General features: G+C 43.7%; 1 protein-coding gene across 1 annotated transcript; it reads right to left on the bottom strand.

The window, feature by feature from the left end:
- Nucleotides 1-21494: 21494 nt before the first annotated feature.
- On the bottom strand, nt 21495-116252 carry LOC118782867 (Down syndrome cell adhesion molecule homolog). The gene is made up of 30 exons (XM_036536476.1): nt 116075-116252; nt 115029-115307; nt 114150-114425; nt 112221-112517; nt 101176-101451; nt 95159-95437; nt 94262-94381; nt 88112-88291; nt 49893-50089; nt 49562-49658; nt 48749-48877; nt 48077-48244; nt 45898-45968; nt 45248-45488; nt 43270-43416; nt 42398-42553; nt 41927-42060; nt 41208-41361; nt 40662-40779; nt 38306-38469; nt 38079-38177; nt 37013-37201; nt 35097-35387; nt 33451-33627; nt 32784-32814; nt 32482-32597; nt 30503-30652; nt 27570-27767; nt 26612-26914; nt 21495-21868 (listed from the first exon to the last, which is right to left on the bottom strand). The coding sequence occupies exons 1-30, from the start codon at nt 116250-116252 to the stop codon at nt 21495-21497; spliced, it is 5589 nt and encodes a 1862-aa protein (XP_036392369.1).
- Between the last annotated feature and the right edge of the window lie 12585 nt (nt 116253-128837).

Below are 128837 nucleotides of genomic sequence, written 5' to 3'. Positions count from 1 at the left end.
ATGAAAAAGATTCAAAAGCTTATCTGTACATGGCCTTTTAGTAAGCCCCAACTAAGAAACACATAAAAAAGTCTTTTAAACCTGTTTGGAAGGTCAACCACTACATGAGAGGAATCATTATTCATTCTGGGCCCTGCTAACATACAGACAAAAAGCACCCCCCCCCCCCCCCCCACTCTCCCAGGGGACCTGGTTTGAGGGCAACTTGTAAAGAATTATTACTCATCTGAGACCTTGTGTGTGTGTGTGCGCGTGTGTGTGTGGGGGGGTGGGGGGGGTGGTGTAGTGATGTACAGGGGCACCCTTGCAGAGAAGGCAATTTGCAAATAATGCACACAATAACACATTCGCATATAAAATGCAGTGCAATTTTCCTACCTCACAACCTGACCTAGAATCCAATGTGGCCCTGGAGCCTCCTTGGAAAGCTGTGTGTGTGAGCAGACGAACTGAGATAGGTAACTGTCACCACAGCCATTGCCCGGGGGGAAGGGCTGGCTGCCGCTTTGCTCCCTCTTGTAAATTGGAAATAGATCATGGAGGAGGAGCAACAACGTGCTCTCAAAACCAGGCATCGAATCTGGGTGAAATTTGAACACCTGTGCGAGCGGTTGAGAGGATGACGTTTACTTGCATTTTTCAGCCTGAGACTAAACCCAAACTTCAGGCTGTGTATGCCAGTGCTCATTATTCTGTTTTTTTTCCCACGTGATGACAGATTGACGGATATGTCTTGGTAGAAGATTTCTGGACTAAGCCAGTTTTTTCCTTTGGTTGGAAAATTTTATTCCCACTTACTGTACATATGCACTCACACACACACACACACACACACAAACTCACACACGCACACATATTAGAGGTAAGACTTTGGTCAGTGCTATTTAGAAGTCCACAAAATCAGTGGAACCTTCCTCTGATGGTTTTTTGACAGCTTATTCACCTCCCACTTGACCCTGATCAAGAAAAGAGGAAGGTAGAGAAGAGTTCTGTTCATTTGGAACATGGTCCTCATGGAGTGGAGTGTGGAATTCATATACCATGCAAGTGCATACTGTATATATTCTGATCTCCACATGACCTTGAAAATAACCAACACTGAACCTGATCCACAGTTTTACATCTCTGAGCCTTATATCAAGGAAATGAAAAAAAACACCTCACCAGAGGTGCCTGCTCTACAGTGGAGTTTGCTGTAACTAAAACAGTCTATTCATGTTACATAAGGCATTCTGTGCTCTTCCTTCTTTACTGTGAATTGCCCCCCTTTACTCACATACATATTTGTAAACCTAATGATCAAAACATAGCAAATCAATGATGAGAGTTCCAGATATATTTTGTTACATTCCCATTAAACCAGATACTTGTGTGATCTTCATTCCACATCCTACAGAACAACCTATGTACAATTCTCAGTAATGAAACACTGAAGACCATTCTCTTGGCATAATGTACCCAGTCTTTTAAAAAAATTCACCTCCATCAAAAGCTTCAAAAACATTTGACTAACTATGCCAGTTTCTAAACCCTAAATCGTTACCTTTATAAACCATATCTGTCTTGTGTTATTTCTTCTTTTCTGTGTAGAAACTGAATAATCCTTGAAAAAACTTGACCCACTGTGTGTTTTAAATTAAACAAGTATACACATAGATGCAGTGTAATCAGCAGGTAAAATGATGCAAATATACACCAGTAGTAGTGATGTTAAGAAATTTCTTGTGCCCCCCCCATGTCTGCACAGTACAGATTTATCCCTTCATTCACTCCTTCACCCATTCATTCATATACTTGTTTAGCAACCTGGCTACCCATCTATATTTGACCACATTTCACACAAACACTTGCTTTAGTACTTTATATGCTTGTTCCAATGTAGAATGCACACATACACAAACCAATTTCACAGTATATGATTGCTAATGGTAATTAATCATTTGTGTTGTTATAGGAGCTGACAGCCCAATGATTACTTCCTGCACTGCTGAACTCATAACTGCCAAAAATAGACAAATCTCACTGCAAAAGGAGGCAGATACGCAGAAAGTGTGGTATGTTCAAATTTTGCGCCATATATTCATAGTCCCCTATGAACATTATAATATCACCAGAAGAAAACGGATTGAAAAATCAAGAAATGGGCTGAACAGAAAGCAGAGCATTTTTGCAAAATGTTATTGTACACATTGTAAGATTCACGTGATACCCATAACATGAGTCAGAATGCACTAGAATGAACTCACTCAGGACAGGCACTGTCTTGTCAAATATTTTGACATATCAGCCATAGCTGGGTCTCGATCATGTGCAGCTCAAACAAACTAACAGCTTCCAGCTGTTGAGCACAGCATGAAATGTAACTGCTTAGTGTTTCACTTCATTGGCTTTGACCTTAGTTTGCTGAAATTCGGAGGTTTCACCAATCACAGGTTTTTACGGTTCCTTGAAGTTTTGTCTGAAATACTGCAATGATGACTTCAATTAATAAATTATGAAACATCTGCGTTCCTCCTGGGAAAACAGACAGGTGTAGGACTCTGTGCTTGTACTGCTCCTGGGGAGGTGTTCACAGCTCATTAATTTGGCTGACACTTTTGATTGACTTACAGTTAAAGAAACCTTGGACAACCATATTCAGTCAACTTACATCCATTACACTGGGCATGCTAACATTTACCAATGGTACTGAACATATTTCTGGATTGTAAATACATTTGCTGCTGCACGCATTTTTATATTTTACATTTTTGACAGTGCCGAACATAGCCACATCCCGCATGAAACTCAGACATTCTAATTGCAAGCTATTCTGAATTTCCAAAGACAGCAACACTGCGAGCATATTACCCAGAGTGCAGCTGGCCTCGGACCTGCGGAGGTCTGACCCGGACAAGGGCAGGTGTAGACCAGTAGACTGTTAGAAAACACCTAAAGAAATTGCTACAACATGGTCCAATCCATTCTGGCGTGTCATTGTTTCTTGATACTTGTCAATTTGTGGTAGACAATTTTTGTATTTTCACACAGAGTGGCACATTCTCGGCCTGGTAGTATACCGTCTTTGTGGCTATAATCTCTGCAAAGACTGAGCCACAGAATTCTATATTGTATGTCATATTAGGGTGTATTGAATTATTTTACATTGCTATGAGTTCCAGATACTTTGAGGTGGAACACAGGGATTGCAGGGATACCTGGTGGCTTGAGGGGCTGTTGATACTTCACAGATGAATGGCCTTCACACTATCAGAACGGAGTGCCATTCAGTATTTGGGGTCATGATTTTAGCCTGGTGATGAGTGATGATTGGATGGTGAACTGGACTCCAGAGGGGATACAGCATGTGAGAGGGAGAAGAGAAGTGAATGCATGAAATAATAAATGAACAAATTAATTCACAAACAAATAAATGACAAACATATTTCACATTTCATTTTGTGCATCCCTTGAGGAATATTTGTCTTATGACATAATGAATATAGCAAATTTTACACAAAAACCCAATTCAACCATGGATACCCCCAAAACTTCACCCTGTAGAAGGTCTCAGTAGTCTCTGCACTAAATGCTAATGGGGTCTATTGACCCCAAGTTAAAAAGTTAAAGTTAGATCATGATTAAGTTGTAAGTTGATGAAATGTACACATATCATGATTTCATGGTCATTTGAAAGCGGGTGGGGAGGCTTGAAGATCCAGCAGATATGTGTTTGCTGAGGCATGTGTGGGGTGGGTAGGATTGACTGGGGGTCGGGTAGATGAACTACATAGGCAAAGCTTAAGTGCATGCAGATCTTCCAAGGTTTAAACCTACACCCTGCATGAATGGGTGTTCAGCAATCCTCTGTGTCAGGGGGATCGGCTGAACAAATTAACAGCTCCAATTACCTTGACTTGCACCAGGTTCTAACACATTCTGGGCTGTAAGGATTGATCTTTAATAACATGCTTACATGCAAGGCACTACTTCATTGCAATTTTCACCCTTGCTTTTCAAGGTTTTAAGCATGGGTTAATCTCTCCTGATCAGGAAGAACATATTCAACTGAGTACATCAAAAATCCAATTTCTTTTTAAATTTGATGAAGATATCTGACCCCATTGTTGACAGACATATTTAAGCATGTTGTATTGCAATGATGTGACCAGACCAGAAAATAGACAGTACACTAAGAAAATATTATTTAATTTGAACCAGAATTCATTTTCTAACATGCTAGTGTACAGAAGGAACCAGAGCCTATGCGCACAGTATGACATGAGAATGACACAAAAACACTCAAAAATTAGATCCTTGTGGAGAATGAATGGTGACAGATGTGACAGATGTGAAGGTGGACCTTGCTATCTGCTTTTCTAGTTTCCATTCAGACTTTGCACTACCACCATTTGGAAAGGAAATTATGTCACTGAACATCTTACCAGACGATAGAGGACAAGAAATACACGCTCTGCCCTGCGTGTATTTCTTTTTTATTTCTGATCTGAACAATGCCCCAAAGATGAGAAACAAGTGTTCTGCAATGTGGTTGGATGTTTTAGGGTGGGAAGCACCAAAATAAAGAGACAACATTACAGATAGTAACTGGAAATAATAAAAGTATTCAAAGACAAATTCTATCCATTTTAAAGAGCTGATAGGTTACATATGAAAATAAACTTAAATTGGCAGAATTTTTAGTTTGGCTTGTATTATTCATACCAATTGTAAATTTCAATGTTATAAGTGAAAAAAATTGCTATACACAACCAAAAATTTATCTGATTTTTATTGACCAGTTTAGCCCGTTTGATTTATGCTGTTTAAAGTTACTATTTCCTTAAAATTAAAGTTTTTATCAGGTTCAGAACAAAAAACAAAACAAAACAAAACAAAAAAAAACAATAAAACATTCTTTTTGTGTATATTCTACTTGAAGCATTTTAGTGATCCTTACAGAAGATACATATTCATATTCTCTATGTGATGAAAATGTTTAAAAATCTCCATGGAGACAGGATGTACGGACACAGAGCACAAAAACACTAACACGGTCGGACAGATTGTTCCTAAACAAAGACCAATGGGAAAAGCATTTTTTTCTGATTCCAGTCCAACTGCTTACTTTGTAAAATTAATCCTGACACAAAATTACCATGTAATATTATTCAATAGTATATATGGAAATAAGCTGAAAGTAATGTTCCCTCTCAATACAGACACCGGAAAGAGGAAAATGATGAATTTGAAGGTTAGGTGTTTGTATGTCAAACTTATGCTTTGGGGTGACTTCTATTTATTGTTTAATGGCATTAATGGTGAATAGACAGCTTCTAGTATCCTCTACAATTCTTTATGCACATTAATTTCATTATTCACTATGGCTGCCAATTATGTTAAAGTCATTACTTTAACATAATTGGCAGCCATAGTGAATAATGAAATTAATGTGCATAAATCACTGAGATGGATGAAATGCTTGTATACTGGTGGAATTGAAACGTATGTTAATATATTTTGAAACACACTCGCAGGAATGTTGAAATAATTGATCTTATAATGTTTTGTCAATACATACCATTAGTATAGAATTCACTCACATAGCTTACGTGGAATAATCAATATTCCTGCAGCCAGTTTTCAAAAAGTTACAATGTGGTCATTAATCCATTGCAATTAACACTTGAAAACAAGGAGTCCTCTGCTCTACTGAGAACTGAGAATAGTCTGGACTGAGATTGCCTTGTATGTAGGGATGGCAATGCTAGACGACATTCCTGGGAGGAATGTAACGGCTGAGAAGGACAGTAAGCCTGTATGATTGAGCTCAGGTATGTCGGAGCAGACCCAGATGTCACTGTGTAGGCAAGCATGAGAGACTTGAATTTGATATGGGCAGCCACAGGTAACCAATGGAGCTCAATGAGCAATGGGGTGGCATGGATCCTTTTGGGCTGATCAAAAACCAGACGCGCTGGCGCGTTCTGAACCATTTGTAGTGGCTCTCGCTCCAGACGCTCTCGCTCCAGACGCTCTCACTCGCTACCTGCTGCTCCTCACCTGTTTCGTGCTCCGCACTTCCTGTTGCTCGTTCCCCGAACGCCAGACGCAAGACGCCGATCGGCTAGGACCCAGCCAGGACCCAAACCCGGAGTACTCGCCGATTCCAACACCCTCACAAAGACTACAGACGTAAGTAGCCAGCTAGTTACGTACGATGGCTTCTCACAGCTCTGTCTCTCCCATCCTTAACTCTCCTCCCTCTGGCTGTCTCCCCTGCTCTGTGTGCAATATGTTTAGTTATTCCTTCTCCACCATTACCACCAACTTTACCTGTGTTAAATGCGAACTTAACGCTAGGTTGACGGAGAGGGTAGCAGAATTAGAAGCACGCATCCGCACCTTATATGAGATTAAAGCAAGTGAAAAGTTATCGAATCCTTTTCAGTACCGGATGCGTCAATTAGCCTCTCCCCTAGTTCAACCCCGGCAGAGCCTTCGCATCAAGGCGAGTGGGTTACGGTTCGGGAAAATAGACGCACCCGGTGCACCACCAACCCTCGGTTCACGTTTCCAACAGGTTCTCCCCCCTCAGTAACACACCTGCTGAGAAGCCTGTTAAAAGAGCCCTGATTATTGGCAATTCTATTCTTAGAAACGTGAACGTAGAGACACCAACGACCATAGTCAATTGTATTCCTGGAGCCAGAGCTTCCAACATGGAAGCTAATTTGAAAGTGCTGGCTAAAGCTAAAGGTAAAAGTAAAGCTAAATACTCTAAAATTGTTATTCACCTCAGCGCTAACGATTTCCGCATGAGACAATCGGAAGTAACAAAGTTAACTATTAAATCGGTGTGCAGGATTGCTAAACAAATGTCGGCTTCAGTCATTTTCTCTGGCCCCATCCCCATGCGGCACGGTGACAAGATCTATAGCAGATTAACGTCACTTAATCGTTGGTTGTCTGAATGGTGCCCCTCTAACAACGTGGGTTTTATAGATAATTGGCACAGGTTTTGGGGGAGGCCTGGTCTTTTAAAATGAGATGGCATCCACCCCTCGAGGGAGGGTGCAGCTATCATCTCTAGAAACATGGATCATAGTCTGAATTCCTCTAAACCTTGACTTATCAGGGCCAAGGCCAGGCAGCAGACTTTCTGTCCTACACAGATGTCTGCTTTTTCCCTGGAGCCACCATTTAAAAATCCCATAGAGACAGTGTCTGTTCCACGACCCTCCGTCCCAAACTTCTTAAAAACAACCAGTAGGGGCATTTGTGCTGATAATTTGATAAAAATTAAGTTTGACAAACCTGAAAGTACTACCTGTAGACAAATGGTCCTTAAGATTAGGTTAATAAATATCAGATCGCTACAACCTAAAGCTATATTAATAAACAAATTGATTACTGATCTCCAATTTGATATCTTATGCCTGACTGAAACATGGCTTAAACCTAATGACTTTGTTGCTCTCAATGAATCAACTCCTCCCAGTTACTGTAATCATCAGGTCCCTCGACCTACTGGTAGAGGTGGCGGCGTTGCTGCTGTACACAGCTCCAAACTCTGTGCCACCCTCAAACCTGGCTATAACTTCCATTCGTTTGAACTGTTAGTACTTAGCTTTGCACATCCTGACAAGACTGCATTTCAGCTATTTACCCTTGTAATAGTTTACAGGCCACCTGGCCCTTACAGTGTTTTCTTATCGGAATTTGCCAACTTTTTATCTGACCTGGTTGTCAATACAGAAAAAGCTGTAATAGTAGCTTTAATGTGCATATGGATAATGAACATGTCCTGTTCAGAACAGCATTTTTGTCTATCATCGAACCCATTGGACTCTATCAAGCTGTGGATAAACCCACACATTACCGCAACCATACTCTAGATTTGGTCCTCACACATGGAGCAGACATTAACCAGGTGGAAATTATGCCACACAATCCTGTGTTATCCGACCACTATCTCATCTCTTTCAATTTACCACTAATGTGCTTCACATACTCGGAGCCTAGATTTTCTTCTAGGCGCACGTTTTGCTCTCTTACAGCAAATACCTTTATCGACGAGCTCCCTACATCATACTACCTGCACAACAAAATCTCCTCTAGTTTATGTTCAGACCCTAGCTCAACTGAAATGAATCTACTTGCGGACAGTATTGACTCTACTTTGCGTAAAACTCTGGATGCCGTTGCTCCCCTCAAAAGAAAATCACAGACAAGAAGCTAGCACCTTGGTATAACGACCATACTCGTGCTCTCAAACAAGCTATGCAAAAACTCGAAAGAAAATGGCACTCCACCAAATTACAGGTTTTTCTCCTGGCGTGGAAGGAAAGTCTCCTAACCTACAAGTATGCCCTCACAGCTACCAGATCCAAATATTTCTCTACTCTTATTGAGAGAAACAAGGACAATCCTAGGTACCTGTTTAGCACTATCGCCAGATTAACCAAGAGTCCTGCATCAGTTAACCCTACCATACCAGCAATTTATAGTAGCAATGATTTCATGAACTTCTTTGATAGTAAAATCTTAAAAATAAGAGACACAATACAAAAATTCTCATCGACTTCTGCCTCCTGCCTGGCCAGTCCCATTCCAAATTATGTAGGTATGTCTGTTAGGCCCGCCTCACGCTTTGACTCTTTTATACCCATTGAATTTAGCAACTTTTCCTCTTTTATCAATTCATCTAATAACTCTACCAGCCAACTTGACCCCATACCAACTGGCTTCCTAAAACAGCTACTGCCTGCAATTGGCACACCGCTATTAAATCTTATCAACGCCTCCCTTACGTCTGGACACATACCTCAGTCCTTCAAAGTAGCAGTTATCAAGCCTATTCTGAAAAAGCCCAGTCTTGATCCCAATGACCTGTCAAACTATAGGCCCATCTCGACCCTTCCATTCCTCTCAAAAATTCTGGAAAAAGCAGTATCAAAATAACTGTGCCTTTTTACACTCTAACAACATTTTGGAAGTTTTTCAGTCCGGATTTAGGCCTCACCACAGTACGGAAACCGCTCTCCTGAAAGTGCTCAACGACCTTCTACTCTCCTGTGACAATGGCTGTATCTCTCTTCTTGTGCTGCTAGACCTAAGTGCAGTGTTTGATACCATCGATCATCGTATCCTCCTCGACCGCCTCGAAAACCTGGTTGGCATAAGTGGACAGGCCCTATCTTGGTTTAGGTCTTATCTATCAGAACGATATCAGTTTGTCTCCATTAACAACGAATCCTCCGCTCGTTCCAGAGTAAGATATGGTATACCTCAAGGATCTGTGCTTGGGCCTCTGCTCTTCTCATTATACATGTTGCCTCTTGGCGATATCATCCGTGAACATGACATTAATTTCCACTGTTACGCAGATGACACTCAGTTATACATATCAGTCAAACCCGATGTCCCTCTGAATATTTCAAACATGGAGGCCTGCCTAACAAATGTAAAGAATTGGATGGCCCGAAACTTTCTCCTCCTTAACCTGGACAAAACCAAAATATTGTTCATAGGGCAAAATTCAATCAGGAGCAAACTCACTCATTTTACACTGGACCTTGATGGTGTCTCCCTTGCCCCGAGTGCAGCCATCAAAGACCTCGGTGTTGTTATTGATCCTGAGCTCTCTTTTGAAACTCACATAACTAACACCTCTACGACTGCCTTCTTCCATCTGAGAAATATAGCTAAAATCAGGAAAATCGTATCAATTAACGGCGCTGAAAAACTAATCCACACCTTTGTAACATCCAGATTAGACTACTGTAATGCCCTCTTGTCAGGATGTGCAAACGTCTCATTTAAACCCCTTCACCTGGTGCAAAATGCAGCTGCTCGAATCTTAACTAAAACTAAACACTTTGAGCACATCACCCCAGTTCTGGCTTCTCTCCATTGGCTACCTATTAAATACCAGATCGTTTTTAAAATACTCTTACTCACATTTAAGGCTTTAAATGGGCTTTCCCCCACCCCCCATCTTAAGGACCTTCTTCACCCATATCTTCCGCAGAGAGCCCTTCGCTCCCAAAATGCTGGGCTTCTCACCATTCCAAGAGTGGGCAAAACTACTGTAGGCGGTAGAGCCTTTTCCTATCAAGCCCCTCTCCTGTGGAACAGCTTACCCTCCGAGATTCAGGGAACAGACTCTCTCTCCACCTTTAAGTCTAGGCTCAAAACATATCTATATAGTAAATCCTTCAGCTGGGGGACATGGCCTGGTGCTGGCGTGGATCATAGAGTCTCTGGTGGACTAAGTGATCATTGCTTTCATGGACCCTGTGCCGTGATCTGGTGTTGACTGTCTTAGGGTTGCCCTCATGACTATGCCAGTCCCTTGCCTCCCGTCCCCTAGGTATGCTGCCATAATGTTAGCCTGCCAGGGTTTTTCCTTGTTGCACGCTGGCACCTTTTTCTCTGCCCCTCCTCTCCTGCCTCTCTGTTCTACATCCCTGCCATTCTTATCATCCATTGTTTTCTGTTTGCTTCCTATCCCTGCTCTGGGCTCCTGTCCGGAGCTGTAGCCCAAGCGTCTCATCCCGTTTTCCAGTCCTGCTACCTTGCTGCCCTGCCCATCAAAGCCAACTGCGTTCCAAGAACCGGACATCCTAGGAGACATTCTTATAATCACTCTGCTGTTAACTACTATTGTCTATCAATCGTAAATGTCTTAAAGTACATTGCACAACTTGTCTTTAACTCTATCTGCCCATCTGCCAGAAGCAGATGGGCCCCCCCTCTGAGCCCGGTTCTGCTCAAGGTTTCTTCCTGATAGGGAGTTTTTCCTTGCCACTGTTGCCTTAGGCTTGCTCTCAGGGGGTCTCAGGCCTGGGAAAAATGTAAAGCTGCTATGTGACAACTTGTGTTGTAAAAAGCGCTATACAAATAAAAATGAATTGAATTGAATTGAATTGAATACTGGTTTCACCACACATGCTGGGAGGCCAGCTAAGAGGGCATTGCAATAGTCGAGGCGGGAGATAGCCATGACCTCTACCAGAAGCTGGGTAGCATATTGAGTCAGGTAGGGCCGGATTTTGCGGATATTGTATAGTACTAAGCGACACGACCAAGAGACTGAGGCAACATGGTTCGAGAAGGACAATTGGTCCTCAATCATGACACCCAGGTTTCTTGCAACCTTAGAAGGTTTGAGAGTATTTGAGGCAAGCTTTAAATTGATGCTGTGATGCATGGATGGCTTGGCTGGGATGACCAAGAGTTCTGTCTTAGAGAGGTTTAGCTGAAGGTGGCGTGCCTTCATCCATAAGGATATGTCTGCAAGACAATCCGTGATCCGCGCCGAGACTGTGGGGTCATCAGGCGGAAACGACAGATATAGCTGGGTATCGTCTGCGTAGCAGTGATACGAGAAGCCATGCAAGCGGATAACCGGGCCCAGAGAGGTAGTATAGATTGAAAAGAGGAGGGGCCCCAGCACCAAGCCTTGGGGTACCCCTGTAGAGAGGCGATGGGATGTGGACATCTGACCTTGCCATGCCACGTTAAACGAGCGCCCAGTGAGGTAGGATTCAAACCAAGACAATGCTTTGCCCGAGATGCCCATTTCTGACAGTACCGATAGCAGAATGTCGTGGTTAACCGTATCAAAGGCAGCTGATAGGTCAAGTAGGATGTGGACCAAGGACTGAACCGCAGCTCTAGCTGCTCTTAGAGCTTCTGTCACAGACAACAGCTGTTTCAGTGGAGTGTCCACTTTTGAAACCGGATTGGTTTGCGTCAAGGAGGTCATTCCTAGAGAGGAATTCTGAGACCTGTTTAAATACCGCCCTTTCAATAACCTTGGATAGGAATGGAATAAACAAGACCGGCCGATAATTCTCAACATGAGCAGGGTTGAGAGAAGGCTTTTTGAGTAGAGGTGTTACTCTAGCCTGTTTGAAAAGAGTTGGGAATGCTCCTGAGGCAAATGAAGCATTTATCACATGAGTGAATGCTGCCACAATTGTGGGAGAGATGGTCAGGAGGATTTTGGTAGGAATACGGTCCAATGAACATGTAGTAGGATGGCTACAAGTCAGGAGTTTCAATACCTCACTGTCAGTGAGAGGGGTGAACGAAGAAAGTGATGCACCATTGACCGAGGGAGACAGAGGAGATGTGGTAGGACTGCCACACACATATCAAGTGCTGATGGCTGGGAATGTAGTAGGACTGCTACATGAAGGCTTTGAGTGTGTTACGCCATTTTCCGGGGTAGACAGAGGAGGACATGTAGTAGGACTGCTACATATTGAATTGTTTGAATGTACTGTGCTCTTAACCGGGGGAGACTGATTATCTCTGAGAGGCTCAGAGAATTGCCTGCTTATGGCTGCCACCTTTTCAGTAAAAAAAGAAGTCGTTTGCTCACAGGGTTGTGTCAGGTGGAGGTGGGGGCAGACATAGTAGCGTTTTGAAGGTGGAAAATAGTTTTGGAGAGTCAGTGGTATTACTTATTTTGTCATTGTAGTAAGCCAATTTGGCAGCAGAGATGTTGGTTGAGACAGAGAGTAGGAGAGTTTGATAGCCTTTGAGATCAGTGGGATGTCTGGTTTTGCGCCATCTTCTCTCAGCACACCTGAGATCAGAGCGCAACAAACGGAGGGTATCAGTTAGCCATGGATGAGGCGGGTTGGAGCGGGCCTTTTTAGTGGATAGAGGACATCACTTAGGATACAACTGTGATCTCCACACGCCCTGTGAGCCCCCACACACGCATACCTTAACCTATGTAACATCAGTAAATATCCATTCAATTCTCCTGAAACTTTGTTTGGAACATTTTCCTGACCCTTGCCAAATCCTTAGTCAGCCGAAACTGCCCACTTCTCAGATGCACAAGATCTCTGTCTCGAGTGAGCTGACGTTTCAGAGTCCTGAGAATGGCAGGATACTGATGATGGACTGTTGTGTTTAGCAGAACCTGCAAGACGAAGGGGGTATGAGCAGAGACCTCACCTCTCTGGGAGCCATGCCCGTAACCAGCTATGAGGTCACCGAGGTCTGGACCTCAGTAATTTTTTTAGAGCTAAAAATAAAATTGAAATTTACGCACCTTGGCAGCAGCAGGTGGCTTGTGTGTGAACTGACAGCATACCATTCGGTAAGACAAAGCAATGATCGTTAAGTAATTATCTGTAAGAAACGTTGAAAACAGTAACCTTATAGCATCTGGAGTAAAGGCAATTGTATGAAACATGTTAAATATGCGTACTCTGGCCATGGTGAAGGCTGGCTATTTCTTTATTAGTAGGCTTATTAGTTTATTAATTCAGCAATGCATATTAATATGAAATCTCCACACATGAGAGGTTATTCAGTACAATCCAGTTCAAATGGTGTACCTTACAATTAAAACACAAATAAAATTTGTTTCTTATAAATAGCAACAGGTCTCTTTCAATATTGACAAAACCTAAACACCAACGCCACCCCCCCCCCCCCCCCCCCCCCCCGGACCTCACTATTTTTCAAACCTTGGTTATCACTATGCTGGGAGCCAAAAGTGTTGGGAAAATAAATGTGCTTCTAAATGAGCGGATGTCTGCTGTGCTGTAACTGGGACTACCCTATTGATGTCGTCCTCAATGGTGAATTAAGACACACAAGCTTTAGAGGGAATATAATTTCCAGAGTGCCTCTAACCTACTTCCTGTTCCTCAAGATCTCTCCGAATATTTCTAGCGCTCTAAGCAAAAAGGCAATCAGTGCATGTTTCCATGGATATCAAATCTCGGTGTTACAGGGTGAAGAAGAGTGATGGAACCATTGATTTGTACAGTCAAGTATCCTCAGCTTTTACAAACTGATTGGTGCCAAAAAAAGTGATTCAATGCTCAATGCCTAGAACCCAATATTTGACCATTCCACCCTTAAGTTAAACCTTGTATGGGTTTTTGCAACTCTTTCAGATTATGTGGCAGTATGAATACAGTAACATAACACAAGGTCAGTTTGCTCTAGTGGATGAGTTTTTGCCTCTCTGAACATAGTAGAATGATGTAGTGTGCATGTGTTGCCATTATGGATAAATGCTAGGCACTACACATAAGAAAACTTAATGTTGACTTCTCATATTTTACCACTGATTTACAGCTTAATGCCTGCTGTGTCATGGTACCTATGTTCATCTGGTTCATACAGCTTGTGTGATGCGCACTTACTTTTTCTCACCATGATGAGAACTCTCAACTGTTGCAGAAATGTTTTCTTAATGATAACTGCATTTGACTCCATGCTGTGGAGGAAAAAACTATACTGTGGAATAAATTGCCTTGTGCTCTAGTCATCAACTAAGATGTGGTATCAGAAGTTGTCTGTGAAAGCACGGTACTTAAATGTTATGTCCATTTAAAAAAAAAATGAAAAAACCATGACACCATGTGTATGAATAATTAATACCAAAAATGTCATGGACATATTTCTCTAACAATTACTCAGAAAACAGAAAGGCCATAGCCCCCCCACTGTGGGAGATGATCAGTAGGCTGGTACAGCACTAACTGAACCCTCAGCACTGTAGTAAGTGAGCCCTGCAGAGAACCTTCACAGCATAGTTTAACGTACCTGGTGGAAACATCTCTACCAGGCAGCCCTGCAACACACTGTATGTTAGTGAGTGGCTTCAGAAAACCAGGACACAAGGCATCCTGTTCCCTGACTAACCAAAAGGGCATGCAGGGATTTCTTCTGAGAAATTATCAAGAGTTTATCTCATGGCAGCATTTAACACACACATGCTATCTAATAGAAGCTTAATATTAATTAGATATTAACCAAATTTAATATTATGTCCAGCCAGCTACATTCTTTGGGTCTTTGCTTTAAAAGATACTTTTAAGACAGATATGGTGTTTGGACAGATTGCATTTTGCACATGCTTGAAAACACAGCATCCTAAATCCTACAATCTGAATGCAGTCATGTCAAGGAAGCCCATAGTGCACATGATGTTCTGCTATGGAAAAATGGGAGGAAAACTCTGTTACATTACATTACATTATTGTCATTTTAGCAGATGCTCTTATCCAGAGTGGCTTACCTAGGTTACAGTTTTTACATATTATCCATTTATACAACTGAATATTTACTGAGGCAATTGTGGGTTAAGTGCCTTGCCCAATGGTACAATGACAGTACCCCAATGGGGGAATCAAACCAGCAACCTTACCAGTTACAAGTTCTGCTCCTTACCACTATGCTATGCACACCAAGTGCCCTGAGAGAACAGGGTTGAGTAATCTAAATGCAAAGCCATGGATATGGAGGTTCTGATGACAACAACTCAATTGGCAGATATTCAGTATATTCAATTGTACTGAAAAAAAAAATTTAAAATGAAAATGAAATCCTTTGAAAGGGTTAGCTGGGGAGAGGCTAATATGCAAAACCAAATAAAATAATTTCATGGAAAAGAGTCTTTTTTGCACATCCAAGAACATATTGCTTAAGTTTCCTTTTTTGAGACTTCGTGTTTCTTAAATGGCACTACAGGTCAGTATTAAATGCTATATATATTATGGACATTAAATATAAATTTATGGTAGCATGTTTCCCAGGGGCAACCTAAAAATTGTTTTGCCAACACTGGAAATGGCAGCATGACCTAAATACATCCCCATAAATGTTCTCTGTCACTGGCTAGCAGGAATGGTGTCAGGGTCATAGGAACAAGGAAGTGGAGAAGAACAGCGTCAAAAGTGCTACCTCTCCCTACTGCTCTGAGTACAGTGATCTCAAGTTTCTCAAGGAGATTATAGGATCATTTACCATTGCTCATCTCAGAACATGGTCATGATGCGTCTGAGCATCTGTTCACGCAGCCCTGGATAACCAACCAATCCCACCACCACCACGTACAACAACAGCAACTGCAAGAAGATCATAGACTAACAACATCAAATGTTACGCAAGCAGATGTAAGCGCAGACCTTTTCTAACACCTGCACTCACAGTCATCTCCACCAACGTTGAAGAGATTTCTACTGCGAAACAGAACATCTTAGCTGAGCTGTGCAGCATATCTCCAGACATCCTATGCCTTCAGGAGACAAAGTTCTAACCACCAGCAAACCATAACTGGTATGGTCCTGGTCGCTGAGCACCCCCACCAACAATTTGGCAGTGCCATATTCATTAAAGCAGGTTCAGTTATAGAAGCAACATCAATGTTTTAAGAGAATAACATCAAGGTTCTTACAGTTGAGCTAAACATTGGAGGAACTTCGGTCTACAAACCACCACCAGTAGAAGCAATGCCTCAGCACCCAAAGATTTCTGCCAACCAAACTGCCCACCAACTGCTTGTCAATAATAGAAGTGGAAAGAGAAAGAACAAGATCAAGCTCGAGCACAAAAAGAGCAGCGATGACCCTGGTTTCACAAGACCCTTCACCATGGAAAAGCTGAACATAGGCATCTCTTCACTTAATCCTGGCAAAAATATTGGCTTGGATAACATTGCAACTGAGCAGGTCATGCACGTTGGTCCTGAGGCTAAGAACTGGCTTCTAAAACTGTACAGCTACTGCTTGAGATCCTATGAGCTACCTAAGACCTGGAAGAAAGCTCATGTTCTCGCTCTGCTAAAGGTGGGGAAAGATCCTTCAGTACCCAAGAACTATAGGCCCATCTCGCTACTGAGTCACACCTACAAGTTTCTTGGGCGCCTCATTAATCTCTTAACAGAGTTGCTCCTGCTATTGATGAACACCTCATCCCCCAACAAGCAGGTTTCTGCCCAGGCAAGTCAACAACTAGCCAAGTACTCACCCTCACACAGTACATCAAAGATGGTTATGAGGAAGGGAAGGTAACTGGAGTCGCATTCGTCGACTTGTTAGCTGCCTATGATACTGTCAACCACAGATGCCTCCTCTAAGCATGCTGGCTAACAGGCACTTCTTTGTTGAATTGGGTCTGAAGAAGAGTAGATGGAGAACACTCAAGAATGGTCTTCCACAGGGAAGTGTGCTTGCACCACTCCTTTTCAACATTTACACTAAAGACCAACCACATAGTGAGGGAACCAGGCAGTTCATTTATGAGGATGACCTTGGTGTAGGAGGAAAGACACTGATTTCAGAGTTGTAGGGGACTCTCCAATGCTCTTAACGAGCTGACACCGTACAGTTACTCTTTGATGAGCCATACAGTGGTAATTAACATCAACAAACTAAGAGAGGTGGAAGAAAGGCCCCTTCATAAAGGACCAGTGAGGCAAGAAGCAATCAATGTCTCATGATCTGGTCCCACATATTTCTCCAGCAGAGGTGAAAACTGCATCAATGTGTTTATTTATGAGGGCAGTTAATAACCCTGTTCAAGTGGCAGGATGTAAATCTCCATTGTCCAGCCTTAATTTGTTGTGGAGAGTACCTCTGAGAAGTGTTTGGAAGGGGGGGGGGTTCAGAAAACAGTAATGCCAATGACGACTAATGAAATTCACAATTCCCCCAATACACACATACATTCAGCCAAACCCAGTATTCTAGCCCATGACAGATTTAACAACTGGAGAGGTTACCTTAGGGGAACTCACTGGTACATCCTGGCCATTCAAATCATACCTGGCAGAATATGACTTGCCTGACACCAATAGGGAGTCTAAAAACTGACCGCACACCATCAAAAAACACCGGTCTGATAGAAATTGTACACACTGTGGATCCTGTAAAACCACTGTACCTGCGAAGAACTGCTCTTTAGACAGGTATACCTGATGTGATGTGATAGTATACCCTTTGAAATGTCAACAAGTTTATTAAGCTGTTTTATTACAAGCTATATTTATTAAAAAGCTATTATGTACAGGGAGTTCAGTGGCGTGTGTATGTTGGGGGAGGGGGCGCTTGTGGTAAGTTTTTTGTGTTGATAACATTTGTGTCTTGTTACAATCTATTACAATCTATGTCTTTACATTCTGAAGTATACTTTTAAATAAAGGGCCAACCTGTAGAAGTTACTTTTGAGTGTGTTAACATTTTTACAGTTCCATTCACAAAATTGATCAATTCGCAGAACGATTGCAATTCTTCCACATGGTCCAAAAAAACCAAAAGTTTGGAAATATGAAGAATACTACAGTACCTGGCATTGGGATCTCCTTCTGCTGGAACTATAGCACTACAGAACCCTGCCCACAATATGTCATTTTGAGGAGATGTGCAGGCTAATGCTAGCCTGAAGCCATGGTAACCCATGCAACATTTGAAAAGGACAAATCAGTGAAAGACCATTTGACTCTGTGTTCTAAGGGTTAGTCTCTTCCTTCCACTCACCTGTGTAAGGCCTTGTTCCTGTACACCTGCAATACTGAACTGCAGAATAGCCACTGAAAAAGCTCCAAGCTGAAGATGACCAAAAAAAAAATCCCTTTCAAAAACTGGAATACACTTCCTTTACAGTACTAAGTAAGGGAAATTATCATCTAAACAATCTAAAGAGGATTAGAAAATGAATCCATTGACAGAACCTGCCAGCATGTGGCCTTTACAAACGCTTGTGGTGGCTGGCGTCAGATGTCAATGCCACATTTTCAAATAGTTGCTCGCTTTGGCTGAAGGATTACTTGTCATGTTTCACATCATCACCTGTCATCATTATTAAGAATTCTATATAACACAGGCTAAACTAAAAAAAAAAAAAACCAGAATGTCCAACTTGTCCAATTATTGCTGGACAACTGTAATGGGTCTGTGCTGTGAAACTCAACGGTGAATTCAAGCAAGACTCGTAAGCTAAACAGAACCACATGGGAGATGAGCACCATTGCTTGACTGATTCATATATTGCTGGTGTGGCCAAGCAAGCTCTTTCCCTGAGTTTGATTCTGTCAGAGCACAACCCTGGTGTTGTTGAGTACATGTGAGACAGTGCAACACCCACTGACCAATGATAGATCCTTGCAGTCAGTTCACTCCATCTCTGTGATAGCTGACAGCACAAACAGTTCAAATCTATCAAAGAAATTTCAAAAAGGGGAGGGCTGAGAAATAACAGTCAATTCTCGGCCAGGATACACTGCATATCAAAGCTGGTATTACTTTTATCAACACTTGTCCTGCAGTATGCTCATTGAAGAAATGGAGCAACTGTGACCAAAAAACACTGACACATCAAGCATTGGCACAGAGCATGCAATCACATCTGCTGGAGGCCTAGGGCTGTTGGACATGTTTCTTGACCTCCTTCCCTCTTGCATCCTTCTTTAATTTGGAAATATACACATGTGCCAATGACTGGGCATTTGCTTTCTTGCAGTAGTCAACACTACAAGTATTGTGTCACATTTATAGATTTAATTTTGAATTTTTTAAAAGTGTGCATGGAAATACACACAAGTACAGTAAATGTATATTGGAGTAAAGTAATGCACTGAATCTTTAGATGCTAGCAAGTCTTAAAATACAATACAGATTACGTATACAAAATGCCCCTTGTTTCATATGCTCCACACATGCTGATCCTTGGTAGAGCTAAATCAAATGTTTAGCTGATCACATTTTGGGTTGTAAACAAGGACCCAGTATTGCACCAATAGCATTCTGAGCTTTTCAACGAGGCAAGCTGAATGGGTCGGAACCTTTTCTATTAGCATAGTGATTGACCAGTGCAGTGACTGCACCTGAATCTGCCTCACTGCCACCTGCAGGCAGCAAGGGGCCAGTGTGAACAGTGTTAACCTGATCTCTTTGTCTTGTGTTGCTGTGATACTGAATAATTCAGATCTGTGGTTTCCATTGAAAGAGGCAGCCATAGCTTTTTTCAGGCCACTGTCTGGAAACCCCCCTTTAGATTGTTAGCATTTACTTAGATCTTCAATGCGCAGTGCAATTCGTTGACACAAATGTTCTACATTCAGTTCTCAATAACATAAAGTAGCTACATGGCGCCATCTGTTGGTATATGTGTGTGTGTGTGTGTGTGTGTGTATGTATTTAATATCAAACAGATATAAATCTGGAAACGCACTGATTTAAATTAATTCCATGTGTATGTTAAGTTGGAGAGCTCTCTGTAACTCATTGATGAACACCTTGCTTAAGAAAATAGTTGGCACCTTGGTCAGAAGGTTACAATGCAACTGTTCCTGTATAAAAGGAAATGGCCACTCATAACCCTCAGAGATTAAAGCTCTCCCCGCAGAAAAAAAAGACAATGGAACAGGACATCTGTGACACTTTAAACTGATTGATTCCCCACTGGTGCGGCACTCAATTTGAATTTACTTTCAGGGGCAGGAGCTCACTGCTACACCCAGCCACAGCCACACCCACTGCTCTTCCTATCAACGTGGGTAAAAGGGTCACCACGGACACCGCATCCTCCAGGGCAGGTGGGGGCCCGGGGACACAGGGGCACGGGGTTAGCTAAGTCGGACACTTCTGGTCTTGGAGGTGCACCAGTACACAAAACCAGCCCTGTGGAGATCAATGTCACTTACCACATAGGTGATCTGTTCATCACCACATAGCACCTGGATGAATTATTGCGGACCGTCTGACCTCTTAAGCAGCTTTACAGTACAGGTTATCTGCATGCCCCTCAGTGCATTAGCATGCTGTGCTTTTATTTCTGCTCATGCCCAAAAGTGGGGCAGGGCAGGGTCGGGGTAGGGGGAGTGGAAGATGTAGTCCTCCTTCTTGTTCTAATTAAAATGTTCATGTTCTAATTAAAACCAGATGTATGCAAACATGACTAAGGACTTTATTAACCAAATAAAATTTTCCCTGTAATATCCACAAATAAAAGTGATTTCTTTATATATATTATAATAAATCTGCACATTGTATAATTTCATGTGACAAAATTCTCAGTTGGAATTCCAGTCGTTTCTGTTATGGGAGTCTTATTTTCACTTTTCTCAGTCCCCCATGCAGCCACAGGAAATTGATTTAAAAACGTAATGATCTGAGATGGTTGGACTGATCAGACAGCTCTCTTTCGCACTTCACCAATCTTTCCTCCTGGCTTCCCTCTGTTACCAAGATGCATATACTGTAGATGAACAAAAACCCCATCGGTGATCAATCTCAGAGCAAAAAAGAATGCAACATTGTCCTACTGAGAGATTGAGACTCCTCTCCCTTGTTTTTTCAGATTTTTTATAGTTTTTGTATAACAATATTATTAATCACCATCATCATTATTAGCATCATAATCACTGTCACCATCCATATTTCCAGATTACCTCTGCTTTCAAAATTAGATAAATTATTTTGCCAATATCCATGTGGAGTAATTGAAAAATAAATGAATACTCAAGTAGAAAATTAAACCAAGAAAGAAAAGTGAGAAAGTAAAGCAAGAAAGAAAGAGAGAAAGTTACCCATCTGGCTGGAACTGGAAATATGTACAACTTCTTTTTTTGTAAAGTGTCCGTCTGTCTGTGTGTGTCTGGTGGTTTCTGTTTTTCACTTGTTTTTCTCCCCCTTGCTTATCCTCATCGTAGAAACCCTCTCCCAGGCCTGTGTGTGGGTCCACGCTTTGTGTTATACCAGGGTGTAGGACTTTGCGTAAGGGTTGCTGCTCTGTTTCAGGTGCCCTCGGGAGTCCAGCAGGGATTCCTGCGAGTTGCTCATCTTGGCAGCCTGCGCCAGGTCGCCCCCCTCCCTTGGGGGCAGTGTAGAGGCAGTCCCCGGCTGCCACTGCTGCACCTCACGACTGCTGGCGGCTGTGGCAGTGGTGGCAGGGGGCGGGGCCTCCATGGGCACAGGCTCCAGCAAGGCAGGCCGCTTCAGCGTGCGGCTTTTCTGCGGCTCCAGGCAGGCCTGGCCCAGCACTGCCTCGCGCCCTGACACTGCCACGCCGCGGTTTAGCAGGAAGTCCATCCGGAGGTAGGGGGGCAAGTGCACCAGCTCGCCCCCTAGAGGAAGGAGAGAAGAAAGCATGTGGATAAGGGCAAAATACAAAGCAGGAGAGGGGATGTGCAATTGACAGAAACTACACTGCTATGGCTCCCAGTCAAATTGCCCAACTTTGTCTGCTGTACTTAAAACTCTGCATCATAGAGATAATTTACACTGCTTTGAGTATGGGTCTTTTTCAGTTTATGGCTATAATTATTGGCAATATGAGCTGCTAGAGAGAATTCTACAGTTATGAGGCACAGCTTCAACCAGTTTAAATTAATGTCTTGTATCACATCATCATTCAGATATTTTAATGGCTGTTTCATAGTGAGATCACTCATTTTATGGCAATACCTGTGCTTTTGGGCATGTTTAAATTCACAGATTCTACTCGACTTGTTTTTACTGCCTTTTATCACATCAATCTCACATAAGCATGTCTAGACACCTCCACCCAGATGTGATGACAAATGGTTCTGTATCCAAGTGAGAGCCTTCAAAACCAGCCTCAGTCTGGACTGAGAAGCTGCATTCAGTTGATTGTGATGTAACTCAAATCTTATGTCACTGTCTTTCCAGTGCCAAAGACCTTCAGGCCATCCTCCAAAGACAGGACGGATGCACAACAATGCCATCTTTGTGACGGCTAACGTCCCCGACATTTAATCTAAGTTGCAAAGCACACCCTAAATCCAGGTTCAATATTTGGACATTAATTTATCAATGTGATCACAGACTGTACCTTACATGGGACAGCAGCTGGGTATCATCTTACTGAGATTATACTGTATGTCTTTCCTTTAATCTCTTTGTGGGGATGAGGAGCAATGCTTTTTAATTGGCGGTATTCACAGTGAAGAATTACATTCCCACGGTGCCCTCTAGTGCAGAAGAGGTAGTCCCCCATGGATGTTGTCCTATATATGACCTTGGTTGCTGAATTATTGAGTTCAGTTCACTAAAGGTGATGAATGGTGCCTGGAATTAATTAAATATAGATCTTGGCTTTTCATCAGTGCTGCATTGTGAAGTTACTTCTATAAAATCCATTGAGCTCTGAACCCGAAAACACGGACTCAAAAATGATGCGAAAAACAGAGTTTTGATGGATGAGAGGACTTAAGACATCAGACCCTCAGTCTAGATGGCTCCTGCCAAAGTCATTTTTATTGGCTTTTCTTGCAGCCCACTGACAAACCTGTCAGGACTGTAGTAGAGGTAAAATGACTTGAAGCTCTTTTTACCAGTCAAAATGCTTATTTAATACAGTAACTAAAGCCCCAGGGACAGTGTTGGACATCTGGCTTATCACTTTCCCATACATTCATTCATTTGCTGGACACTCTTATTTGCAGCAACTTGTGAAAAGTATTCACTATGCTGCAGAAAACAAATAATTTAATAAATTCATTACTTAATTCAAGCTGCAACTAAAAATTTTAGATCATAACCGAAAGGCTCCATCTTGATACTTTTTGGACAGTGTTAAATCACCTGTGACTGTCAATTACTTTTGGAGCTGAAATTTCCAGAGAGTTTATCTACTTGCCCCACACAGATATAACTGCAAGTAATAGTTCTCAGCAACCAATTAACAAGATTTTGATAGTTACTGTATATTTGAGTGATTTATCAGAGATGAAGTACAATAAATACATTTAGCGAAGGGTTATAATCTGTGGTTATCTTTCAGGTCACTCAGTCCCCTTGTGCTGAAGGTTTTAATCCTCATACTGTATGTGAATGAAACGTGACTCTTCCAGCTGGGTTGGATTTCCTCATTGCTTGCCAGCGACTCAGAAGTGTGCCCGGGTCTGCCCCAGGGTGGGCTAAATCGGATCTTCAGATTCAGGTTAAACAGTGACGTGGAACAGGGGGTCAAGTGTTGAGCCAGGACGGGGGGATGGAGTGCTCCCTTCTCAGTTTACAGTGGGTTGAAGGACAGGTGTTGTATCAGCATCAGCCTACCCCTGTTGGCAGAGGGACATCACTCCCGTGGACACTCAATGGAACGTCATACCCCCCTCCTCTGTCCTTGTTAACCCAATCTTCAGGGGTCACTACGACCTTGATGGGGTGTGTCTGCTTCAGAGCGTTTACACAGGGAGCAGATCCAAACACATGGGAACTGGCCAGGAGCTCAGTGCTGTTGATATCACATGGTTGATGTGGGTGTAATGATTATTGACACAGCCAGAGGCGTTGTTAGGATCTTGAAACATTGGGGGCTTAGTCCAGCCCAGAAATCTTTAGATTTTCACCTGATAATTGCACCATTTTCAAGTTATTTCAGAGGAAAATAAATATAAGATGTGAGACACTGTGCTCTACCAAAAGGTTCCGGTCAGGTGCATAGGCTGGCTTTCACAACATGAAATCAAAATAAACAATCTCATTCAGCTTCGTTATTATTTTTATTTTCAGCAGCAGGAGTAAACCCTAAAAAAATAAGAGCCTTAACATTGATGAAGCAGTCATATGCTAGATTGTTTGTTGCCAAATAAGTGATTATAAGCAGCCTACTTTGCTGCTGGCAATGGAAGCATGTAATGACCTGTGGCTAGCTTGACATTTCTGCTTGCTTTTGAAAGTGAACTATGGTAGCCTGGTAGCTACCTAGCTAGCAACCCATCTGAGTGGAATACATGTTTCAATCGCCAAATCAGTTGCTGAGATGCATATGCTTCATACATGTGCTTCTGGGGAAATGAATTTTGGCTTGAAGACTCATCAATTGGATTCTACAAAGGCAAAGTAAGGTCATCCCACTTTCTTTCTATGCTTAGCCCATGGTCCACATTAATATCACAGTGAGTGCAGGCTAGCTAGACCAGTGGTTCTCAAACTGTGTGCTGTCGCACACTGGTGTGCCTTGGGAGCTGGCCAGGTGTACCTTGGAATTAGTCTTATTTATGATTTACATAGCTATAATCATATGTAAAGGTGTGCCTTGGAAATACTTGTTTTCATAAATGGTGTGCCTTGTGACAAAAACGTTCAAGAACCACTGAGCTAGAGTAACTAGCTAGCTAAAGAGCCCTCTTCTTCACCAACCTGAGCTTGTAAATGAGGCAGTGGCACTCTGACGTCCTGACTCATCTGCTGCTACAGCAACAGGAGATACCTCTTCCTCCACCTCCTCGACTTGCCTGTGCCTCGTTGCCTTCATCCTTTTTCTTTCTAAAAAAGCATAGCCTTGATATCCATAGCCTTGAAGTCTTGCCTTAGTGAAATAGCTAGCTAACTACCACCAGATGCCAACAATGACAAGCCCTGTAACTGGTGCACTCTCTCTCTCTCTCTTTCTCTTTCTTGTGCTCACACAAAATACATGTGTGCCAAGTAGTGTGAAGTAGATCTGCTGCTTGAATGACACAAAGAGGACCCAAATGTACTTGTGTTTTTGATCAACGATATCATATTATTTTCGAGGGCTTTAATGCATGATTGGAATGACAGATAATCTGGGGCTATTTTGTTATTATTCTTATTGTTGTAAAAAAAAAAAAAAAATGAGATCCAGGGCTATTCATAAAACATTTGGGGCTGTAGCCTCGGACAATCAGGCCTAACGATGCCACTGGACACAGCAATGAGTAATGAGTAAGATAATTAATAGGTGGTCCCTAACCACTATGCATTGTGATGTGTCTGTGCTGTTCACAGTTGTTGATTAGTCATGTCAGCTGTATGTTTGTTCCTCCTGTATGTTAACTAATGAAAAACACATATTTTTTCATTTTAATACTTGGACAAGTCCTTTAACCCTCTCTACAACACTCATGACTCAATACAGAACTGAGAACATTCGGTGTTCAGTTCTGACCTGCATAAGCATGGAAAAATCAAAACTGAGTAGGAACATCTTCCATGGCGTATCTCATGAGGACTGCTACAGCTGTGGTTAATCCCAGTCTCAACAGCTCCCAGTCTCTGCAAACAATAGCACTGGCCTCCCAGGGGCCTTTCCCCCAGCCGTCTGATCACTCCCAGCAGCTGGCTCTTGCACACGGCATAAATTTGCAATGAAGACCGAAACCTAAAACTGTCATCTTGCCTTCCTGCCTGATGGTTCAGCACCCTCATCCTTCCCCTCTGTGCTGCGGAGCACCCAACAGGGACAGGTGGCGGATCTGCAGTGCGCTGTTTTCCACTGCAGCGCGATCTCTCCATGCACTGTGATCAACAATGCAATGGTTACCAGGGCATAAGTGAGGAGACAAGGAGAGACATTGTCAGCCAACCCGAACTGGGACAGGGAAGGGTTCGACTTTCTCCTTGGGCGAGTTTTTTGGCACAGGAATCATTAAAACTACAGACACATCAGATGCTATCCACAGAGGAGGGCATCTGACAATTGAGACTAATGCAATAATAATGCACATATCAAACATCATACAGCATACTGTTTTCTTGCTGTATGACCTAGTGTGCTCTTTAACCCTTTCGCACGTAATTTTTTTTATGCTATGTAGCGCACGTGTTACGTTACATGGTCCGTTCTGTTTTCATTAGCGTTATTAAGCTTCTCATAGTTTTCAGTTAGCATTTGCTATATTTTAATGTAAAATTTCTGTTTCCTCAAAGCTAAAATTAGCTAGAATTTTTCCAATCTAGTTTTCTAATCGCACCGGTTTTAGTATACGTGCTAAACGGCTAATCACACCAGTATGACCGTACGCGCGAAAGGGATAAGCTTGCATAGGGTAAGGTTGTGCTAAAAGAGTAGAGGGTGTGGCAGGGGGGCAGAGACTCACCGGGTCTGTGCGCCTTTGGAACGGCCATGTTCATGACCCTGCCCCCATCCTGAGGTTTGGGCGGGGATGCCGTGAACCTGCAGATGCCTGACTCGGACGGTGTGCTGGAGGTCAGGCTGTCAGTGTACTCGTTGGTGCCAGCTGTCATCTGCTCAGAGGAGGTGTCAGAGATGAAGCACTCAGTGATGGTGAACTTGGCATGGCGGAGCTGCTCCTCCATCTTGGCATGCTCGTAGGCCCGGGCCAGCTCCTCGTAGGTGGAGGAGGCACTTTCTGTGGACACCATGCTGCTCCGTGCGCGGTCTGTGCATGTGCGCACACACACACACACACACACACACACACAGACACAAACGTATGTTATTATTTGTCCTTTCTTGTGTTCAAATATATATTTATGTCAAATGCTGTGAAATACTTCTGTGATTGGTTGATTGATTTCTCAGCCAAGGAGAAGGACTGCACATGAATCATATACAAAAATGTATGTATATGCACACATACACCAACATGTATCCACACACATACCTTCAAACACGCAGACACACACTCAAAAGAGCATAACATAAAATACATACACAGGACCCCCCCCCCCCCCCCCCCCCCACATACACACACACACACACACACAAACACAAACACATATGCGTGCACACACACACACACAAACACATACACGCGCGCGCACACACGCACGCACACACACACACACACACACACACACACACACACAAATCATTAATGATTTAGCTTGATCACCAACAAACAGCAGACAAAAGCCAATCAATGTACAGTTTGTACAAGTATACACAATATCTGACTGTTAACCAAAGTACATATAGTTTCAAGAGACATATACTGTCCATAATCTGACAGAGAGCCTACACCAGTGCCTTTCAGTAAAGTTGCAGGATATGGACAAGTCAAACCTGTAGAATTCCCAGGAGGAAGGGCCCACCTGTGTCCTGAGACGGGCTGACACTGTAGCTGTCACTCTCCTTGTCCATGGAGCCAGTTGCGCGGGGAGTGGGCAGTCTCCAGTCAGTGGTCAGCGTGTGGGAGGAGATGGGTGGGTGCGGGCGGTTCAGTGTCCACTGGCTAGCATAGCGGTTGCGGGTGGTTGGGCCCATCTTGCCCGTGCGGCGGGCAGTGGGGTCTGGGGGCAGAGGAGGGGCAGGCTGGTGAACCCACGAAGCAACAGTGTAGTATAGTGGGGAGGAGCAGGGCTTATGACCAAAAGGTTGGTTAGAGGCTTCAACCAGCGTTTGGTTATGTCCTTGGCATGGCAAGCTCATTGTGCCAGATAGGCAATAGCTGAATTGCAAAGCTGTGAAGCCCACCTTTTTATGTGCAGTAACTCCTGATTTGAGCACGTGGAATGTATACCATTGTACCTTTGAACAAGCTGAAAACATTCAGCAGTATATAATATGTATGAAATGTAAGTAGGGCTCTGCGATATGATGATATGTATCGTGTGACGATAGAAAAACATCTATCGTTTCATATTATGCTCTATCGTTTATTTCTTTGTGTCGCAAATCACACACTTTACGGCAATATTTTTCCTCATTTGAACGACACTCCATGGATGCAGGCAGGAAATTTGCATGAAGGCAACACAAACATGGAGGAGAGTGAATGTGAAAGAACTATAGTTAAAAAGTGTTTTCCATTTACCTTTTTATATTTTATACATTAATATTTTATATTTTGTTACATGCTTAACCATTTCGCACGTAACATTTTTATGCTATGTAGTGCGTGTTACATTACATGGTTCGTTATGTTTTCATTAGCGTTATTAAGCTTCTCATAGTTTTCAGCTAGCATTTGCTATATTTTTAACATTAAATTGCTGTTTCCTCAAAGCTAAAAATTAGCTAAATTTTTCCAGTCTAGTGTTTTAATCGCACCGGTTTTAGCATACACAATAAATGGCAAATCACACTGGTGATTTGGGGTTGTGCCTCGTTAACACCCAGTTTTGTTTGGTGTCCGTAATTCAGTATAATATATGCAATATTCCCTGTAGTGTTCAACGCAAAGAAAAGGAGGTGGATCAAAACCTAACTCTCACTCATGTTGGTGTCATCATGGAATGAATGCAACGGTGAAGCAACCTTTATTTATATGTCAAATGAGCGGCAATATAATGGAGGGAAATCACAGAATGAATCACAGATAAAGTTTTCATATCAACGTGATAAAGATGATCTGTATGCTTTAAGATTATTGGTTAAAGCACAGTGTTTATGTCGATGCAAAATGTTGCCTGATTACGCAGATTCTTTTTTCAAAATATGTTTAATGAACTCTCACTTTTATTTAACTTCGATCACTAGTCAAGCAACTGAATTGAAGGAAATAGCCCGTTAGCTAATTTGTTTTTCCAATGCCATTAACTTCCTGGCACACAGTGTATATGGTCTCTCTGAAATCCGCCGCAATAGTTGATTTTTTCAACGCACTCGAATTCTGGACCTTAAAAAATGGAAGGAGGAGTTTCGCAAACACATCGGAGATCACAGAGGTTCCCATAGCAATGAATGGACTTCCGGTTGACTCGCATACGTACACAGAGCTATATGGGAATGAGGCGTAAATTGAAAATTTGCACAAAGGTTCTAAATAAAAGGAAAAAAAATAATCAAATGTGAGTAAGTACCTTTTATTTGTCGAATATATAATTCAAAATGTAATAAGAAATACGCCTTTCCATGTGGTCATTTTATATAAACTATTTATTCATTGAATTTACAGAAACTGCTATATTGTGATATGTATTGTTATCGAGATATGAAATGACCTATATCGGGATATGAGATTTTGGTCATATCGCACAGCCCTAAATGTAAGACAAATAAACTGCACTGGGCAAAGGGGACCCCTAAGCCAATGTTACACAAAGTATGAATGTCAAATGTCTATGGTGGCAGATTTGGTTCCTTGTTAGCTCTTTGATACATGTCCCAGATATACCCATTCCACTGTCATAATGAAAGCAACTGACATTGTCCTGACATTATGGAATCCCTACTTCAATTTAGGTCAGGGTATCGCAATCAAATATTGGTAACAGCAGTACCATCAGCCTTAAAGTAAATTTTTTAAAGCATTTTTTCTTCTTTCATTAAACTGCGCACATCACAATAACTGCTGTGTATCCTGTGGCCTGTCCATTTAACTAATATTGCCCTGAAGGAGAAAATCCTCCCCCCTCCCTATTTGTGATGGTGAATAATATTGATGGAAATCTTAGTGGTGGTTGAACTATAGTAGTAGTACCATAACTTTGCATGAGAAATATTCTTCTACCAAGATCCAGACTTTCACATCCTGATCAGAGAGCTGGGGACCATTACACTGCCTGGACAATGGTGATCGGGTAAAGACAGAGAGAGTCAGGCTGCTTCAGGTTTTGTTCTGTGTGCCTGTGTCCTGCTTTTGACCCCAGGCAGATGGAGATGCAGGGATCTAATCAGATTATTTCAACTTTGCCTCTTTAGTGAGATCAAAGCTGAAGAGCTTTTGTTGAAATTTGCTCAGGGTGGATATCACAAGTATTTAGAGTAAAAAAAAAAAATCACAAAAACAACACTAATCATAATAGACTGAATGAATGATACCAACTGTAAGAGAGTCAGTAAAGGCTGGATGACTGCCATATTTCTTACAACCTGTAGTGGTGTCTCAACTTAATCAGTAGTTGTTATCCTTGAACAGATGAGATGTTTGTCCTTCTGTGAGACAGCGACATAACTGGACCATTTTGTGGTAAGGGAACATTGGAAGAGACTGTTTCTGATTTTGCAGGCATTCTGGTGTAGTGGGTGACACAGCAGCACCAGTTCTTGGGGTCATGTGAGGTGGGGACAGGTCAAAACTTACTGGTCCCAGGCCGGGCATCGGACACGTCCACCAGAGGCCCAGTGGCCTGGGAGAGAGACTGGTAGTGCACCGTGTGCGTGACAGTGGAGGACTTCTGCTTGGATGTCTCACCAAAATCAGCATCGGTGAGCAGCACTGTTGACCGGTCGTCTGGGGGTGAGGCAGAGGGATGGAGAGAACAGAGGAGGACAAAGAGGTAGAAAAAGATTCAGCAAGAAAGACAGAGAGCAAGAGAAAGACAGAAAGAGAAGGCGTGAGCCTCACCATGAGGTGGATCATAGCACTGTTGCTAAAACACAATGATGAGTCTTTTAGCTATCTTACTCCTTGGCATTAGGATACATTCATGTATGCACACAATATATACAGCACTAAAGCACACTGTACACATGTATAAAGAGTATATGCACCTGTGGGAGCCGCACACTAACACATAGATACACCATGCACTTGCACAGAGTAATTAAATAAACTGTACACAGGTACATAGTACCTAAATACACTATATAAATGTGTACACAACACACCATATACAGAAATAAAGTGTGTAGATACACCATATTCATGCCAAGAGTAAACTGTATAGGGGTACATGGTATGTAACTACAGTGTAGGGATGTCACGAGAACCGATACTTCGATACAAAGTCGATGCCAAAATTCTGAAAACATGACGGTACTCATTTTTCTACAGTACCGTAGGTACCGATGCTTCGGTACCAAGTCGATGCCAAAATTATGAAAACATGACAGTACTCATTTTTCTACACCGTAGCTACCAGGGATGCAGCTGCAGCAACCGCTCAGCCTCGACTCGTCGAAAACAAAAACAGTCGTGTATAGAAGTAGCCTACTTTGCCTTCGAGGCGGGTCATCAGGGATTAATGATAAATTCGCAAAACCCAGTATGCAAACGGTGCCATCAAACTTTTCAGACGAAAGGAGGAAACACTTCCAACGTAGCAAAGCACCTCAAAGACAGATGTCCAGATTTATTCAAAGAACTCAAGGTGAGTGAGTTTCAATTCATGTTAATGTTACATTAACAACGTATCCAAAGTGTTATCCTTATTATCCTTATTCTGAAATACACGTTACCATTATTTTTGTTTGAGACAGATGGCATATTGCTGTGTAGCCATGTTCCATACAACGTTTGCAATGGCTAAACGCCAATGGCTACCGTGTTTAGGCTAACGTAATGTAACCATAGCTAGTAGTAGGCTACCGTCCTTACCGTTCAGTCTGTGTCATCTGTCATCAAAATATAACGTTAGCGTTTTAAATAAATATTTCCAGACTAATAATCTGTCACCATGTCAGCAAATTTAAACTACTGCTTTGCACTCTGAGTATATAGAGGTGTGTGTGTGTGTGTTAATACATTGTGTGTGCAGCCTTTGAGCTATACCTGATAACTGAAATCTCATCATTTTCCTTTCATAGTATCAACCAGAGGAGGATGTCGACCAGGAGCAAAGTGAACAAACACATACACAGCCAACCATATCAGAAGCTTTTCAGAGACACACGTATTAATTATATTATATTATATTATGTTATATTATATGCCTGTTTATTATTTCCATATATTTTCATGTCTTGGCCAGGTACTGCAATTGAAATGCTGTGCCATTGTAAAAGTTGATTGTTTGTTTTAAATACTTGAAGGCTACACGCCACTGTTCTTTTTTGTAATGTTAATAGTTGTTTCTTTATATTTATTACTTTAAGGCTACATGCCACTGTTGTTTTTTGTAATGTTCAGATGTTTTTAATAAAGGAGTGTATGTTGAAGTACATGGGATTTATTGTTTTTTTTTTTTTTGGTATCGAATTGGGTATCGAGAATCGTGGAATTTCACTGGTATTGGTATCGACTACTAAATTTCTGGTATTGTGACATGCCTACTACAGTGTAATATACAGAATATAAGTTAACTTGAAAACACTGAAACAGTCGAGGGGTGGCTTCCTCACCAATGGTCTCCATGGTGTCTCTCTCCTCGATGAGTAGCTGGGCTCGGGGGATGTCGATGTGCATTCTCAATGCCTGCTGCTGCTTGTTCATGCTCTCTGGCGTGCGTGTGTTCTTGCTGCCACACAGAGAAAGAGGCCTACACCTCAGCTCAGCTTTTAACAGACTCACAGCACCATCCCTAACATGTTATGATGAAATGGCCTACAAGACTGTTTGCAGGAAGCCTGCAGCAGTACCTACTGTACACACTGCATCTGACTTAAGGGTTAACATCATTCACTAACCAATACCCCCAACTTACCTCATCAGCATCTCCGCCAAGCTTTTAGCATCTGTGAAGTAAAAATTGAAAGGTGTTAGTTGCAAACCACTGGTTACAGCAAAGGGAAGTCACTGGAACTCTGGGAATGTGGTAAATTAGCTTCTTTAATGATCCACTGTATTATGTTAGCAATAGTCTTAACATTAAGTTTCAGGCTGTGAATGGTCCAATTTGTAGTGAAAAGGCTTTAAATTAAATGTAACTAATGTTGCCATAAACTATGTTAGGGTGGACTTGCAATTATAGAGATTATTAAAACAAATCAATAGTCTCACATTGAATAGTTCTATTCAGTTTTATTCATTAAAGCCTTTAATCACAAAAAAAGAAAGAACAGAAAGGCTTCTAAATAAATCAAAGAATCTGGCTCACTCATGCCTCACTGTGAGGACAACCCAATTAAAAGCTGCAAGGGATACATTTGCCAAGAGAATGTCCCTATTTCAGAGCAACTGAGCGGGCAGTTGTCATGAATGAGGTTGCCATGCATAGTGTGTGTGTGTGTTTGTGAGTGATTGTGTGTGTGTATGTGTGTGTCAGTGCATACCTGTATAATTGTGTGTATGTTTGTGTGTGTGTGAGAGAGAGAGAGTGTATAAGTATCTGTGTGTGTTTGTGTGTGCGAGTGTGAAGGCTTCTGCCTCACCTCGTAGCCTCTTGAGCCTCTGCTCCCTCCTCCTCCTCCTCAGCACCAGGAGTAGGATGAAGAGCATGACCACACCCACCAGGATGCAGGAAATGGTCACCATCATCTTCAGCCCCTCATTGCTGGACATGCTGTCCTTGCTCTCGTCCACTATCTTCAAAAGTGGAGGGATGGTGCCTAAAGAACAGCACACAACAGAGTGCTCAACCACTTCAGCTCCCCCAAGCACTGATCCAGCATCACTTTATTTGACCTGAATCCCTCTCACAACCATTACATAAAAGTAGCTCAAATTGATCCTGGGTCAGCCCTTGGGGGACTATCTCCATCACCCATTCCAACAAGACATAACAGTGATTAGTGAACAGTGAACAGGGGGTTCTCACAAATGCAGATATTCTTTGGATGGCAGAAATGCAACAAATATAAGACTGGTATACTGCTCTGACACAATGAAGGACAACAAAGATACAAAGCTACACTGGCAGAACAGATCATATACTCAATACATGTAATTCTGCATGGAGAGATTACATTGACCATGTTTTGAAATTTAGGGCCTTTTTCTAAAGCTGCAAAATGGTTGACCACTACTGAAGAGTACCTAACTGAAGCAACATTTTTTGTTCATGTTTAATTTCGGCAGCGATAAAGTAAACCATACAGTTTACATAGCTGTCACCTCTCTCCTGTTAAAAATTGTAAAAATGTGCCAGATATTTTAGAGAAATTTGCCCTCTTTTACCACTCAGCCAAAAGTTCAAAACTTGGCAAAAAACAACCAAATTGCAAAAAAACTAAGAACTAGAGATACTGCCTCATGATCCACTGTTCCACACATTATTACATGCATGATGTCTGAGATCTAGCTAATGGATCACAGAACGCAACTTACAGCAAGGGTTTTAAAGAAAACAGCATTGTGCAGGCTGAAACACTAAGTGAGGGGCCGTGTCTCTACAGAGTGACCAGGACTGGTCTGAGTGTAGAGAGCTGGCTGAGCTTGGGTCCCTGCGGTCCTGGAGCAACCCCTGTGTCCTGTGCTGATCTACAGCAGCCATCCTGACTGACATCTGCAGCCCCTCCCCAGCTGCGTACCCCTTAGGGCTGTGCTACAGGGAATCACTCAACCCCAGCCCAACACCGCAGAGGATTTGTTTCATACAGCAGAGATCAATATGCTTCAGATGGCCATATAACTCCACATAATCTCCACTGCTGCATCCCACTCCCATGTGACAGCAACGGGGCTGTACGTTAGCATAAAAGAGTCCTGTTTTATAGCCCTCATTCATCAGTACACCTAGAGGGTTTTTTATGGCCCCTGGACATGGTGCGGCAAGACTGGTCTTTTCATGGCAGGAGGGAGAGCAACTCCGAAACTGAATGGTGATAGAGCTGGAATTAGAATTTCAGTTTCTCCTCTCCATTTGCAAGGAAGACAAAGGTTCCCGCCAGTGGACCATTAGAGTCCACTGTCACCATTTGTTAAAGGGTTGGAATAAGTTAAGGGCAGCATTTTGTGCTTGAAACTTTTTTTCAGTTTTTCAAACTAATTTGGATTGATAAAATGGCACTTTTGCTGATGGTGCTGAAAAAACTTTCAATAAAGGTATAGAACATGGAATATTTCAAATGCAACTCACTGCCGTCAGCACTGAGTGTGGCAAACATGGCTTTCTTCTCGGCAAAGCCGGCACTGTTGCACACCCTCATCTGCAGCTCATACCACGTCGCCTCCTGCAGGTCGTACAGGATATAGCTCTTGGTCAGGGAGGTTCGCTGGGCCGTGGTCCAAACTGTGGTGTCCACCGGGCGGTATTCCAGTGTGAAGGAGGTGATTGGACAACCACCATTGTTCCAACCATTCAGGTTCAGCCTCACGCGTGTGGAGTTGATACTGGAGAACAGCTCTTGCTCTTTGGAGAACTGTGGTTCTGTGTAGACAGGAAAAAAGGGCAAGGCACACATGAAAATCTCCCTCACACACATTAAGGCCAGGTCTTAATGGCCAGGCCACACTACATGACTTTCAGTCGTCAGATTGCTATACTGTTCACACTACACAACTTACCTTGTCTTGTAATTGGGAATCTTGAAGTCGTTGTGGTTTGCACACTATATGACTGATCAGCGACAGGTGGGTCACACATTACAAGATCTTTCACCAGGAGGAAACCCTGACGAGTCTGTCTGGTCTCCAAACTACGTTTTGTCACAAAAACACATGTGAGAAGTGACACGAGGAATCACACGATACCATGCGCGAGACAGGGATTTTTTTCTTCCAAAAATGGCTACTGTAGACAAAGATAATATGCTCTGTAAGCAATATGGCCAAAATATCATCTAAAAATATTTGTATTTTGATGGGGTACTGCTATTATTCACATTGTTTATGTAATTATATTGTAATGTAACACAGTCACAGTCTTAAGTCATGAATTCATATTCACAGTACTGCCGAAATTTATTATTTTTTGGAAACATCAAAAAGGCATTGGTGCTCCTGTTGAAGTTCATCCAAAATTTCCTCCATTTTTTGGGTCCAAGCAGACCGTGGAACTGTTGTTGTAGCCATGCTTGTCGATGTTGTACAACTCATCCCCTGGGTTTACCCTCACCCTGTCTTGCGCTCTTGTTGGCTGTAGCTCGTCACCGCACTCACTGCCAGTCACAACCGGGTCACAACACTTTCTACACTACAGGATTTGGACTCCCCGACAGGTCTAGATATTTAGCATGCTAGATATTTTTCAGACGTCTGCGAGGCATCGGCGAGTCTCTCGGATGGCGTCTTTGAACAATTCACATATAGTGATCGAGAGCAGATTTGCGAGCCCTGCGTGAACGCCGATTTGCCTCTGATCTGGGGCTTTTCTTGGCGATCTCCAAAAACTGTCGGTGAGTGGAAAATCAGGGCTAAAATCATGTAGTGTGAACCTGGCCTAAGAAGAACAGGGCAACTAATGGGTCCACAATGCTGCCTGGGAGTCAGGTTCACAGCCTGCAATTCATCTCAATTCCAATTCATCTCAAACTGATGTAAAGTGTCAAGCATCGTTTGAAATACCAACTGGGTGTTTAATCTTCCAGTAGGTTATCTGTATGATGGCTCTGAAATTCCCATGGGTACTGCCCATTCAGTTATAATTATATTACATTACATTACATTCACTCAGCAGATGCTTCTAACAGATGAGCGACTCCCAGCACAAGAGAACAGAAGTATATTTATGCAAGTTAAATGAGCAACAGTGTCAGACCTGGCTAACAACACTCCCAGAGTAGTGAGTGTGAGCACAACACCATTCATACACTATCACATGTTAACTTGTGCTAATCAGAAACTAATTATTGGCCTTGTGCTCTGGCCAGCTGAACAAACAGGCTCCATAATATTTAGGCTGGCTAGCACAGGCCCCATGAGGGATTTAGGGCTGGTGGGTAGATATTTATCCTAAATGTGAGGTAGTATGGCTTCACGTCAAACCGAAAACCTACAAAAGCCCAAAGCCGATGAGTAAGAATCAGGGGCTATAGGGCCATAGCTGTCCCCTACCTTTGCCGTGCGTCTTGGCCTCGATGATCTCGCTGATGCGTCCTGGGCCCACGGCGTTCAAGGCTGTGAGGGTGAACTTGTACCAGGTGCCGCACTTGAGGTTCTCTAGGCGGTACGACCGCTCGCTAGGGCTGATGGGAAAGCTCCCCCACTGCTCACTGTTGTCCTCTGAGTACTGCAAGATGTATCCTACAGAGAAGAAAGAGGCCTCTCAACTGACCCGGTGATTACTCATCTCCCTGAAATTGGGGATTATGAGGGTTTAGTCATCAATCTCAACACCACAGTAAGACTAGTGTATGTGTAATTATTCATTCCCACTTGGATATAACATTTTAGGGGACTTGGGAATCTTGAGCCCAGACAAAGTGTCTGGCTTGACATTCAAAGTGATTATGAGTACCTTATGCCCTGAAAGGGTCATAATTTAGTATTTTTCCCTACGTTCATGGTCAAATATTTGTTAAGATTTTTCCCAAAAACTTTAAACGAAATTGATGTTTCAAGGAGATACGCATTCTAAAGGATATTTTGAAGGTCATCTACTCATGCTTTTCTAAGAGCCAATAGCAAAACACTTTATAGGACATAAATTTGTGGGTTAGCAGAATTGACTGTGACTGAATGCTCAATTCTAACATGCAGAAGTGGTGAATTCTGAAAAATCACATCGCTCAAAACCAGCTTTGTAATTAGGATGGAAAAGGAAGTGGACTCCCATGCAACAGCATTTGGTTTTCATAATTCCTCTTCAAAATATCCGTCAAGCTAAATCTACCATTTTGTGCTCTGCTTACACTGTGTGATAAATGACCTAGCTACCCAATTCTGAAGGGGGGCTTTGTGACTAAGGGATTTAATTTTCTTCTCCAAACCTTCTCACTCTCTATTTTCTTCTCATTTTCCCCCTCCTCTCGCGTCTTGATTATCCTCTCCAAGAGATCGTTGGAGGTAATGAAAATGGACCCTTAACGACATTCCCCAATGTCAGACTGCTGGTGAACAGCGGACATGGTTTAGACCCCAGCTGCCGCCCTGTGTGAGTAATTGCTGAAAGCAAGCCTACCTCGTATGGAGCTTCCACCATTGTCTCCTGGGATCCAGGACAGAGTGATTGACGTGATGGTTGTCTTGGTCACCGTTAGACGTGGCTGGTCAGGAGGAACTGAGAGGAAGGCAACAGAAGGACAACTGTGACAGTGTACATATTCTGTATTTAATTTCTCTCAGCATGCCTCACAGAGCTAGGACAAACCTCTAGTCCTCATCTTGGTTCTCCAGTTTTCTGCATACCTTGAACCTGCAGGTTAAGCGTAATCTCATCAGAGCCCCAGTTGTTGCTGGCCACACAGCTGTAGTACCCAGAATCCTCTGCTTTCACAGTGCGGATGACAAAGCTGCCATTGCTATGGATGCTCCGTCGTCCATCAATCAAGACCAGGGCAGGGGTCCCATTGCTAAAGACAGACCATAGACCACATGATACTTAGGCTAGTTACAGCAGCTGATGATCTTACATTGCACCACTCAAAGGATTACTAATGGTTATTATGAAATATTATAAAATTAACCTGGGACCTTCTCTCCATGTATAGAAATATGTAGCTAAACAGGAAATGCCCCCTGCAGCAATGCTAGTAAAAAAAAACGGGTGCATTCCTTTGTTCCTTCTCTTGTTTTTGTACGTCTGAAGAAGACGGACGTACCGCTCCCTCTCTTGCTGCGTATGTCCGAAGAAGACCGACATACTCTCTTGCTGCGTGTGTCCGAAGAAGACGGACGCATCACTCACTCTCTCCCGAAGGCCGCACCACGCTGACGGGACACGGAAAGCAGATTCTCCGACCTAGCGACGAATTGCTAGTGGAGATCAATAACGCAAGAGCCGAGTTGCAGCGCCAGCGATCAGAGCAGCGATAACTTGTTATTAGCCGGAGACAAAGGTGCGACCGGATCCACCTCAGAGCGTCTCCCGAAAGAAACCCTCATCTAGACCGAACCAGACCAGCCCTGGCTCCCCGATGACGGAACCGCCAGCGAAACCATCCACGGAACCGCAAGATTGGAACCTCATTTCATGAGCTACAGTAGGCTGTTAACCCCTGGGCATAGGACTTTGCATAGCTAAACACCCGATTGTTAGCTACATCGATGAATGTTGTACATCCGTGTGTTTCAAATCATTACGAGTAATGTAGCTAGCCATGTTTCGTTGTTCGTAACTGATTTGTCACACGCTATTCACCACGCAGCGTTAGTTAAGATACCACATAGAGACGTAGGGTCTTTGCATGCGTATCGTTTTACTAACCCCGATACCTTCTTTTAATTCCAATGAAATAACCCCACGGTTATCAATCATCCGAACATATCCTGTACCACACAGACGTTATGTTCGCTCACACATGCACATAGGCAACTCAAACTCGCGGCCACACGCATGTTCCTTTGTTCTCTTTGAACACGTGTGTTCAGCAAGCACGCGCAGCACACGCGCCACAGAACAAAGGAGCACACACCCTGTGACACGCTCACACATTTGCGCAAGACATTCACTCATACCTACATACATGTGTAAATACACACAAATGCCTCACTCATATTGTATATAACTGTACTGCATTACTACTTAGGTTTTATATTTCAATAAATGCATTATTTTTCCAAGGTTGTGTTGTAATATTACACGTGGAATGAATATCGCCAACCTCTGCTGATCAGAATTCTAAAGACCTTCACCTCTTAGTTGAATCAACAGTGTTATTTGTTTAGTTAGCTAAATAGATAATATTGTGATTTAAAATTAACTATTAATGTGGTAATTTCGATTATGATTATTAATTTAATTATTAATTGAAGTTCCAAATTAATAGTTTAGTATATTTTATTAGACTGATACACGAAATGAATTTGAGATTGATATTTTATTTTAACCACTATGGTAGACGCCATATTCTGTATGGCGCCTCCATGTGTTTAATTTAATTATCACCAACATAATTGGTACTTCATGTAAGGATATTCCTTACACGGAAGTGGTACCCCTCTCTAATCGTAGGCATTGTCCCTACATAATTGGCATTGCCCCTGTGAGGAACACTAACTTCCCCCTACAAATATATGTATATATGTCAGGTTTAATCCCTGTTGTAGAATCATTTACATTTATTTATTTAGCAGATGCTTTTATCCAAAGCTACATACAAAAGTGCATACAGTAAGTATAGCAACAGTACGGGGAGAGGATGTGTACAGTTCCACAATCAGACAGTAGTTCTCAGCTGACAGCAAAGTCTGTTTGAGGATGCAGTATTAGCTAATTTATACAACTACAGGGTATGGGGCAACTAACAAGATCCAACTTCAAAACAGCGCAATGAGTGCCAAAGTAAAGGCGGTAACAAAAAACACAGCAATTTTTAACAGCACTCAGAATCAGAATCAATATTTAATATATGATATTTGATTATTTTTTTCTCAGTGAAGTCTAATTGGCAGTTGATCCAGCAAAGACATTAAACTTTGATAGCTCAAACATTGCAGTATTTTTTATCTGAGAGTCTGAGGCAATGCAGTGGAGCATTCTTGGATTGTAACGCACAGGCTCCTGACACTCGGGTCTAGGTGATCGGTGGAGAAATGGATTTACCTTCCCTTCAGCCACTTGATGGTTGGGGGTGGGTCTCCAACTGCTTTGCAGGGTAAAACGATGTCCTTCATCCAGGGCGTGGTGACTGTGCCGCTGAACGTGAGGATCCTAGCAGGAGCTAGGGGGGACAAATGCAAGCCTCTTAAGATTGGGAGACTTATCCAATTCAAGATAAGGAATGTGGAGATGTTTCAGGGGATAACACATCAATCCATCATCTCACACAATTCTACATGGAATGACTGAAGATGAGATTCAATCCCAGCTTAATTACTGATGATAAATAATTGTTATCTTTCTTTACATTCTGGGAGAAAAGGTTGCTGTGATTCATTGACCAGTTGCACTGGAAATGATCTCAACCACTCAGAGGGAGATTATACTGTGTGCACACACACACTGCTGGTTGCACTGAACTGAATGGAACGATTTGATTCTTAAAACACTAACTTAATGCTTACTTAAAACACATTTGTTTCTATTGACTTAGTCTTCTCTAGATTGCACAGTTTTAAAATGGTAACACATAGTAATTTAACCTCAAACCTTTAGCCAGAGGCTCCACTGTGATGATCTCGCTGGCATTTCCCCGACCCGCTGCTGTCACCGCGACAACCCAGATGCTGTACTGCCGGTTTCGGCTAAGGTTTGGAACACGGTAGAAGTATACATCGGGCGAGGCCTCAAACTCACTGATAACCTGCAGAGCGGGAAATGGCAGCAAACACACACGCTGTGTCACCCTGTGATATACACATCTACATCACATCCCAAAGCAAGTGGGCATTCTCTCATCCAATCCAGCTTTACAAGCTCCAGCTAGGAGCAAAGGTGATCAGATCTGTCCTCATCAAATCAAATCCTCTTGTTTTCTTCACAGCATGAAAATTTGGCCCCTTGATATTGTCATACCACCTCAGATGTTCATGGTGACTCTAACATAATACAGTTTGACAATTATTAAACACCCAGTGCCATGATATCACCATCTGATCTGAACACAGATGCCTCTCTTGTCAAAAGTTCTGATCTCACATGCCCACCCTAAACCTTCCCCTTTGCCAGACACTTGTGGGACCAGATAAAGCTGTCAGTTGGGCGGGGGTTGGGGAGAGAGGGGAGGCAAGATTTATGAGTGCCGCCTATGCCGCTACATGATAGGTGTGCTGATGCATGGGGGCGGCTGACAATTAAAGATGAGGTGAGCCACAGGGATGAGGGGTGATGCAGTGATGCTGATGGAGAAGGAAGGGGGTGGGGCGTACCGTGGGGTAAGGGTTGGAGCAGAAGACAGTGTATTTCCTGATAATGCCATTGAGCTTCAGGGGTGGCAGCCAGGAGACGAACACCACAGAGTTGGTGGAGGCTGCAGCCTTCACACCGGCTGGTGGCCCTGGGACTAGAGAAGGAAGAGAAGAGAAGTCACTTCACATGACAAACACAAGAAATCTACTTCTGTGTGACACTGATGTCTGGAATTCACATTCCAGGATCCCATACCCATAATACAGAGTACTATGAAATTAATGAAAATCCTTCATTCTTGAAGACAATGTGACAGCAGTCACACTGGGTCAAGTGACACTGCCTAGTTAATCCATAATTTTATTGCAATGTGACAGCATTGCTGAAAGTGTGACTGAAATTGCATGTGGTTGTTTCGAGTCAGGCACTGACAAATGCCTTTTTGACTGAACGGAGTGCCCTGCGGTTGTGGACATGAGAGTGTCCCTCACCGTCCTCCTTGGTGCGGGTGAAGATCTGCTCGCTGCGCACCCCATCCCCAGCGCGCGTGAAGGCCAGCACCTGTATGCTGTAGTTGGTGTACTTCTCCAGGCAATCCAGCTCCAGGGAAGGCTGGGTGGTGGTGACGTTCTTGATCTCGCCCAGCTCTGCAGGAAGGAGGAGTGCAATGGTGGGTCAGGCGCACATTTACAGAGTAATTCCTCTCCTGGAGGCCCACCAATAGACCAATCAGCCTCATCCAACTGTCCATTCCACAAAGTAGAACCTAACAGTACTGTTTATGAAGTAATAAAAATATAATAAAATAAGGTAATAAAATTAAATTAAAATCAAATAAAAAAATTCTAATTAAAAATAAACAAAGGCTATTTGACTATCATTATGTATAACAGTCTAGCAAATGTTTGTACATCTGAATTCTGCACATGCAGAAGATATCAATGATACCAAATGTTTGCAATTAAATTTTAGATGTATTTATTAGCAAAGAAGGTATTTTAAAATATAAAGACATTGAGTTCAGTGCCATTTTCCAGACATACTTAAGGGAGATTTCCTTGAATTGTGTTCTCTGCCTCTCTCAAAACATTTTTACTCACAATAAAAAACTACATGCACGTGTCACACACTGTTTATTTCCTAGCCATATGAAATGGAAAGTGACAGACTCTGGGTGACAGGTAGCTGCACTGTCACAAGCCATCATGTTGATGTTTAGCTGTCACTCCTGTGTGTATGGGCACGGGTCACGTGTGGCTGAAGATGGCGCCTGTGTGTTTGGCATGTGATTCCTCACTCATTGTACAGAGAAAGGTGGGACAGAGAGGTGGGGAAGAGAGGTGGGACAGAGAGAGTGCCTCACCTCCATCGGGCAGGTTGGCCCAGTAGATAACCCGGAATCCCTGCAGGTTCCCGTTGAGTGCTTCTTTGGTGAGGGTTGACCAGGAGAGCGAGATTGTCTCTGGGGAGGTGGCGGTGGCCACAACATTCTCAGGAGGGTGGCTCGGAACTGTGGTACAGAGAAAAGATTTGTTCAGCCTCATGTCTTCTCATATCCAGCCTCAGGAATGGCACACAATTCTAAGGGTTCTTTTTTGCAGAGAGGATTGAAAACAATAAATGCCAGACAGAGATTAAAAAGCAACTCTCTTTAATCTAAATTGAATGGGGGAATGTCGTAAAATTAGTGACATGTTTCAGCCAACAATTATTATATTATACAAAAATTTTTGATTCTCACAAAATTTTTGTCATTAATGTTACTGTTAAACTTATTGTAACATTTAAGCAGTAAAAATGTTGCCCTTCCTTAATTAATGACTCAGCATAAAGGGACAGTGCAACAGAGGTTAGATTGTGAATAGACCTTCATGCCAATTTAAATAGAGGCAATACAGAAAACCTCCAGAAGATGGTAGCCTATCCTAAGCATTGCTGTGCTCATCTACTGAAAAGCATAGCAGCAATAATGAATCTCCAAGGAAAGACATGATGAATACCTGTATGTGCATCAAAAAATGCAAACATCAGCACAACACAGCCTGCAATTCTCATTCATCCTGCAACATCTCCATGATCTACAGCAGTGGCTCTCAATCGGTGTGCCGTGGGACACTGGTGTGCCGTGAGGGTAAGTGAAGTGTGCAGTGGAATTTTGAGGAACCCGATGCGTTTTTACAGGTGTGTGTGTATGCACTTGTGAAAAGACTGATGTTTTATATTGTGCCATTAACCCTTTCGCACGTAGTTTATTTTTGTGCTATGTAGCCCGCGTGTTACGTTATGGTTCGGTATATGTTTTCATTAGCTTTATTAAGCTTCTCATAGTTTTCAGTTAGCATTATTTAGCCATATTTTTAAAGGTTAAATTGCTGTTTCCTCAAAGCTAGATTGCCTGTCTGATTTAACTACCCGTTTGATAATTATTTGACAGTCTGTGGTAGCGCAATATGGGTCAAATCTCGCTAATAACATTATAGCCTATCATAATGTGTGTGACATTCTTCATAATCGATAACCAACTTTAAGTTGGTGTGCCTTGACGTTCTGATTTGACTTTTGATGTGCCTTAGCCCCAAAAACATTGAAAACCTTTGATCTAGAGGTGTCAGTGCTGGCTATGCAGGCTTGCTGTCCTGTCCAGCCAATTCTCTATTCTTTAATCACTGACATTCACGGGGCAGGAGTATTGATTCGATAAAGGCACTACAACCAAGCTGTTGTTATACAATGTTAAAATTAGTAAGATTTCTCATCCGCCTCAGTCATCTGGACTTTGGTGTTACTGTGGGATCACCTGCACCACTGTCCGCCACACCTCCCTGTCACACAGCATCTGCAGCGAAGGTAAGCACATGCACTACACTAGTGCGCTATATGGTCCCCTTTGCTGACAGACTTCACAGGCCATGAACCTCCCTCAGTAAAGAGAGGTGAATACATCAGTAAAGGTTGTTTGAATAACTGCCGCAACTGCAGACAGTGACATAGTAACAAGCTCCTAGGGGGCACCTGCACAACAGTGCCAGGAGGAACCATTGCTAATGTAAGCCCACAGTGCTGCCACGGGATGAATCCAATAGTGTCCCGCTGCTACGGACTCCCAGCAAGAGTGGACAAGTGACAAAAGCTCTGAGTTGAAATAGCCCCATCTGAGCTGTAGGGAGGTTCAATCCAATTGTAAGACCTGTATTATTATTATTATTGATAATTAGGAAGTCATATGAAGTCAGGAAATGTGCCCAGTAGAATATTCCCCATTAAGAGCAGCACTGGGATGCTGTGGTTTACCAGAATGGGCAGTGCCCAGTTCGCAAGAGAGTGTCTAGTGGGCCACTGACCATCCTCCAGGGTGCTAGTGATGACCTCCTGGGACGAGGGGCCTGTCCCGGCACGATTGGTGGCCTGCACCACCACCCCATACTTGGTGAACTTCTTGAGGTTGTCCAGCGTGATCATTTCGCTGTCGCCCGTGGTGTCCATGTTGATGATGTTGAACTGGTAGCTTCCGCCCATGCTGTACTCCCGGTAACCGACCTGGTACCCCCGGATCATGCCATTCTGAAGGTGTTTTTTGGGAGCCTATGGGGGGGTTAGCAGCATGGTGATGTGGGTAAGGGTATACCGCAAGGTTGCAGGTTTGATTCCAGGGAGACGGAAGGGGGGGGGGGGGGGGGGGGGATGCAGGGTTACCACCATTGTTACTTTGAGCAAAGTACTTCACCTGAACAAGTTCAGAGATTATTGGTATAAATAGACCTTTGAGTCATGTAAGCTATACAAGTGGTCCTGGATAATGGCTAATAAGTAAGCTAATTATTAGACATATTAGACATATTAATAAATAATCAAGCATGAACCTATTGTTATTGTTATGACACATCTATGATAACAGCATCTCTAATGCAGGATGTTTCAGTGATATTCCTCTGAGCCCAGACATTCAGGTGAGTTACTGTGTATGTGTCCGAACAGACTCTTATCACAGTACCTTCCAGGTGACTTTGATGCTTTGGGAGGAAATGGCCTCCAGCTGAACATCCTGTGGTGGCCCATCAGGGGCTGGAGAACACAAAGACACACAGCAGCAGGTCAGTAGCTGGGAAAGCTGTGGTGATTAAGAGTCAGAGTTGTCAATATTGTGTGCTGTGGCATTCTGGACCTGACAACCCATGGAGAGGCAGCACTGAAAATGGCATTCTATACCTTTGCCAACAGATGGTGCTGTAGGGTTAAAAATTCTTCAGTTTGGTCTTGAATCTCAGGGAAAAATGGTAGTAGCAACATGGCTAGTAGCAACATGGTTATTTAAAAATGTAAAAATCCCTTCAAGGGAATGTCATAGAGGCTTATGATTCTAAAAATGCATTCCTTTTCTTCTGTATAGACATCCTAGCAACCAAAAAGTAACACGGTAATGAGAGCTTGTGTGATTACATGTTCAACCACATTTCCAGATCAAACAAAAATATTTGAGGCAATACTCGCACCAGAGGAAAAAAGGAATAAAATACATACAACAGCCAAAAAGTGAACAGGACACACACCCTGGCCCCTGTTACTGTTACTTACTGTGTCAGGTATCTGGACAGAGAGAGCAGCACTCCTCCTAATTGAAAGCCTATGAGTTTTATTGCAGGGTCAGTGTGTATTCAATAATGCACTGGGCCGGGGGAATCTGAGGTCCTTTCATCGTGCATCTACTTCTTTGTCTGTCTGTCTGTCTGCATGGGTGAGCTGACTGGTCGGAAAAAATCAATGTCTGCCACTCAGCACTTGTATATGAGTGGCAGTGTAGCATAGTGGTAAGAAGCAGAGCTTGTAACCAAAAGGTTGCTGTTTCATTTCCGAATCCGGCACTGCCGTTGTACCCTTGGTCAAGATACTTAACCCACAAATGTCTCAGTAAATATCCAGCTGTATAAATGGATAGCATGTCAAAAAAACTGTAAGTCACTCTGCTAAATTGTAATAATATAATGTAATGGCACTCACTAACTGGAGAAGCAGGCAGTGAAGCAGGGATATAACTGTATTGTTCTGAACCTAAATCTATGCATTATCATACTTGGATGGGGGTTACTTGAGTAGGCCTCTCCCATGTTCCATTATTTTGTCTGAGGGTGGAGCACTGGGAGCTGGTTGGTTTGCCAGTCTGTCAGTCACATTTTGCAAATGCTATTCATTCAAGATCAAGATCAAGAGATTTTATTGCCATTTGCACAGGTACAGGACAGTACAGGCACATTGGAATTCTTGTGCGTAGCTCACTGAGTCAGCTTTTATATAAAAAAAAAAACAGGCAAAGAAAGGAAATTAAAAGAGCAGCATAAAAATAATGATAAATACACCCTATAAAAATACACACTATTAATAAATAAACACAATACACACTATATAAGAACACATCATATGAATTATTGAACAATAAATTATTGCACTATTGAATTGACTTATTGCACAAACCAAAACAAACCAATGGACTGACAAAGACCCGGAGAGGAGAGGGGGTGAGGTAGTTGAATACTAAATCCCAGTCCGTAAGGTGTAAGAGTGTTCAATTATGATGTTCGAGTATAGTGTTGCTATGTGCTTTACTGAAGCAAGCAAATTAGCACCATACACGCGCATAAATCGTGAATTTATGCGCATGTATGGTGCTAATTTATGAACCAAATGACAATGTTAACAATATCAGGGCTCTGGAAGAATGTAATTTACCATTCATTGTTAATTGCTGATATGTAATTTTCTAATGTTGTAGCAGCCCAGCTATCAGGCCCATGAAACATATAAAAAATGTAAATTGTGTGTAAACTGACAAAGATAAAAATGGTGACACGTATGTTGAAACAACTTTCACAGTTTTACATGTATTTTCTATACTAGGCAACACATATGAGTCAATAGCCTACAGGTAACAGGATTAGTTATACTATATATATATATATATATATATATATATATATAGATAGATAGATAGATAGATAGATATTTATAATTATATATTTAATTATCATTCTTCACAGTTGTTGCAAATTATGATGCTACTGTAGAAGCACCAATGAGTATACTGTAGTTTCACATACTTCCCCCCCATTGTAAATCTTGGGAACAATCTTGTGGCTGGCCTCATGTAGGCCTGAATTTGGGCAAGGCACGGACTCTACCTGCTTCATCGGTGGTGATGGTGAGCTCGTTGCTGGCCTCGCTCTTGCCGATGTGGTTCTTGGCGAACATGCGGATGTTGTAAGTGGAGGAGGGGTGGAGGTCGATGATAGTGGCCTGGTTCAGCTGGGGGGACACGTCTTTGGTTGTTTGGGCTGAACCCCAGGATGCTGCAGACAGAATGGCACACAGGTGGGTCCGTCAGATTGGCAGGGCTGTGTGGAACATTGGTTAGCAAACAGGGACATAAATTCTCTGCTACCATGCCCTTGACTGAGCCACTCGAGCAACCAAGTCAGCAACAAATCTTAAATTAATTATTGTATTTAATTAATTGAAATGAACAATAAACTAAATGTTAGCAATATCAGATGCCCCTACCATGGGTCTCCCCTAAGCAAGCAACCTCTCTCAGTTACTGTGGTTAAACATTACTACACCTATTTGACGCACATACACAGTCAGACAGACACCTCTTCAGGTGATCCTTTGGATAATCACCGCATTCCATTCCATACCACTCCTGCTGTAGTATTGTTTGTCTCTTCCTGTTTCCTGTTCTCCTATTGGTCTACATGTGCTTATGTATATAATGTCTTGTTTTCCTTAGCTACTTTGTACAACACCTTTGTGATTCTGAAAAGCACCTTGTAAGTATAATCTATTATTATTACCTGATTTGTTCTTGCACTCAATGTCATAGCCAGTGATGGGGCTATTTCCATCGAAGCCCATGGTCCAGCGGAGGGCGATTGTCCTATCCCGTACCTCCCGGATCTCTACTTCGGGAGGGTCAGGGGGCTCTGGGAAACAAATTGCATACCGTCAGCAATACAGACAGCTCAAAGGTGGACTGTGGTGTTGCCAATGTAGGTTCAGTTCTCCCAATCAGTCCAGAGTTTTAGCACTGCAAATGATAAATCTAGCATTTTCCCAGATCAGTTCATGGACTTTCTCAAGTGAATTAATTAACATTATATAGATATTTCTCCTTGTACTACATCTGTGCCATTCACTTGGTTTGTCTTGCTTGCTAAATCAAGCTTCCTTCAGTGCATCAGCAACATTAGATACGAATGAGGTGTAATGATCATACGATCATTACACCACAGTGTCACAATGTTAATGCAGTGATATATGCTTAGTGATGTCATGGCATACAGTGCCTTGCAAAAGTATTCAGACCCTTGACCAAACCTCAAATTTTACAGAATTACAAATGATACATTAAAATTTTGTTCTGTGTGATATTTTATGTAAAACCACTGAAACTCAAATCGAATTATTTTAAGGAGACATTTATTCCATGTTAGAAAATATTTTCAAGAATAAAAGACTGAAATATGAAATATGTCAGGGTCTGAATACTTTTTCAAGGCACTGTATATACTATGACAAAAATGCGGTGCTTCTAAGACTAAATCAAGAACCTTCTAGATAGAGGAGAGAGCTCTCCTGAACATTTACAGGTCAGCATTGAGGGTCACCTTGCACTGTTAGTTGAATGATTCCCCGGTCTTCCCCGTAGGAGTTGATTGCATGGCAGGAGAAAAATCCAGAATCTTCCCTCACGGTGGGCAAAATCTGGAGAGAACAGATAGAACTGAGATCCCAACATTTCAGGTAAAGTGATACACACAGTGATTTCACAGCCTCACATCATTCAGACACACTACCTGGTTGACAACATCACCTTTGATAAAATAAGACATAAAACCCAAATTTTCAGCATCCTGGTCCTAAAGCCTCTCCTGCCAACAGGCAACTGAGGCTCCGCTTGTGGTCAGAAGAGGGGGAACAGAGGGGCGTTGGCCACACCTGTAAGGTGGAGATGACCTCATCTGCGACCTCCTTAACGGAGACCACATAGCGGCTCATCTCGGGGTTGATGATGCGGTCCTCCTTTTCCCAGCGCACCATGATGGGCTTCTCCCCGTGGGCTGTGCAGCTCATCTCCTTCTTCTGGCCCTCGGTGGCCAGAGTGGTGTTGGGGTACGACGTGATCATGGCCGGGACTGCCGGAAAAAAGGGGGTACTTTTGTACATCATCCAACATGGGGGAGCTGTTCCTGTGGGAGGTCACTGTGTTTCTGGGTACCCCGTGACACACAAGCACAACCCCCCCACCCCCGGTGAAAAGAGCCATGGTGGTTAAGTGACAAGTATGCTCTCACATGTTATGTGAATGAAACAAGACCCAAGTGTTTCACTCCTGTTACACTCTTTCTCCCTACCAACACACCACCCACTCCCCCACCCTCACATTTCAAACACGCACATGCTGACATGCACATGCACTCTCATTAACACACATCCCCTCAACTGAAGAGGTGCGGGGGTTGCCGCATCACTGACAGTCTGCTGATGTGATAGAATGTGTCAGACTAAGGGCTGCAAACGTTTAGGCTTCATCTCTTATGCACTTGCTAGTGGACTCTCGTGCAGTGGCACAGAAAAGGAAGTTGGTTCATTTTGCATGACAACTATGAATTTTAAGTGAGATGCATTAAGAAAACCTTCTTAGCATTTCTAAATGTTATCTTTTTTAATAGGGAGAGATATCTGAAGGAGCATCAGTCGGATGCTTGCCAGCTCTGAGCACTGAGGAAGGCAGGTGGACAGGCACCGAGTTCAGTACTGAATTTGAGAATCAAAGAGGACCGAGGATGGAGCCAAGAGGAATGGCAATGCCTACACATACAAACAAAATACACAAGTACAAGAACGAGCACACACAGAAATATCACCCACACATGCGCACACACACACACACACACACAGTTCATATTCAACAATATTAAACACTCTGTTTTCACAGGTTATGGGCAGCGTATGTCCCTAAATAACATGCAAAGAAATGTGCAGCCTTCATATCAGTCAGATGGAGCATTCTCAAATGGATGCACTGAAAATAAAGTTCACAAAGCTCCATTCTGTGCTTGTGTACTGGCACGTTGGGCCCAAGGGACTAATGATAATCGATAATGTGCCGCTTGCCATCCGAAAATCTGTTCAATCAAGGAGCCAGAGCCACTGCCAAAAAACAGGGCAAGCAGTGTCCTGGCAACAACAAAGGAGTGCAGTACAATCTCTTCTGCACACCCGAATAGAGGGGCTGGAGGCACCTCTAGCCGGGCTAACACAGGCTTCCTGATAATTCCATAATTACTTAGTTGATGTTTTTTTTTTAATATCTAGCAAAATTATGGCCTGCGTAATGAGACGCTGAGGGAGGGAGAGAGAAAGAGAGAGAGAGCTCTGCCAGAAGAGTGTCTCACATAATCTGATAACCTCTTATTTCGGCCTCTAAACTCACTGTCCTCAGCTCTGCTGTCAGGCAAGAGAACAGAGTGGTGAAGGGGTCTCTGGTCCTACTACTCAGCAACATGATACAAGGCATTGGCACAAAGCGTTACAAGCATGCAGACAAACTCATCAAGAAAATGAAAGTGTCAGAAAGCAGTAAAGTCCTATTCATTTCCCCATCAAATGACTGAGAAGAGGACCAAGGATGGAGCCAAGAGGAATGGACAGAGAGACAAGGACTGGAAGTACTGTTTGTCATTTTTTTGCCTTTTAATTACTAGCTGGTCCTTTATGTGTGGAGGAGGGTGGTACTATATGGTGTAGTGCAGATTTGGAGGCTATAAATCCTGGAGAACACAACATGCAAATAGCCCTTCCCCCCAGGGCCTGTAGACTGGCTCTAAGTGAAGTATTGACAGGTTTAAATGAAGCAGAAATGCAGAGGAGAGCAGCTATTTCATGCACTCACATGCACACGTGCAAACACATACACACATGTTCTCTCCCTCTCTCTCACACACGTACGCATATGCATACACATATGCACACACATTCTCTTGCACACACTTCTCATGTACACACGTGCATACACACATTCAGATGTGCACATACACACATACACATGCACACACACACACACACACGCACACATACTCACACACACGCATACTCACACACACTTGCATAACCACACACTCACTCACACACACACATACTTAAACACACACACACACACACACACATAGGCACGAGACTCTGATACATGTACACACACACATGCACACCCTCTTACACACACAAGCAGATACATGTGCACTCACATACATACCAGCACACAACGTCACACACATTCACACCCACACATTTGCACATGTACATTTACATTCACACACACACACACACACACACACACACACACACCCATGCACATACACACACACACACATACTCTCTCTCACACACACACACACACCCATGCACATACACACACACACACATACTCTCTCTCACACATACTCTCTCTGTGTGTGTGTATGTGCATGGGTGTGTGTGTGTGTGTGAGAGAGAGTATGTGTGTGTGTGTGTGTATGTGCATGGGTGTGTACACGTGCAAACACATACACACGTTCTCTCCCTCTCTCTCACACACGTACACATATGCATACACATATGCACACACATTCTCTTGCACACACTTCTCATGTACACACGTGCATACACACATTCAGATGTGCACATACACACACACATGCACACACACACACACACACACACACGCACACATACTCACACACACGCATACTCACACACACTTGCATAACCACACACTCACTCACACACACACATACTTAAACACACACATACACACACAGGCACGAGACTCTGATACATGTACACACACACATGCACACCCTCTTACACACACAAGCAGATACATGTGCACTCACATACATACCAGCACACAACGTCACACACATTCACACCCACACATTTGCACATGTACATTTCCATTCAGACACACACACACACACACACACACCCATGCACATACGCACACACACACATACTCTCTCTCACACACACAAACTCACATACACACGTACTCACACACACTTACACAACCACACACTCACTCACACACACAGGCACACATACTTACACACACACACGCATAGGCACGAGACTCTGATACATATATACACACATATGCACACCCCCTTACACACACAAGCAGACGCATGTGCACTCACATACATACCAGCACACAAGCTCACACAACCTCACACACATGCACACCCACACATTCGCACATGTACATTTCCATTCAGACACACAGACGCAGACACACGCACAGCTGCACAGCCACACAGACACAGACACACACACACACATACAAGAGAGAACCAGACTGGCAGTGAGCCAGTAATGCATGCTGGGCCACTAATGGTTTTTCCTGCAAATAAGTATACTTTTAAGCATCTTAAGTCTATAAGCAAAGCAGTCCTTGGGGTTAAAAGGCATTAAATACAATCTCCTGACAAATTGCATGAGTAGATGTGCCTGTATTAAAGAGCCAGTCTGCCCTGCCTCTCTCAGACTGGCACATGGCAGCCTCCTGGATCACCAGGCACCCATTCCCTCTGGTACCAGGACGGCTCACGCCACACCAAGCCCCCGCACTGAAAGACTCTTTAAACATTTAGCAAATAAAACCAAAATGAACATGCATGACTTTACAAAGAATCGTTACCTTGGTCAGGGGGTTAGGAAGCTAAAGCTAATGCGGGCTTGTTTGAGTTCATCCAAATGTGGCGAGCCACACAAGACTGACTGACTTGTAAAGGGTTAAACCCAATTGCCTCTAATTATGAGTGAGCACTTCATCAGCCATGACTGTCAAGAACTGTACACCTAGTTAAAAAAAAAAAAACGGGTAGAGGGCGGGACTTGTGTGACATGGGGGAGAAGAACATGGCGGCTAGCTAAGGAAGCCGGTAAAAGTTTGAGTGTGGATGAGAAGTTGATGTTTGATTGTGATAACGTAACAAAAAGTTAGTAGCTGCAAAACAGAGTTGTGTGAGTTCGTGCAGACTATCGAGACGCGAGGAAATGGATGGCGGCTGGCATGTTTGAAGCGAACAGACTGTGCTGCAGCACGGGCGGGATCATCAGTGAATCTGTTCAGCGCGTTTGGACGTTTCTCCCTCCCCTTTCTCTCACCTCCCTCCTGTGAGTATTCCCTGCCACTTGTCTTCATCCACTTCAGCACTGGGCTTAAGGAGGAACCCATCTTTAAGACAAGATTTTTGGCTGCTGTTCAACGTACAATGAGGCACTGCGCTAATCATTCTTCAGTAAGCGAAACAGACACTGTTGCCGGTTTAAATGAGCAGAAATTTACGAACTTTATACGAACTGTGCAACTGAATGTATGATGGACTAAGCAATATCATTGTGAAGTATACTGTTGTGAAATGTTGTATTGCTGGAAGAGAAGATTGAGTGAGGTTGCAGTCCGGTTTTGAGTTAACATTCAGATACCTTCAGTGGGTAATCAAGACATTAGGGTTACACTTTAGAAGCGCAGCCTTATGTCGCCTTCAGTTTTTTTTTCTTAATAGCAGAGTAAAAGCAGTTTAGCAATTTCTTACTGCAAATAGGAACAAGGTTATTTTATTGTCCCAGGACACTTTCAAACGTATCAAGAAACTCCCCCGGTGTGAGAAAAGAAAGGGTGCATTTATTGATTTATCTGATTTAAGTTTATACTGTATCAAGGTATTTGGAGACACAGTGAAGGCTTCTTTTCCTGTTTTTTATGTCCTGGAAACTAACTGCTGGGTTAAGTTTAAATGAATATGTTATTGTTCCAGTTTACCATTTGGCTAACTTTGTCTGCCAGCTGGAAAGAAAGGGTGGGAAGCTGTCAGGTGGGTACACATTCACTGAGGCTTATACCAACATAGAAAATGTGATGCTTCAGGTCTGGCCTGTGACAGTCTAAAACCCTGAGGCCCACTCCTCTTACTTGTAAATTGCATCGCGGTTTAGAAACTAATTGTGTCAAGGAGGTTGACACTCAGATCTAGCTTTGCTGCCATCTGAGTAAGACTAAACTATTACCCTCACTACATGGGTACAGTCTACCCGTTACACAAACAAACAAAAAACATAGTTTTGGCTGAGTATAATTTAACTATAGTTGTGAGAAAAAGTTTGTGAACCCTTTGGAATTACCTGCATTCCTGTATCAATTGCTCCTAAAATATGGTCTAATCTTCATCTAAGTCATAATAACATATAAACACAACCTGATTCAACAAATAACACACAATTAATTGTACTTTCCATGTCTTCATTCAGCACATGGTTAAATTTACAAATCTGAAGACGAGCTCCCACTGACGGATCCTGGAGGTGAAAGGAGTGGGAGCACTTGTACACCTATTTACGCACACTTTGAGCATGACATCAGATTTCCTCCAGAAAGTCAATGAGTATTTGGCCATCATATCAAGAAAAAAACACTGGGAGAGTGTCTACCAAATCAATCTCACACATCTCTTGTCATAAACACTTTCACATATCAAAAAATCAAAAACGAAATACAAGTAATTTTCCTTATAATGGGCATCAATGGAGAGGAAAACGCTTAACAGAGCCGGCCCAAGCCTTTTTGGGGCCTAAGCCGCCAATACTATTGACTATTGTTAACATAATATTGCGCTTTTGTATGATTACCATTGACATAATATAATTATGGCTGTCAAGTAATTAAAACAAATAAAATCTAATTACATGCTTTGTGATGAATTAACCTAAATTAATCGCATATATCAATATTGGCCGTTAGAAGCATTTAAAAATATTTCAATTCATATGGATTTTGGTAGATGACTGCATCAATGATAACAGACAGTATAAACTTTAAAGGTCAACATCTCTTTTATTTCTCATACATTCAGAACATTTTTTCACTGTTCATATGCAATAATGGCCATAACAATCAAAAACATGACCTAATGAATTGAGGAAATCAAAAAAATCATAAATGTTTCAGCAAGAACGATGATGGAAATAAGTCCGTAAGTTTCTCATTTTACCCTTGACATTGTAATGATTGTCAATGTGTCATATTCTAGATGCCAGAAAACTAAACTAAAATTAGTTAGGCAAGTTACAGTATATAATACGGATGGTAAGATTCGCCGATTCGCATCGGTGCACAGGCATAAAAGTTCACGATGCGATTGCCCCGATTAAAAAAGTGTGCAAGTGGGATGAACTCGGGATGCATCGTTTTTCACATCTTTGCATGGGTAAAATCCGATTTATTTATATATAATTATTAGTAGAAGTCCTGTGTCTTTATTATATAAAAATGTGACCAGTAATTTTATATTTACGTTGATTCGTCCTCTCTAAACTGTTTCTCAAGCGCGCTCTCTCATCTCCACTGCTGTCAGTGGGCAATTTACGCCAAGTCTTTCGGACAAGTCTCGCAAATTGGAGGCGTGTCCGGGTGAGTCGCAGATTATCATGGAGGAGGAAGAGCTGCACGTTCCACCGAAGTGCTACAAATCAAATGTTTGGCGGCACTTCGGATTTTTCAAGAGAGACGGACAATTTGACAAGACGCATGCAATTTGCAAAATATGTCGTGCCGCTATAAAGTACACAGGCAGCAGAGGCAAATATGTTAAGTAAAAATGGCACTTTTTTGGTTAATTTATGATTTGCTGTCTGCTTAAGAAAAACCAAAGAAATAAAATCTGTACCATATTGAATTGCATAGTATCATATTCTTTTGCATCGCATCATATCGCGTTTAATTACATTGTGTTGAATCAAATCGTGTCGAATCGCACTGCATCGCAATAGGGGTGAATCATATCGTATCGCATTAGAAGTCGCTTCATATATCCTTAATGTGCTGGATCGTTGGCAATGCATCGAGATGTGTGTCGCATCTGCCTCAGTGATGGAGATGCACATCCCTAGTATATAATGTGGATACGTTTCCGTGTTTGATATTGTTTGTATAATTTTAGAAGCTAGAAGCGGGTATTAGGAGGTGTCGCTAACTTCGCCCAAAGACAAGAAACGTCTATCTCTTGCTAACGGAAGACGCTCTCCGGACATTTGTTGAACACAACTCTGACCATTAAAAACCCCCTCTCCCTTATTTTCCCCTCAAAACTCTCCCCAATAAAACAATGTCCTATCAGTTTCCCTGATTATTCCCGCCCTGACACCTCCCCCCAATCCAATCAATGGCTAATATCCCATGTAACTAATGTGACTGACAACACACACACGGGGGAATGACTCTTCGGCACTCGGCTTGCAGCCTTGTACCTACGATCGAATCACAGCCGTGCTGATATTCAGTATAACAGCACGACTTTGAGTGTGATATTGCTTAAATGCACGTATGGGGTCAAGGGGCATCATGGAGTGCGAATAATCTGCGTTAGTTTTTTGACACGTCATTTTTTCTATAATTAATAAATCGAAATTAACGCGTTATTTTGACAAACCTAAATATATCACAAAAAAATTTCAAGCTCTCTTGGGGGCCGCCTGGTGGCCACGGGGGCCCTAAGCAGCCGCTTAGTTCGCTTATGCGTCGGACCGGCCCTGACGCTTAATATAAGATAACGTTCATACTCATAGGATTTCGGTTTTGATTTTTTTTGACAGGTGGAAGTGTTTATGACAAGAGATGTCCGAGAGAAATTTGGTGATCATTGATCGCTGTTTTGGAACATTAAGCCACATTAAGCCTTTTCACGTTAACCCTTTGATGCATACAAGCACACCAGTATGATGATTCTACTAGTCCCTGCAACATATGTCTGCATTAAAACATTCTTGTTTATATTCATTAGTGGTTTCCACTGAAACAATTTTAAACTTGCATGCAAAAAGGGGGAAATCACAACCAAGTTAAACTAATGGCGAGCTTAGTTGGGCCGAATGGCCTGTTCTCGTCATCACATGTTCTTATGTTCTTAAACTTAACAAAACAGTATTTTGCTGCATATTTTGCAGATAACCGTTGTTTGTTCAACATCTTCCTTGCAATATCAGGGCTCCACTAACTTTTCCACTGGTAGCACTGGTGGTACCAACTTTTTCAGTTGGTCGCACCAGCACATGATTTGGTCGCACCCTTTTTTTTATTTGGTACAGCATGGTATTAATCAATGACCTTGCATGCTGATGAATAGTTGTCTTAATTTGCATACCCTAGTTCTGCATTGATGTAAAAGATTGACAATGACTCAAGACTTGAAATTTGCAAAATAGTTTCCCTCGTACCGCAACCACGGGTACTGTGTTAGCCAATGTGGTTGAAAGTAGTACTTTTTTTTTCTTCACTGGCTCAGGCGGTCTCTCCCTGCCTGCACCTGTACTCTCATCATCAGTTGTGTCTGAGTCGGGACCTCTCGTTGGCTCGCCCTCTCCACCAGCCTCCTTCTCTCTCTCCTCATTTTTTTATATAAATTGAGCATTTATGAAGTGCTTTAGAGGAGATTTCAAAATATCGCGATATATATTGTGTATCCAGATGTAGCCTAAAAATATTGCGATATCGCCCAGCCCTATATGAAACTATGAAAGACAGTATGAAAGCAAGAAAACATTGATGAAGTGCACACCATAAAGAGAGTGTGAAACTATGAAAGAAAGAAAAATATAACATCTATGAGGTATATTAATCACCATAAAGAGAGTATGAAACTATGAAACAGTCAAAGGACACCTCATAATAACCTGAAAACAACCCAAGGCAACCAGTAGTACAAAATGTATTGCATCTACAGTGGAATTCTGAACATTCCACAATGTATGTGTATGGGGAGCATGACTCTCAAGCAAATTGCTAAAGCTTAAAGACTATAAATAACATCTTTTAGGTATTTAAATGTGAGTGACAGTAGAAGAAGCTGAACATTTTGATGTAACATATGTCTATATAGTATAAAAATAACTGCCACCACTCTAAGAACTGAACATTCTGCAATGCATTTCAATGAGAGAAAAAAATATTAAAAGTTGAATATTATAAAAACTATAAATCACATCAATACCTAGCTAGCCCACTAATAATATAAGAAGAATATTCACAACACCGCCCAGAGTGCCTCTTTGGCCCCGTTCACACCAGGCATTAACATGCGTTTTGGGTGATCCGATCACAAGCGGACAGCTCTAAGTAGGCCTACGTCTGTTCACACCTGGCATTAAAATGCGCCTCCACATGCCTCTGGAGTGACCACTTGTGATCGGATCTCACTTCCCTGCTCTATATGCAAATACATCGTACATCATTTCCCGTTGGCAAATGTAAATTTACGCATCATTTAAAGGTCTGTTTGAACGAATCTTTTTACTATGACTGTCACTGTGAAATAATGCGTGTTGTATCTGTAAATGAAAACCGAGTTGACTAGCAAGCTAGATTCATCACTGAAATTACATACCCTTAACTCAGCCGCAGCTGATCTTTTGTTAAATTCCGTTTATCGTTGGAGAAAGTAGATAGAAAACGCTAGATTAGAACATTTTAAATTTCATCGTATTTGTCTGGCCCTTGGCAGTATGGTTGAGTTAATTGGCTAAGCAAGATATTATGTTTCCAAAGTTTCTTACGTTATTCACTGCAATGAAAATGTTTAATGATGTAGTTTAATATCAAAGGGTGTTTGCTGGTTTACTAGTGTTGTGAATACATCTATGAATTACTTTTCTGAAACCGAAGCGCGATTGTTATGCAAGAGGGGACATTCTATAACGCTTAACCCTTTTGCGCGTAGGGTCACACCGGTGTGATTAGCCGTTTAGCGCGTGTGCTAAAACCGATGCGATTAGAACACGAGATTGGAAAAGAGTCTAGCTAATTCTAGCTTTGAGGAAACACTAAAAAATATAGCAAATACCGCGGTGAAAACTATGAGAAGCTTAATAACGCTAATGAAGACGTAACAAACCACTTAATGTAACGCGCACTACATAGCATAAAATAAATTACATGTGAAAGGGTTAAAATAATCAAGTTATAGACCGCTTAATCTTTAGAATGTGGTAACAGCTAAATGGATTGTTTCGCGCGTTTCATCATCAGTGCGTGTGTACAGGCAGGGAGAGTGCAGGTCGGGAGAGACTAACTAAGCCAGTGGAGAAGAAAAAGTACTACTTTCAACCACAATGGCTAATGCAGTACCCTTTCCGGAAGGGCACCAAAACAGCCTAATCGTCATGCACTCGCACGACCGCGATCACGTGAAATTTTAACTCACACATTCAAAAAATGGTCGCAGTCTGGAGCCCTGGATACCCAAACCACTGCCAGACAATGGATGCAGTGCTGTTTCTTTTCGGAACCAATTCATCCACCTCCATCTTCTATTACCGTTCCCGAACTCAGCATGTATAAACTCGTTTTGGCGCTTCACTTCTTTCGCACTCGCCAGGCTCTTTCCATGTTCCCTCCAGATAACACACGTCTCACCTAATTTTTTTTTTTTTTTTTATACCAATGCTTAGACACAATTTCAGCACACAAAATCCAAGGGCACACACGCAACATACAACATGTCACACACTTTCAAACGTTTCATCCAAAAAATTGTCAAAAATGTCAAAATTGTATTTTTGCATCAAAACTCTGCACACAAATATCCAATGAAATATCCAATTCTTTCTACATGCCAACTACACACTGATAAATGGTGATGTAATAAATAAAACACTACTAGCTTGTGTCTTTTCCATTTTCAGTGTGCAGGGCACAACTGCTGTAGAAGTTTGTCATAGTACTCACACGTACATGTACTTTCACAAATATACAGGCTCTGTATGTATATTCAGTACATACACACTATAAAACACAAATACAAGGGGAATGTTTATTTATTTTTTTTTTGCATGAACAGTAACAGACAACACATGCTGTATATACTGTAATATAAGATAACAAAAATAGGCTTCTTACTGTGAACTAAAGGAAAAATTAGGGTGCATCTTGTCTCCTATTTGGGTTTGGCCACAGCACCTCATCAACATCACAAGCAATGTTCTCTCTGGCCAGACAGTGGGGGAAGTACCGTCTGGAGTGATGTATCCAGCCCTGGCATGCTCCCGCATCAATGTCACCACAGGTCTCCTCCATCGCCTGGAGAAAGGGTATGTGTTGGTGGGGTCGGCGATCATAGACCTTCCAACGCCATGCCAAAAAAGAACTCTTCAATTGGATTGAGGAATGGAGAGTATGGTGGCAGGTGAAGTACCAAAAATTATGGGTGGTCAATGAACCAATTGCGTACCAGAGCAGCCCGGTGAAAACTTATGTTGTCCCAGACGACAACAAACCTGGACTGCTCTGGTCCATTCCCCTGGTAACTGGGAATAAGTATGTTGTGTAGGGTGTCGAGGAAGGTGATGATGTGGGCAGTATTGTAGGGACCAAGAGTGGCATGATGATGAACAAGGCAGGGAGGGTTACTTTTAATATGTATTCCACTACAGATTACAGAATACTTGCCCTAAAATGTCATTTGTATCATATTCTGTTAGATTACTCAAGGTAAGTAATGTAATCTAAAGTACTTTAGATTACATTACACCGTGTTTTTAATTTTTAAAAGCATGTAAGTAAAAGTGTGAATGTGGCACATACTGGTTGGGTGATTCTCACAAACTATGTCCAAGTGAGGTCAAAATCTAAATAGCTAAACTTGAGTGATTTTTTTTTACTGCAATATATAAAATGCAGTCTATATTTTTAAATTATGATAACATTTCACATGAAAAAAAAACATATAAGCATTTTATTGAAGTTTTATAAGGACGTGCACCAGTATAATTCTCATTAACGATATGTTTTGTCGGGGAAGTGAGAATTTAATCAAAATTAAACGGACTGAACCCAGCGGTCTTAGAAGTTAATGCCCTTGTTTATCGTCCGGCAGTCTGAATACCAAACACATGGACTGGATGACTGAACGGATGACTGAACATCTATCTGAGCTGGCTGAACATCAAGGCTGAGCGTAGGCAAAAACTAAGCATGAGCAAAAACTGAGACAAGAGGCCTGTTCTAGGCCTGACTTAAGAAGAAGCTCTCTCCCCCTCCCTGACCCACGCATAATTAATTTTATGGTGGGGGAGTGCCTGGAAGTTTCTTCAGGACTTAATTTTGTGCTGTAGATCCAAACATTGGAAATGCCAGATGTATTTTTAAGATTATCATTTTTGCATTCAGCTCTTCATGAGCATTGCAGTGACCCCAAACATTAATAGGCATGGGTTGAGAGGAGAGAGTTGGCTGAGAGGAACTGGTAAAATGGTGGTTTTGCTGCTATATTGAGAAATACACGTTATCACATGGCATTGGGTTTTCCAACATTTTTCCCATGACATGAGGCTACAATTAACTGGGGGGTATAAAAGGGTAAGTGATCCAAACATGTAGATATACACAAAGAAATACACACACACACATGCTGATTGTGCTCAGGAAGGGAAGAGGGGGGGGGGGGGGGCAACCTTCTGTAGTTGTGGCCTATCTGGATGTTACTGTTTTTGAGAAGTAGCTTTAAGACTGGCTGAAAACGCAGCGTTCTTTAATACATTTGAAGTATTTGGTACCTGAACCTTTCAGATTAAACCAAACATGACTGTGGCCACCGTTTAGCCAAGGATTCTACATCTGAGGGGCAGATTAATGCTTACCAATACACAAAGCGGGTGTACCACACCCTACTTCCGCTTTTATCTGGCAAAATCAAATGTAAATTGAGACCGGCAATCATTAGTTTGAAATTTTAAAGTATCTGATTGGGTTCTAGGTAACTTCTTGCAATTCTTCAAGCAATGGTTGCTTATCTTAAGTAGGTATGTGACCTGAGGTCACTGATTTAGGGGTATTTATGGTGGTAGGCCATTTGCCCTATTGCCTGCTATGTGTGTGTATTTGTTGACTTATATGCCCGTGGTCTGGATTAATGAAGGGAACCATAAAAACCCAGACCAGGCAAAAATCCATAAAATGCATGGTACTCTCCCGACAGTTTTATGATGAAGGAAAAAGACTAATTAAAAGGTCTATTTTACTGAACTTTTCACATTTAGACAAACAGGTGGATGAAATGATCACAACAGTACATTAAAAGCAGTTTTCAAAATATTTTTTCAGTTAGCAAGCACTGACAGGTCCTTGAAAGAGCAAGATGGAATCTGAAGAACGTTCTTAACGGTTTTTTAAAGAATGTTCATCCGACTAAGGTTCTGAACAGTTATTTTTAGAATGTTCACTTAGCATTGTTGTGGCTAACATTTTGGCACCCCCATGTTAAGTCTATGGTATTTCATCACAGTTTCTTCAGAATTGGCCTCCAGCCACCTAAAGCTTAACCTGGACAAGACCGATCTATTGTTCATCCTGGCCAAGCTCTCTCCTCTTCAAGAGCTCGCAGTTATTGTTGACTGCACCACAGTAACTTCCTCTACATTGGTTGAGAGCCTGGGCGTCACCCTCGACAACAGGCTGGACTTCAATGACTACATCACGCAGACAATACGCTCCTGTCAATTCCTTCTCTTCAACATCAGGAGGATTCGCCCTTTTCTGACCACCTACTCCACCCAGCTGCTTGTCCAGGCCACTGTGCTCTCCCGCCTGGACTATTACAATGCCCTCCTTGCAGGCCTCCCAGCCTGCACCATTCAGCCGCTGAAGCTCATCCAAAATGCAGCTGCTAGGCTGATCTACAACCTCCCAAAGTTCTGCCACGTCACCCCTTTACTGAGCTCCCTCCACTGGCTCCTAGTCGCAGTCAGGATCTGCTTCAAAACCTTGACCCTCACCTTTTCTGTTGCAAGAAAGACTGCCCTGAACTACCCCCAGGACCTCATCCTACCCTACGCACCTGCTCGACAACTTCGCTCTGCTACATCCGGATGCCTCGCTCCTCCCGCCAACAGAACGAAATGCCAACGTCATTTTTCCATCATTGCCCCCCACTAGTGGAATGAACTCCCCACCCCCCTGAGAACAACTCCTTCACTCCAACCCTTCAGATGTGGGCCAAAAACACACCTCTTCAGACTCTACCTGGACTGACACCCTTGCCGTTTGACCTTCTTGGCTCATACTTGTAGCACTATCTCTTACGTTGTATTTGCAACATGTTTTTTGGCCTAGGTAGCATAGCAGCACTTTATTGTCCCAGTGACTGTATTTGGTATATGTAGCCTTAGATCAAATTAGTTCTGTCTCGCTACACTGACCTTGTGCTCAGCTTCAGCACTATCTGCATTGTATGACCTGTACACATCTTGCCCTTGTGCCTGTTGCTTGCCCACTATATGCACTTTTGTACATCGCTTTGGATAAAAGTGTCTGCTAAATGAATAAATGTAAATGTCGTAAATGTTAATTCAAAAACTGTGCATTACACGAAAACATAAGTTAGAAAAGGCATGAGCCACCCTAAAATACATTGTGAATGAGAAAGGAGTAGCTTAACAATTTATTTTTTTTACAATTGCTAAAAAGCGTTTACCTATACTTAAGATACTTTTTCTAAACTCTTAACACAGCAACACACCCATTACACAATTAGCCAAATAGTTCATTTTCTGCTCAAAACTCTATCAAAACATGGTAAACCCTACTCAATATCAAATCATTCTTTCAAAACACAAGCACATATTTTCTATCCAAGAGGAACATATAGTCAATCATAACACAATGACTTTCAAAATACTAACAGTTGATGGCATTATAAAAACTGCATTACTTTTCATGTTTCAGTTCTACCTGCTTACAAGACAATATGAAATCCATTGTTTTTTATAATTCAGTTTCCTTTTACTGTAAACCACTCTACATTTTTTGGTTGAGTGTCGAATGTGTGCATTTTGGCAACATACTATCTAAAAGTGAATGAGTCATCTTTATTTTATAGAATGTACAGTAGAAAAAAATAGTATGTGACAGAATTGCTGCAGTAAAAGCTTTATTAGCAACATGAAATTGCTGCCAGTGATAAACAAAAAATCCAATATACATGGCCTTTGGTTTCAAATGTGTAAAAATAAAATACACAAATGCAGTAAAAAGCCACAGAAGGGGAAAAAACACAAAAATGCACAGTCCTGTTCTAATCTATCTGATCTTCAGCATTTGGCCACATGTTCTCGTCCACATCACATCTTATGTTGTCTCGCGCTATGCACCTTGGATAGAAACGCTTGGCATGCCTTATCCACCCCTGGCAGTCTTCAGCTGAGATGTCTCTGCAGCCGGTATCCATTGCATCCAGGAGGGACATTTGGTCATGTGATGCACGCATTCTTACTCCTCTCCCCCTTCCTCTCCTTCTCCCTTGTCCTGGTCCAACTACTCCTCTGCCTGGTCCAGCTACTCCTCTGTCTGGTCCGGCTACTCTTCTCCCTGGTCTGGCTACTCCTGTCCCTGGTCCTCTTCCTCTCCCTCGTCCAACTATTCCTGTCCCTTGTCCACATTATGTTCTGTATCCACAAAATCAATCCAAAAAGTTCCCTTTTTACTGTATATGTCCATGTAATTGAAAGAACTTCAACACCTGGCTATGTTTTGAAATTGGAATAAGCTGTGGTTGGCCTATCTTACACAACTTAAATAAACTATTTTCAATGTTTCTATGATCTGTTCATTCAAAAATGCTTATCAGCTGTTTCAATATAGCTATTGAGCTGCTGTTGTTGCAGAAGTAGAGGCTTTATACTATATTTAAGGTTTTGGACATTAGGTTTTCATTTCTGGCATGCTGTGTGTAAGCATTTGTAAACAAGACAAGAAAGATCCATAATTTTGGTATTGGGTAAGCTTGTATGTAAAGAAAATTTAAGCATTTTAGAAACGTGTTAATTGACTGCATATTCTGTGAAAACAACATGAATTGTGTTAATTGTATGGTCCACAACAGACAGATGTTGTGCTAATTGTGTTTAGAGTTTTGAAAATGTGACTACAGCTTGGACAAAAGGATGTTAGCGATTGTAAAAAAAAACTAATGTATAATATGTTTGTGTGTAAAATTGTTGGAGTAATCACAGATTTAAGCATGCGTAATTTCACTTGTTTTGTCACTGTATCTACTCGTCAGCTAGTCAGCTAGTAGGTATAGTATTAAAGCTATCTGAATAGCTAATCCAATGCAGCCAAACTATGTAAGATAGCTAGCTAGCGATCAATATTAGCATAAATAATGAAAAAGAGAACTTACTTCAAAAAAAAATCCAATGTAATCCCTTCAGTAATGTAAATAATTTTAAAATGTAACTAATTTGATTACCATCAATTTAAATGGTAACTGTAACGGAACGCAGTTACTCATTTTGTACACGTACTCCGTTACTCCCCAACCCTGATGAGTGACACCATTCTGGCTAATGGCTGCACACATTGTGATGTTGCCACCACACTGCCCAGGGACAGTGACGATGGCACGGTGTCCTATGATGTTCCTTCCCCTGCGCCTTGTTTTGGCAAGGTGAAAGCCAGCTTCATCAATGTAAAGGAACTCGTGATCCACTGCAGCAACATCTAGTTCTATCACTCTCTGAAACAGGCAAGACAAAACATTACAGTATTGTATGACAGTATGAATAGACATGAAGTAGTCAATATTTTGTTGCACAGTACACTGGAATACAGTACCAATGAGAGAATAGCATAGCTTACTTGCACATACTCATAGGCAGTTGTTTCACTCTGTCAGAGTTGCGCTGAAATGGTACCCTGTATAGCTGCTTCATGCGTAGGTAACGCCTGTTCAGGAGACGGCCCGGTGCAGATAAGCTCACCAAATGGACGTTGCTGAATGTTCTGCCCTCACAATGGGCACAGTTTGGCAGACAGCTAACAGCAACTTTCAATAAACATCCAAGGAAGCTGCTTGCAATTGGATATTTATCTTTTAAATCTGGCTCAATTGTGATTGTAAACTGAAAAGAAATAAACAAAATAAACATTACAAAATGCTCATGTGATATTCTTCACGTCGCACTTGCTAACCTAACAAAATAGCGATGAACTGTACATAGCTCACTGCATGCACTTAATTCAATCACGTACATAACATTACATCAACCGAGAAACATAATAGCTATAACTGTACGTACTGTAGCGTAACGTAACGTACCCGCATATTTAACTTCCACGTCCAGTTACAATGCAGCATACAATAAAAACGAGAGCTAGCATAGTAAATAAAGCTAGCTAATATGCTACACAATACGGTCCGTGAACTAACAATACTGTTTGTCCAACACAAAAATAAATGGCAAACTACACAACCATCGTTAACAATACATTTAACTATGCAAACAGGTTCAACGAACTTACAAGACAAATCTTTTCCCAGGTTCGGTGAATGGAAGTTTTCTTGTACGTGACGACTCTTCGCACCATGTGTCTTTCATTGCTTACAACTAGCTCAAATGTGCACATGGCATGAAGACTGCATAACCAATGAAACTAGCCCATTAGAGGGCGCCATAACCCCGAGAAACACAGTCGATAACACTGAACGTTATGTTGTCAGTCATGATGTGCTGCTGCAGTTGTCGTAGAAGTATGCTATTGTCTGCTCTGACCATGTTTACGATGTGCTCTTCCTGCTCTGGGGTAAACAGCCGTCTTCTTCCTCCAGCAAGGGGTTGTCTAGTAATTCTGCAAAAACATGATGTGAATGGTTTTCCAGTCTGAAATGAAATGTTACTGTAAGTTACTGTAACTACTGATTTACAATGGTACTACTGTATACTACAATAGCACAGTAGTATACACAGTGCAGTTCTGTGAGTTCAGTAGCATGGTATAGAGGATAGGTCTACTTACCTATTCTCATTTCAAAATGTCCAGATGATACCTGCTACTCAGATTAGGCTGGACCCTCTGCCCTGCCTCCCTAAAAGACAACCCATGGTTGACCACATGATCAACTTAAGTGGCCCCGATCTCATTCGTAATGGTTGCTGTTACTCGTCCTCGTCCTCGTCCTCTCCAATATTGGCCTCCATTGTTGTCCAAACCAAGACTTCTAACCTGTGGCCTATTTATAGTTGTCAGTGCTCCGCCTCCTTAGCTGTTGTGTTTTTGTTTTTTCCTTTGCCCATGTGCTTTTGTTTTCCTTGTGTTTTAGTCCTGCCCCGCTCCCCGCCCGGTCTCCGCCCGCCTGATTGCCTGCACACCTGCTTCCCATTCCCTCGTCTGCCCTGCCCTATATCTTCCCTGCTTTTCCCTGTCCTGTTGCTAGTTCGTCACAGTGTTTTTCGCCTGTTTCGTCCCCGCCGTTTGCGTTTTGCTTCTGTCTGCCGGTTTCTCGTTTTTTGACCCTGCTTTTTCCCAGACCTCGTTTTTGCCTGCCTCCTTGTCTCGTTCGCCTGATTACCTGCCTGTCCGGTTCCCGACCTTGCCTGCTCCCGTTTCCCGATCCTCGCTCTGTCCTCGGACTGCCTTCTGGTTTTCGACCCTGCCCGTTTTCTGATTAACGATTCTGCCTCACGATTCTATCAAAGACGCTTGGAACCCGAAACTCCCGTGGTCCGCGCCTGAGTCCCTGCCTGAGCCCCGACAGCACGAACTAGCCATCATGGACTCAGCGGACCTACCCCAGTTGCGGGCTGCACTGGAGCTGCAGGGCGCATTGCTGGGGGGGCACCAAACCCAGCTGAGAACCATCGGCCGGTCCCTGGAGGGATTCGCTGCCAGCCTTGCCAGCATCACACCTCAGCTGCAGCAGTTGCAGCTGAGCCAGGATAACCGCCCCTCGCCGCCCGCTGCAGCTCCCCCATCTGCTCCTACTGTACCCCCTAACCGGGAGCCCCGTCTGCCACCTCCCGAGTCATACACGGGGAATCCGGGAACCTGTCGGTCGTTCCTCTCCCAGTGCTCCCTGGTTTTTGAACTGCAGCCTTCCACGTTTCCCACGGACCGGGCGAAGATCGCCTATGTCATTACCCTGCTGACGGGACGCGCCAGGGAGTGGGGCACTGCGGTTTGGGACGCCGGCGTCCCTTTCTGCCGTTCCTTCGCAGCCTTTGCGGAGGAGATGAGGAGGGTCTTCGATCGATCCAGACATGGTCGCGAGGCTGCGAGGGAGATGCTCTTGATTCGCCAGGGGCGTCGGTCAGTGTCGGACTTTGCCATTGACTTCCGCACTCTCGCTGCCTCCAGCGGCTGGAATACGGAGGCTCAATACGACGTTTTTCTCCACGGCCTTACTGAGTCCGTCAAGGATGAGCTGGCCACCCGGGAACTGCCGGCCAGCTTTGACGCCCTGGTGGACCTGGCTATCCGAGTCGACCAGCGCCTGGCGCAGCGGCACCGGGAGAGAGGAGTCAGTGAACTGCTGAGCCCCTCTCGAGCACAACTGCCCACGCCAGTCGTGCATAGCCCTGCTATTCCGCCGCCTGCTTCCCCGGAGCCGATGCAGGTCGACCGCACTCGCCTGACTCGCCTGTCCCCTGCCGAGCGACAGAGGAGAATCAGCGCCGGGGCCTGCCTTTACTGCGGGCAGTCAGGGCATTTCGTGGCGACCTGTCCGGTAAAGGGCCAGCGCTCACCCGTAGCAAGGGGAGTACAGGTGAGCGTGACCCCCTTAAGCCAGTCCCCTGAAGTCCGCCCTCTTTTTTCGGCCGCTCTGCTCATCGGGGGCCAGCCCCACGCTGTCTACTCGATTCGGGGGCTGACGGGAGTTTCATCGATGCCGGCCTGGCGGCCCAATTGCAGCTGCCCCGTGTCCCGCTGCGCTCGCCGCTAGAAGCCCACGCCATCACCGGGGCCCCGCTGGTCCGCATCACTCACGCCACCCCTCCTGTGAGCTTCCTCATCTCCGGCAACCATCGCGAGGAGATTGTTCTACACATATTAGACACCCCACAAGCTTCCGTGGTCCTGGGCCATCCCTGGCTAGCTCGGCACAACCCCCACGTTGACTGGCAGGGCAACAAAATTCTGAGCTGGAGCCCATTCTGCCATTCCCACTGTCTTCGCGATGCTCTGGCTCCTGTGTCGCTAGACGCTCCCTCGCCCGAGGAATTCCCGGATCTGTCGGCAGTGCCGCCGGAGTACCTGGACTTGAAGCCGGTTTTCAGTAAGTCCCGCGCCACCTCGCTTCCTCCGCATCGCCCCTATGACTGTGCGATCGACCTCCTGCCCGGCTCCTCACCCCCAAGGGGGGGCCTGTACTCCCTGTCCCCGCCAGAGAGGGAGGCCATGGATCGCTACATCCGGGAGTCTGTAGCAGCCGGGATCATCCGCCCGTCCTCCTCGCCTGCCGGGGCTGGATTTTTCTTCGTAGGGAAGAAGGACGGCTCCCTCCGTCCCTGCATTGATTACCGTGGTCTCAACGCCATCACCGTAAAGAATCGCTACCCCCTACCGCTCCTGTCCACTGCTTTCGAGTCGCTGCAAGGGGCCACCATCTTTACTAAACTCGACCTCCGCAACGCCTACCACCTGATCCGTATCCGTGAGGGAGACGAGTGGAAGACTGCCTTCAACACTCCTTCCGGGCACTATGAATATCTGGTCATGCCATTCGGTCTGACGAATTCCCCGGCTGTATTCCAGTCAATGGTAAACGATGTCCTCCGCGACATGCTGAACCAGTATGTGTTCGTTTACCTGGACGACATACTCGTCTTCTCCCGTTCCTTGCCCGAACACGTCCAGCATGTCCGTCGCGTTCTCCAGCGCCTGCTGGAGAACCACCTGTATGTCAAGGCAGAAAAGTGCGAATTTCATCGGGACACCGTCTCTTTCCTGGGTTTCGTGATCACGGCGGGTAACATCCAAATGGACCAGCAGAAGGTGCGAGCTGTAGAGGAGTGGCCTCGCCCCACTTCCCGTCGAGAGCTGCAGCGCTTCCTCGGCTTTGCTAACTTTTACCGCCGCTTCATTCGGAATTACAGTACGATAGCGGCTCCCCTCACTGCTTTGACATCTGTCAACAGGGCATTTATCTGGTCCCCGGGAGCGGAGGAGGCGTTCCGCAACCTGAAGGGCCGCTTCACTTCAGCACCCATTCTGACCCAGCCCGATCCTGCCCGGCAGTTCATCGTGGAGGTGGATGCCTCAGACGTGGGAGTGGGGGCAGTGCTGTCTCAATGCTCGGCCACCGACAGCAAACTCGACCCCTGCGCTTACTTCTCCCATCGCCTCTCGCCCAAGGAGCGCAATTACGACATCGGCGATCGGGAGCTACTAGCAGTTAAACTGGCGCTGGAGGAGTGGAGGCATTGGCTGGAGGGGGCAAGGACGCCGTTCCTGGTATGGACAGATCATAAAAACTTGGAGTATATCAGGTCGGCTAAGCGTCTGAACCCCCGACAGGCCCGCTGGTCTCTGCTTTTTTCCCGGTTCAACTTTACTCTGTCCTACCCACCGGGAACCAAGAATGGGAAACCCGACGCCCTGTCTCGCCAGTTCGCGCCAGCAGACGAGACCCCGGAACCCAGCACCATTTTACCTGCCCGATGCTTGGTTGCAGCGGCACAATGGGACATTGAGAACGTCGTCCACGCCGCTCTCCGGACCGAACCGGGTCCTAGCTCCTGCCCCCCTAATCGCCTCTTTTCCCCCTGTTCACCCCTGTTCCTCGTTCTGTCCGCTCTCAGGTCCTGCAATGGGGGCACTCGTCCAGACTCGCCTGCCATCCCGGCGCCAGACGTACGGCGGCATTCATCAGTCGGCGGTTCTGGTGGCCCACCATGAAGGAGGACGTCCGCAGCTTCGTTTCTGCCTGCTCGGTCTGCGCCCGAAACAAGACATCTAACCAGCCGCCCGCTGGCCTGCTGCAACCCCTGCCAGTTCCCCGACGACCCTGGTCCCACATCGCTCTGGATTTCGTCACCGGTCTGCCCTCATCTGATGGTAACACCATCATCCTCACCATCGTAGATCGGTTTTCCAAGTCCGTCCACTTCGTCCCACTCCCCAAACTCCCCTCTGCCAGAGAAACAGCCCAACTGCTTATACACCACGTGTTCCGGCTACATGAGCTGCCCACAGACGTGGTGTCCGACCGGGGCCCCCAGTTCACCTCTCACTTCTGGAGGGCTTTTTGCAGGCTGCTGGGCGCCACGGTCAGTTTGTCGTCTGGGTTCCACCCCCAGTCCAACGGCCAGTCCGAGCGGGCGAACCAGCAATTGGAGACCGTACTGCGGTGTCTCACCTCCCAGGAGCCGTCAGCATGGAGCCAGCAACTGCCCTGGGTAGAATATGCCATTAACTCCCTGCCCTCATCATCGTCGGGACTGTCCCCTTTCCAGTGCTGTCTGGGTTACCAGCCCCCCCTGTTCCCAGCCCAGGAGGAGGAGGTCGGCGTCCCCTCGGCAGCTGCCTTCATCCGGCGATGTCGCCGCACCTGGAGACGTGCATGGCTCGCCCTGCTTCGCTCCTCAGCACAGGTTAAGCGGCTCGCTGATCGCCACCGTTCCAGAGCCCCCCGCTATCGCTTGGGTCAGCGGGTGTGGCTTTCCACTAGGGATCTTCCCCTCAGGACGGATTCCCGCAAGCTCACACCTCGCTACATCGGCCCCTTTCCTATTGCCAAGGTGATTGGTCCCGTAGCGGTTCGGCTCAAACTCCCGCTCTCGCTCCGTCGTATCCACCCCACCTTCCATGTCTCCAGAGTCAAGCCTGTCGTCAGTAGCCCCCTCTGCCCGGCTCCGAGGGCTCCTCCGCCGCCTCGCCTGATCGACGGAACGGAGGCTTACACCGTGCGCCGCCTGCTAAAGGTCCGGTGCCGGGGACGTGGATTCCAGTACCTGGTGGACTGGGAGGGCTACGGCCCCGAGGAGAGGTGTTGGGTCCCTGCCAGGGACATCCTGGATCCTGCCCTCATCAGGGACTTCCACCGCCGGCATCCTGGGCGTCCGTAGAGGGGGGGGGTACTGTCAGTGCTCCGCCTCCTTAGCTGTTGTGTTTTTGTTTTTTCCTTTGCCCATGTGCTTTTGTTTTCCTTGTGTTTTAGTCCTGCCCCGCTCCCCGCCCGGTCTCCGCCTGCCTGATTGCCTGCACACCTGCTTCCCATTCCCTCGTTTGCCCTGCCCTATATCTTCCCTGCTTTTCCCTGTCCTGTTGCTAGTTCGTCACAGTGTTTTTCGCCTGTTTCGTCCCCGCCGTTTGCATTTTGCTTCTGTCTGCCGGTTTCTCGTTTTTTGACCCTGCTTTTTCCCAGACCTCGTTTTTGCCTGCCTCCTTGTCTCGTTCGCCTGATTACCTGCCTGTCCGGTTCCCGACCTTGCCTGCTCCCGTTTCCCGATCCTCGCTCTGTCCTCGGACTGCCTTCCGGTTTTCGACCCTGCCCGTTTTCTGATTAACGATTCTGCCTCATGATTCTATCAAAGACGCTTGGAACCCGAAACTCCCGTGGTCCGCGCCTGAGTCCCTGCCTGAGCCCTGACAATAGTGCTCAGGCTCTGATTTTTAAGTGAACAAATTAGCCATAGGTGTTTTCCCCTGTGAGGACTGGGTTTGGGTAATTGTTAAATAGGTGTGCCATTTGAATGGCAGTGTTTTCCAAAAGAAACACAGGGATTTAAGTTTTGAGTGATGTGTCTAATGTAGTGAACTGTATTTAGTGTTTTGCAAAAAGTATATTTTAGAATTGTTAAATGAGTGTAAAGCAGAGAATGTGCTTATGGTTTAGCATACCAGATCAATAGATAGGCTACATGAGTTGAGTACATGAGTGGTTTCAATAATTTTGCCACAAATACCACTTTTTTGTCTTAGCAATTGTAAAAAAAAAAAAAAAACTGTTATACACTTCATAAACTTTATTTTTATTTCTTTCAGGCCTTTCATAGTTTCATACTCTCTTTGTGGTGATTCATACTCTTCATAGACTAACTATATCCATTCTTTCATACTGTCTTTCATTGTTTCATACTTTCTTTATGGTGATTAATACACTTCATAGACTTCAGCTATGTTTATTCCTTCCATAGTCTCGTTTAACAATGAATTCCAGCTTCACCTTTTAAATATATGTAGGAACCACATAGTAAGGTCCCAGGGAACACCCAGTCAGGCCTGGCAACACCCTAGGAACCATCTAATGGTAGCCTATAACCAGGGTTGGGGAGTAACGGAATACATGTAACAGCATTACGTATTTAAAATGAAAAATATGAGTAACTGTATTCCATTACAGTTACCATTTAAATTGATGGTAATGAAATTACAGTTACATTTTAAAAATATTTAGATTACTGAAGGTATTACATAGGATTTTTTCCATTTAATTTAATTTATTTTTTCATTTAATGTTTATTCAGTTGGAAAATCTATCCAATGATAGGCAACTCTAGGGTATATCTCCCATATGCCCCTCACGAAAAAAAAAGAAAAAAGCGCACAGCCTGCCTGACTCACAAGACAGTAGAATGGAGAGTGAGACAGAAAGCAACCATGTCATGGAAATACCGGGACCATTTTACTTTCAAATTTGGCAAAGGTCGCAACATAACAGTACAATGCAAGATGTGTTTGCCAGCGACCAAACTGGTATCTGCTTCAAAAGAGTCGACCTCTAACCTGAAGAAGCATCTTGAAGTAAATTCTCTTTTTCATTATTTAAGCTTATATTGATTGCTAGCTAGCTATCTTACATAGTTTGGCTGCACTGGATTAGATATTCACCTAGCTAGTAGGCTAGTAGGTATAGTATTAAATATAACTAGCTAACGAGTAGATACAGTGACAAAACATTTCACATGTTCAAAACTGTGATTACTCCAACAATTTTACACTACACATATTATACATTAAATTGTTAAGCTACTCCTTTCTCACTCACAGTGTATTTAGGGTGGGCCGTGCCTTTTCTAACTCATGTTTCGTGTAATGTACAGTTTTTGAATTAACAGTTTACAATTCTGAAGAAACTGTGATGAAATGCCCATAGACTTAATATGGGGGTGCCAAAATGTTAGCCACAACAATGCTAAGTGAACATTCTAAAAATAACCGTTCAGAACCTTAGTCGAATGAACATTCTTTAAAAAACCATTAAGAACGTTCTTCGGATTCCATCTTGCTCTTTGTATTGCAGTAAAAAAAATCACTCAATTTCAGCTATTTAGATTTTGACATCACTTGGACATAGTTCGTGAGAATCACCCAACCAGTATATGCCACATTCACACTTTTATTTACATACTCTTAAAAATTAAAAACAGTGTTCAGAAAGTAATCTATTTAGATTACGTTACTTACCTTGAGTAATCTAACAAAATACATTACAAATGACATTTTAGGGCAAGTATTCTGTAATCTGTAGTGGCATACATATTAAAAGTAACCCTCCCAACCCTGCCTATAACAACCTGTATTGTTACACAAGAGCTGTATTGCTTGGGACCCAAACATTGGGCGATAACCTCCATGTAGCAGATAGCCCACTTCACATTTTCTCCAGGAAATGTAAATTCTACAAATAAATAAACAAATATTCTGAATATCTTTTTTTTTACCGGTATGTCATGGTCTGCCTTACCTTGATCCCACCTCTTTTTTACCACTACATCCCTGCTTACACCCACTCACACACACACACATACAGGCTCTCTTCCCTGTGCCCTCATGCACGATGCTGATTGTGTGATTTCAAAACACAGATCATCAGCAGATGTGTTTAATACTGCGTACACAGGCACATTGGGAGCACATATGGACATTCCCCATTATGAAATGACAAAGATGAACTCCTCACCATCAATCCAAACGCCACACTCGGCAGATCATAGAAGCCATCACTTGTTGGAAAAATGTATGGATTCAAGTTATGATTACATGATTTCATATGGCCTTAAGGTATTATTTTACACTACTAAAATAACAACAGCTACCCCATGTCAGGGCTCCGCCCCCCTAGCTGTGGTGTTTTTGTTTTTCCCTGTCCATGTGCTTTTTGTTTTTCCTTGTGTTCCAGCCCCGCCCCGCTCCCCGCCTGGTCCCCGCCCACCTGATTGCCCCATTACCTTCACCTGCCTGCCTGCTCACCTGCATCCCATCTCCTCATCAGCCCAGCCCTATTTCTACCCCGCTTGTTCCTGTCTTGTTTGCCAGTTCGTTGCAGTGTGTTTCGTACCTGTTTCGTTCCCGCAGTTTTTTGGATGTCTGATTTCTCCGTGTTTGACTCTGCCTGCCCTTCGTCTTTGTTTTCTGCCTGCCGTTTTGTCCCGTTGCCTGATCGTTTGCCTGCCCGGTTCCTGACCCTGCCTGCTTCTGTTACCGACCCTGCTTTTGTCCACGGACTGCCTTCCGGTTTTCGACCCTGCCTGCTTTTGTTGTGCAACTTGCCTGCCGTCATTAATAAACCCGCCTGGAACCTGAAGCTCTCTTGGTCTGCGACTGAGTCCTTGCCTGAGCCCTTACAGTACGAACTGGCCACGATGGACTCAGCAGACCTACCCCAGCTGAAGACTGCGCTGGAGCTGCAAGGCGCATTACTGGGGGACCATCAAAGCCAGCTGGAAGCCATAGGCCGGTCCTTTGAGAGTTTCGCCACCAACCTTGCCGGCGTCACGTCCCAGCTGCTGCAACTGCAGCAGCTGAGCCAGGAGAACCGCCCCATACCGCCTGTGGCAGCTCCCCCGTCTGCCCCGCCAACTCTCCCGAGCCGGGAACCCCGATTGCCACCTCCCGAATGTTACGCGGGGAATCCCAGAACCTGTCGGTCGTTCCTCTCCCAGTGCTCCCTGGTTTTCGAACTCCAACCCTCCACGTTTCCCACGGACCGGGCGAGGATCGCCTACGTTATTACCCTGTTGACGGGACGTGCCAGGGAGTGGGGCACTGCGGTCTGGGATGCCGACGCCCCTTTCTGCCACTCCTTCGCCACCTTCGCCGAGGAGATGAGGAGGGTCTTCGACCGCTCCAAACACGGTCGTGAAGCCGCGAGGGAGATGCTCCTGATCCGCCAGGGGCGCCAGTCGGTGTCTGATTATGCAATCGATTTCCGCACCCTCGCTGCCTCCAGTGGGTGGAACACGGAGGCGCAGTATGACACCTTTCTCCAAGGCCTTTCGGAGACCATCAAGGATGAGCTGGCCACTCGGGAGTTGCCGGTCAGCTTTGACGCCTTGGTGGATCTGGCTATCCGCGTTGACCAGCGCCTGTCACAGCGACACCGGGAGAGAGGAGCCAGTGAACTGCGGAGTCCCTCCCGTGAGCCCCTACCCACACCAGCAACGCATAGCCCTGCTACACCGCCGCCTGTTTTCCCGGGGCCAATGCAAGTCGACCGCACTCGCCTGACTCGCCTGTCCCCGGCTGAGCGTCAGAGGAGGATCAGCGCCGGGGCCTGCCTGTACTGCGGTCAACCTGGGCATTTCGTGGCAACCTGCCCAGCAAAAAGCCAGCGCTCACCTGTAGCAAGGGGACTACAGGTGAGCGTCACCCCCTTAAGCCAGTCCTCTGAAGTCCGTCCTCTGTTTTCTGCCACGTTGCTCGTCGAGGATCAGCCTCACCCGGTCTCCGTCCTGATTGACTCGGGGGCCGATGGGAGCTTCATCGATGCCAACCTGGCGGCCCAGCTGCAACTGCCCCGGGTCCCGCTGCACTCGCCTCTGGAGGCCCATGCCATCACCGGGGCCCCGCTGGTCCGCATCACCCACGCCACTCCCCCCGTGAGCTTCCTCATATCCGGCAACCATCGCGAGGAGATAGTGTTGCACGTCATTGACACTCCGCAAGCTTCCACAGTCCTGGGTCATCCCTGGCTGGCACGGCATAACCCCCACATCGACTGGCAGGGCAACAAGATCCTGGGCTGGAGTCCGTTCTGCCACTCCCACTGTCTGCATGAGGCCCTAGCTCCTGTGTCACCTGTTGTTCACGCACCAGAGGAGTTTCCGGACCTTTCGGCAGTGCCGCCGGAGTATCTGGACCTGAAGCCCGTGTTCAGCAAGTCCCGTGCAGCCTCGCTTCCCCCGCATCGTCCTTATGACTGTGCGATTGATCTCCTGCCCGGCTCATCACCACCTAGGGGGCGTCTGTACTCCCTATCCCCACCAGAGACTGAGGCCATGAATCGCTACATCCGGGAGTCCCTAGCAGCTGGAATTATTCGCCCGTCCTCCTCGCCTGCTGGGGCCGGCTTCTTCTTTGTTGGGAAGAAGGACGGCTCTCTTCGTCCATGTATCGATTACCGGGGTCTCAATGCCATTACTGTGAAGAACCGCTACCCCCTCCTGCTCCTGTCCTCTGCTTTTGAGTCGCTGCAGGGGGCCACCATCTTCACTAAACTCGACCTCCGAAACGCCTACCACCTGGTCCGTATCCGGGAGGGAGATGAGTGGAAGACAGCCTTCAACACCTCCACCGGTCACTATGAATATCTGGTTATGCCATTCGGGTTAACTAATGCCCCTGCCGTGTTTCAGTCACTGGTGAATGATGTCCTACGGGATATGCTGAACCGGTTTGTTTTTGTATACCTGGACGATATTCTCATTTTTTCTCGTTCCCTGCCTGAACACGTCCAGCATGTCCGTCGCGTTCTCCAGCGCCTGCTGGAGAATCACCTCTATGTCAAGGCCGAGAAGAGCGAATTCCACCGAGACACCATCTCCTTCCTGGGTTTCGTTATCACAGCAGGAAGCATACATATGGACCGGCGGAAGGTCCGTGCGGTGGAGGAGTGGCCCCACCCCACTTCCCGTCGGGAACTGCAGCGCTTCCTCGGTTTTGCTAACTTTTACCGCCGCTTCATCCGTGACTACAGCACAGTAGCAGCTCCCCTCACGGCCCTGACGTCTACCAAACAGGGCATTCTCCTGGTCTCCGGCAGCCGAGGCGGCATTTTGCAACCTGAAAGGCCGTTTCACTTCTGCGCCCATTCTGACACAGCCTGATCCTGCCCGTCAGTTCATCGTGGAAGTGGACGCTTCAGACATAGGAGTGGGGGCCGTCCTGTCGCAACGGTCGGCTGCCGATAACAAGCTCCATCCCTGTGCGTTCTACTCTCACCGCCTCACGCCCACCGAGCGCAATTACGACATCGGCGACCGGGAGCTGCTAGCGGTGAAGCTTGCTCTGGAGGAGTGGAGGCATTGGCTGGAGGGGGCAAAGACGCCATTCCTGGTGTGGACTGACCATAAAAACCTGGAGTACATCAGGTCGGCTAAGCGTCTGAACCCCCGACAGGCTCGCTGGTCCCTGTTCTTTTCCCGGTTCGACTTTGCCCTGTCCTACCGACCAGGAACCAAGAACAGGAAACCTGACGCCCTCTCTCGCCAGTTCGCGCCAGCAGGCGAGACCCCAGAACCCAGCACCATCCTGCCTACCCGGTGCATGGTTGCGGCGGCGCAGTGGGACATCGAGACCACCGTCCGTGCCGCCCTCCGGACCGAGCCGGGTCCTAGCTCCTGCCCCCTTAACCGCCTCTTTGTTCCTCAGTCTGTCCGATCCCAGGTCCTGCAGTGGGGGCACTCGTCTAGACTTGCCTGCCACCCTGGCGCCCGACGTACTGTGGCATTCATCGGTCAGCGGTTCTGGTGGCCCACCATGAGGGAGGACATCTCCAGCTTCGTTTCCGCCTGCTCTGTCTGCGCCCGGAATAAGACGTCCAACCAGCCGCCCGCCGGTCTGCTGCAACCCCTGCCGGTTCCCCGACGACCCTGGTCCCACATCGCGTTGGACTTCGTCACTGGCTTGCCCCCGTCAGACGGTAACACCACCATTCTCACCGTCATCGACCGTTTTTCCAAGTCTGTCCACTTCATTCCGTTACCTAAGCTTCCCTCCGCCAAAGAAACAGCGCAGCTGCTTATTCGTCACGTTTTCCGGCTGCACGGCCTGCCCTCCGACGTGGTGTCTGACCGGGGCCCCCAGTTCACCTCTCACTTCTGGAGGGCATTTTGCAGATTGCTGGGCGCTTCAGTCAGCTTATCGTCGGGGTTCCACCCCCAGTCCAACGGCCAGACCGAGCGGGCGAACCAGCAACTAGAGAGGGTGCTGCGATGTCTGACCTCCCAGGAGCCGTCGGCGTGGAGCCAGCACCTGCCCTGGGTGGAGTACGCTGTCAATTCCCTGCCGTCTTCTTCGTCGGGGCTGTCCCCTTTCCATTGTTGCCTGGGCTACCAGCCCCCTCTGTTTCCTGCCCAGGAGGAGGAGGTCGGCGTCCCCTCGGCAACTGCGTTCATCCGGCGATGTCGCCGCACCTGGAGGCGTGCACGGCTCGCCCTGCTGCGAGCCTCAGCGCAGGCTAAGCGCTTCGCTGACCGCCGCCGCACCAAAGCACCTCGTTATCGCCAGGGTCAACGAGTGTGGCTCTCCACCAGAGACCTTCCCCTCAGAACGGACTCCCGCAAGCTCGCCCCTCGCTTCATCGGACCGTTCCCCATTGCTAAGGTGATCAGTCCCACAGCGGTCCGGTTGAAGCTGCCGCTCTTGCTCCGCCGCATACATCCCACCTTCCACGTCTCCAGGATCAAGCCCGTCTTCCGCAGCCCGCTCTGTCCTGCACCCCGGGCGCCCCCGCCACCTCGCCTGATCGACGGATCGGAGGCGTACACCGTGCGCCGCCTGCTTAAGGTTCGGCGACGGGGGCGCGGACTCCAGTACCTGGTTGACTGGGAGGGCTACGGTCCTGAAGAGAGGTGCTGGGTCCCTGCCAGGGACATCTTGGACCCCGCCCTCATCCGAGACTTCCATCGCCAGCACCCTGGCGAACCCGCTGTGACGCCTGGGGGCGTCCGTAGGGGGGGGGGGGGTACTGTCAGGGCTCCGCCCCCCTAGCTGTGGTGTTTTTGTTTTTCCCTGTCCATGTGCTTTTTGTTTTTCCTTGTGTTCCAGCCCCGCCCCGCTCCCCGCCTGGTCCCCGCCCACCTGATTGCCCCATTACCTTCACCTGCCTGCCTGCTCACCTGCATCCCATCTCCTCATCAGCCCAGCCCTATTTCTACCCCGCTTGTTCCTGTCTTGTTTGCCAGTTCGTTGCAGTGTGTTTCGTACCTGTTTCGTTCCCGCAGTTTTTTGGATGTCTGATTTCTCCGTGTTTGACTCTGCCTGCCCTTCGTCTTTGTTTTCTGCCTGCCGTTTTGTCCCGTTGCCTGATCGTTTGCCTGCCCGGTTCCTGACCCTGCCTGCTTCTGTTACCGACCCTGCTTTTGTCCACGGACTGCCTTCCGGTTTTCGACCCTGCCTGCTTTTGTTGTGCAACTTGCCTGCCGTCATTAATAAACCCGCCTGGAACCTGAAGCTCTCTTGGTCTGCGACTGAGTCCTTGCCTGAGCCCTTACACCCCAAGCCTCCTCCACTACCCCTGCTACTATGGCTACTATTGTTATTATTACTGTTATAAGCACTAATACCTGCAACAGTAACTATAAACAAAAATCAAAGAATGATATCCATTCCGCAGTGGTGCCTCAGTCCCCCCACTCTGGCCATGGTGGCCTCAGTGGGCACCGCGGCCAAGCGTGAGGGTATCACGCTTCAGTCCTCATTTCATCACCATGCTGCGGGCGGCCCACACCAAATGTAGGCCAAGGCACTGGGGCCTTGCCAGGCCCCCCAGTGTGCTCTGGAGACGAGATTCATATGTACAGCATCACCCCGCCCTGAGTGGCAGGCCAGCTGAATAAACAGCATTTAGAGGGCATGGAGCTGACTGGTTGAGCACGGTTACTCGCTATAAAAATAATAATTCCCCTTTACTGCACAATTGGGCTCTGTCTGAGCATGCCACAGCCAATTGGAAAGCCAGAAAAAAGAGGGTGGGGGAGTGTATCCAGGCCAGAGGCTGTGATTGTTCCAGGCTGCTGTTATCTTTATTTTACTTCAATTATGATATATTATATGCACGCACTTACAACATGAGAAGTCCTTGTCTTCTTAATTGTCACCAATAAGGACTGTGGAATCTGCCCTGGACTTGCCTGCGGCCTGTGGTTTTGCTGGAATTTGATCCACCATTGACAGTTCCCATTTGAACCCTGACTCCAATGCCACCCTTACAGATAAAATGGCCTTAAAATGGCAAACTAAGCTTTTAATGTACCCTCACTGCCTATTATTAACATGACAAGTGTCAATTATGTGAACCGTGTCATTTTGGCACCCTTGTCCTGCAATGACGAGGATGGGAGCTGGACAGCCAGTTGTTGGTCCAGACCCTGCAAGCACGCGTATCAGCATAGAGCTGTATACCACAATAGTGTTAAATCAGGAGAGCAATGTTGCAAGGTTAGGTGTTTACTGAAAAGAATTAAAAAGCTCCTGTTGTGGAAGAGGTTGGGGCCTCATTATAGCCAAATGGAGGCTCCTAAGGTAAGGGGGGTGTTACACAAACAAGAACTATGGTGCTGAGATATGGCCACACTTGTTCACTCCGAAACAACAACGTGCCACCAAGGGAAGGAGAGATCTCTAGATCTCTGCATGTTTTTGTGTTGTGTCTTTCTGTCCCTGGAGTCAAAGAAATACCTGCACTGTGTGTTTGGGTGCAAGTAAGTCTGTGTGTGTGTGTGTCAGAGAGAGAGAGAGAGAGAGAGAGAGAGAGGGGGTATCCTAGAGGGGTGCTGTGTTTGGCAGGCAGAAAGTCACTCTGCAGGGAGGTCTCTGCACCAGAGTGATAAGAGCAGCAGAGGGAAATAAGCCTTTCCAAAATCTGAACCATCAAATGAAAATAGCCCCCTCCTCCTACAGAAGGTGGTCAGCCTGGGATCAGCAGCAGACGAGCAAACAGAGACACTCCACATGCACGGCAGAGAGGCAGCCACCGACAACTACCACTGTCAGCACAAAACGCAAATTACTTAGTTTGATTAAACCTGTCTGACAAACTGCTATGCTTAAATAGGTCAGGAATATCCCTCTCTTCCATGAAAAAACCCTCTTCTCACTGACCATACATGATGTTAGTGTCAGAGCGTTGTGTACAGCAGGTTACTGTAGTAGCTGAACGTTACAGTGTGACAGTGCATGGACTCATAGATGACACGTGAGGGGACCTATTCACCAATAGAGAGCTGCAGTAGTTATAGAGGAGGAGGTTGCGAGTTTGATTCCCAGGATTGGCAATGTGTGTATATATATAATGTGTGCATATATATAATTCATACTTGAGACACAGAACCCACCCACCTGCTGGCGAAACAGAGAGTGCCACCTTTCTTCAGGCCCTGTTTTATAACAGGGAGACAATTAGCCATCCCAGAGTGCCCCACTTCGACTGATTACAGGAGACCTGCCAGGGCAGTTTAAACTTTACCATAAGAACACACATTGCCACACAGCAGGGAGAGCACTTTTAGCAAATCAATCCCAGAGGACACCACCAATAAATCATATCACAGGGCTAAAAGGCTACAATTTGGTAACAGTGAATCATGATTTCACTAAAATAGATATTTGGACTAAAAACGGGTCTTGAATTAAGGTCAATGTTTTATCTCTTTTTTTTTCAAACTGACCCAGTACTGCTGACTAACATGGATGTATCAGCAAAAACTCAAAGTGACTTGAAAATTATGGTCATGAGATAAACATAGCATAGCAGAAAATGTGGTTTTGGTTTAGCAATGCAAGTGCATGTTTGTCATGCCAATAAAGACAGTTGAATTGCATTCAGACAGAAGCAGAGAGAAGAGAGAGAGACAGACAGGGAAAGAGAGAAACAGAGAGAGAGTTAGAGGGAGAGAGAAATGTTTCTTGGAAGAGTTTCATTGCTGTTAATTATCATTGTTATTTATATTGTTTGGGTATAATGCTTGGTAATGCTAATATTGTTCATGCCAGCAAGAAAACCAAGAGAGAGAAAAATAGAGAGGGGAGAGAGAGAGATGTATTTTCATGTTCCCTTTTTCCACATGGCAGCCCTGGCTTGAATAAGCAGTTCAGGATTTAATGGAGGGGACATAAGAGCTTAGCTGCCTGGCAGATAAGTGCACAGTTCACAGAGTGCTCCCCCTTGTTCGCGGTATTCACCCGGGCAGACACTCTGGCCCCGAGGACCCAATGGTGTCATGTGACTCTCCCTCCCCATCCCAGCCATGCAGTCTCCCCATCCAACATGCATGGGCCATTCTAGCCATGTAAGAGTGCAGAGGTGGACACCACAGCTTCAGAAAGTAAAAGTCCTGCCACATATTTGTTCTAGCCATTCATTACACCAGCTGAATTTAATCAGCACAACTCTTCAGCCAGGTAGAGGAGCTAATTAGTGAAATCATCTTGTTAAGTGAATGGCTAGAACAAATACGTGGCAGGACTTTTACTTTCTGAAGCCAGGGTGTCCACCTCTGTAAGAGTGTAGCTTCGCCTACCCCATCATGGGGGGAGCCATGCTGCCAATCATCAACTTACCAATCAGAAGGCTTAGTTCTCCACAGCAAACACTCTATGTTGGCTCCACCCATTTTGGGGGTCATGTAGCCTCACTCCTTCAAGGCCTCTGTCTGAAGCCTCCCATCACATAACACTACTGCGTGTGTACCAAGGTTATTATTGTAAACTGAAACTAAAACTAAGACGAAAACTAATGGCTTTAAAATATTTTCCTGAACTGAAATAAAATAATTTGCCAGAGGAAAGTGAAAAACTAAAACTAAACGAAACTAATAATGACTAAAAAAAACTAAATGAAAATAAAATAATAATAAAGAAATCATAATTGTCATTATCGTTTCAAAACGACGGACGGTCAATCCATTCAAAGCGGTGGATTTCTCAAAATTCCGTGTCTATCTATCAAAAACCTTTAGGTTGCGATAGCGTATCCGGGCCTACATTAGCTAACTAACGTATAGGCCATTAAGGGAAGAAGTTAAACATGTCAGGAAGAAAGAGGGTAAGTCCTGTGTGGGGCTATTTTGAATTCAATCCCGAATGTTTTATCAGCAAGTGTATTACATGTGGTGCCCAAATAAAGGGGAAAAATCCCACCAACCTTAAAGTTCACCTGCAAACCCATCATCGGCCGGAGTTCACGTCATTCATGGAAAAGGAGGAGGTCGAGAAAGAGCAGCATGGGTGAGGAATCTCAAGTCAGCAGTAGGCCCAGTCAGCAGCAGACCCTAACCCATTGTCTAAAAAGAGTGGAGATGTGGGGGACCGGTTCGAATGAATACAAAAAAAGGGAGAATGCGCTCATTAATTAAGTGACACTCTGCATAGACGGTTGGACTAAAAAGGGTTTGACTGCATCATTTTTGGGAATATCTGCGTGTTTTTATCATGCTCCCACCAACCAAGCTCAGCATGCTCTGCTTAGTCGGCCTCGTATTTGTCATCCGCATACTGGGGAGGCAATAGCTGAATGTATCGAAAGGACTCTACACACGTGGGAAATACCGGAGCACAAAGTTATGCTAATTGTCACTGATAATGGGTCTAACATGATAAAAGCCGTGGAGGTACTGAAGATGAGGGACAGACAAACTTCTTCAGATGGTGATACGCTGATCAGATTCCGAGGACGAAAATGGCGATGGCACATTCCAAGGTAAGTCAGCAACTCATTAAGCTAATATGGGCATTGGTCCCTGTTTGCTTGCTAGCTCTTGTATGTAGCGATACAGGCGAACAAGCATTTTAAAGCTCAATAATTTATTAAATATTAATAAGACGTCATGTGGGTAATTGATTGTTTTGCTGTGATAACAGAATCAGAATCAGAAACAGAATCTGCAGAATTGTTTCAAGATCAAGACTTCACGAGGTTCCAGCGCATGCCCTGAAGGATGCAATGAAGATTCCTAGTGCCCTTAATGTTGTCAACAAGGCAAGGTTGCTTGTTCAGGCTGTGAGAAAGTCTTCAGTGGCAAATGAAGAAATGATCAAACGGTATGTCTTATTATTTTTTCTTAATTTTAATTTGAACTTATTTGAAATAAGTTGAATTTTGTATTATTGATAGTTTGTTGTGCTCATTCAAATGTAATGCTCCATTACGATAAATGCTATGTATGATGACATTTTGGTATTAGCATTGTTTATTAATGTTTTTATGCTTATGTGTTTACATTTGTTTTAAGGTGTGGACGAACACTAATTAAAGATTACCCCACACGTTGGAACAGTATGTTCGATATGCTGAAAAGGCTGGTAGAATCCTTCATGAAGTCCTTCAGGAGCTGAGGATTGACACACTTCTAACCAGTGAGTGGACGAAAGTAAAGAATCTCTTGAGACTCTTAGAGCCTTTTGCCACACACACAGATCAGCTTCAGACAGATTCTCAATCTCTGTCTGATGTGCTGCCAGTATTGCTGAATCTTGAATCTGCACATCTGCAGTCTGTGCACATCTGACATCTGCAGTCTAGCAATGTGGAAAAGCAAATGGCACAAGTTCTCATAAAATCTCTGCGTGAAAGGTTTGCAAGCCTTCTGGACCCAATGTCTATCAAGTTTGATGCTACAGTTGCAGCAGCATGTCTCATGGACCCAAGTGTGTCCCTGGCACTTACAACTCCAGAGATGTTGCCTCTAAAGAGAGCAGCAGAGTTGTTTGTCCTTGACCAAGCATCAAAGTACAATCAGACAACAACTACTTCAGACCCAGCAGTGCCCCAAAATGCTACTGCTGCTCCCTTTCAGAAATACAAGTTCCTTGCCAAAAAATGCTTATGAACACCCAGAATTGACATGGCAGTGCTAATAGTGCCTCTCATGAACTGCAGAAATACCTGGAAGAAGTTGAGCAAGGAATTACTGCTGATACCCCACTTCGGTTTTGGCAAGGACGGGTAAATGTATATCCTAAAATTGCACCTGTGGCGTTGGATTTAGTTTGTGCACCTGCATCACAAGCATTTGTTGAGAGGATATTTTCTGTCTGTGGACTGCTATCATCTGGGCTTAGAAACAGGATGGCTAACTCTCTTGAACACAGAGTTTTTCTGAAAATTAATAGAAAGTTCTACAACACTCAACACACACAACTACAAGCTTGCTACATAGGACATAGGCCTACATACTCCACATACAATAACACAAATACAGCACAATTTGTTCATTATTAAGACACTGGAAATGCTCTTACTTTTTGAGCTGATTTAAAACAATACAATGCCAAATGGAAAGTATAGTTTGATAATGATCTTGATTTACTTGTTGCATTTTCCCTCTGTATTTTGGTAGTAGCTGGAGTTTAACAAATTTACAGGTTTTGACCTGAAAATTTATATTTTGGGTTCTGAAGGATTTTTTTAACCCTAGGTTAACTACACTGGTGACCATAAAAATGGTTTGATGTACATGGTTGAAATGTCACTGTGTTCTTGCCTTTTGTGTATGCATACACCCTAAGTGTGAAATAAATGCATCACATGGTAGCTTTGTCTTGGGATGTTCATATATTCAACAATCAGCAGAATATTTTTCATACCACACTAGTCCTAAAACTACTAAAACTAAAACTATATAAATTAAAATGAAATAGAAATGAGTCCACAAAATTAAAACTAAACTGAAACTACTTAAACCACAGGTGAAACTAACTAAAACTAAACTAAATTCAGGTTGAATACAAAAATATTATCAAAATAAAAACGAATTTAAAAATGTAAAACTATTATAACCCTGGTGTGTACTCAGCCTCTGTGCATGTGGCCCATTCACTCTGACTCTGCCAACACACTCTGAGACAACCTGGTCCATGTCAGTGAGCCAGAACTACATCACCACCGAGTTGTGGCAATGTTGTAGGAGAACATTGTGTATGTTAGTGGGTGATCTTTCCTAGGGCTTTCAATCCACATGAGGAGAAAATGCCCGAAAACCCCTCTTCCAATTTTTTTTTGGTTTGTAACAGCCTTTTTTCAGAGCTGTCCTTTGAAAACAGATAGGAGAGTTTGATTTCACTGGCTACCCACACCACAGATGCACTGTGTAGACACCAGGGCAAGTCCCTGAGGCTCTGATTTCTGCGTCACACCCCTGAGGTGTGGCAGGTACTCGCTTCTGCACGCTCCTCAAATCCACACAATACACAACTGTAAAATGTGTAACTACACACAAACTAGCAGAGGTGAAGAGGAAAACTCAAATAAAAACTATGACTGGAGTGAAGCCATCCTTAACCCTTCAGGTCCATCCCCATGAACACCATTCTAGTCCCCCATCCCCCAGCCCCCTGCCCCCAAACACCAGCTCCAGTTTACCTCTATCCCCAGCCTGTACCCCCTGCCCACAACCCTGCAAACAGCCCTTACTTTTGACATTGAGGTACATGGACTTGCTGACATCGGCTCCCACGTCGTTGCTGACTTTGCACAGGTAGTAGCCACTGTCCTCCTCCAGGACATGCTTGATGAGCAGGGAGCCATTGACCAGCAGCTGGATCCTGAAGCCTGAATTCAGGGCAATGGGCTGGAACTGAGGCACGCCCGCACCTGGGGGGCCGGGGGGGGGGGGGGGGGGTTCACAAAGATTGGGTATGAAAAAGGGGAGGAGGAAGAATCATCCAGACAACATGCCCAAACAAGTCTGTCTGGTGGCCATAAAGCATCCATCTGAGCCTTGGCAGGCCTGCTTCCTGAGAAACAGCAGCCGGCATTTGACAGGAACATGACAAAGGATAATGTAAGGACAATGTAAGTTGACATCGATTCAATGGCTTCAGTATGTTCACAGGTAACAGTGTGGTTCAATGTGCACAGCATACTGTATATCCATTACAGGGACTTCTATGACATCTTAACCAAATGCACTGCCAGAACCAGCGCCTGAGTGTTTCAGATTCACACATATGCTTTTGCTTTTGAAAATCAGACATCCAGGCTGTGTTAAACTGGATAATCCAATCTGGCTGTTTTTTTTTTAACCAGTACTCTACACATACAATGGTGAATCATCAATCCCTATATAATGTGGAAGGCTCATATGGTTCACTGTTCCCACTACATCAGTTTATCCACATCTTATTAAGATCCATTAAACTACAGTGCATCTGCACATCGATCTGTAAAAGGCCTGCTTTTTTGTAAAGGCCAACAAGTTTATCTCCATTTGACACATCCAGTCACACACATTACCTGGGGGTCATTTTCAAATACTTGATGACTTTCTCCACAAAAGTACAATTTTTTTCCCATAGTTTGTTGCATATACTTTATTTCAAATCTAGCACTGAACTGCACTTCAATATGAAAAATGCTTTTGGTAGGTCAACGCTTTATGGCTTAGACACATGCTGATGGACTATTTGCATTGGGATTTATTCAACATTACATTACAAAGCTTTCAAAAGCACTTTGTCCTGTCAAAGTATGTATCCTACAACTTAAATCTAAATCCTAGCAGCTGTGACAGAGAACTTAACTTGGCAATAGGAGATCGCTAAGAAGATGATGTGTGCATTAATCTGTAGACAAGATTGTGAAACAGAGAAACAAGATTTAAACTTGTAAATCCAAAGCTTTAAAAAGACATAACCTAGAGCAGAAGTGGAATTGCAAATGATTTTCCGTAAGTGCTGGAGGTATGTTTTTATGTTTTCTTTGCCCTCACGGCAGCTCTGCATTTTCACTCAGTTTAAAGGATTGAATCGTTTGTGGGTGACTGAGCCTAGGTAGGTAAAATGTAAGGTAAAGGTAAAATGTGCAAAATATAATTAAAGTAATGCAATGTATTGTGAACAGGTCTAAATGACTCACTGCTATTCCAATGTTAAAAGTATTTAATTATACAATGGAGCAGGTTCACTTGCATCTTTAAGGCAAAGGGAAATAAGATTCAACTGTGTCTTTGTGTTGTTGTGTGTGTTGCAATAAACAAAAATGCGCTCTTTAAATCACCCTTTAGACTGTATACAATTTCACTGCCTCGATATAATCCAAATTCTGAAGGTGAAACTTAGGAATGTTCTATTGTCAAATATTGTCTCAACACTTTAGGGAGGATTGGTTATATGAACACACACCTTCCTTTTGGATATTTTTGAATGCAAATGCATAGTGTGCTTCATTTTTAATCCAGCTTTATGCTGTGTGTCATCTGTTCATACATTTCATGCTGTCAGTGCTCAAATATTACATACGTTTAAAAGAACATTAGGAAAGGCTCCTATTTGCAGAATCCAATGTGACTACAGGCCTGGATGTAGACCAAAAGAAGCCATGCAACAGCAATGACCCAGCCCAAACTGCTGTTACAAATTCTGAGGCATTGCTTATAGGGCATTCTGGGAGTTAAACAGACCACATACCTCAAGTGGTCTGTTTCTGTTAAATGGCTATAAATTAAGGTGAGCTCACAGTGTGTTAGGCATAAGTATGAATTATCATGGAAATTAGTATGCAGTAAAGTTGCCTGAAAAAAGACAAGGGAACATTTAGTGTGCTGTGGGGGTTTTTTGGTCCTTAATTAAAAATGCTGTCAAGTGCTTGTGGTTAGTGAGGGGTCAAGTGGTGCCACTGTTTGGACTCTCTTGCCTGATGCAGACAGAACAGGGGAGAGAGAGAGAGAAAGAGAGAGAGAGAAGAAAGGGAGGGTGCCGAAAAAATCCAGGTTTGACACATTTATGGATTATGAATTTTGCAAACATAAAGGCAGAGGACTGGTAATGCTAATGCCATCTTTTCTCTCTGTTCTGCCTCTGTTGATCCATTTCATACCTGAGAGGGAGGCATGACCCAGCATCCCCCCAAAGTGGCAGCGGATTACAGGTACAGCACCATCAAAGGTGGGACACGGTCCTGGGCCTGACCGCCACTGTCAGCCTTCATTAATCAGAGAAGGTCCACTCGATCTGTAACTCTTCCACCTCAGACTCTACCCTTTCTCTCTGCCACATTGCTGCTGAAACCTGCAGCCCCAACCAGGGACAACTCATCCAGGCACATTGCTGATCTCTCTGACCTTGAACCATGGGGCACATTGTCCTTCACAGTACTTGATCTGGGTTCTGTTTCAAACAGCTGGGCATAGATTCAGTTCAATCCCTCTGCCCTCCTGATCCCCACTGATCTGAACCATCATCCATCCAGTAGCAACCTTAAATATCAGTACAGTATTGTACAGTACATACACTCACTGAGCACTTTTTTAGGAACATCTGTACACCTACTTATTCATGCAATTATCTAATCAGCCAATTGTGTGGTAGCAGTGCAATGCATAAAATCATGCAGATATGGGTCACAAGCCTCAATTAAGGCCAGGTTCACACTACACAACTGTAGCCCTGATTTTCCACTCGCGGACAGTTTTTGGAGATCACTGAGAAAAGCCCCAGATCAGAGGCAAATCGGCATTCACTCGGGGCTCGCAAATCTGCTCTCGATCGCTATGTGTGAATTGTTCAAAGACGCCATCCGAGAGACTCGCCGATGTCTCGATGTATCTGTCACGCGTCGCCGATGTCTCGCAGACGCGTGACAGATACACTATATGGACAAAAGTATTTGGACACCTGAACATTACACCAACAGGGACTGTAATGACATTGTATTCAAATACATATACTTTAATATGGAGTTTTGCAGCTATAATTGCACAAATTGCACAAACTTCTTTCTATTTGTTGTATTTTATACCTCTTTATTTATTTTATTCAATTTATTCTTTTGTTGTTTTTGATGTGTGCCGGATGGTGCAGTTGTGACACTCAAATTTCCTTCAGGATTAATAAAGTATTTCTTATTCTTATTCTTATTCTTATAACAGCTTCCACTCTTCTTGGAAGGCTTTCCACAAGATTTTGGAGTGTTTCTGTGGGAATTTGTGCCCATTCATTCTGTACAGCATTTATGAGGTCAGGCACTGATGTTGGACGAGAAGGCCTGGCTCGCAATCTCCGTTCCAGTTCATCCCAAAGGTGCTCGATGGGGTCAAGGTCAGGGCTCTGTGCGGGCCAGTCAAGTTCTTCCACACTGAACTCATCAAACCATGTCTTTATAGTCCTTGCTTTGTGCACTGGGGCACAGTCATGTTGGAATAGAAAAGGGCCTTCCCCAAACTGTTGCCACAAAGTTGGAAGCATAGCATTGTCCAAAATGTCTTGGTATGCTGAAGCATTAAGATTGCCCTTCACTGGAGATAAGGGGCCTAGCCCAAACCCTGAAAACAGGTGTGGCAAAATACTTTTGTCTATATAGTGTATCTAGCAGGCTAAATATGTGGACCTGTCGGGGAGTCCAAATCCTATAGTGTGAAAAGTGTTGTGAACCAGTTGTGACTGGCAGTGAGTGCAATGACGAGCTACAGCCAATGAGAGTTCAAGACATGGGGTGAGGGGAAACCTGGGGGAGGAGTTGTACAACATCAACAAGTAAGGCTACAACAAAAGTTCCACGGTCTGCTTGCACCCAAGAAATGGAGGAAAATTTGGTTGAACTTTGGCAGGAGCACCAATGCCTTTTTGACATTTTCAAAAAATAATAAATTCCTGCAGTACTGTGAATATGAATTCATGACTTAAGACTGTGACTCTTACATTACAATTTAATTACATAAACAATATCATTTATAGCAGTACCCTGTCAAATTACAAATATTGTGAGATGAGATTTTGGCCATATTGCTTACAGAGCATAATATCTGTCTACAGTAGCCATTTTTGGAAGAAAAAAATCCCTGTCTCACGTATAATATCGTGTCATTCCCCGTGTCACTTCTCGCGTGTGTTTTCGTGACAAAACATAGTGTGGAGACCAGACAGACTCGTCCTAGATTCCTCCTGGTGAAAGATCTTGTAATGTGTGACCCCCTGTCGCTGATCAGTCATGTAGTGTGCAAATCACAATGACTTCAAGATTCCCAATTATAAGACAGCAAGTTGTGTAGTGTGAACAGTACAGTGATCTGACGACTTTGAAAGTCATGTAGTGTGAACCTGGCTTAATGTTCACATCAACCATCAGAATGGGGAAAAAATGTGATCTCAGTGATTTTGACCGTGGCATGATTGTTGGTGCCAGATGGGCTAGTGTGAGTATTTCTGTAACTGCTGATCTCCTGGAATTTTCACACACAACAGTCTTTCTGAGTTTACTCAGAATGGTACCAAAAACAAAAAACATCCAGTTCTGTGGATGGAAATGCCTTGTTGATGAGGGAGGTCAACGGAGAATGGCCAGACTGGTTCGAGCTGACAGAAAGGCTACAGTAACTCAGATAACCACTCTGTACAATTGTGGTGAGCAGAAAAGCAACACATTGCGCAACATGTTGAACCTTGAGGCGGATGGGCTACAACAGCAGAGGACCACGCTGGGTTCCATTTCTGTCAGCCAAAAACAGAAAGCTGAGGCTGCAGTGGGCACAGGCTCACCAAAACTGAACAGTTGAAGGTTGGTAGAACGTAGCCTGGTCTGATGAATCTCGATTTCTGCTGAGGCACACAGATGGTAGGGTCAGAATTTGGCGCCAGCAGCATGAATCCATGGACCCAACCTGCCTTGTGTCAACAGTCCAGGCTGGTGGCGGTGGTGTAATGGTGTGGGGAATGTTTTCTTGGCACACTTTAGGCCCATTAATACCAATCAATCATCGCTTGAATACCACAGCCTATTTGAGTATTGTTGCTGACCGTGTGCATCCCTTCATGGCCACAATTTACCCATCTTCTAATGGCTACTTCCAGCATGATAATGCACCATGTCACAAAGTAAAAGTCGTCTCAAACTGGTTTCATGAACATGACAATGAGCTCAATGTTCTTCAGTGGCCTACCCAGTCACCGGATCTGAATCCAGTAGAACATCTTTGGGATGTGATAGAACGGGAGATTTGCAGCATGAATGTGCAGCTGACAAATCTGCAGAAATTGCATGACGCAATCATGTCAACATGGACCAGAATCTCAAAGGAATGTTTCCAACATCTTGTGGAATCCATGCCACGAAGAATTGAGGCTGTTTTGAGAGCAAAGGGAGGCCTTACCCAGTATTAGTATAGTATTCCTAATAAAGTGCTCAGTGAGTGTATGTATTCCCTTACGTAAAGTCTCTGAACACCTTGCTTGCAATCATTAGCCATTCCTCTTTGATCCCAGTGAGGCATGCTGACCAATTGGCGGTGACTGCATAAATGAATGTGGTATGCAAGGTTCTCAGCTGCAGCACACCAGCATACTCCAGCTGCTGCTGGCACACATGGTGTTCGAGAGATAGGATGTTGTCCATTGGCATCTCAGCCTTGGGCTTTCAGGAAAACATGGTCCAAAATGAGGCCATGATAAATCCTGTGGCAAACCAAATCAGGGTGCTCTTTGAACCATCCTCCTGCAAACCCTCTATGGCATCCTTCTCCATGGTCTCAGACAAGACTCTCCCATGAGCCTCATCTTTTCTCAAGCTGACCACAAAGCCCATAATGCATCATCCAATAAAATAGAACCTGTGGCGTAATGAGATCTTTACCTTTGGAATACTCCCACACGATTGTGGGGACGGGGTAGCCCACCGCCGAACAGTTCAGGATCACCGCCTTCCCATAAATACCATCCTGGTCCCGTGGCTGCACCACAAACCTTGGGGGAACTGGGCAGGATGGGTTCACACAAAAAAAGAGCAGAAGATTCACCAAAAGCCTTTCACCAAAATCCTGGAAGGGTGTGGGATTGATACCTGCCAAGTTTTACCAAAGACTATAAAAATGGCATCCATACCTCTATTTCGCCCTGAGAATGAAAAAGTAATGGCTTGTTGGGTTAAGATATGTTACTGTCTGAAGAATGTACTGTATTTACATAACTGGTGGTTTATGCCACAGACATCAGGGTGAGCTCTGAGTTTGGGAGACATGCAGCTTGTACATGACTCCTACAGGATGTCCATTATTCCTAAGCTAGAGTCACAACAACAGTCATACAGCATATGTACGTATATATGAAATAGCTAACAAGATACCAATATATGATAAAATATGAAATATAAATCATTCTTAATGTCAATGTACAGAATACATAATATTGCATGTAAGTGGCAATGATGAATGTTTTCTAATATGTATGGTATATTTTATACAGTACCAATTATTTTTCCCTAACATAGGGTTTTAGGTCTAACTTTCTCATGATGGCAATGTTGAAAATTGCAGCCCCTGTTAAACATAACCACAATGTGCTTTGTCCATTTCTCTAAGCAGTGACTGTGAACCAAGGTTTGTTTTCCTGACCCTTAAATTTTTCGCTAATTTCATCATCCTACAGCTGAAAATTGTTGAATAGGATGCACTAAATGTATGACTGCCTTCGATCTGGATCTGAACTAGCAGCTCTGCTGTGTCTCGTTCTGGTTGATGGATGGTCCCCTCACCCCTGACGATGAGCTGGCTCTGGTGCTCCACGGCAGCAGCAGCATTGCGGGCAATGCAGGTGTAGTTGCCATTGTGCATGAGGGACAGGTTGGAGATGCGCAGCGAGCTGGTGAAATCAATGTTGTCGATGGTGACGCCCAGGCTGGCGGGGATCGGTTTGCCGTCCTTCTGCCAGTTGATGAAGATCGGCAGGTCACCTGACACCACCACACAGGGGATGAAGACCCGCTGACCAATGGAGAAGCGTGGGAACTCGAAGGGCTGGATGAAGGGGGGCACTGGGAGCCAGGGAAGACGTTTGATGTTACACATAGGCTGACAGCACAGCAGAACAGTCTCTGGCCTCAGTCTGATGGTGGCAAAATCAGTTGACAGTATGTGTCACACTTCAGGGAACGTTACGGACAATGAATATATCTAATATATGAATATATCTCTAATATGTCTCTAATAGTCTTTGTCTCATATAAGAGGAAAAAAGTAAACATGAACATGTTACAATATTTGCATTGTAGTTTTTTAGGAATTTTACAGTATACATATCTGATTATAATTAAGAAAACAGGATCATCATCATCATCATTAACATTCATTATTCATTAACATCATTAACAATCATCATAATCATCTTCTACATGGATGGGAAAGTGGAGTAAGGAAAGCTGCTCAGCGGAATATTCGTCAGAATCCTAACAAAAGAATATGAATTTGAAACAAACTAAACAGTCACGATGTTTTATTAAAATGACACGGGGGAGGAGGCAGCGCTACGCTAAACTACGCTCAAAGCGCTCGCCTAGTTCTCGGTGAATTCACTGAAAGACGACCGGCTCTCTGGGGAGCGCGCCAGCCGCGCTTAGCATCAGCCGCTTTTTGAGAATCAATGAGTTAAAATAACATTGAAATAAGCGGCACTTCAGCACTTATCTAATTCACAACAAAGCAGCGATAATGGACTCCCGGGATTCTCTCCCGGCTGCCTTGGAATTACAGCCATCGGTGGAGCCAATTAACAAGCTCAACGGCGGTGCAAGCACCACATAGTGCGCTTCCCTCTTAAAAAAAAAAAAAAAAAAATTGTACCACTTCTCGCACACTGCTGCCTCACTCCTGACGAGAGACTATGGTAAAATAAGTCTGTTAAAATATGAGCAAAGTATAACCTGGAATTGTTAGTTCTCTGATTAGTACATTTGCACAAGTTCACAGAAGATAACAGAATTTTTGCACAAAATATCTGTTATTTGCTTTTCAAAGCATATCTTTAGGGTCTAGAAATTCGCAGTTTCTGTGGGGTGAAGAACTGGGGGCACCAAACTCTTGGGGACAGATAGTTGTGTTGTTGTGTACATCTGTGCCTACGTAAGTACTATGCCTCGGTTCAACTTGTTGCATTAAATGGTAAATGGACTGCATTTATATAGTGCTTTTCTACTCATTTTGAGTACTCAAAGCACTTTACAGTTATATGCCTCACATCTACCTACCAGTGGCAGAGGCTGCTATATACAGGCTTACCAACTAGCCACTGGGAGCTGTTGGGGGTTCAGTGTCTTGCTCAAGGACACTTTGACACTCTGCCAGGACGAACCAGATTCAAACCAGGGACCTTCCAATCCCCAGTCAACTGCTCTACCTCCTGAGCCACTGTCGCCCCCGACATTACAATTGTTTATAGAGAGAGGAGGGTGATATGCATTCTTACTCAAAGCATGTTGTGTGTGCACTGTAGTCATGATCGTGTTCGTCTGTTATTTGTACATAAAGTGTTTGTTTGCGGAAGACAACACGTTGGTGTAACAGAGTCAAAAATGAATATAGTTTAGTGTGTACTTCACCAAATTTACTGTCAGTTAAACTGGTTAAACTACATGTTTGCTGAAGACTCCTACTGGCTGAGCTGGTGAGACTGATGTGTAGCAGTAAAACAGTGACCTCCCGTGACCTACTTGTCAGACATTTTACGCTGTCTGCGAGGTAGGTCACAAGACAGATGTTTGGATCATAGGCGTCATTTACACCTTCTTGTCGTGGCCCATTTTGTCCCCACCGCTTTAAAAGGTGTGAACACGTCCAACCCATCGTTGTCCCCAGCACTTTTCAAAACAAACTGGTTTGGATAGATTTTAATATTCGAAATCTAATATTAATATTAGATTTTAATATTAGTTATAGAACGTTTTGTTCTTAATTTCAATTTTACTTGTTTATAATGGCCTACTAGCCAAACAGAATGTATACGATGGAGCTCCACTGTTGCAGAGCAAATAGCAGATGAAACGATTATTCTCCAGCTAGCTAGCGTCATTTATTGCTCTACATGCATGCGGTGTGGGTGCAGTGTAGTCATAACGGTACTAGTGATGTGCAGTAGGCTACATGAACAAACAAATCTTTTTGAACAAATCTTTGAGGTGTACTGACTACTGAATCGCGAGTCTAAAAGATTCGTTCCTTCCACTTTGCCAACATGCGTGCTGATTAGCTGGCATAGCAGCTATAACCCTCCCTCCAGTGGATATTAGCTATGCAGTCTGTCCATGAAGCAGCCTATCACAAAACTGTATCAGCAGCAGGATCTTGACAACAACTAGCCAATGGCTGAAATGCTAAAACACTCGAAGCACCTCCCACTGGCCATCTCGGCACAGCAGCTTAGTCACTATGCTGACCACAGTGACTACAGCATGTGACTGACTCTGGAAGACTCAAAACGCCCCCACTGTGTACTGAATGACCTGTTGACAAGTTCTCAGTACAATGGTTCGTTCAGACTCAAAAGATCCAGTGACTACAAAGACTCTAAACTCCCCCTACTGACCTGATGAACTGTTGACAAGCTCTCAGTACAACGGTTCATTCAGACTCGAAAGATTCACTGTGTTGACGATGGGGGGGGGCCAGAGTATTCATGATCTTCACAGCCTGGGGTGTGAAGCTATTTAGAAGCCTGGTGGTAGCAAATGAAATGATTTGTTTAAATAAATAATATTTGATCTTCAAAAAGTCTTTTGCCAAAAAAATGTTAAAAAATGAGGGGTCCTTTTCTAATCAGGGACATTTTATTATATTCAGCTAATATGTTATGTTCTCTGCCATTTTTCCCATGATTTTGGATTTTTTCAAATACTCAAAAATGGCACTCCTCCAACAGCATTGGCACTTCTCATTGCAATGTCCCAAGAAGGCACACTGCATTTTATGGCACTGCTTATGTTTAAGCTTGACATATATGTAGTGGGGGCAGTGTGGTGGTGCAAATGGGTAGCAGTACTGCCTAACATTATGGAGGTTTCAAGTTTGGGGTGCATCTGCATTCAGTTTGTACCTTGTCCTTGTGTTCATGTGGCTTTCCTCTGGGTATTGTGTTTTTTCTACCACAGTCCAAACACATTCAGGTAATGTCAATTGGACATGCTATATTGCCCATAGGTGTGAATGTAAGAGTGGGTGTCAATGTGTCTGTGCAGCCTGTGATAGATTGGTGTCTTGGTCAGGGGTTGTTCTCATTAGTTGTCTACCTGGTGGCCCTGAGGTGCTTGGCCCCTTCATTGCTGCTCGCAGCTATATTTTTAATTATGATGCTTAGACTAGGCTACACAATATATTGTAGTGGTTGATAGTTAGCCACTGCTGCTAAAGAAGTGTGTGTTCCCATGATTCTTTTTGTTTTTGTCATTACCTTTTCTTTATGATTAATGTTCTTCCTTTAAGACTTTTATGTAGGCTATGTTACTTGGTTGCACAAATCGTGTGTGTGTGTGTGTGTGTGTGTGTGTGTGGGGGGGGGGGGGGGGGGGGGGGGGGCATGTGTTTGTTTGGTGTGTTTAAAGATAGCAGAGGCAGTGACATGCCTTCACTGTCACATTACAATTTCAGTGGTGACTGCAAGTATATTAAAATGTTTGGGCCCAGTTTGTTCAAAAGTTGTAAAACAAAGTTTTTCGCTTCGGATATAAGCATGGATCTTTTTTCCTCAGTGCATTTTTTTAGTTTCAACAAACAACATGTACTTATTATAGGAGTACGCGTTAAAATGTGGGGTTCTATTACCTTCTTTCCAAAGTATACTTTGCGGCTGCATTGAATAGCATGGTGCAGATTCACGTAATGGATATTACGATCGAATTATTATTAATTTCATTGACATTTGGTTTCACACATGCTGTTTTGCCGCAGAGCAGGCTAATAATGGACATGATGTTTGGAACAATGTAGGGTAATTTTTAAAATGCTATTCACAGATTCATGTATGCCGCCCGACCGGATATGGAAATGAACGAGTCAAAGATTCTAATCATTTTATTGTACTGAATGAAAGGAACTGAATCACTAAAAAGAATCATTTTGAACACCACTAAACGCTACACACTAGGGCCTCCTGCGGTCATGGACAGAACCGTGTCCTGTTCTTAGCTGCACATGTGCACTAGCATAAGGTGGCAGCCCCTTAAGCATTACCGTACGTTCACACCGGGAGCGATGAGAACATCAAAGCGACCAGAAGTTATTCATTTTCTATATGAGCCAGCGTCTCTTGGCAGCGAGCAGCGGCATGACTGTTGGCAGCTTGTCTTGGGCGGTGTGGGCGTCAAAATAAAGTTGAAGTCTGGGCAACTTTATGGTAATGAGCTATGATGCGGTTTGGCAGCAACCAATCAGAATTTAGAAGTGCTCTCTGCTCAAGCATTTGGAATGAACTTGTAGCCACCTATTTCATCTACGTCAGAACATCCACTTCTTTGACAGCGTTGTTGGCAGGGCAGCCAGAGTGAATTTTGACACTTTCGCCGCTACTGAGCCGGTAACAACGCTGTCGAAGAAGTGGACGTTCTGACATAGATGAAATAGGAGGCAACAAGTTCGTTTTGAATGCTTGGTCTTGCAAACATTATTTAAAGGGGCTGCAAAGCATACAAACGTGTCGACCAGTCTCTTTGTGCCGCCTGACCACAAGTAGGGTATATGTTAACCTCATGAAATCTTTAAAATGTGAAAGTAAGAAATCAATCGATGAAGGAAAAAGTGAACAATTATAATTACATGTTTGGTAACAAAATAAACTAATGAAATAAACTAATTAAAAGCCATTTGTGTGGTGTGACTTTTGTGTTGACGCTAAGTGCTAAGTCTAATTTCAACATGCAGTTTACAGGACACATTTACTAGCCTTGGTCTTTAACATTAACGTTAATTTGTGTGTAGCCCATCAATCTCTCCTCCATTGTGCTTGGGAACTAATGTTTGGTTGGAACAAAAGTTTACACGGTTGTGTTCGCTAGAATTCTCTAGAGCAGAACAATTCTAAATTCGAATTGGCTGCCGCCAAAATGCCTCATAGCTCATTACCATAAAGTTGCCCAGACTTCAACTTTATTCTGACACCCACGCCTCCCAAGATGCGCCACCAACGGTAATACCGCTGCTTGCCACCAAGAGACGTTGGCTCACATAGAAAATGAATGACTTCTAATCGCTTTGACGTTCTCGGTATGAACATAGGGTAAGGCGACCTACTAGCTCAGAGCCGGATTGCATGCACTACGGCTGTGAGAGAAGCTCTGCACTGCTTAACCAAGAGTAGCGTACCAATTGCACGCAGAGAAAATATGTGAACGCATAGCTGTACAAAGTCTGTAGGTTTAGTTAAGTCACATTTATGTTCAGGGAGAGATCTCCGATTCCACTGAAATATCCATGCAGTTGTGGTATTTAATGCAGTGGGAATTGTTCATATCCATGACTGTACTGACATAATGCCTTGTTCCTGCTCATTCCCTTGCAGGAAACCACACACCCACCACACACACCCTCCCCACACATTCAAACCCCTCAATTAAGCTCTTAATCGGAAACCTGACTCCTGTGTTCTGACCAACACACCACTGCGACTGCAACCTTCTCCTGAACCCAGTTCACGGGTGAAACTGCCCCCTCAGTTTCACCCCTCTACACCCTCCCCTATTCCCATGCCAGCTGACTCTCTTGTGGTGAGACGACCCGGTCCAAGCCATACCTTTTACAGCGACGTGAACGCTCTGGCTGGTCTCCAGCTGGGGCTGCACCAACACGTGGCAGGTGTACTCCCCCTCGTCCATGTCCTTCTGCACGTCCGACAGCTTCAGGGTGCCATTGTTTTCAAAGGCACGCTGGCGGTGATTGAAGGGTAGCAGGTTGGAGTTCTTGTACCACTTGATGGAGTAGTACGGGTAGCCAATGACGCGGCAGTGTATGTAGGTGTCCCTCCCAGCTATGGCTGTAATGTTTTTCATCGGACGGATGCTGGCAGGCCCTTAAAAGGAACAAGGAGAGAAAGAACTCTCTTTAAAATGGTTTGGGGACAGGGAAGCATTTACGAGAAGGCTTCAGGCACTCTAATTTAGGCAAGGATAACGGCAACCGCTGGTAGGGTTTACCACTCCAGCAGAGATCAAGGTTGTAGGAGAGAAGACTGTGAGTGCTGGATCTGCATGAAGGGAAGTTTAAAGGTTAATGTTCTGATGACCCGATGCTGAAACAGAGAGGAGAATTTAACCGACATTTCAAAATTATTTTTCTTGGTGAGTTTTCTTTTAAAAATGGTTGTCTTCCCATTGAAGCTCACACATTCCAATGCCTACACAATCAAAAATAATTTGAAGGTTTTCAGCAATCATATCCACAAGACAGGTATAGTGGATAGAACTGAACTGGGTCCTCTCCCTGGCCTAACTTCCCAGATTCCAGCCATATTGATACAACATAAACCTTTTTAGCTGTTTTCATGATCATTGCAGTTTATTCTATTCACATTTACCTGAACTACTTTCCAGGCTGTCTATGGTAATTGCCAAATCCACACATAGACAAGTGCAACACATGTTACTGAAGTTCCAAAGATTCAGGAGGAGGATTTTCAGACAATCTCTATACAAGTAACCAAACCAAGACAATCCAGTATAAACTATAAAAACTCCACTCACCACTTAATGCCATCCCTCCTCCACCTTTCTTTCCCCTTTTTAAGACATTCAAATGGGCTGTCAACAACCTCAGCCTCATTAAATTACGTTACTTTCATTTAGCAGACACTGATCCAGAGGGACTTACTTACATTGGTTACAGTTTTTTATTTATCTTTTTACAATGTCATTCATTTATACAGCTGGATATTTACTGAGGCAATTGTGGGTTAAGTACCTTGCCCAAGGGTACAGCAACAATGCCCCAGTGGGGAATCAAACGGACAACCTTTCGGTTATGAGTCCTGCCCCTTAACCACTGTAAGAAATGACAGCATTCTGCCCTAAAATGTGTATTCCACCAGACATGATCTACTTTGAATAGCCTGTCATCCCAAATGGCTTGATTATCACAGAGACACTGACAGGATGGTCCATACCTCTGCCAACGTCCTAACAATGGGGTCAAGCGAGACAGTAAACAATTATAGAATTGGACCGGGAATGGGCAATTGAGAGCCTTCCCGAACAAATTAGTATCCTGACCTACTCAAACGAATGGTATCCTGACTTACTCAAACACAGCATTCTGATGTCATTATCATACAGGCGATAGGTCTGGTTCATTTACATCAAGAGCATAACCTAAACTGCATATATTGGAATTGGTTTGAACAATCAGGGTTCACTCCGACACCGCTGAACCCGAAGTGAGTGCTTTTTGCGTGCTTCGATACTGTTTTTCTACTGAATTAAAGACAGACTTTTACATCAACACACATTTTTTTTCTCTATCCTCATTTTTCTCAAATGCAACCTTCATGCTTTTATTGTATGTAAATTCATTTTTACTGGATGGATCAAATTCCAGTCCTATCATTTCTATCTTGTTGTCTATTAAAGATGATGAGACAGCTATGGGGTTTCTGACCTCACTGTCTATCAGAGTATTTGGAAACCAGTGCAGCAACATTTGAAATGTGTTCTGTGGGTTCTTCAGCAGGTTGTGCTTGTACAGTACATTCCAATGCAGCACTATGCTGCACCACCCCCCTGACTCTTTCTGAAGCCTGGTCATTGGCTAGCACATGGGCGTTTCCATGACAGCTCCCAGGGCCTGCTCTTCCTGAGGTATTTTTGCACAGCCAGAGATAAAGATCAGCACCACAATCAGTCACAAATTGTAATCAAACTGACCAGAAAGACATCTCATAAATATCCAACACCTGTAATATTGTTTTCTAAAACATGCATTTTTCTGTTATTTAATATTTGACATACAGTATATAATATGTATAATGTGAACTGCAGTGCATGGCAGTTGCGCCCACTATTCCTACTCGCTTTACTAAATTTTTACAATTAATTAAATATTATTGCATTTTAAGTTTATGATTATTTGTAAAGTGCTTTGAGCTGCATGTTAATGTAAGAAATTTTGGAATTCACATGTCTGTTTGAGGATATATGCACATATGCTGTGATTTTTAAATAGTCAATTCAATCAGTCAAACATGCATAATATGCATGCAGATAAAGTTAACAAAGATAAAGATCTTTAAAGATAAAGATCACAAATCTCACTAAAGATGAAGGTCAAATAATTTCTGACTTCTTGTTCTGTTTTTCTGAAAATAGTGAGTCATGCATTCAAAAGTTTTCTGCTTTTGTGGCCAGGTTGTCAAGAAAGGCATTATAAACAAGGATATCAGTTATGTATATCCATACACTTGTGCACATAATCAAACATGTGCTCTCAGCCAGTCAGTCAAAGGTGGGGTTAAAAACCTGCTTACCTTCTAACAGACATTTGGGTCCATCTCATTGCTTAAGTATTGTATTAGGTTAATCTTCCAACATATCAATGCTAGGATACATACTCACAGACACATATTCCAAGGGCTGCTCTACCCTCGTACTGGAGGGCCACAGTATCTGCACGGCTACTCTACCCTGGTCCTGGAGGGCCACAGTGTCTGCAGGGCTACTCTACTCTGGTTCTGGAGGGCCGCAATGTCTGCACGGCTACTCTACACTGGTCCTGGAGGGCCACAGTGTCTGCAGGGCTACTCTACGCTGGTCCTTGAGAGCTGCAGTGTCTACAAGCTTTTGTTGAAGCTACAAAGCTTTACTCTCTGAGACAGCTCATGTAGACAGACTGTTATTTCCCCTAGCCCTGACAGAGACAGTGATTTAAGAGAACTTGAACTGTACCCCTTTAGACATGGAGTTGTGTGGATGTGAACTAAAAACTGTAGAATTAGCTTCAGGAAAATAAAGGCATTAGAACAGGAATACTGTCATAAAATTATACCCGAGGATCTGCAATATTAATAACAGATTAATGTAGAACAAATGGGGACAAGAAAAAGGACAGAGCTGAGCTGACTGAGGTGTACACAGCTGCATTTAGACTGACAAAATAGGCCCGTAGCATAATGATGAGGTAGACATATGTCAAACCATTTTAACCTTTTTTATGTTAACTGCAATCAATTGTAAATGTTGGCAATTTTTATCATACATTTCCAAAATGTAGTAGATATCAAAGACAATACTAAATAGCCACAATTGATGACACTCATAATTCAACTGAAGATATGTGTTGCAGATCTCAGTAAATGAATTGCAACAACTGCATCTACAACTAGCATTTTAATTTACTACAAATGAATTACAGATATTGTCAAAGTGAATTTCACATAAAACATTAATGTGCACGCACACACACACGTTTGTGTGTGTATACAGTGCCTTGAAAAAAAACTTTTTTCACACAAATAATATACACAACCAGAGATTTTTACTAATTAGACTGAGATGTTTTTTTTTTGTCAATCACTCAACTCTGCAACAGTGCAGCCCAAATATGAAATAAAATGATAAACCATCAAAGAATAAAAAATAAATAAATAAATCAAGAACTGAAATGTCAACAATTAATAAGTATTCATCCCCCTTCTTTAGTTCTTGGTTGAACCCAGTGTGCGAAATACCGAGTGACAATCGGTGGGTACCCCCTACCCATACCTGCCAACACTTAGGTTTCAAAATATGGGAGTTTTTTTCCGGGGGGGGGGGGGGGGGGGGGTGTGGCTGGGGGGTTGAGGATAATAAATTAATAAATAAATAAATAATTGTATGTAGTTTGTGGATTGTTATTTTTTTTTTTTACGATTTGATATGATAATACTTGCAGATATTTCATATTAGCCTTTATATCACAGGAAAAAAAAGATTGTGTCTTATGAAATTATGTTTTTACATGTATCTCACCATAAAATGCTGGCAGTAGAGATATATTTTCATAATTGTGGCAGTTGAGATATCTTTTCATAATTGTGTAGGGGAGATTGTCTGGAATCCAGCAATATCAGAAACATGATGGTGGGATACTCTATGACTAAGCAATTTGAAAAAAATATGTGCTTAGTGCCTAACAGAAATAAATGTCATTGTTTTATTCACTGAAGTCTTGTCACCGAATCATTGGATGAAGAATGTACTTTATTTTATGAAAACCTGGGCATGTCTTTTGACCACAACTTTTGAATCATTGCAATGAAAAGCAATGTGTTTATTTTTCATACGAAGTGGGATGTAATGTCAGCCCTATGTTGGAGACAATGCAGAAATTTGCTGCGATTTCACTCGACAACGCACAGAGAAACAACCAGTTTCATCGGAAAGGGTAAGTTCTGGTGTTTATTTCGATATGCAGTATGTTGTGAAGCGATAGGGACTTCGTGATTTATTCAACCGAGAAGCAGGAGTGTGAAAATGGGTGAAGAAATTAGTAAAGATATTACTTTGCAGAAGTTTGATCTGTCTTCATAACCTGATTACTTCGGTATGTACAAATATATAACTAGCATCATTGTAAAGCTCCAGTTCCGCTCTTTCTTGTGATGTGTTCCATATCTATGCAATGACGAGTTCATGAGTAATTCAAACAAGAGTAATGGGTGTGGAGATGGACGCAGAGCTGTATGCAGATTGTAACTATGATAATTTAAATTTGATGTAAATTCAAAATTATTTTTCTCGCCAACACTTCGTTGCATAGACAAGTAACTAGCATCATTAGCGATGAATACTTCGTGAGAAATTCAACCGAGAAGAAGGGATGTGAATTTGGAAGCAGGCTGCATGTGTCGGGCTTTAAGGGTTAAAAGACATTTTTAGTGATAATTGCAAGTGACAAATATTTTTTTTTAAAGATTTTTCCAGAGATCCCCCAAAATTTTGTTGTTGAGGCTTTCAGGGGGTCTCAAGTGTCAATCAAGGGTTCTCGGACCCCCCCCCGTATTTCTCCCCCTGGTTGAACCACCTTTTGCAGCCATTAATCCTTTTGTCAATTTTGCACAACGAGATGGAGCAATATTAGCCCATTTCTCCTTGCAAAATTGCTCAAGCTGTACCAGGTTAGTTGGGGAGCGGCAGTGGACAGCAATTTTGAGGTCTTTCCACAGATGATTGATGGGGTTAAAGTCAAGACTCTAACTGGGCTTTACACCACACATATCTTGAACCAAAAAGTTCCACTTTAGTTCCACCTGCTGCTGAAAAGCACCCCATAACATCATGCTACCACCAGCGTATTTCACTGTGGGGATGGTGTTTCCTGGCTGATGTGTAGTTAGCTTTACACCACACATATCTTGAACCAAAAAGTTCCACTTTAGTCTCATCAGACCACAAGACCTTCTGCCATATCTTTGTAGTATCTCCCAAGTGATGCTTTGCAAAGTCTTTACAGGCAAACGTGTGCCTTTTTCCCCAACAAGGGCTTCTTTCTTGCCACTCTTCCATAAAGGCCATTTTTGTGCAATAGCTTAGAGATTGTTGACCCATGGACATAATTTTCAGTTGCAGCCACTGACCTCTGTAGCTTGGTTAGAGTGACAGCTGGCATCACACTGGCATCACTCTCTCTTACAAGTGCCATTCTTGTTCAGCGACTAAGTTTAGGGGGGCTGCCTGCCCTAGGCAGTGTGGCTGTAGTTCCTTATTTCTTCCACTTCTGGATGATGGACTGCACTGAGCTTCCAGGTATGTTCAGGGACCTTGAAATGGGAATGGGAATATCCTTCCCCAGATTTGTGCTTTTCCACAATTGTATCCTACACTTGTTTTGAATGCTCTTTTCTCTTCATTTTGGTTTTTTTCAATGGAAAATCCAACCATACTGCTTGACTTTATAGAGAGGGAAGGTATTTATGCTCATGAAGTAATTCAAAACAGGTGATCCAGTAATTCCCTGCACAGGTGGAGGCCATCAACAAATTGGATGACAATATCTTGCACCTGAGCAAGGTTAGCCTTATAATTTCAAAGGGTATGAATACTTTTTAAATCTCAAAGTTTTAATTTTTTTTTCTAAATTTTTGAAAGGTTTTACACAATTCTTTTTTATTTGTCATAATATACAATACTGTGTAGACCAGCTGGAAAAAAATCTTACTTTAATATATTTTAAATTTGGAATCTAAGACAACAAATTGTGAAAACAGTACTGGGGCTGAATAATTTTCCAAGGTACTGTATACTGTATATATTATATATCAATGATCAAAACATTTTAAATAATAAAATATGTTCAACAGAATTACAGATATCCTCAAATGAACTGCATATATTGTGTATAAAATATAAAACAGATGAACCAGATGGGCTCCCCCTCTGAGCCAGGTTCTGCTCAAGGTTTCTTCCTGTTAATTGGGGAGTTTTTCCTTGCCACTGTTGCCTTAGGCTTGCTCTCAGGGGGTCTCAGGCCTGGGAACAATGTAAAGCTGCTTTGTGACAACTTGTGTTGTAAAAAGCGCTATACAAATAAAATTGAATTTAATTGAAATTAAAATATAATTAATTTTTACATTATATATATGTAACCCACAGAAGGCATAATTGCCACCAATAGTTAAGACCAGACTACGCCACTCCCAGTTATGCGGGTGGGAGACCCTCTTAACAATAATGACCAGGTTCCCCGACCCCAGGGTGTTACATTGAAAGAACTAACAGAGGTTTAGGTATCAAAAGGTCACAATTTTATTATACAAAAATCACTAAAAACATACTTTAAAACAGGATACAGTAGTAGGCTATAGGTCAAATAGAGTGTGATGCCATAAATTTACACTTAATTGTTTCCACCCCAACAACTTTGGAATCACTAATATCACAGTCAAAGAACCTTTGTCCCAAGATGATGGTATAGGCAAAGTACAATCTAGGCCATACCATTATCCATGTTTAGTGCATACTACTGGCTATGGTAAACGAAACAAACAAGAAAAAAAAACATATAATGCAAACAAAAAAAAAAAATGAGAAACAAACCCAACTATAAAATAAATGCAACAAAAGCAGCTGAAGTAAGAGCAATGAAGGAAAAATAAATAAATATCAATTCATCTAATACTAGAAAAACAAAACAAAACCCACAACCAGTAGAAATGTACACAAGATGCGTAAAAGGATGTCGGCCTGCCGACCCACAACCCACAATGCGCCCAGAAGGAATGTTGTACCCCCCCCCCCCCCCCCCCCCCACAGACTCAGGCTAAGATATAATATTGCACATCCCCAATAAGTAAATCCAGCTCTAGTCACAGTAGTTTAATTGGGCAGGTGCAAAACACAAGCACAAATAGTCACAACTACTCACAGTGCACAACCTCCATATCCAATTAAGTCACAAGATCACACAATAAATTTAGAATATCACTACTCACCAAGTCTATACTCAAGCTTATTGCACCACCTCACAAATGCTATATATCTACTTCATCACAACTATTTTGCTTTAGGCTATTGCACCACCCCACAAATAATAATCACTGTTCACAAAGAGTTTTGGTTTTGTAATAAGCACCACCCCATACGCTGTCAATAACACCAGCTGCAAAGAGCGACCTACACATACAACTAGGAAGCTCTATCAGGCCTACGCAGGCAGCACAGGTTTGTCGGGATACGCTTCACAAAGAAAAACCCAGCAATTAATCTTGTCAGTTGAACCACAGCATCTTAGCTGACAGTACACTGTAGAAAATTTAAAGAAACTATACATGTGGGAAGAACAGTGGCAGACGCCACAGCTTTATTGCACTTGCCTTCGTATATAATATCAAGCTGGTACAAACCACGGAGGAGCTGCCGCATGGAACATAGCAATACTGAGACGCGTTTCTTTCAGCAGCCGATGCACATGGCAAACTGCACAGGTGTAGTCTGAGTATCTGACGCCGGACGTAATGTTGTGACCTATAACCTTGTGGCAGAACACCTGAGGGGATCTTTTTGACACGGCCCTAGTGTCCTACCTGCTACATATATATATATATATATATATATATATATATATATATATATATACACACACAGATTGAGGACCTCTGGATTAAAACAGCCTGCCATAGATTTTAATGTAGACATACACACCACATACAAAAGTCCCTACCCCCTGCATCACACAAAAAACCACACATATATACACATTTTTATATAAAACAATACATTTTGTCAGCTTCTATTTTCTACAGAAATATATATTGTCTACAGATACGGAGAAAGGACTTCAGGACTTAAAGCTGCATGCCAACAGGCCAAAATACACAGGCATGCAGACCAAACTTCGAACAGGTATAGCTAAACACAACAAGAACAGAGATACACCAGCCATGGACTACTCACAGGAAAAACTGCAAAGGAAGAAAGCAACAGAGACAGAGAAATCAGGATGGACACTGTTGTGGTGGAATGTATGGTGATATGATCAAAATCATTTCAGAAAAAATTCTTGTGTGCACCCTTCACAAGTGGAATATTATTCCCCAAAAAGGAAGCTGTGGCTGTCATGACACGTTTCACACATATTGTATACTGTAACGACAATGTACCTGCATGAGGAAATCATATTTTGATTCCCATGAAGCACAGACAGAATGTACTCTGTTCGTGTGTTGTTGCACTATGAAGACACATGGGATGTAGCTCCATAAGAGGGACAAAACCCAGGGAAAGCATTTGGTTGGGTATGAACAGACACACTGACATTGTGTCTCAGCGAATGAGAGAGACAGAGAAAGTGGTAGGGAGAGTGAGCAAGCCTGAGTGTGAGTGAAAGAACAAGATGAAGAGTGATTAAGAGTAAAAGAAAGAGATGTAATCTCTTTCTGTAGTAGAGTGAGTGAGTTTGGGCAGATTGTATAAGGGCCCAGAAAGTCAGCTGCTTTTTCAAGTGTCTTAACTTACAAAAGAACCAGCAAGCTTGGAATTTAGGTTTGCTTTTTACTGCAATCACTACTGATCTGGACATCTGAGAGAAGCAAGAAAACAGAGACTCCAGCAATTAGGGGTGCAACGAATAATCAACATAGTCGACTAAAATCGATGACCAAATTAGTTGCCAACGAATTTAATTGTCGATTGACATCATCGCATGTGTTTTTTGTGCTGACTCGGAATGCTCAGACATGTAGCCTAAACCGCGTTGCTTTACTGAACAATAGAGATGGCAACACCTTCACAACCAAAGACCTCAAAAGTGTGGCAGCATTTCACTGAACCCTTTTGCACATAACTTATTTTTATGCTCTGTAGCGCGCATGTTATGTTACATACTGTAGTTTGTCATGTTTTCATTAGTGTTATTAAGCTTCTCATAGTTTTCAGTTAGCATTTGCTATATTTTTTAATGTTAAATTGCTGTTTCCTCAAAGCTAAAATTAGCTAGAATTTTTCCAATCTAGTTTTCTAATCACACTGGTTTTAGCATATGCTCTAAACGGCAAATCACACCGGTGTGACCCTACGCGCGAAAGGGTTTACTCTGCCAAGAAGGTTGTGAAAGGTAACATTTGCAAACCTGACCTTGCCTGGCATGGGAGCACATCAGTTATGCTCGAGCACATTGGCTCTCTGGATGATGAAGAATCGTCTCGTTAAGTTAATTAGCTAGCTAGCATAGTCAATGTTAAGGTTAAAAGCCATGTTACTTTACGTTATGAGCTGTAACATTTTCTATTTTGAAATACATTTTCTCTTGATCAATAAATTATTGATGACGTTGAACATACAGTGTAGCAAATAATAACCTCTTATTCACAATGATCCTGTTCACATTCCAAACGTGTCCTAACTTTACAATGTTAAATCAGAGCCCGTCTCTGCTTAAACGTTGCATCGTTGTCATGGCGACTTTTATGGCTAGAGATAGTGTTGCTGCCGAGTGCACAAGTTTAGAAAACACCGGAGAATTTGATACTTTCTAAATCGCGAAAGACTTCTACAACTCGTGTCTATGCATGCGTGCCCAATGTGGGTTGCATTCGAATTAGTGATGTTACGTTCGCGACCCATCCGAGCGCTTTGAACGGCTCTTTGGTATGAACGAAGGGATCCAAGTCGTACTTGAGAGCTGTTCTTTTTATTGTTGCGCCCAAATTTCACTGCCTGCCCCAAATTCATTCAGTGTACCATAGCGGTAAAGGAGCAGGAGTTGTAACCAAATGGTTGCTGATTTGATGAGAGAGAGAGAGAGAGAGATTTTTTTCCCCACCCGATTGTTTTGTGGTGGTTATGTTGTAAAGCGCAAAGACACAATGACATCAGGTCTTAATTCGAATGAGTTATGGGTTTGTTGGATCTCCATGGATGGCTTTCTTCAAAGGAAGCAGACTTGTACTCCCCAGCAAGCAAGTGCCCTCACTGAATTAGTCCAACCTCAAGCTAAATTTAAAAAGCGATAGATAAATAAGAGCCATTGAGTAATTGTGTGCTTTATAATCCGAATAGTCCGAATTATTCGTTTCAATAGATTATTCGACTATCAAAATAGTTGTTAGTTGCACCCCTACCAGCAATAATAACATTCAGATTGAAAGAAACAAAGAAAACATGGAGGAACAGGAAGTGGAGAAAAAACAACACCAGGAGCAAAACCTGCAACTGAAACAGAGAAATAAGGGAGGAAAAAAAAGAGCCAAAGCTATCCGGAAATGAGCTTGACTAAAAAAAGGTTAGTTAGCAGTGTTTGAGGAGACACAGATAAGGCATGCATGGACTGAGTTATGTGTGTGGGGTTTTTTTTTGGAGGAGCTGATCTGACAAGCACCTCTTACGTTTATTCGAGCCTGGTAGGAGACCACTCCCGCTGAGTTGTTGCAAGTGCAGCGGTGGACCCCGCCATCACGGACTTGCGTGTGTGAGATGTTCAGGTAGCTCTGCACAGTGCCCTCCATGGTAATGATCTGGCCTATTCGATGGTTGCTGTCCTTCACCACTGGGTCATCGTCCAGGGTCCAGGTGACCGTGGGCAGGGGCGTGCCCTTGACAATGCACACCAGGGACACCACCTCGTTGGGGCTCACGACCTTCTCGCTGAAGGCTGACAGGATCTTTGGAGTGCCATCTGCAGGGAGGGGAAGGCAGAGAGGGAGGGGAGAGGGGAAAGGTCAGTCAGAAAGCTGTCACCATGGCATTGGACAGCTGTGGTCATGTCATCTGAATGCTTGAGTGGCATTGGCAGAACACAACCACAAAAGGAAAAAACTCCACTATTTAATACTTTGCATATTGCGTAAGTGTGAGATTCATTTACTGTGTGTTAGCATTTTGACTTCATTATACTTGTTTCAGCAGTCTATTAATCAGTGTGCAAGCCTTTCTTTTCTACTTTGAAGACAAACTCTTTAACTTGGCACCCTACTTTAAAAATAATGCAGTTTGTAAGGACAGCAACATCATTACTACAAACCGGGATACGCAGGGCATAGACACCTGTCAGAGAAAAACAGGCACACACCTTTCAGCAAAATGAGGCAACCATGTGCAAAGGAGAGGTTTCTGTTTAAGCCCCTCCCCCTTGCCTCACCACACGCTGTTGCCCCCCCCCCCCCCCCCCCCCCCCCCCTCCCGGGAATCAAAGAAAATCACTCTTTTTGGTCCCCAATGAAAGCCCTATGCCAGTGTCAACATCTGTCATTCTGCCTGCTTGTTTGACCGAGTCCCTGTCACTCTGTTCTTTTGGTGGTGGCCTCCTGGATGAAAACCAACTTTATTTTCATAGAAAGAAAGAAAGGGAGATAGTGAGGGAGAGCAAGATAGAGAGTGAGAGAGGGAGTGAGGGAAGGTGAGAGACAGAGGCAAGGAGTGAGGAAGAGGGAGGGAGAGAGAGTGTGAAAAGGGAGGAGGCAGGCTTTGAAACCTTGCCTAGCACTGCACTCTGATTACCCCCACTCTGTCACATCATTATAGATTATCAATACCCTCTTTATATGGAGGAGGCAGTTGCCCAGGCAACCACACTCAGGTAAGCAATGTCAGGTCGGTGCAGATATTCTAATAATAGCTTACACCTAACCTGCGCTACAGCCATCATTAGCATGCGGTCTCCACGCCGATCGATGGCTCGGGACCCTGTTGTAAAATTGTGGCACATACTGTATGTACATACAAGCTCAGGTACATGTGGCTAACCTGCTCCAACTCCCTGTTGCCGGGCAACAGGATGCAACCCAGTGCCCCCAGAAAAAACTGTCCCCCTTGGTTTTAGTGTTTGTCTGCTGCATCCTGACCAACGAAAGAAAGGGCTTGTCCTGGACCTGGTTAGGCACAAAGAGATCCCCATCTCAGGATGAAGCACATTTTTTTTCTAAATGCACTTATTTTGAGAGGGCCCACTGCATCTTTTATGGAGGCAGTGGTATGCTACTGTGCTCACGGTTTGAGCCTTTCAGTTAGAGATTGCCTGGCGTTTCAGAGATACCAGTAGCTTTCTCCTGCCTGATAGCTGAAGTTAAGCAGTGCACTTTGAATGGGAGATTTCCTGTAAGACCTAGTTGGTTGGATGCAATCTCTTTACTTTCAGCCAAGTAAACTGAAGACCCCCAGTACAGTAAATGGGACACCATGCTATAGGAGGTGCTGTCTTTGGAATAAGACATTAAACTGAGGTCCTGGTTAACAGCGGTCATTAAAGATCCAATACAGTCTCAAAGAACTGGGATACGTCAAGAGACCCAACCAGAATGGGGGAGCTCACCTTCCAGGCTGACCTGCACGAAATCCTGGCCAGACATCTTGCCATGCCGGGCAAAGCACTGGTAGGCCCCGCCGTCACTCTTGGCCATTCCCTCCATCACCAGGTTCTCCTTGTTGTTTCCAGTGATCCGCACGCTGTTGCCGGGGTAGATGATCTCGCCATTGCGGTACCAGGAGATCTCATACTCATCTGAGCCGCTAACACTGCAGGAAAGTGACACCTGGCTTCCTACGCTGCCCTTCACCTTTCGAGGGCTGATCACAGCCTTCAGGGGCTCTGCAACACATTCATATTCATATTTATATTCACAATCACAACCCTTACAAACATAACGGAAACATGCTCTTTTACATCAGAATCAAGGTCTGTGTTTAAACAAGAATGAAATTGGCATTTTGCTTGGCATGTGAATTGCAACACAATGGTTATCACATGTGGTATCACTGTAACTAAAATGGATATTATGTGCTTTTACACATCAGTATTAAGCTCCCAAACTGAAAATTTTGATGTTTTTGAGATTCTGCAGCATTTGATGCAAACATTCAGACTCATATTAAGATATCATCCGATTGTGATGCAGGTTATTAATGCCATCTACAGAGCGCCTTAGATGGAGATGACGCCATTAAAGCAGAATTTCCTGACTCACAGGCACCTAAGAGGTGAAAACAGACAACCCCAGGGAAAAATGGCATGTGGGTGAACATCCCATACACAAAACCAATTCAGATTCAAATGTAAATGGATTTTTCCTGACATTATGCAATAAATAAGAAGCTCTAGTAAGAGACACTGAATGACGTCTCTGAGCATTGATCACTAAACACATCTTTACCCTGGGCAGCTCAAAATCGAGGATGTCTGAGCTGGACTCACGTTTGACCAGCAGGTGGCCAATGACCTCCGCATTGCCGTGGCTGTTCCACACCTCGCACACGTAGCTGCCGGTGTCACTGGGCTGTGTGCTCTCAATCAGCAGGCCCGTCACACTCTGCCGGAACCGGCTGTCAGGCTCCAGGGGGCTGTTGTCCTTAAGCCAGCGGTACTTTGGGGTGGGGTGACCTGACGCCTTGCAGGGGAGCTCCACCCGATGGCCGGCCATGACCTCCCGCCGGTCAAAGCCATCCAGGATTACTGGCTCCCAGTTTGTGGGATCTTATGGGGGGGGGGGGGGGGGGACAATTTATAGTATTACTCTGAAGGAAGAAAGGAAAGGGCAGTAGTGGGAAGACAGGAAGGGGGAAGGGGAGCAGGAGGGGAATGAATAGCAGGGGAGGGAGAGAGGGAGGGAAATGAGGATGATATGAGATGAGGGGGAAGGGGACAGGGATGGAGACTGGGGAGGGGAATGGGAAGGGGGGGATGGAAAATAGGGAGGGGAATGAAGAATAGGGAAGGAAGGGGATGAAGGAGAGGGGCATGGGGAGGAGAATAGAGAAGGGGAATGAATGAGGGAGGGGGAGAGGGAAAGTCAGGAAGAATAAGGTAATGGGGTGGAGAAGGAGGGGGAAAGGGGAAGGGGGGAAGGGACATTCACTCTAAACGCTATGGTGCTTTGGAATTAACTTTAAGGAACACATTTAAGCAAGGGTTTTTAGTCCATCAGATTTTTGGTCCAACAGTTATTGAGATCAACAAAAAACACTGCACAAATTAAAAACTACATATACACTGCTTGTCTAAATTCGTTAAAGGCAACTCTGCAATAAACATTTCACTTTAAGTTCACCGATCACCAAAATTAAGGACATATATTTTGTTTACACAAAAAATACAACATAACACTTGCATTTATTTGTAAGTCAGAGGTGAAGTCAAGGATAAATACTGATTGAATCGAGGGGACATTGCCACAGTGGTCAGTCTGGGAGCCATTCATTCCAGCCAATGGGGAAATAGCAAGCAATGCTAGCCGACCTCACCGGACACAAACAGACGTGCGCTGTTGCTCTGCCGGGTTTCCCCAGTGTAGCGGTGTCGCGTGATGCAGCGGTAGTTATACAATCCATCTTCATTCTGCACATCCAGAATATACAAGGCTCCAGTGGATGTGATGAGAAATCTAGATCCTGAAATATAGAGAGACAGGCCCATTCCCATGTTAACAGATACTCTGAGGCTGTCATTATTTTTATAAGATCGCTGCAATGATGTTTTTATTAAGCTTTTTTTAAATTAAGTTTGCCTTTTCAGATGGGAGAAGCCTAACAGAAATGACTTGTAAATGCATGAAATTACAAGCAAATACTCCTGATGCCAGCAAATAAGCTGTGCTCTCCACCCGACACTGCTGACTGAAAACATTTAGCTGACTCACTGTGCGATTTAAGAAATTTGTACCGTTTTAACTAACACCATATGTTAACTAAATTGGTTCTAAAACCCAACACTTACATGTTTGTACAGCGATGCTTTTTATCATGCACTTCACATGTTTTCAGCACCAACACCAGAGAGCTTATCGCGCCATAACGTTGGAATTGACATAAACGCTTGCGATCAAATCCTTTCTGTGCGTCGCCTGTGGATCGCAGCAGGTGGCAATGCAATGCAATTCCAAGGAGTTGTCAACATTTGTAAGAAATAATGTCTGACGCTACAATCGTATACATGCTTCTATACTGCATGAGGACGGTCTGATGTCAAACCCGTTTGAAAATACAGTTTACACAAGATTTTTTAACTGCGCTGTGGAGGCTACGCAAGGCAGAATCGGCTTTTTTGAGCGGTATTCTCGCACGAAAAAAGAGCTTAAAACCACGAAATGTCTTTCTCTACGTCCCGGAAAAAGCAATCCCAGTCACCTATGGGGTGGGTCACCTCTGAATGGTGTGAAGAGATGTTAGCTACACGCATACTTTTTAGAGTCTAGAACAGGGTCGGCAACCTGCGGCTCTTTAGCCCCTCTCTAGTGGCTCCGTAGCTTTGTCAAAAAAATATGGAAGTGAATAACATTTTTTTACAATGTAAGGATGAATTTAGGCCTACAACAATATTCAAAATTTATTGCGTGATATTCGTTTCGAGAACGATAAAATGACGCATGAACACACACTACGGTAAACAAAGAACAACCGCTTTTGGTGTTTCCTGAAGTCTCGCACAATAGACCAATACTTCCGTGTCGTCACGCAGGGGGGCTGGTGGCAGAAAGTGGCTTTGGCTTCCGTAGACTTTCATGCAAAATTCACGACTTTCTCAATGTTATTAAATAACTTTACCATATTTATATAATGTCGGTGTATGTATACACACACACACACACACCAACATGATCACATGAGTAACTTAGATAGATTTATTTTAACGCGGGTTTTCCCCCATAAAGATAGCTGACCGAATGCATGTGCCAGCCAGCACTTAACAGTCACCGACCGTCTTGGCTAGTTTCGAGGTAAATTAACTGCCTTAGATAAAGCATAAAACTTCACATTGGTATTTCGTTTTTTATTAATATTACACCTGACAGCACAACTCTTCGCTATTACTATTAGGCTACCGTGGATCCATTGATATGTGGCTAAACTGCTACCTAGCTGCTAATTCTAGGTAACATTACTGGCCTTCAGATTCCCCATACAATCATATGGTCTTCCCGAATCGGACACGTTACCTTTACATTTTTTTTTTATTGTAGGCGCACAGAATCGTTACTGTAGACAGATATTATTTAATATACATCTGATAGATCATGTAAAAATGATAAAATGTAAGATTACATGATGATAACACAATAAAATACACTGTCGAGAATGGTCAATTTTCTGTTGGTACTGGTTAGGCTACTGCCTGGTGGCTTTCTGCCACCAGCTAATGTTTGTAAATATAGGAAATGCAAAGGTTAAGTACCAAATAATCATAAATAGCCTACCGCGGCCACCTTGTGGTAAAACATATGAATGAATGCTCATTTAGACCTATTAGCAATGTTGATAGGATAATTTTGACCGATAGGCTGTGGTAGGCTACCTGCATTTAAAGGGCTCAAATAGGCTATTTTTTGCGGCTCCAGACAGATTTTTTTTCTGTCTGGCCAAAAATGGCTCTTTAGATAGTAAAGGTTGCCGAACCCTGGTCTAGAACAAGCATGTCAAGTTCAACTTCCAGGAAAACCAGTCGCATGGAGTGTTTTTTCCCCATCCTTTTCTCTGAATGCCTTAATCAGGCTTTTTAAACATTTAATAAACTGATAAATCCCATCTACACTGCAGAAATATGTTACTGCAGTGTATTTTAGGAAACATGGAGGTGTAAAGGTATACATCAAATTAACTAAATTGGGCCAATTAAGTGTGTGGTGACTGTAGGGGTTGTCAGAGCAAAAACTGGCATAGGCAGCATGTTGTTTTAAGGATTAAGGTTTGTCAAATAACGAGAGCCGTTGCGTTCCAGTTATCACGTTTATTATATAACTGAGCAGAACATGAGGTGCTAGTGTTTTACATGTATACCCTGGCTGCTTCTCAAAGTCAAGGAAGGATCCTTAACGGCTGCATTTCAAGGATGCTACGTCATTGAATCTCACCGAAGGACTGTTCCGATGTCGAGGATCCTTCGAATTCTACCAAGGACTTAGTCCTTCGTTCAGACAATTTTCAAGGATGTATAGCGTGTATCCTCAGCGTCCTTAAAGCACCCACAATCCTATGCGCATGTACAAGAGTCTGTGGAGCAGAATTGAAGGTGAGACCTTTTCAATGACGCACACCTGCACACTCGCTAGACTGTTCCATTATCTGTTCTCCGAATGCTAAGAAGGAGTCTTGCCTAGCCTCTGAAGGACCCGTCCTACCAAGGAAGCATCCTTGACTTTGAGAAACAGATACACTCTCTTCCAAGTCTCTCTTGCACTTCCTATTCCAAGTCTCCGCCAATCCTAGGACTCCCACCAGACACGTGCCTCCTGTCAACCCCAGATACACAACATAGCTACACTCCAACATACATCCTTGGAACATACACTCCCCCCCCTTTTTTCTGATCTCTCCTTTTATCACATTAGGTTTTGACATTAGGTTTTAACAATTCCTATTTGTTTTCAACAAGAACTTTGCAGTCATAACAAAACACACTCAATGCAACCTCTACAGATATAACTTTTCAATGGGTTTACAGACTCTTCCCGACCTGGTGACTGTCAATCCTTTGGGAGTCTGTTTTAGCTGATGTGGTTGTGGTGAGTTCAGAGTTTGCTCACAGTCAATGACTGGGCTTGGTTGAGTCTCTGGTCTTGCAGACTTGCATATTTCAGTCTTTTGAGGGAGAGCCTGCAGATGTCGGCAGTTCCGCCGCTTTTCCCCCACTGCTGGGGAGTGGACCATGTACGACCGCTGAGTGGTGCCCTCCTGCTGCACCAACGATGGAGCAGCCCACCATTTCTCAGAGTCAAGTTTCACCAGGACCCTGCTGCCTGGCTGTAGGACAGGTAGGTCCCATGCCCCGTGTCTCCAGCTGAAGTAAAAGGCTTGCTGCTCTTTCTCTGCAGCATCCTTCTGCTGGATGAAAGACAGGTTTGGCCACTTAGGTCTCAAGTTACAGTCCAGAGTTGGCAGTGTCGTGCGAATTTTCCTGCCCATCAGAAGCTCCGCGGGGGTCACATCGGTTGACGTTGTGGGAGTGGCTCGGAAGCTCAGAAGGGCCAGCAATGGATGGATCCTTCTGCAACAGGATTCTTTTTGCCACCTGCACAGCCCGTTCTGCCTGCCTGTTCCCGGCTGGGTAGTGAGGGCTGGATGTGATGTATTCAAAGTCGTACTCCTGACTAAATTTCTTGGTTTCACATGAAAATTGTGGTTCATTATCTGAGCAGACTGTGTCAGGGATCCCATACCTGGCAAAGGTAGCCTTCAACTTCGCCACCACTTGGTCTGCTGCTGTAACAGGTAATTCCAGTATCTCATTTAGTGGGAGTAATAATCAGAAACTACCATGTAGTTCTTCCCTTTGTGTTCACACAAGTCCATCCCAACCCTCTGCCAGGGTCTGTTTGTTAAAGGGTTTGGGTTTAGTGGTTCTTTTCTCTGTTTTCTCTTATTTTCACAACAGAACTCACATCTCTCCAGTCTTTGCTTCAAATCAGCTGATAGGCCTGGGTAGGTGCACTTTCTCTACATTTGGTGAAGCCCTGGTGCTCCTTATGGATTTTGCTTAGCATCCCCTCCCTCATTGATTGAGGTATAACTATGCAGCTTCCCTTAGTGACTAACCTGCCAATCTCTGAGAGCTCACCCCTGTGGCAGTAACAGTCTCTTGCTGAGGGGTGTAGATGGCTAGTGTGGTCTGGTCATCCATTTCTTACCAGATTTACTACTGCTTGGATGCAGGTAAAGTGCTTATAAAGGAGTTAACATAGCAGCAGACATCAACCTTCATGTCCATGGTGCTGCCTGCTGGACTCCGAGACAGCATGTCGGCCACCACCAGTGTCTTACCTGGTGCATACTCAGCTGCGGTGTTGTCTCATTAGCTTGAGAAGCAACCTTTGGCACCTGAATGGTACTGTGTCCAGGTCTTTGGTGTTGATTAAGGAGACCAGGGGTTTTTGGTCAGTTATCAGTTTGAAATGATCCATGCCAGTCAGATATTTACCAAAGTGTTCACATGCCCAGACTGCTGCCAAGCACTCTTTTTCGATCTGTGCATAGCGTGTCTCTGCGCTTGTGAGTTTCCTTGAGCAGTAAGCAACGGGTTTCCAACAATCCTCATGTTGTTGGAGAAGCACCCCTCCTAGGCCATAGATGCTAGCATCCACTGATACCATGTTGGTCTGTTTGGGTTGTAATATGTCAGTACTGGGGTGCTCATCAGTGCTTGTTTCAGGCTCTGGAAGGCTCTCTCTTGTGGTTGGTCCCTGGTCCATGCACTGCTGTTCTTAAGGAGATCATAGAGTGGCCCCCCGATGGTTGCCAGGTGGGGTAAGTACTTCGCCACATAGTTAATCATTCCCAAAGCTCGTTTCAGCTCTTTTACGTTTGTACACCTTTTGTCTTTAACGGCTGTACACCTCTCTCATTGACCACATGTCCGAAGAAGTGTAGCTGCTGTTGTCTGAAGCGACATTTGTCCTTGTTCCACTTCAATCCAGCTCTCTCTGTCCTTTGCAGAACTTTCTCCAGGCATGCATCGTGCTCCTGCATGCTGGATCCATGGACAATGACCTCTACCCCATCAAGGTGTGACAGTATTTCATGCATTTTCCTTTGGAAGATTTCTGGTGCTATGCTTATGCCAAAAGGCAAGCGTTTAAAACAATACATGCCAAATGGCGTGATAAATTTTGTCAGCAAGCTGCTTTCACTGTGCAAAGGAATCTGCCAAAACCCACTGGATGTGTCGAGGGAGGAGAAGACTTTGGCCTCTGCTAGTTTTGCCAAGACTTCCTCAATAGTGGGAAGCATGTATCTTTCTCTTTTCACCTGCTCATTCACTTTTTGCATGTCTACACAGATGTGCACTTTCCCTTTTGATTTCACTACTGGCACCATTGGACTGCATCAGTCAGCTGGGTGGGTGACTTTCTCAATCACTCCCAAGTTCTCCATCCTGCTAAGTTCCTCCTTAACTTTGGGTATTATGGGCAAAGGCACTCTACAAGCTGTCGTTACTGCATAGGGTTCTTCTCCCTCCTTGAGGCGTATTTTGACAGGCTTAGTCTTCAATGTGCCATGCTCACCAAACGCCCTACTTGTTTGCTCAACTCTTTTCACTATGCTTAGTGCTATGGCTGCCTCCCTATCCAGCAAATTGTTTACTGTTGAACCCGTGACTACATACACCTTTGTTTCATGGTGTTTCCCTTTGTAGCTGAAGGCTGTGTTGAAAAAAAACTATATATTTTAAGTGTCCTCCTGGACTAATAAGAGGAATGTCTGGTTTATTTAGAACCTGTCTCTGCCTCAGTGCTTTGAATGTGTCATGGTTTATTACTGTTGCATCAGCCCCTGTATCGATCTTGAAGTGGACAGCTATTTGACCTCCCTCTAAAGCCACTGTCCATTTTTCTGGGCTGCCCTAAGAGTCAACTGTCTCAAGGTAAAATGATCCCTCTTCATTTGTTTCATCTTGGACCTCCATGACTGCTTTTGAATGGCACATGCATTCCCAGTGTCCATTCCCAGTGTTCCCAGTGTCCCTTTTTGTTGCATCTCCTGCATACAGATCCTTGTGCTGGACAGCCTGACTTCTCTTTATGTTGTGTCTTTCCACATCTTGTACATCTTTCCTCGCTATAGCCATATTGACCTCTTTCCAGCTTTATGTTGATCTTCTCTCTTTTCTGTCATAATTCTGGGAGTGTCCCGCTCCCAGACTGCCGTTTATACCAGTTTATCTCCTGGATGCTGTGCGAGGGCTCCTCCTGCTGGCTAATTTGTTGCTCCACGTCCTCAGCATGTAAGCTCCATAAGCTGGAGTTTCTCTGATAGCTCTTCCCCACCACTAGTCTGTCTCTAATATTTTCATTCCTTTTCTCCCCAAATTCACAGTTCTCAGAAAGTTTGTATAGTGCAAGTATAAACTTCTCAGCTTTCTCATCTCATTTCTGTGTCCACTGCTGGAACTGGGCTCTCTCATATATGACATTCTTTTGCATTACAAAGTACTCATCAAACTTTTTCAAGACAACGTCAAAGTCGCGCTCACTCTCTCTCATAGGGAATGTGCATGATTTAATTACATTCTCAGCCTTGTAGCCCACTGCAAAAATAAATGTGCTTACTTAGACCTCTCCGTCCTTCTCATGTATGACATAGCTGTATGGTAAGTAAAGATGCACACTCAAACATACATCCTTGACACCCCCTGGTCTGGAATGAGCAGCGGGTGTGGAGAAAAATGCGGAACATCATGGAATACGCAGCGTTTGAAGTATTAAAGGGGCCGAGAATTCGGAGTCTCCAGGGTGAGGCCTCTGGAGATTGCGCACAATAAATAAGCGCCATAATTATTTATTCTCGAGTATTCCCACACACTAACCCTCCCACGCCCGCCTGTCTGTCCCTGGAGAGAAGATAAATACTTGCCTGTGTATTTGAATTATTTCATTGTTTTGTCTCGGTTTTTTCTTTTTTGAAGAAGAAGAAAAACAAGATAACCTAACCTAAATCATGTGTGGGACATTTTTTTTCACCAAATTGTAGCAGAAGAAAAAGTATAAGATATAATAAATGTTTATTTCTCTAAATCAGACAAATGCATAATTCATGCTTCTCTTCTTTGTAGACACCTTCAGGATATCTAACCACAGACAAATGTAGTGAAGAGCACTGAGTGGAGAGAGAGAGGCCACTCTCAGTCTATCCTCAGCTTAGACTATTCAGAGTATATACACTAATCATTAAAACAAGCTTGCTTCTCCCTCAGCAACAGACCACATGAAAGCAATAAACATTTCTCTGTGCTGTGTATCATATGGCGGCCCTTTGAGCGCCACAGAAAGGATCAAATACAAATGAAGAACACTCACTTATGCCTGTAACATCCTGTAACCTCATAGATGGGTTTTTGTGGCATTACCTCTAGGTACATTCAGGTTGACTATTATGCATTGTGATGCTCAGCTGTAGACAATTTCAAGATTTTCACGATGAGGCAACTATTTTTACTGTTTTTCTTCATATTATTTCAGGAGGGAGGAGGGAGAGGCAGCTAAATAGTAGCTATTGTAAGCACTGACCTAGTTAGAAACACCAGTCCATGAATTACATATCCTGAAGGTTCAAATGGAGTGTGTGATAGGTAACTAGCAATGGGAGCGAGGCAGTGTGCGTGTGTGTTTATGTGTGCGTGTGCACGCATGTGTGTGTTTGTGTATTTGTGTATGTGTGGATGAATAGTTGTGTAGTTATGTTTATATGTGTGAATGAATAGGTGAATGTGTGCGTGTAAATGTGTTGTATACGTGTGTGCGTGCATGTGTATATGAATGCTGGTGTGGTTATGTTTGTGTATGTGTTTATGTGTAAGTACTGTATGTGTGAATGAATAGGTAAGTGTGTGTGTGTGTGTGTGTGTGTGTGTGTGTGTGTGTGTGTGTGTGTGTCGGGGGGGGGGGGGGGGTATGTGAAGTCACTGCTGATTTCTCATTGATGCAGAACAAAATAAAATAAAACCCTCTGGGACAAGTCAGTTCCTGTCTTCTGAAATTACTTACAAATTAACATACAAAAAAGATATTTGAACAGGAAAAATGTGACTTTCATATGCTAATTCCAGTCAGGTCTTTGATTAAGGGTGTACTCACACTAGGCGATCCGTACCGTGCCCGAGCACGTTTGAAAAGGTGGGCTCGGGCACGGTACAGTTGGACTCGGGCACAGTACACATTAGGGGTGGGAAAAAAAAATCGATTTATGATTTATCACGATTTTTTATAGCACGATACTAAATATTGATACTTCTTCCCAGAATCGATACTTTCTGTGATGTCATATGCGTAATAGTGACGCTGCACTGCTGTATTGCTTTCACTGAAAAATGTGAGCCACCAGGCCTGTAGAGGGCGCTTCCAAACGCTTGGGCTGCTGCATACTGTGACACGAATAAAAATAGTGCCAGAAAAATCTCAATAATCAATACTATCGAATCGCAATACTTGTAGAATCGCAATATATCGGAATCGCAATACAAATCGAGTCGGCACCATGTATCGTGATAATATCGTATTGTGACAAAAGCATATCGTCCCAGCCCTAGTACACATCAGTGTGATCGCTAACAGGTCCGAGCACGGAACTTGAACATGAGGTCAATGATGCGACTGTCCCATTTAACAATTATATCCGTTATAGCAACAGCTAGCTGGATATCTGTTAGTTACACGCCCAGTCATAATAAATCCTTTAAACCATCATTTTATTAGCTAGCTGACTTCCTTAAATATAACAAGCTGGCTACCTCCAAAATGATCTTTGACTGGTTAGTTCTGTAGATCTATACCTAAAAATAACTGTGGATCCCCACATTAGCTTGATTACTAGCAAACAAAATAAAACTAACCATGCTTTACGTGGTGATGTAAGCATTGCTGTCAGGGGCTTAGTCAGAATATCACAAATGAAGCAGCCAAACTGTTTAAGTAGCTAGTCTTCAACAATCGTTCAGATAGGTAGCCTGTTAACTAACTAGCTGTGTTTGTCAAATCTATTGTTAGATAGCTATACGTTAGCTCCCCAGCCAGTTAGCATCGATTATGCAACGCAGCGATTTTCAGTTAATCTTGCTGCATGTATAAGAAGATTTTTATGGAGGAAGCTTACATTGAGGGAGGAATTTGGAGCTTGACTGTCCGACTACATTTCACGTTCATCAATAAGGTGAGAACCAGACCCAAATATTTATTAACCCAAATATTTTCGAATGAATTGAAAAGTGTACTATCCAAGTAGTAATAGAAGATCTTTGTTGTTGTAATGATGACAGTGGCGCACACACAAGTAGTAGCCATAACTGGTTAACATTAGCTAACATTATTGTGATTAGGCTACTGTAATCTGACACAAAATATTGCATGGTCTGTCCCTCAGCATAATGATTGTCCCTCAGCATAATGACTGAAACGTCAGTAAAAATCTTCTTATACGTGCAGCATGATTAACTGAAAATCGTTGCGTTGCATAATCGATAAATCTATAAGGCATGTGAGAGGGCCGTGTGACACGGCACCCAAAACGACTCCAAATAAGCAACAAAGTAAGTCCAATCATGAACTCAATGTACTATGTGAGAGCACCTTTCTTCAACACAAAAGTCACATTGTGATGACGTAAGCGTGCTCGGGCCCGGAACAATAAGCGCACTGAGAGCGCAGGCCAGTGGGAGAGTGGGGAGGGGGGACAATCGTGCTCGGGCATGGTACAAGGCAACCAGGCCTAGTGTGAGTCGCATGCATGAGTCCCATGAATTTCTTCATGTTGTGCTTTATGGCTTCAGAAGCAAGGGTGGTAATGAGCTCAAAGACTCACAGGTTGGTCTCACCCAAAATCATATAGCTACAGCAGTAGCTGTATGAGCTACAGAGCAAACAGACCTTGCTCTCAGCTGAGAACTACTGTCTCATTGTGGAACTGTACACATCCTGTCCCCGTACTGTCGCTATATTTACTGTATGCACTTTTGTACGTTGCTTTGGGTAAAAGCATCTGCTAAATAAATAAATGTAAATGTAAATGTACAGCAGTTAATAAAACAAATCCAGGAAAAGCACACAGTTGAGCAGAGTAAGTAGGTCCCTAAAAGCTATTTACTTTGTGCGGTGTCTATCCAAAGATTGGATTCACTTCAGACTCCATTCAGATGGATTATAGCAATTCTAAAAAAAGATCCTCAGCAGACTCTCTTATCTCTTATCACAGAGGGCGCTTTTGCTCAGTGCCAAATAGGTGGGATCTGCAGGTGCGTCTCTGTCTGCAGAAACTTCTTCCTGCGGCAACCCGACTTGTCAATCATCCATAGCCATTAATAAATAATCCAGGCCTGGTTTACCACAATGTAGCATGGGAATTTCAGGGCTGTGAACATGTCCTTTTGGAGGATGGAGCTAGACACTATAGAATTTTGCTCACACTTTCCATCATCTGAAATAAATGAATCTCCACCCCATTAGTCCTCACCTCACAATCCACATGCACCCAACCCACTCTAGTCCTCAGTCACAGTTCCACGCGGTCATGGGAACAGGCAGACTGCCCCTTCATTTCTCTTGTGACTACTGCATCCTTTAGTAAGTAGACAATTGGATTAACCAATGAAGGAACTAATAAATAGTGTTAAATACACTAAATAAAATCACAATTACACACACAAAAATAGCATTTAGCAATAATTATGGATTGATTTTTTACAGTGCCTACAGACCTCAAAGGAGTAAACAGGAGGGTGCCGCCTCAGTCATCTACCTGGTGATGCACAGCAGCCATTTTGTGCCAGAGTGCTCACCACATGCAGACTGAGGTGGAAAGGGGAGGGAATTCTTTTGCCAGTTGCCAACTGGCAGATTATTAAATGACTGGACTGAAAGAGCCTGGTAACAAATTTGGAAAATTACTGAATAATTTTTTTTCCTTCACTTACATGTAACAAAAATGAAATTTACAACAATTTGAAACATGTATTACATCCAACACCTCCCTTTTCATATATTCAATTATTTTTGATAAACTGAGGGAAATTGGATTTAAGCCATTTATAATCTTTTAAAAATTTGAAATTATAAATGCCAGCTTTGCCTTTTCCAGGGACTGTGCCAATAAGAATACCATTTTCAATAATTTGTTTTGATTTGTTTTCTTCACTGAATAAGTCCCTGTAGTTGTTATTGTCATGCAATCATATAAATGTAACTGGTTTTAATTTACACAGACATACATATGTACATGAATTTGTACTATAAAGTCATGTACATATGTATGTCTGTGTAAATTAAAATCAGTTAAATTTAATGTCTATGTTATATTCATATACAGAAGATATGAATATATACATGGACAGCACATTTTTTAAAGTCTTTCTATGTTTTACATTCCCCATATGAACTGGAAATGCATATTAAAATATTGGCCAACAAGAATATGGTCAAATGGTAACATTTTCAAAAAGAAATATCCTATTTCTATTCGAGCCCAAAATTCCAGTAAAATCTCTTGTAAATACTTACAATATCCAGAGAGATGTCAATACCACATTTGTGTGAGTATTCCCAAAACATACTACCACAGTTTGAAATCAACTACTTGCTGACTCAATTAGGGAAGCTCTATCTTCTAAAACCGTTTTTGTCCTGAATTAAACATGATTATAAACATAAACATATAAACATGAAAAGGATTCATTTTCAGAGTCTGGGCAGGGATTTATGGATGGTACATGAATAAGATGGGGGGAGGGGGGTGTGGGGGCAGAAAAGGATGGCATTTCTGGAACCCCCAAATTCATTCTTAATCCCTCAACCGTGCATCAACACAGAGTATGACGAGCTGTGAAAAGATGAGGAGAGAATGAATGGGAAGGTGGTAATGGAATGGGGGCGGTGGTGACTGGGGGTGTGAGACTGGGGTGGCATGGGTAGGGAGCAGGGAGAGTCGTCTCTCCTTGAGATCAATAATAACAATCGCATCTTTTCCAGTACACTCCACCGCACACCAGACATCTGGACTATGAAAACTGACAGGTGTGCACAAAGAGAGCTTCAATAATGAATTTGTATTGTGAGACAAGTGTGACAGGGACAAGGGGATGGGCTCCTCTCGCACCCCTACCAGCCCTCCACATTCACCTTCATAGACCAATGGGCAGGCTGTGGGTGGGGAATCTTCCACACACTTCTTTAAATTAATCTGCTTCACAGATTCCTGTTGGGATGGTGCTCCAAAACATGTCTCGTGTGGGTCCACCAAGGTACCAGCAACGTGCTCCCCCCCAAAAAGCTGGCGTAATGACTGGTGCTGTTGCCACGTTAAAACTGCATTACCATCCTCATGAATCATTCAGCTCATTTTCCAAGCCACGCTAAAAAGGCAAGCAGCTGCTGCAAAATGAACCATACATATTTTTGTGTGCCTCTCCTGTGTTCCCAGCCATCTGATTTTGTCATAAGGGGATGACCTTTTATTTCTCTTAAAATTTCACATCTGGTGTGGCATGTCATTGGGCCTAATTCATTCTCATACAGTTCCAGTGCATCTGTTTAAT

Source organism: Megalops cyprinoides, chromosome 9 (genome assembly GCF_013368585.1).
Source record: "Megalops cyprinoides isolate fMegCyp1 chromosome 9, fMegCyp1.pri, whole genome shotgun sequence".
Taxonomy (NCBI): domain Eukaryota; kingdom Metazoa; phylum Chordata; class Actinopteri; order Elopiformes; family Megalopidae; genus Megalops; species Megalops cyprinoides.
Note: the sequence above shows the minus strand (reverse complement) of the source record. Positions and strands in the feature narration are given on the sequence as shown.

Bases quoted from the DNA above. Each gene is read 5' to 3' on its own strand.
- LOC118782867 (XM_036536476.1), bottom strand. From the start codon at position 116,252: ATGGGAATGGGCCTGTCTCTCTATATTTCAGGATCTAGATTTCTCATC. The intron at 88,292-94,261 runs GTAAAGATCTCA...CCGGCCCCCCAG, and splicing joins CGTGTGGGAGTATTCCAAAG to GTGCGGGCGTGCCTCAGTTC. The intron at 45,969-48,076 runs GTAGAGTCCGTG...TGTGTTCTCCAG, and splicing joins CATCACCACCGATGAAGCAG to CCCCTGATGGGCCACCACAG.